This window comes from Phyllobates terribilis, unplaced genomic scaffold (genome assembly GCF_046119375.1).
Source record: "Phyllobates terribilis strain yellow unplaced genomic scaffold, ASM4611937v1 Scaffold_5__5_contigs__length_657084704, whole genome shotgun sequence".
In the NCBI taxonomy this organism is placed as follows: Eukaryota; Metazoa; Chordata; class Amphibia; order Anura; family Dendrobatidae; genus Phyllobates; species Phyllobates terribilis.
In genome coordinates this window covers 116,733,375-116,877,553 of record NW_027362765.1, presented here as the reverse complement: position 1 = coordinate 116,877,553, position 144,179 = coordinate 116,733,375, and the positions used below count along the sequence as shown (strand labels likewise).

Here is a 144,179-nt window from a genome sequence, read left to right as displayed (position 1 = left end):
AAACCTAATTGCGAGGATTAATCAGTCTGTTCCTGTACGCGGCGGCATAAAGCTCACACATTACCGTGAATAGACTGAACTGTGTCTGTAATATGAGTTTACCAGTCTAGTCAATAAATGATAACATTAGAAAAAAATGTTGCATTGGCCTCAAACGTCTCATCCCTCTTTTTACCCTGATGAAAAATTGTAATGATTATTACAGTTGCTAGCGGCAACGAGAGTTGCAAAATCTTTTTTTAATGTATTTATCTAATTAAAATCTTTTTTTCCTTGTTCAAAGCATTTTGGTTACTAATTCATATGGCTCAATGTAGAGAGGGTGACGGAGCAGCCGATTACGGAGGATATTTAAAGGGACACTACCCTCTGGAATGTTTTCTGCTGAATTATACTTCACTTACTCTGATATATACATTGTTTTAAATTATAATTTATAGCAATTTTTAATCTATGGGCAAAGTTGCTGCAATTAAGTCTTATTGTGCTATATCTGATATTTGATAATCTTGGCCACATCTAAAATGAGAAGAGACAAACCACGGATACTGTGCTATGACAAAAATAAACTATGTACAGGCAAAGATTAATGGAAGTTTACACAAGAGAAACTAGGACTGACATAAATGTAATATGGAGAGACGGAATGGAAGAGTGGAGGTTTGCACAAGAGAGCGCAGGGAATATATAACTGTACTATGGAGGAAGTGAATGGAGTAATGGAAGTTTACACAAGAGAGTGCATGCAGAATATAACTGGATTATGGAAGAAAGTGTGACATGCAGAAGTAGTGCTGTTGCTGCAAAAGCGTCCAGCAGCTATAAGAGTTAACACAGTCACAAGAGACAGGAAGTGTTGTGCTTCAGAAGCATCCAGCAACTATAGGGGTTAACACAGTCATAGGAGACAGGGAGTGTTTAGCAGAGCCCCAGGGGGATTGTGGGGAACTTGTTTACTGTCTGGCTAGAGCCGAAGAGAAAGGTGGTGTGTGTGATCTGTATCTCACAGAAGGCAAGGGAACAGAATTCAGGCCAGGAGGGAAGCTAAACACAGGTCAGATAAACTCCCTGAACTAACAGTGCAGAGTATTATCAGGCAGGAAGATAAGGACTGGAAGGAATTGTGTCACAGGGATCATCTCCCTCATCAAACCCTCCCCCTCCATCTCCATGCAGGATAAAGAATGCTGTGTACTATTGTGTCCTTGTGAAGGAAAAGCCTGTGGTTGTGTATGCATAGAAGTGTGCTGCTACTAAGAGATCTATGCTGAATTATGCTACTGAAGAGACTGTAAAACTTTGCCTTGTAAAGAAACTACTGTATTGTTACTGGAGCTGGTTGCTCAAGAAACTCAGACTATACTGTAATGAAGATTGTTGCTGTAATATCCCTGAATTGCACTGGCCATGCTTCAGATTAAATTCTACTGTGAAACTGTTGAAAAAGACTCTTGTCAGATGTGTCTGGTCGGCAATTGAATCTATCGTTTGCCTGAGAGAAGCTGCAGCCTATGGTCGCCCTGAGTAACGGTTCCCCCAGGATTCCAAAGAATTCATGAAACCCGTCTCGCCCTATCTGAACCTAGCGGAATGCGTGTAACATTGGTGGCCCGTACGGGGAATCCTGAGTGGGAATTAGCGTGTAGAAGGAGAAGAGGAAGAGTGTCTGGAAAAACACAGCAGCACAGCATCTCAATTCAACTCTGCTACACCAGTTAAAGGGGACCAGCCCTAAAGAAAACTCACTAGCAGCAATGTATGTGGAAATACAAATGGACACAATTAGTGAGCTGCTTCTTCAGTTAACCTGTGAAGAATTGAGAACAGTAGCATAAAGATGTCAGAAGAATAGATTTCTAAAGCACATAACTGCAGACAACTGTTAGCTGCCATTAATGCAAAAATGGATGAGCTGGGGGAGAAAGAAGCTGAAGACGTCATGGGGACGTTCCTCCAGGAGCTAACACAGTTTCTAAACAGGTTGAAGTTGGAAGATGGAGGGGCGGCACCAATTACCAAAAGCGAGAATCTCCGTCCGCCGACAGAACTACAGGGATTGAAAGAACAATTCAAAGCCCTAACAACAGCCCTGTAGGAATCGACCAAAACCTCTGAACGGGTGACAGACTCAGACAGAACCTTTACCCTGCTTGGGTTAGATAAATCAGGAAGACAGTCCTTTCTAACACCACAAATCACCATAAGGAAAGAATTCAAGATTCTGGGACAGATTGGAGAGTGTGAACAGAAAGAGAAACTGTCTTATATGAACTTGTTGCACCAGATCAATGCAGGCTTACAGAAAGGCTACCAGTCAGATGAGATCGTCGAGGGGGTGGTGAAAGCAATCAGCCCAGGACTGAACCTCTGCAGTATGCTAGAAATGAAGAGTCAATTGACCTTGCAACAGCTGATGTTTATTTTAAAAGGGCACTATAAAGAAGAGAGTACTTCAGACTTGTTCCACCGACTTATTAACCCCTCACAGAAAAATAATGAATCATCCCAAAGTTTCTTTGTTCAGAGCAATTGAACTGAAGGATAGACTGTTGTTTGCATCCAGAGATGTAGAGGCGGAGGAGAAGTTTGATGCTGGACTAGTCCAGAAGAAGTTCTTGAGATCATTGGGAACGGGGTTAATCAGCAAAGACATCAAGTTGCAGCTGAAACAGTACCTAGAAGATCCTGGCATTCTAACTGAAAAAATGAATGAGGCAGATAGTTTGGAGCCAGAGAGCGAACAGAAGTTAAAGAAAGGCTCTGCTCCTAAAATCACCAAAATGAGTCAGCTGAAGTTGGAGACCTCCGGTGGCCAGTCCGAAGATCATCATGGAGACCCTCCAGTGCCACCTCCGAGAGGGAACCTTAAATTACCAACAAAAGAGAGGACCGCCAGAACTGACTGGGAGGAAGTAATAGGAGAACTGCAAGCTGAGTTGATTGAGTTGAAAAAGTTGATTTGTTCCAGGCCAGAACTTGTATCCCTCAGACCCAGGAGTGGGTTCAAAACAGAAGATACCCGGCTTGTGAAGCGTGCCGTTCATCAAATCAGAGTATGGTGTGTGTCCACTGTCTAAGATGTGGTGAGGAAGGACATTATGCCAAGGAATGCCAATGGTCACGGTCGTTTGGGTTAACCGCTTCCCGACCGCCCACTGTACATAAACGTCGGCGCTGCCTGGGCTCTGTGCAGCGCCGACATTTATTAACGGTCGGTGGTCCCGCAGCCCTCAGGACCCCCAGGGTCCTGCAAGCGCTGCGGGTGCGGTGCAGAGTGACAGCTCTGACAGGGAACATCATTGGGACCTGATTGAATCAGGTCCCAATGATGTTATCCCTTTGCTATCTTCTATATGCCGCGATCTATAGCGATCGCGGCATTTGGAAGATAGTGAGAGGAGAGGGGGTCGTCCACTTATCTCTCCGACGGCCCCCTGATGTCTGACAGGACCTGCCGTTGTCATGGCAGCCGGAGGTCACATGACCGCCTCCGGGTCTGCCATGTACGGTGTCCTGCTAGACTTCAGCCTGCAGCTGAAGTCTAGCAGGAGACAGACAGAATGAAACTGTCAGCAAAGCTCTCATGCAATGCAATACATGTCTATTGCATTGCATGAGAACAGTGATTAGAAAAATAAAAATTAATGTCCCTTACAGGACTAAGTTAAAATGTAAAAAAAAACTCTAGAAAATGTTTTCAAACTGTTAAAAAAAAATCACAAAATAAATAAAAATAAATAAATAAAATATTAAACCAATAAATCCGTATATTTATGCAAAAACAAAAAAAGTACACATATAAAACTGTCACACTAATTAACTCCTTCTGTGCACACCGTAATAAAAATATAAATAAAAAACGGAGCAAAAAACTATGCTTTTTCATTATATCATCAAACAAAAAGTGGAAAAAAATGTGATCAAAAAGCAAAATGGAAATAAAAATGGTACCACTGAAAACGTCATCTTGTTCCGCAAAAAAAAAGCCGCCATACAGTTCCATCAGCCGAAAAACAAAAAAGTTATAGCTCTCAGAAAAAAGCGATACAAAAAAGATATTTTTTCTATAAAATTGTTTTATTGTGTAAAAGCGCCAAAACATAAAAAAATATACGGTAAGTGTAGTATCGCTGTAAATGTACTGACCTGAAGAATAATGCTGCCTTATCACTTTTACCACACGCAGAACGGCATAAAAAAAAAACTCAAAAAACAATTCCTCAATTGTTGGTTTTTGTTAATTTTACCTCCCAAAAAACAGAATAGAAAGCGATCAAAAAATGTCGTCCCGCAAAAAACAAGCCATCACATGACTCTGTCGGCCGAAATATGGAAAAGCTCTCAAAATATGGCGATGCAAAAACTAGATTTTGCAAAAAAAGCGTCTTTTAGTGTGTGACAGCTGTCAGTCATAAAAACCCGATATAAATCTGGTATCTCTGTAATCGCACCGACCCAAAGAATAAAGTAATCTAATCACTTATACCACACGAGGAACGGCGTAAAAAATAAATAAAACCAATTCTTCACCTGCTACTGATTTGTTTATTATGTCTCCCAAAGATCGCAGTAAGGCTCTGCTCACATTTATCCTGCGCTCTGCGCTGAGCACTTACACCAGAGTTTCCGTGTAAATCTCTAAAATACGTGATTCAGACGGAACCCTCGGCAGAAGATTCCCTGTAATGAGGCAGATATAGTCCACTGTGGATGCCGTCTGGCCTGTGATCCCACGGTGTCATTTTTTTTAAGCGTGCATAAAAGTGCGATTGGCCACAGTTTTGTGCACTTCTGAAAAAAAGGACACCGTTAAACAGAGGCCAGACAGAGTCCAGAGTAACTCAGCTGCCTCATTATAGTGAATGGATAAAGCAGGGGTTTCATCTGAATTACATCACTTGGAAATTTAGATGGAAACCCCGAAGTAAGTGCTCAGCCTAGAGCGCCGGATAAACAATATGTAAAATGTTCCCAATAAAAGCTTCAACTCAGTCCTCAAAAAAAGCTAGTCCCCACTCAGGTCCGTTATCTGTTAAAAATATAAGGGACTTCAAAGTTACTGGTAGCAGAAAGGCTCTGGAAAAGCGAAATGGCCCTTGCCCCCCAAAAGAAATTCAGAATCCAAATCCAAATGCCTATTCTACAATAATTTGTTCTCCAATTGTCAAATAGCGCTCCGTCCCTCCAAGATCTCGTCGTATGGCTAAGCGGTACGATACAGCCACATATGGGGTATTGCCACGTTTAGAAGAAATTGTGTGACACATTTCAGCACCATTTTTACCCATTGCCCTGTGTGAAAATGTAAAATCTGAGGGTAAAACTTTTTTGTGGTAAAAATATAATTATGTTTTCTTCACTGCCCAATGGTATAAATTTAAAAAATACTCACTACTTCCCTAGATGAATTCCTTGAGAGGTGTAGTTTACAAAATGGGGTCACTTGTGGGGGTTTCTGCTGTTTCGGCATGTCAGCGACTCTTCAAATGTGACATGGTGTCTGCAACCTATCCCAGCCAACATAGCGTTCCTTTCTCTTCCGAACCCTGCCGTACACCAAAGCAGTGGTTTTCCCCCACATATGGGGTATCGGCGTACTCAGGAGAAATTGCACAACAAATTTCATGGTGCAATTTATCCTGTTATCCTTATGATAATGCAAAATTAGAGGATGAAAAACATTTTTTGTGGGAAAAATGTGAAAATTTTATTTTTACGGCTCAATATTATAAACTTCTGTGAAGCACCTGAGGGTGTAAGGTGCTCACCACACATCTAGATAAGTTCCCTAAGGGGTCTAGTTTCCAAAATGGTGTCACTTGTGGGGGGTTTCCACTGTTTAGGCACATTAGGGGCTCCCCAAATGCGACATGGCGTCCGCTAATTATTCAAACAAATTTTACATTCAAAAAATTAAATGGCGTTCCTTCCCTTCCGAACCCTGCAGTGTACCCAAATAGTGGTTTTCCCCCACATATGGGGTATCAGCATACTCAGGAGAAATTGTACAGCAAATTTCATGGTGCAATTTCTCCTGTTACCCTTATGATAATGCAAAATTAGGGGATGAAAAACATTTTTTGTAGGAAAAATGTGAAAATTTTATTTTTATGGCTCAATATTATAAACTTCTGTGAAGCACCTGGGGGTGCAAGGTGCTCACCACACATCTAGATAAGTTCCCTAAGGGGTCTAGTTTCCAAAATGGTGTCACTTGGGGGGGGGGGTTCCACTGTTTAGGCACATCAGGAGCTCTACAAAACGCAACATGGCGTCCGCTAATTATTTAAACAAATTTTACATTCAAAAAGTCTAATGGCGCTCCTTCCCTTCCGAACCCTGCAGTGCGCCCAAACAGTGGTTTTCCCTCACATATGGGGTATCAGTGCGCTCATGAGAAATTGCACTACAAATTGTGTAGTCCATTTTTTCCTGTTACCCTTGTGAAAATAAAAAAATTGGGTCTAAAGTAACATTTTTGTGAAAAAAAGTTAAATGTTCATTGTTTGCTTCCACATTCCAAAAATTCCCGTGAAACAACTAAAGGGTTAATAAACTTCTTGAATGTGGTTTTGAGCACCTTGAGGGGTGCAGTTTTTAGAATGGTGTCACTTTTGGGTATTTTCTGTCATAAAGGCCCCTCAAAGTCACTTCAAATAAGATGTGGTCCCTAAAAAAATGTTTTTGTAAATTTTGTTGGAAAAATGAGAAATCGCTGGTCAACTTTTAACCCTTCTAGCTTCCTAACAAAAAAAAATTTTGTTCCAAAATTGTGCTGATGTAAAGTAGACATGTGGGAAATGTTATTTATTAACTATTTTGTGTGACATATTTCTCAGATTAAAGGGCATGAACATTCAAAGTTTGAAAATTGCAAAATTTTCAAAATTTTTGCCAAATTTCCGATTTTTTCACAAATAAACGCAAGTGATATCAAAGAAATTTTACCACTATCATGAAGTACAATATGTCACAAAAAAACTATCTCAGAATCAGGGGAATCCGTTGAAGCGTTCCAGGGTAATTACTTCATAAAGTGACAGTGGTCAGAATTGAAAAAATTGGCCTGGTCATGAAGGCAAAAACAGGCTCTGGCGCGAAGTGGTTAAAAGACAGGAGGTTGCCAGTGCAGGGCAACTGGTAACCGCAATACGGAGGAGGCCCTAGAAGCAAATCCAAATCTCACCAAATCCTAGAACGGCGCATGAGGTAAAACAGCTGCGTCAGTACTATCTTAAAGTGTGTTCCCGTCTACAACAGCTGCAAGAGAGACAGGGTCATCAGTTACTTAATGTCCAGTGCGAAGGTCAAATGCTGTACTCCTGGGAGGAGGATTCCTCAGTCAGTAAAGATAGCCTCATCAAACTAATCGGTGAAAGGTGCTTTATACAGTGCCAGCTAGATGGACTCCTGGTAAAAGCACTGTGGGACACAGGAGACCAAGCAAACCTTTTAAAAGAAGAATGGAGAAGGCGCTACCTGACACATACCTGCCTTTGTTCGTTAAAAGGGTTCTTAGGACCAGTGGAACTCCATGGCAAAGCTGTCAACCAGACCGAAATCCCTTTCATAGGCTGGATGGAAGTGACTTTCCAACTGAGGGCCACGAAGAACAGCAACATCATTGAGCTCTTGGTACCTTTTCTCGTGACCAGTGATCAGAACGTGGCAGAGGATCCTATCCTGGGTTATAATGTAATCATTGAGGTCATTACGAAACACAAGTTAGGGAAGCTGGTGGTGGATGCAATTGCCACATCACTTGCCATACCCAACATCGTGGCGGAAAATGTGATTCATAGAGTAAAGAAAGCACAGAATACAATGGACCTAAAAGAAGTCAAGGTAGGCTGGCGCCCAACCATCATCCCTGCAAACCAAATGGTGGGGGTGATGTGTGGAGTCCGGGTAGAACTGGGAAGAAAAGTCCAGAAAAGACTGTTCGTGCCAAAAGACTCCTCAGAACTTCCGGAAGGCCTAGTTAAAGGTGAGACTGTGCTTATGATTCCTACTGGTGGATTTGCTCGAGTGACAGTACCAGTGATGAATACTGCAAAAAACGAAATTAGACTGGATCCAAAGACTGTGTTAGGTCACATCGAAACCGTTAAAAAGGTATATCCAGCCAGTGTGAGACCCGCACAGGGGTCTATCGTGAATTCAGTTTCCCCACCAAGGAACAGAAGCTGCCCAGGGGAGGAAATTGCACGACCCACCTCAGGGTCCTGGGATCCCTCAGTATCCCTGGAACACTTGTGGGCTGAAGATATAGCGATAGCAAAACAGATGCTGAGAGAAGAGTGTCATGCATTCTCTAAAGATGACTCTGGTATAGGCTGTATCCCGTCGTTGCAATTGAAAATCAATTTGAAAGGCACGACCCCAGTAACCAGAAGTTACATGTCTGTGCCGAAACCATTACACCGTGAAGTGAAAGAGTATTTACAAGATCTAATCAACAGAGGTTGGGTCCAAAAGTCAAAGTCTTCTTATTCCTCTCCTATTGTTTGTGTTAGGAAGAAGGGCAGTACGTTGAGACTCTGCTGTGATTACCGGGAACTAAACCAAAAGTCAGTACCTGTTCGGCACCTGATACCAAACATTCAAGATATGCTGGATAGCCTATCAGGAAGTACCTGGTTCTCTGTCCTCGATCAGGGTAAAGCATACCATCAAGGGTTTGTTGAAGAGTCCAGTAGACCCTTGACAGCATTCATCACACCGTGGGGGTTATATGAGTGGATCCGCATACTGTTTGTGCTCAGTTCAGCTCCAGCAGAACGTCAGGAGACCTGTTTGGAAGGATTGATGGACGATATCTGCCAGCCGTACTTGTATGACAGTGTGGTACACAGCAAAACCTTCCGGGAGCATGTTGAACACGTGAGTACCGTATTACAGCGGTATCAACAACACGGAGTTAAGTTGACCCCAAAGAAGTGTGAACTGTTCAAAAGGCAAGTTTGATTTCTAGGGAAAATTGTGTCTGGAGAAGGATATACCATGGACCCAGCAGAAATCGCTCTGGTACTGGCCTTAAAAGACAAGAGGCCCTCTACTGTCAGGGAGTTGAGGCAGATCTTTGGATTCCTCTCCTACTATCATACTTACGTTCAGAACTTCTCCAGGATTGCCGTCCCGCTATACCTCCTCTTGGGGACGATGATAGAGTCAACAACACCCACGGAGAAAAAGAAGAACGCGGGTAGGACTGGGCTTAAAAGAAACAATGCCGTTTCGTCCCAACAGCCCATTCTCTGGACAGCAGACCACCAGGAGGTATTGGAAGAACTAGTAGACTACCTGGTAAAACCACCCATCTTGGGATATCCTGATTTCAACTTACCATTTGTTCTTCATTGTGACGCTTCTCAAGTTGGACTGGGAGCTGCCCTATATCAGCATCAAGATGGAAAATTGAGAGTCATCGGTTACGGTTCTAGAACGTTGACAGACGCCGAGAAGAATTACCATCTACATTCTGGAAAATTGGAGTTCCTGGCATTGAAATGGGCTATCTGTGAACGATTTAGAGATTATCTCTACTACAGGAAAGAGTTTGAGGTATACACTGAAAACAACCCTTTGACCTATGTCCTCACTACAGCCAAATTGAATGCAACGGGTCAGAGATGTGTCGCTGAACTAGGTGACTTCAATTTCAGCATCAAGTACAGGCCAGGAAAATGCAATGCGGATGCTGACGGATTGTCAAGAATGCCACTAGAGTCTGAGGAGTTCATGCAAGAATGCTCAGAGGAAGTCAGTCTGGAAGCAATTGAGAGCACTACCCAAGCAGTGCAAGCTTATCAAAAAGAAGACACACCATTGTGGTGTCCGTTAACAGTGGAAACCACCATAAAAGCGAGAGAACAAGATCACCCCCTGTCCATTCAACAACTACCAAAAGGAAAAATCTGTAGAGCACAACGGGAAGATCAGATAATTGGTAGAATACTACTTTATGTGGACCAAAATCGGTTTCCAAGTAAACGGGAGAGAGATAATGAGTCAACAGCAGTATCTGTTTTAGTTAAAGAATGGACAAAGCTCTACCTCAGTGAAGATGGTATCCTGTATCGTAAAGGAGGACAAAACCGGCAATTGGTATTACCCAGAGTATTCCGTAGGTTGGTCTTCAAAGAACTCCATGAAAACATGGGACACCTGGGAGTGGAAAGGACAACCAACTTTATCCGTGAACATTTCTTCTGGCCATACATGCAGAGAGATATTGAGAGGTACGTGACCAGGGAGTGTGGGTGTCTGAAAGATAAACATCCCAACACATCATGGGCAACATCCAAACTACGTAGCCGTTTGAGATGGTCTCAATAGACTTTCTACATCTCGAGAAGTGCAAGGGTGGTTACGAATACATATTGGTGGTGATGGACCATTTTACTCGATTTGCTCAAGCATATGCCTCCACCAATAAAGCGGGTCGAACAGCGGCAGAGAAGATCTTCAATGATTTTGCTTTGAAGTTTGGGTTCCCTACGAGGTTACACCATGACCAAGGAAGAGAATTTGAGAACCAGCTCTTTGCCAAGCTAGGAAAGTACTTTAGAATTCAGAGATCCCACACAACGCCCTATCACCCAGAGGGTAATGTACAAGTGGAACGTTTTAACCGGACAATATTGTCGATGTTGCGCACTTTAACAGCTGATGAGAAGAAAGACTGGAAGAGTTCTCTGTCAAAAGTGGTACATGCCTGTAACTGTACAAAGAGCGATGCAATGGGTTACTCACCCTTCTTCCTATTGTATGGACGATCGCCAAGACTGCCAATCGACATCATGTTCGATATTCTGGTGTCAGAGACTTACAGAACGTATCCGGAGTATGTTCGGAAATGGAAGGGACGGATGGCAGGGGCATACAATATAGCGTCCAAAGTGGTTACGCAAGGACAGAGCAAGGGTAATGGACCTGAATTGGCACCGGGAAGCTGGGTGCTAGTCAAGAACGTACGTGAGAAAGGTGGTCCAGGAAAACGTCGTTCGTACTGGGAAGACAAGGTGTATGTGGTCGTAAAGAGGAAAGCCGAGGACAGTCCAGTGTGTGAAATCCGATTGGAAACAGGGGACAAGAAAACCAGAATAGTCCATCGGAATTTACTACTACCCTGTGATTATCTCCCACCACCACAAGACTTCCCAGAAGTAGACCGACATCGTCCGAGACCAACTAAGGGACCACCACAGACTGAAGCTCCAGAGGTGGATAGTGACCTTGAAAGTTCCGATGGAGAAGAACACACTGTTGTATTTCTCGGACTGGCAGGGAGAGGGATGTACCATCCTCAGGACAGTGAACTAAGTCCCGAGGCTTCAGAGTTTGTACCAAGGAGTATACAGTGCCTACAAGTAGTATTCAACCCCCTGCAGATTTAGCTGGTTGACACATGCGGAATTAACTTGGCATTGTGACATTTGTACTGTAGATCAGCCTGGAAGTGGGAAATGCACTGCAGCAAATTTTTTTTTTTTTTTTTTTTTTTTTTTTTTTTAAAAACGTTAAAAGTTAATTCAGAGTGTCATTTATTATTCAACCCCTCAAACCACAAGAATTCTGTTTGGTCCCCCAAAAGTATTAAGAAGTAGTTCAGGCACCAAGAATAATGAGCTTCACATGTGTGGATTAAAGATCTCTTTTGCCAGCCTTTTCTGACTATTTAAGACCCTCCCCAAACTTGTGAACAGCACTCAGACATGGTCAACATGGGAAAGACAAAGGAGCATTCCAAGGCCATCAGAGACAAGATCGTGGAGGGTCACAAGGCTGGCAAGGGGTACAAAACCCTTTCCAAGGAGTTGGGCCTACCTGTCTCCACTGTTGGGAGCATCATCCGTAAGTGGAAGGCTTATGGAACTACTGTTAGCCTTCCACGGCCAGGACAGCCTTTGAAAGTGTCCTCCCGTGCCGAGGCCAGGCTTGTCCGAAGAGTCAAGGCTAACCCAAGGACAACAAGGAAGGAGCTCCGGGAAGATCTCATGGCAGTGGGGACATTGCTTTCAGTCAATACCATAAGTAACGTACTCCACCGCAATGGTCTCCGTTCCAGACGAGCCCGTAAGGTACCTTTACTTTCAAAGCGTCATGTCAAGGCTCGTCTACAGTTTGCTCATGATCACTTGGAGGACTCTGAGACAGACTGGTTCAAGGTTCTATGGTCTGATGAGACCAAGATCGAGATCTTTGGTGCCAACCACACAAGTGACGTTTGGAGACTGGATGGCACTGCATACGACCCCAAGAATACCATCCCTACAGTCAAGCATGGTGGTGGCAGCATCATGCTGTGGGTCTGTTTCTCTGCCAAGGGGCCTGGCCATCTGGTCCGCATCCATGGGAAGATGGATAGCACGGCCTACCTGGAGATTTTGGCCAAGAACCTCCGCTCCTCCATCAAGGATCTTAAGATGGGTCGTAATTTCATCTTCCAACAAGACAACGACCCAAAACACACAGCCAAGAAAACCAAGGCCTGGTTCAAGAGGGAAAAAGTCAAGGTGTTGGAGTGGCCTAGTCAGTCTCCTGACCTTAACCCAATTGAAAACTTGTGGAAGGAGCTCAAGAATAAAGTCCACATGAGACACCCAAAGAACCTAGATAACTTGGAGAAGATCTGCATGGAGGAGTGGGCCAAGATAACTCCACAGACCTGTGCCGGCCTGATCAGGTCTTATAAAAGACGATTATTAGCTGTAATTGCAAACAAGGGTTATTCCACAAAATATTAAACATAGGGGTTGTATAATAATTGATCCACACTTTTATGTTTAAAATTTAATAAAATTCAACTGAGCAACATAACTTTTTGGTTTGTAAGATTTATGCTTCTGTTCATAAAACCTACTCTCGTTTGCAGTTTGAAGGCTCTAACTTATTTGCATCTTATCAAACCAGCTAAATCTGCAGGGGGTTGAATACTACTTGTAGGCACTGTAGATGAAGTCCAATTCAGATCTGATGATCGAACACTGGTCCCTGAAGAGACCGATCAACACTCAGGAGGAGCGGAATTACCAGACCGTGTGGAAACAGGAGATTTAGGAGAAGTACAGGAACTTACAGAGGCAGCTCCAAGAGCATCTGAGGAAGCACGGGAAATGAGTGCAGCGGAAGAAACTTCTGTGACCGAAGAACCCATGGTATCTGAGGAACAACCCACCAGGAGGATGTCGACTCGAGAAGTGAGGAGGCCCATGATGTTGACGTACGAGACACTTGGTGAACTGAGTCAAGTGCCAAGGACTGTCGACTGGAAACAGGTATTTCTGCCTGTGGACCAGGTAAGACCACTTGAGTGGTATTCACCACCGAGAGGCAGTATGGAAGGTGTTGCCTGGTGGAAAGATTTGTTTTCATGCTTTGATTTTCCTTAAAAGACTTTGTAGAAACAAAGAACTGTTAAGGCAAAATGAGAGAGAGCTGAAGACGTACGAAAAGCTCCAGCTGAAGAGATGCTGATTGTTTTAATTGTGTTAGTTGTTTATTTCTTACGGGCATCCTGCAAGAAAAAGGTCGTAAGAATAGGTTGTTATCAATGTTTATGAATGTTCTACTAATTTGACAATGCTAATTTGTTTCACCACTGTCTCAGAATTAGTCAGATTGAGCAATTAATGTGAACGTCGAGGACGACATTCAAAAAGGAGAGAAGAGTGTGACATGCAGAAGTAGTACTGTTGCTTCAAAAGCATCCAGCAACTACAGTATAAGAGTTAACATAGTCACAAGAGACAGGAAGTGTTGTGCTTCAGAGCATCCAGCAACTAGAGCAGATAACACAGTCACAGGAGACAGGGAGTGTTTAGCAGAGCCTCAGGGGGATTGTGGGGAACTTGTTTACTGTCTTGTTGGAATCGAAGAGAAAGGTGGTGTGTGTGATCTGGCCGTGCTTCAGATTAAATTCCACTGTTAAACTGTTGAAAAAGACTCTTGTCAGATGTGTCTGGTCAGCAATTGAATCTATCATAGCCTGAGAGAAGCTGCAGCCTATGGTCACCCTGAGTAACGGTTCCTCCAGGATTCCAAAGAATTCCTGAATCCCGTCTTGCCCTATCTGAGCGTAGCGGCGTGCGTGTAACAAAAGGTATGGAGTAATGAAAGTTTACACAAGAGAGCGCATGCAGAATATAACTGGACTATGGAAGAAAGGAATGGAGTAATGGAAGTTTACACAAGAGAGCACAGGGAAGATATATCTGAACAATGAAGGGAAGGAATAATGAAGTTTACACAAGAGAGTGCAAGGAGGAAATAACTGGAATATGGAGGAAAAGAATGGAATAATGAAGAGCATGCATGGAAGAAATAACTGGACTATGGAGGAAAAGAATAATGAAAGTATACACATAAGAGCACAGGGAATAGACAGAATAACTGAGAGGGCAGGAATGGGATAATGGAGGTTTACACAAGAGAGCACACATGGAAGATATAACTGGACTATGGAGGAAGGGAATGGAATAATGGAGGTTTACACAAGAGAGCGCAGGGAGGAAATAACTGGAATATGGAGGAAAAGAATGAAATAATGAAGAGCATGCATGGAAGAAATAACTGAACTATGGAGGAAAAGAATAATGGAAGTTTACACAAAAGAGCACAGGGAATATACTGAATAACTTGGAGGGTAGGAGTTGAATAATGTAGGTTTACACAAGAGAGCACGCATGGAAGATATAACTGGATATAACTGGAGGAAGAGAATGGAATAATGGAGGTTTACACAAAGGAGCACAGAGAGGAAATAACTAGACTATGGAAGAAAGGAATGGAGTAATAGAAGTTTACACAAGAGAGCGTAGGGAAAATATAATTGAACAATAAAGGGAAGGAATAATGAAATTTACACAAGAGAGCGCAGGGAGGAAATAACTGGACTATGGAGTAAGTGAATGGAGGGAGAGAATGGAACAATGGAAGTTTACACAAGAGAGCACGCATGGAAGATATAACTGGACTAAGGAGGAAGGGAATGGAATAATGGAAGTTTACACAAGAGAGCGCAGGGAGGAAATAACGACTATGGAAGAAAGGAATGGAGTAATGGAAGTTTACACAAGAGAGCGCAGAGAAGATATAACTGAACAATGAAGGGAAGGAATAATGAAATTTACACAAGAGAGAGCAGGGAGGAAATAACTGGACTATGGAGTAAGTGAATGGAGGAAGAGAATGGAATAATTGAAGTTTACACAAGAGAGCAAGCATGGAAGATATAACTGGACTATAGTGGGAAGGAATAATGGAAGTTTACACAAAAGAGAGCAGGGAATAGACTTAATAACTGGGAGGGCAGGAATGGAATAATGGAAGTTTACACAAGAGAGCGCAGGGAGGAAATAACTAGACTATGGAAGAAAGGAATGGAGTAATGGAAGTTTACACAAGAGAGCACACGGAAGATATATTTGAACAATGAAGGGAAGGAATAATGAAATTTACACAAGAGAGCGCAGGGAGAAAATAACTGGACTATGGAGTAAGTGAATAGAGGATGAGAATGGAATAACGAAAGTTTAAACAAGAGAGCGGGCATGGAAGATATAACTGGACTATGGAGGGAAAGAATAATGGAAGTTTACAAAAGAGAGAGCAGGGAGGAAATAACTGGACAATGGACAAAGCAGGGTGGAAACAACTTGACTATGGAGGAAAGGACTGGAATAATGGAAGTTTAAACAAGAGAGCACAGCTAGGAAAAAACTGGACTATGGAGGAAGGGTATGGAATAATGGAAGTTTACACAAAAGAGCGCAGGGAGGAAATAACTGGACTATGGAAGAAAGGTATTGAGTAATGGAAGTTTACACAAGAGAGAGCAGGGAAGATATATCTGAACAATGAAGGGAATAATGAAGTTTACACAAGAGAGCGCAGGGAGGAAATAATTGGAATATGGAGGAAGAGAATGGAATAATGAAGTTTATACAAGAGAGCACAAGAAGGAAATAACTGGAATATGGAGGGAAGGAATAATGGAAGTTTACAAAAGAGAGCGCAGGGAGGAAATAACTAGACTATGGAAGAAAGGAATGGAGTAATGGAAGTTTACACAAGAGAGCACAGGGAAGATATATTTGAACAATGAAGGGAAGGAATAATGAAATTTACACAAGAGAGCGCAGGGAGAAAATAACTGGACTATGGAGTAAGTGAATAGAGGATGAGAATGGAATAACGAAAGTTTAAACAAGAGAGCAGGCATGGAAGATATAACTGGACTATGGAGGGAAAGAATAATGGAAGTTTACAAAAGAGAGAGCAGGGAGGAAATAACTGGTCAATGGACAAAGCAGGGTGGAAACAACTTGACTATGGAGGAAAGGAATGGAATAATGGAAGTTTAAACAAGAGAGCACAGCTAGGAAAAAAATGGACTATGGAGGAAGGGAATGGAATAATGGAAGTTTACACAAAAGAGAGCAGGGAGGAAATAACTGGACTATGGAAGAAAGGTATTGAATAATGGAAGTTTACACAAGAGAGAGCAGGGAAGATATATCTGAACAATGAAGGGAATAATGAAGTTTACACAAGAGAGCGCAGGGAGGAAATAATTGGAATATGGAGGAAGAGAATGGAATAATGAAGTTTATACAAGAGAGCACAAGAAGGAAATAACTGGAATATGGAGGGAAGGAATAAAGGAAGTTTACACAAGAGAGTGCAGGGAAGACATAACTGCACTATGGTGGAAAGGAATGGAGTATTGGAAATTTACAGAAGAGAGGGTATACATGGTATATTTTTTATTACTATTTGCTTCATGTTTTCCATCTTTTTTATTTCATTTCACTTTGTCTCAAACTCTTGTGAATATTTTACGAGGCACAAGGATCCCATCACAGTAATACACGTTTCAAGGAGATATTCTTTGGAGGGATCAGTACATTTTTTGTATGTTGTAGCTAAAGAAAGGCGAGTAGCTGGCACCTCCAGCTGTAATATGAATGCAGAGATCACCCCCTGAGGTGTCTTGCTGTGAGCGGATCACCATGCCTTGGGAGCTCAAGGATTATGGGGCAAAGAAGTGAAATCAGGGAAATTCATATAATGGTGATTTATGGTTAAAATAAATATTTTAAATATTTAAAAAAAAATCATGATTTATGTATCTGTGACATGTATCATCCAATTTCGTCAATATCCATTGGGTTACTGGTCCGCAATGTTTATTTATTTATTTTACTCACTTATATAGCACCATTAATTCCACAGCGCTTTACAGACATTTTGGGCACTGTCCCCATTGGGGCTCACAGTCTAAATTACCTATCAGTATGTTTTTGGAATGTTTGACCGCTATCTCTCCGTCTGTGATCTTGGGGGGTTGTATTAAATAATTTCCTGACAATTACCTATAATTTAGGGGGAATAGTCTACCATCAGTGGAATATAAAAAGAATATAAAGTTCTCCTGGGTGGAATATTAATGCTGTAATTCCGGACAAAGGAGAACATTTTCTTGTTATTTGTAAGATTAGACATCCAGAAGAGAAAGCTTCATGATGGCTTAGAAATAGGTAAAGCTGCATGGAGTACAAAGCAGCAAATACGGTCTTTTCAATCATCAAGGTCAGGTGTAAAAATGTATCTAAGCCTATCATGTGTGATACTGTCTGCTGATCCATGGTATATAATCCAGTGCTGTCAGATATAGTCTTCTGTGCCATTATATGTCAGTCTATCATGTGATATTGCCTACTCAGCCATTGTTTCTAATCCAGTCATGTGTGATACTGTAGCTGAGCTGCTGTATCTCAATCTATCATGTGTGATACTGTAGCTGAGCTGCTATATCTCAGTCTATCATGTGTGATACTGTCTGCTGATCCACGGTATATAATCCAGTGCTGTCAGATATAGTCTTCTGTGCCATTATATGTCAGTCTATCATGTGATATTGCCTACTCAGCCATTGTTTCTAATCCAGTCATGTGTGATACTGTAGCTGAGCTGCTGTATCTCAGTCTATCATGTGTGATACTGTAGCTGAGCTGCTGTATCTCAATCTATCAGGTGTGACAGTGTGCTCAACCACTGTATGTAAGCATATCGTGTGAGATACTGTCTGCTGTACCTTTGTAACTAACGCCACCATTTGTAATACTGTGTACTTAGCTGGTGAAGCTAAAGTCATCATGTGTGATGCTGTCCGTTCAGCTGTGTATCTAAGCCTGTCAAATGTGACAGTGTGTGCAATGGGGGTATCTAAGTTTATTATGTACGATACTGTCTGCTGAGCTGTTGCACCTAAACCTACGCTGTGTGATACTATCTGTTTATCTGTGTATCTAAGCCTATCATGTGTGCTGCTGTCTGCTGAGCCATGTATCTAAGCCCATCATGTGTGATACTCTCTCCGCATCATGTCGTGTGCTTCCTCCTGTAGCTTTCTCTCCCGCCTCGCCCGCATTGATGATGGGTGAAGAGTTAAGAGCAGCAATTACACGCAAAGACACAACCTACTATGAGACACTTAGACGCCTATTAACACCTTTCTAATGTGTCTCTGCGCGCAGCGTTCGGCCATTTTTCATCCTTTCGGTGTCATTAAATTTATATTAACAACAATTCCTTGACCCTCCGTCAGAATACATTAATAATACACTGTGATAATCGCCTGTATGAAAGCGCCGGCGGGGAGGAAAAAGTATCCAAAATGATGGAGGCGGAAAGGATCTGCTTTTTGGATGAAGTCCGGCTTCTTCACGGCAGATTATTAGAAGTCTTCCTGCTGAGACCGAGGAAGTCACAGAGGATCCGTGTAATGCTCTCCCAACATCTTACACTGAAAACTCAACTTCTGTTTGAAACTTTATATTTTTATTTTTCTATCTTTCTCACTACCCTTAAAGTTGTATTACCAGTGACCACCACAAGGCCCCCATAACTGTGACAGCCACAGTGCCCCCATAACGGTGACAGCCACAGTGCCTCCATTCCAGTGACAGCCACAGTGCCCCATACCCATAACAATAACAGTCACAGTGCCCCCATTCCAGTGACAGCCACAGTGCACCACAATAGTGATAGCCACAGTGCCCCCAAACCAGTGACAGCCACAGAATGCCCATAACAGTGACAGCTATTGTGCCCCCATAATAGTGACAATCACAGAGTGCCTATAACAGTGACAGTCATAGTGCCCCATAACAGTGACAATTATAGTGCCCCAGTAAAAGTAACCGCAACAGAGTGCCCATAACAGTGACAGCCACAGTGCCCCCATAAGAGTGACAGCCACAGTGCCCCCATAAGAGTGACAGCCACAGAGAGCACATAACAGTGACAGCCATAGTTCCCCCATAAAAGTGACAGCCATAGTGCCCCAATAACAGTTATAGCCATAGTTCCTCCATAACAGTAACAGCCACAGTGCCCCATAAGTGACAGCCATGGTGCCTCCATAACAACAGCCACAGCACCCCCATACCAGTAACCACCACAGAGTGTCTATAACAGTGACAGCTATAGAGCCTCAATAAAAGTGACCGCAACAGAGTGGCTATAACAGTGACAGCCCCATAACATTGACATCCACAGTGCCCCATAACAGCGACAGCTACAGAGTGGACATAACAGTGACAGCCATAGTGCCCCAATAACACTAACAACCCATAACAGTAACCAGTGCCCCATAAGTGACAGCCATGATGCCCCATAACAGTAACAGCCACAGTGCCCCCATACCAGTGACCACCACAGTGACCCCATAACAGTGACCACCACAGTGCCTCAATAGCAATAATAGTCCCAGTGCCCCCATAACAGTTGCAGCCAGTGTCCCATTGCAGTGATATCATATCCACCGTGCTGAGTTTCCAGTGACAGGCACAGAGCCCCCATAAAAGTGACAGCTTCAGTGTCCCCATAACAGTGACTGCAAGTGTCCCTTTACAGTGACAGCCACAGTATCTCCCTTAGTGACAGCTACAGTGCCTACATAACAGTGACAGTCACAGAGCATCAATTAAATTCACGGTCACAGTTTCACAATATCAGTGGCAGCCACAGAGGGCCCATAACAGTGACAGCCAGATGAGATATTCAGGGGTTCATGTCAGGCAAAATGTAGTTTTGTCCTAGTTTTAAAAATGAGAGATGTCTTAAATCTCCACCCCCTGCTCATTTGGAAGAGGCTACATAGAACTCACTCTAGCTTTCCCCCTAACAAGGAATTTTTATTACCGCCATAAAAAGTCAGCAAGCATACTGGTATACCCTGGATTTTCACTCCAAAATCCTATTGTCTAACTGTACAAACTTTTAATGTCGATTTTAATAATGCCCATGACTGTCACAAACACAGGGACCACATTTTTGAGATGTTCACCTTTTTCCAATTGTGATGGTGTGGTTTTCGAGGCTGGAAGACCACCAGGAACCTGGGAAATGGGTTCTGAGCTTCTGAGCGTCATAGAGATATCATATTTGATATCCATCTTCATGGATATTGGTGATGGCAAACATGATGTCTCCATCTTGGATGTGGGACACCCCCATACCAAGATATGAAATCTGAAGGATTTTTATGTCTTATGCAGCTGGGTGGGTTCACAAAACTGAGCCCCCATGTGAGGTAAACAACATGGGTGTCTCCTAGAGTTTTGGCCCCTTACTAAAAACCAGAACGGCCATTTTACTTCATTCCTACCCGGGACATCAGGCGCATGCACTCCTCGCTGCGTGGAAGAATCACATTTAATTTCCGGGGAGCCGTCCCCCCCACAGAATCTGAGACCATCACCTCGTGGCGCAGGTTTTGCTATTACTTCCCCCTTTTATTTTAATAACTGTTTTATGCATATATGTAAATTGTCTCTTTTATAATATCTTGTATATCTTTTGTAAACACTGCCCACTGTCAGGAGTAAATCATTATTAATTACCAGCTTTGTTCTTCTTGTCCTATGTCGAGCAAACACGTTCCTCACCCGCTAATTCACGTTACCTAAAGGGTACCCGATCCACCTGTTAAGCGATCGGTGGTGGCAGTATACCAGTATTTATGTGATATTGTGGTGTGAGGGTGGCTGGACGGAGGTATATATACGTTCCTAGAAGGAACTGGTGGTATATATATGTCCTGTCACATCACGCGCCACAATAGTCGACATAAATTACAGCAGCTGCGCCCGTGCTTATCCTCGGTCAATAACGTGTTTGACCAGCAGGATAAGGGGGCACCAGTGTTTTTCTTGACAATTGGTGGCAGCTGTGGGATCATAGGAAATTAGTGATCTGGTTTGAGCAATGATTCCTCTCACTAAAAACTTGCACGGTTCTTATCTGGACCCTGCACAAAAGTTTTGAAGATCGAACTCAGTGTTTATTAGATCTGAGACAATACTGTATGTGTAGCAGTTACCCCTACCCTTCTTCGTTTTTTCTTTTCTATTATTATTTTGGTGATCATGGTCATCGTTGGGGAGCTCTGGTACAGCCAGCAGAAAAAGGACACTCTTACTGGAATATGTATAACCAGAGGCATTGACCCCCTCGGCAAAAACAAAGAACAAATGGTTGCTGCACTGGCGCAACTGGAGGCAGAGCAAGCCCTTCTCCAGACCTCAGGAGGGCCAGGGGTCAGCCGAGATATGAACAGTACTACTGCACGGGTCCCACCTGTAGACGCCCGCCGCGTCAGCGACCAGGGGAGCGTGGACCCCTATCTGCAGATGGCTCTACAGCAACTTCCTGCAGAGGATCATGAAGGACGGCTGAAAGTAATTCAGCAGCACCAGGAGGCCGAGAGACCCGAGCGAGAGGCCCAAGCCCAGAGGGCCCATGAACTGCAGATGGCCCAACTCGGGATCCCAGCATCCACCTCACGGAACGGTGAGACCAACAATGCGACCCTGTTTAAGTCCCGTCCAGAGCATTTTCCTGTGATGGAAAAGGACGGCGACCTTGACACCTTTCTGAGGGGTTTTGAAAAGACTTGCAGACAGTACCAGTACCTGAGGGTCAGTGGACCCGATACTTAACTGCAGGGCTGCGAGGCAAAGCTCTGGATGTGTTTGTGGCTCTTCCTCCGACCCTCGATGGGAACTATGATGCCATTAAGCAGGCCCTAATCCAGAGGTTCCAACTGACTCCTGACGTGTACCGTAAAAAGTTCCGGAACCTCCAACGTGGATAGCACGACAGTTACAGCGATGTGGTGCATGGGCTCCGAATCAACTTTGAGCAGTGGATCCAAGGACTGTCAGCGACCATCTTTTGAGCAGCTAAAGGACCTGATGGTGAAAGACCAGTTCCTGCATCTGTGTCCGACTGAGGTACGGCAGTTCGTGATGGATCGGGAGCCACCAGATGCCAATAAAGCAGCGCAGATCGCAGACACCTACGAGGCCAACCGGAGACCGGAGGTGCGGAAGTCGGTAGTCGCCAGCTGGAAAGGGGTTAAGCCATCAACCACCATCCCTGCCCCTGCCAGCCGACCTTCCGGAGGCCTTTTTCCCGTTACCAATGCCCGGCCTGCATCTGATGCCCGCAAGTTATTTCTGCAACCAGACTGGTCATCTCAGCGCCACTTGCCCAGAGTAGCAGAGGAAGAACCCCCCATCCAAGGCCCCGGGGCCTAATGCATCAGTTTTTTTGGTGGGTGGGCCGGTTGGGAGGGCCTGTGAAAACTTGCTGTCTGTCATGGTGGGGGACACTGTCACTGTAGGCCTCAAGGACACTGGGGCCAAACGAACCCTCATCCGACCCGAACTGGTGTCCGCTGAAGAGCTTATTCTGGGAAAGACCCTGACTGTCACTGGGATTGGGGGCGTCCGATGCCCCTTGCCCATGGCCCGGGTTTTTCTTGATTGGGGTGCGGGGAGTGGGGTGAAGGAAGTGGGAGTATCCGAAAACCTACCTACAAATGTTTTGTTGGGAACTGATTTGGGGAGGATGTTTGCTTATTATGTCCCTGACACCTCTCCCCAATCTGATACGGTTGGTAAGGTTAATGCGGATAATGTGAATGTCAATGCTTTACCTAATGATGATGATAATGATGATGATGATGTATTGGAAGGTACAGGGGAACACAGCCATGTCACGCTGCGGGGTGATATTGCTGAGGATCCCCTAGCAGGAGCAAGTGTCAGTGCTAAGGGTAATGGGGAGAGGCACGGGGACCATGAAGCAGGAGGTGCTGTGCCAGCGACCAGTGTCACAACAGATGGTGACCTGGCTGATGGTAGCAGCCCCATAAGTAGCACTGTGCCTGAGGTAATGGGGGAGGATGGGGAAGTAGTACTCATAGCCGCACAGGCTGATGGGACGGTGTTATTGCCCGGGGAGACGGCCTATATAGCCGCTGCTACCCGCGATCAGAGTGCCCAGAACGCAAGTAACGCCCTGCCTTCTGGACCCTCCTCGGACAGAGGAATAACAGAATCAGGTATGGACCCAGAGCCGGTCCCAGAGGGTCCCAGTGAGGACGTGGCCTTAACCTCACTTCTGGCTTCCTCCAGCCAGGAGTTTCAGGCAGCTCTGCACTCAGATGCTAGCCTAGAGACGTTAAGGAGCCTCGCTGAGAAGCCCACCTCCGAGTCGGATAAGGAGAGGGTATTCTGGGACCAAGGGAGGTTGTACCGGGAGACAGTTCCCTGTACACCCCAACAGGAGTGGCTGAGGGAAAGACAGCTAGTCGTCCCCTACCAATTCAGGGATGAGTTGTTGCGAATCGCCCATGAAATTCCACTCGCTGGACACTTGGGGGTCAGCAAAACCAAGGCCCGGCTGTCTCACCACTTTTATTGGCCCAAAATGGGGACGGATGTGGTGAACTACTGTCGCTATTGTATCACGTGTCAAAGAGTGGGAAAGTCAGGGCGGGCTCCCAAAGCCCCCCTGATCTCTTTGCCAGTGATAGAGGAGCCTTTCCAGAGGATTGCTGTGGACATTGTGGGACCACTGGGTATACCCAGCAGCTCTGGAAAAGGTTTCATCCTTACCGTGGTAGACTATGCTACCCGGTATCCGGAGGCAGTAGCCCTGTCCTCAATTAGGGCGGATAAGGTGGCGGACGCCCTCTTGTCCATCTTTTCTCGAGTAGGCTTTCCCAGGGAGATGCTTACCGACCAGGGGACCCAGTTCATGTCTCGCTTAATGGAGGCCCTATGTAAGAAAATGCAGGTGCAGCATCTGGTATCGAGCGCGTATCATCCCCAAACCAATGGTTTGTGTGAGCGATTCAACGGTACCCTCAAACAGATGTTAAAAATGCTGGTTGAGACCCAGGGACGCGACTGGGAGCGTTACCTCCCACACCTGTTATTTGCTTACAGAGAGGTTCCACAGGCCTCGACGGGGTTCTCCCCCTTTGAGCTCCTGTATGGCAGGCGTGTCCGAGGACCCCTTGGTTTGATAAGGGAATTCTGGGAAGAAGAGCCGAGCTCCCAAGGAGTGTCCATCGTGGAGTATGTCATGCGCTTCCGTGACAAGATGCAGACCTTGACGCAGTTGGTGCATGACAATATAGCGCAAGCCCAGGCTGACTAGAAGCATTGGTACGACCAGAACGCCCGAGAGCAGACCTACCAGGTGGGTCAGAAGGTGTGGGTGCTGGTCCCCGTGCCAAAGGACAAGCTTCAGGCGGCCTGGGAAGGCCCGTACGTCATTCACCAACAGCTCAACCCGGTCACCTACGTGATCACTCTTGACTACGCGCGGGGTAGGCGGAAGGCTTTTCACGTTAATATGATGAAGGCTCATCAAGAACGTGGAGCCTGCGTCCTACCGGTCTGCTGCAGCCTGCCCGAGGATGGGGAGGACGACCCCCTCTTGGACATGCTGGCCCAAGCGAAGGCTAGCGGGTCCCTAGAGGATGTAGAGATAAGCGCCCTGCTATCCGCAGACCAGAGGTCTCCGCTGCGAGCAGTGCTAAAACCCACTCCGGCGGACAGCCTATCGAATCTCCGACGAGTTGCAGCATGTCATGTGCCAGGAGATCGAGGAGATGCTGAAGTTGGGGGTGATTAAGCGGTCCAAAAGCGCGTGGGCCTCACCTGTAGTCCTGGTGCCAAAGAAGGACCGGACCACCCGGTTCTGTGTGGACTACAGGGGGCTCAACGCTATCACCGCCTCTGACGCACAACCAATGCCACGCATTGAGGAGCTGCTGGAGAGGTTAGCCAGCGCGAGCTATCTCTCCATTATGGATCTGAGTCGGGGATATTGGCAGATTCCCTTGAGCCCCGGGGCCCAGGAGAAGTCCGCCTTTATCACCCCCTTCGGATTGTATGAATCCACGGTCATGCCTTTTGGCATGAAAAATGCCCCTGCCACTTTCCAGCGAATGGTCAACCACCTGCTCCAGGGACTGGAGAGGTACGCAGTGGTGTACCTGGATGACATTGCCGTCTTCAGTCCCACCTGGGAGGATCACCTCAAGCATCTGCAGCAGGTGCTCGGGTGCATTCACCAGGCGGGCTTGACCATCAAGCCAGGAAAGTGCCAGATGGGCATGAACGAGTTCCACTACCTGGGGCACCGGGTAGGTAGGGGTACTCTGAAGCCAGAGCCTGGGAAGGTGGATGCTATCGTGTCCTGGCCCACCCCCAGGACCAAGAAGCAGGTGCAGTCCTTCTTGGGCACCGCAGGGTACTATAGACGCTTTGTACAAGACTATAGTAGCCTTGCGAAGCCCTTGACAGACCTCACCAGGAGGAGCCTACCCCATTCAGTCAAATGGACAGAGGAATGCGAGGTGGCCTTTCGGGCTTTGAAGACTGCCCTGAGCAGCTCTCCTGTGCTAAAGGCGGTCGACGGTACACGGCCACTCTTTGTACAGACCGACGCCAGTGAGTTTGGCCTTGGTGCTGTACTCAGCCAGGTCGACTCGGGGAACCAAGAACACCCCGTGTTGTACCTAAGCCGGAAACTGCTGCTGAGGGAAGTGGCCTATTCCACCATAGAGAAGGAGTGCCTGGCCATTGTATGGGCCCTGCCTTACTTGTACGGGCGCCCCTTCACTGTCGTGACTGACCACAACCCCCTGAGTTGGCTGCACACCATGTCCGGTGCCAACGGAAGGTTGTTGCGGTGGAGCCTCACCCTCCAGCAGTACGACTTTACCGTTCAACACCACAAAGGCAGCGAGCATGGCAATGCCGATGGGTTGTCCCGGCGAGGGGAACCTCCAGAGATACGCCTGGAGGAATACCAGAAGGTCCTACCTCCATAGCGCAGTCTAAAAAGGGGGAGGTGTCAGGCAAAATGTATTTTTGTCCTAGTTTTAAAAATGAGAGATGTCTTAAATCTCCACCCCCTGCTCATTTGGAAGAGGCTACATAGAACTCACTCTTGCTTTCCCCCTAACAAGGAATTTTTATTACCGCCATAAAACGTCAGCAAGCATACTGGTATACCCTGGATTTTCCCTCCAAAATCCTATTGTCTAACTGTACAAACTTTTAATGTTGATATTTTTAATAATGCCCATGACTGTCACAAACACAGGGACCACATTTTTGAGATGTTTACCTTTTTCCAATTGTGATGGTGTGGTTTTCGGGCCTGGAAGACCACCAGGAACCTGGGAAATGGGTTCTGAGCTTCTGAACGTCATAGAGATATCATATTTGATATCCATCTTCATGAATATTGGTGACGGCAAACATGATGTCTCCATCTTGGATGTGGGACACCCCCATACCAAGATATGAAATCTGAAGGATTTTTATGTCTTATGCAGCTGGGTGGGTTCACAAAACCGAGCCCCCATGTGAGGTAAACAACATGGGTGTCTCCTAGAGTTTTGGCCCCTTACTAAAAACCAGAACGGCCATTTTACTTCATTCCTACCCGGGACGTCAGACGCATGCACTCCTCGCTGCGTGGAAGAATCACATTTAATTTCCGGGGAGCCGTCCCCCCCACAGAATCTGAGACCATCACCTCGTGGCGCAGGTTTTGCTATTATTTTCCCCTTTTATTTTAATAACTGTTTTATGCATATATGTAAATTGTCTCTTTTATAATATCTTGTATATCTTTTGTAAACACTGCCCACTTTCGGGAGTAAATCATTATTATTTACCAGCTTTGTTCTTCTTGTCCTATGTCGAGCAAACACGTTCCTCACCCACTAATTCACGTTACCTAACGGGTCCCCGATCCACCTGTTAAGCGATCGGTGGTGGCAATATACCAGTATTTATGTGATATTGTGGTGTGAGGGTGGCTGGACGGAGGTATATATACGTTCCTGGAAGGAACTGGTGGTATATATACGTCCTGTCACATCACGCGCCACAATAGTCGACATAAATTAGAGCAGCTGCACCCGTGCTTATCCTCGGTCAATACCGTGTTTGACCAGCAGGATAAGGGGGCGCCAGAGGTCTGCAAGGTCTGACCAAGTGTTTTTCGTGACAGTTCACATTCTATAAGTTTAGTCAAAGTACAAATGAAAGTGACCGGACACAATAGTGTCTGGCTGTATGTAAGCTACGTGTAATCTTGGGGCTCGTCAACCGTTTCTGTGGCTGGGCGAGGATTTCTGGAGTCGTCTGAGAAGAATCTGAAAATCACTCATTGTAAAATTGATATTGTGTTTTATATCAGATCCACAGATGGAACAAGAAACTCATTACAGCAAAAAGTGGATTCAAATGTTTTTCCCTTTAATTAATATTTTTTCCGATTCACTTCACGCAGCTGTTACAGTGTCCACCGGGACCGAAAACGGGTAACCCTTCCAGCGCCAACACAAAGGAAAAAAAGGTGGGCAGCAGTAGTGCCATAACTGTCCTAAGAGCAGTCACCCTGGCACCTACACCTACAGGTAAATGCCATTCATGGGCCATTTTCAGACAAGTCTCCAAGCAATGCCCACAAAATCCCACAGCACCGTAGCCCTCTGTGCAGAGGATCATTTCTATAGGGTCACATATAGGGCTGCGCCGCCCCTCTGCAATATCCTTTCATTGTTTTAGTTCAGGTGTCGGGTGGTTCACATTTCCTACCCACCTGCTATCAGTCCACGGAGGACATTGTGGTCTTCCTCTTGGTCTACAGCTTTACCCAAAACAATAAGTATGTCCCCTTTAAGAGTAATTGCCAAATTTTTCAAGATCTCTGCTTGCAGTAAGTGAATAGAGACATTATTTTTCATATCTAGATGGGAAAAAGTAACCCTCCTTGACCTCTATATAGGTGAAATGTTACTTAATTACAGTGTACCATCCAAAAGTAATAATACAAAATGGTCAAATAGGTTAAAACATTACAAAATAAATAAATACATTAAAAAAAATTGTAGTAAAAGTAAAAAAATAAATAATATTAATAATAATACTATTTTATCTGTAATCCTAGTCACCTGTCTTCAAGAAACAATTAAAGTAATATTAGCATATTATATGTAAAAAGGCTCCAAAAAAAAGTAATAATTAAAAAAAAATTCTGTCTTTGGCTATGATCAAACGCAACATTTCTACAGAAATTTTTCACTGGGTTTTTTTTTTCTGCAGAAAAGAAGCTGCGTTTGACAGTACCTGCAAAAGCTAGGAGATTTCAGAAATGTTATGCACACGCTTGTTTTTCTCTTTTCCTGACCGAATTTGAGAACTGCAGCATTTTTAAATCTGCAGCGTGTCAGTTCTTTCAGCATTTTTGCAGTATTGTTTTCGCACATAGAAAGTAATGAGAAAGTGCAAAAACATTGCAAAAATGCAACAAATAGGATTTGCTGCATTTTTGCAATTTTTAATATGTTTTTTTTTTATGAATAAAACTAACTTTATTAAAGACATATTTAACCCGCACCAAAAAAAAAAGCGAAAAAAATAGATGTTATAATCATATAACAAATTATCTCATTTCTAAGATACAACTATATTTCCTATATTTTGAGGGAAAATGTTATTATGATGGGTCCTTGGCTGTGTCGCCCTTATTTAAGGCACATTTATTAAAATGTCGCATAATGTTTGATGACCTTGGAGCATCCATAAACAGTAAGTAAACCTTTGATACTTCTTCATACTTTTTTTTTTTTATACTTGAGCTCTTTTAATTGCAAGCAAATCACTGGGAGTCCAGGTCCCAAGACTTCAACCGATTGCTCAAAAAAACAACCTGAAATGAGTGCAGCTCAGCAGACAGGAGCACACAGGTCCTGTCTGAGCGTGCACTCACAAAGGAGTATGGAGGCAGTAGAAACCATAGGCCTCTGTACTGTGTATGTACGTGTTGTACGTGCGCACTCAGGCAGGAGTCTCCTAGGAGACACACATTTTATGGGGGAAATTTAAGCGATCAGTCCATGGGGGGTCTCAGGACCAGAACCCAAACTGATTTGTTCGCAATTAAAAGGGCACACAAATACAGTGTCTTGAAAAAGAATTCACACCCCATGAACTTTTTCACAGTTTTTCACGTTACACCCACAAAGTTAAATGTATTTTATTGGGATTTTATGTGATACACCAACACAAAGTAGCAAGTATTTGTTAAGTGTCAAGGAATTGATACATGTGTAAGAGTGGTGGACTGCTGTACTTAGGGGTTCTTACCCCTGAAGGCACCAATCGCGTCATTTATGGTATATAGTGTTATGTGTCTTATGTATATCTTGGTAATGTATAGGGCATGAGTAATGTAGAGGTAATACATAAGTGTAACATGTACATTATGAATAGACTGTGATGGTAGTGTACAGCATAGGGTAAGATACAGATTAGGATTTAGGACATAAGGACAATGGGTTTAGTACATACTGGTATAAGATAGTAACTGTAGTTAGCTGGGGACATAGGATAAGGTACAATTAATATTTGGGACTAGCCCACAATGAGATGGGGTTAATGCTAGTATAGAGCACACTACTTCCTGATAGTCAGATAGGGAAGTGCAGTAACCATGGTCAAGTTCAATTGCAGTGAGCTTCTGGTGTCAGCGAGGAACTATCGTTCATGGCAGTGGCAGGCCTTCCTAGAATCCCTAGCAAACATTCCTGCAATGGGCAGAGCTCAGGGCTCGGGATAGGTACTAAGAGGAGTGCCTTATCCTCTGGGGTACAGAGGACGATGAACGAGAAGGGAAAGTAACGGATCCTGGGTGCACTGCGGGACTGGACTGGAAATCTCTGTTGCAGGCAGGAATAGACAACGTAGGAATAGTCCAGGAGGAACGGATAGTAATGCTGGAAATGGACTGTGTTAAGGAAACATACTGTGTTAAAGAGCCAAGGATCGTGAAGTGTTGTGCCCGATACTGCGCGTTACAATCTGATGAACTTGAACTGTCCAGTAAACTTCTGTTGGTCAATATGATCTGCGTGTCCTCTGACTTATGTACAGGGCCTCCAGAAGATGGAGGCCTAGAAGCAACAGAGGCCTGTGGCCTACACGTGAGTGTGATGCACCCCACACTGAGCAGCACATTGGGACTGGACACGATTTTCCTGTAAAGTACTGGGGTGATGTGAAGCAGCAGCTCGGTCATGGCTACTGCCTGCGGTCACTTTACATACGGTTATCTAAATATTTTACAAATACAAATTTAAAAATTGTGACGTGTATTAGTATTTAGTCCCATGTAGTCTGACACCCTTAAATCCTGAGTGACCAATTGAATCCAAAAGTCACATAATTAATAAATTGAGTCCACCTGTGTGTAATCTATTCTCAGTATAACCACAGCTGATCTGTGAAGGCCTCAGAGGTTTGAGAACATTAAGGATCCAACAGCAGCATGAAAACCAAAGAACACACCAGACAGGTCGAGGGTAAAGTTGTGGAGAAGAGGAAAGCAGGGTTAGGTTATAAAAAAAATATCCCATGCTCTGAACATCTCACGGAGCACTGTTCAATCCATCATCCAAAAATGGGAGGAGTATGGCACAATTGCAAAGTTACCAAGATATGGCCGTTCAGGAGGCAGTATTATAGTAGTTATATTCTTGTACATACTGTAGGGGCAGTATTATAGTAGTTATATTCTTGTACATAGGGGGCAGTATTATAGTAGTTATATTCTTGTACATAGGGGGCAGTATTATAGTAGTTATATTTTTGTACATAGGAAGAAGTATTATAGTAGTTGTATTTTTGTACATAAGGAGCAGTATTATAGTAGCTATATACTTGTAAATATATTAAAACTCTTTATCGTCCTCAATCATATTCCAGAATACCATGAAATGACTTTGGTTAATCTCTACTGTTAGCAATTTGGATGCAGTTCAGCTTTTACATCAGAACTACTGTGTTATTTGAAATTCTTCAGCAAACATAAGTTATTATATCTCGCTGGAGCGTAATAAATCGTTGCAGGGACATTTAGAGAGGACGTGTTTGGGTGATGTCTGAGTTTTTTCTATTCTTCCTTTGTACATACATGCAACGGGAGATGAAATTATTCTGTATAATGGACGGACAGAGCAATTTAGCACTGAGCGTCTCCAGGTTTTGCTGTGTAAATGTTACTCTCTGTGGGGCTGCACAAACAGCTGCAAAAAATCAATTGAAGAAATTTTAGCGAGCTGAACACACCTGCAGAACCTCCCGTGTCAGACAGTGCCACAAAAAATAATCCACTTTAACAATTTATAGTCATCCGGGGTTTAGCTGTGCTGGGTGTGAGCGGGATTAACCCTTAATAAGTCACTGTCAGCTAAGTGCAAGAACTGACACCTAGCTGCAAAGTCACATCACCTAAAGTGGCAGTCGATAAAACATAGATGATTACTATAAGGCTGAGTTCACACGATGCGTATTTAATGCGTTTCCGCGGCGTTTTTTCAGTTGCGTAAACGCCGCGAAAACGCATTAAAAACACATGGTAGAAGGGCAGCAATGTTCCCCAATTGAAATCCGCATGTGCTGTGCCCATGATGCGGATTTTTCCGCAGCGTAAACGCTGCGCTCAAAAATCCGCAGCATGTCAATTAATTTTGCGTAAACGCGGCGTTTTTGCCGCCATTGACTTGCATTAGAATGCGCCAATTCCGCAAGACTGCATCTGTACTTGCGTTATTGGTGCGTTCTAATGTGCGGACGGTACCCGGGTGTGGAGGAGAGGAGAGTCTCATCCACACCCAGGTACCATTAAAAAAGCAGTAAAACAAGAATAAAATAAAAAAATATATATATATATACTTACCATCTGTCGGCCCGCGCAGCGCTCCTGCTTGGTTCCCGGCACTTGCAGTGAGTTGAAGGACCTGCGCTGACGTCAGAGTCATGTGACGGGTCACGTGACGCTGACGTCGGCAGGTCTTTCAATTCAAAGTTGCCGGCAGCCGGGAGAACGGAGTGTAAAGCAGGACAGCGCGGGCCATCGGAGGTAAGTATATACACTCTCTCGGGTCACACTATATAAATCCATGCTGTTTGCCTGGATTTATATAGTGTGACCTAGTTGACAAGCACTTTCCAAGTGATGCTAAAATCGCCTGGAAAGCGCTTGTCAATCCACATGCGGAAACGCATGTGAATCCGCATGTATTCCGCAAGAAAAACGCATGCACAATCTGCATGCGTTTTTTCTGCCAGGGAGATGCAGAAATGATGCAGAAATGTTCTGCTTCATTTCTGCATCGTGTGCACATACCCTAAGGCTGAGTTCACACGATGCGTATTTAATGCGTTTCCGCGGCGTTTTTGCAGTTGCGTAAACGCCGCGGAAACACATGAAAAGCTCATGGTAGAAGGGCAGCAATGTTCCCCAATTGAAATCCGCATGTGCTGTGCCCATGATGCGGATTTTTCCGCAGCGTAAACGCTGCACTCAAAAATCCGCAGCATGTCAATTAATTTTGCGTAAACGCGGCGTTTTCGCCGCCATTGACTTGCATTAGAACGCGCCAATTCCGCAAGACTGCATCTGTACTTGCGTTATTGGCGCGTTCTAATGTGCGGATGGTACCCGAGTGTGGAGAAGAGGAGAGTCTCCTCCACACCCAGGTACCATTAAAAAAGCTGTAAAACAAGAATAAAATAAAAAATATATATATACTTACCATCTGTCGGCCCGCGCAGCGCTCCTGCTTGGTTCCCGGCACTTGCAGTGAGTTGAAGGACCTGCGCTGACGTCAGAGTCATGTGACGGGTCACGTGACGCTGACGTCGGCAGGTCTTTCAATTCAAAGTTCCCGGCGAGGGAGAATGGATAGAGCAGGACAGCGCGGGCCATCGGAGGTAAGTATATACACTCTCTCGGGTCACACTATATAAATCCATGCTGTTTGCATGGATTTATATAGTGTGACCTAGTTGTCAAGCACTTTCCAGGTGATGCTAAAATCGCCTGGAAAGCGCTTGTCAATCTGCATGCGGAAACGCATGTGAATCCGCATGTATTCTGCAGGAAAAACGCATGCACAATCTGCATGCGTTTTTTCTGCCAGGGAGATGCAGAAATGATGCAGAAATTTTCTGCTTCATTTCTGCATCGTGTGCACATACCCTAACTCAAGCTTTCTTGCATTCCCAACAGGTACAAGTATGAGGTAGAACGTGGCATGTGATCAGACGAGTTTAAAGTTAATTTCTAATAACTATATTGAAAGGGATTGTTTGATTCAGAATATATCTCATTTGTGAATTAAATACAGGGATCCTCCCAATATATGGAGTGAAGAGTACCTCTCTTTCTATGGAGGACTCAGCACATCCAGGCATTACATAAACAGCCAAGAGATCTTACTAGGCTGTAATACCTTCTTTCCCCTGCGGTCGTGCTGCAGGAAAACTGAACTCTTTCTGCCAGGATCTTCCATACATTAGAGGCGATCACTGGAGGTCTCAGCAGCGGAAAACCTTGTTGTCTGCTTACTTTTTGGAACAGAAAGGAGTTGTCTATGGAAAAGAACTCCTTGGACTTACCTAAATAGTTATTTACCGATATATTCAAATTGTTCTTGTAGATATTGTAATCTCACAGCAGGATTCCTTCCTTTTGACAATTATTGACCATAACCCTCCATGTTGTAATGTGGCTATTAATAAACGTCCTCTGAGCCTCCTGCAAATCAATCCTGGCAAAATAAGTCTGAAAATAAACATGAGCTGGGACTGGGTTGTATTGACTGCAGCGGTAAATCCTTTGAGTAGTGTCAAAGAGGTGTTGTTAGAATAGGCCATCAATATCTGATCAGTGGGGGTCTGATCCGTGGGACCCAAACCAATTAGCAGTATGAATTAGATGCAGTATGCCCTTTAAAGGGCATCTTTCAGGAGGATTTCACCCCAAAACTATTTATATGCCCACGTAGGGTAGCTCTTTCAGAAACAAGTCCAGCAATACCTTTCCATGGTCGGTCTGTTGCTCCGTTACTGAGAAATCAGTGTTTGAATTGATATGTAAATGAGGATGAAGAGCTATTGAAGCCTCTGTCACTCCAGCTCTATTCCCTGTCCAGCACTGCCTCCTCCTGCTTGACTGAGAGCCTCTATGCTAGGTGACTTGAGGCAAAAAAAGCCGTCAGTCAAGCAGGTAGAGGCGGAGCTCGGTGGGGAATAGATCTGGAGTGACAGAGGCTTCAGATCTACCAATAATACTTCATCCTAATTTGCATATCAATTTAAATGCTGATTTCTCAGTAACGGAGAAAAGGACTTGTCTTAGAAATGTACATGTAAATAGCTTGGGAGGGTGAAATCCTGCTGACAGATTCCCTTTAACTGTTTACACAGGCAGAGTGCTACAGTGGTGGCCAAAAGTATTGGCACCCCTGCAATTCTGTCAGATAATACTCAGTTTCTTCCTGAAAATGATTGCAATCACAAATTCTTTGGTATTATTATCTTCATTTAATTTGCTTGCAAGGAAAAAACACAAAAGAGAATGAAGCAAAAATCAAATCATTGATCATTTCACACAAAACTCCAAAAATGGGCCAGACAAAAGTATTGGCACCCTCAGCCTAATACTTGGTTGCACAACCTTTAGCCAAAATAACTGCGAACAGCCGCTTCCGGTAACCATCAATGAGTTTCTTACAATGCTCTACTGGAATTGTAGACCATTCTTCTTTGGCAAACTGCTCCAGGTCCCTGATATTTGAAGGGTGCCTTCTCCAAACTGCCATTTTAAGATCTCTCCACAGGTGTTCTATGGGATTCAGGTCTGGACTCATTGCTGGCCACCTTAGAAGTCTCCAGTGCTTTCTCTCAAACCATTTTATAGTGCTTTTGGAAGTGTGTTTTGGGTCATTTCCCTGCTGGAAGACCCATGACCTCTGAGGGAGACCCAGCTTTCTCACACTGGGCCCTACATTATGCTGAAAAATTTGTTGGTAGTCTTCAGACTTCATAATGCCATGCACACGGTCAAGCAATCCAGTGCCAGAGGCAGCAAAGCAACCCCAAAACATCAGGGAACCTCCGCCATGTTTGATTGTAGGGACCGTGTTCTTTTCTTTGAATGCCTCTTTTTTTTCCTGTACACTCTATGTTGATGCTTTTTGCCAACAAGCTCTACTTTTGTCTCATCTGACCAGAGAACATTCTTCCAAAACGTTTTAGGCTTTCTCAGGTAAGTTTTGGCAAACTCCAGCCTGGCTTTTTTATGTCTCGGGGTAAGAAGTGGGGTCTTCCTGGATATCCTACCATACAGTCCCTTTTCATTCAGACACCGACGGATAGTACGGGTTGACACTGTTGTACCCTCGGACTGCAGGGCAGCTTGAACTTGTTTGGATTTTAGTCGAGGTTCTTTATCCACCACCCGCACAATCTTGCGTTGAAATCTCTCGTCAATTTTTCTTTTCCGTCCACATCTAGGGAGGTTAGCCACAGTGCCATGGGCTTTAAACTTCTTGATGACACTGCGCACGGAAGATACAGGAACATTCAAGTCTTTGGAGATGGACTTGTAGCCTTGAGATTGCTCATGCTTCCTCACAATTTGGTTTCTCAAGTCCTCAGACAGTTCTTTGGTCTCCTTTCTTTTCTCCATGCTCAATGTGGTACACACAAGGACACAGGACAGAGGTTGAGTCAACTTTAATCCATGTTAACTGGCTGCAAGTGTGATTTAGTTATTGCCAACACCTGTTAGGTGCCACGGGTAAGTTACAGGTGCTGTTAATTACACGAATTAGAGAAGCATCACATGATTTTTCAAACAGTGCCAATACTTTTGTCCACCCCCTTTTTTAGGTTTGGTGTGGAATTGTATCCAATTTGGCTTTAGGACAATTCTTTTTGTGTTTTTTCCTTGAAGACAAATTAAATGAAGATAATAATACCAAAGAATTATTTGTGATTGCAATCATTTTCAGGAAGAAACTGAGTATTATCTGACAGAATTGCAGGGGTGCCAATACTTTTGGCCACCACTGTATAAATATGGTTCTGGCAGTGTCTGGAACTGCATCCCAGTCCTCATCATTAGAATAGGACTTACCCGTGTACCAGGTGCAATAACCAATATGGGCAGCAAGCACTTGTATCAATGTAAACAATAAAGGGACGACTTCATTTTCTTAAGGATTGATCAACAATATTTCACTTAAAGAACTCTTAAAATGGTTACAGACCAAGCCCACCTCTAACTTCCTAAAGGGCTATAAGCAACATTGAAGACATTAAAGACGTATGAAGTATCAGGGACCAACCATAAGTGCTCAACCCGGCTGATCATTCCTGTGTTTTCAACAGGGAGAGGGGAGTAAGCCCCTGCAGTACACCTCTCTCTTATCTTCCTTGAATACAAAAGAATCGGGAGTTGAAATTTAAATTGCTGGATCTGTTTCTCCTGTGACATCATCAGTCGGGAAAGAGTCAGGAGACCCCCATATACATCAGATGATAGATAGCATTTAATGTGTTTGGGGCCTTTAAATAGCAAAGAGGCAAACCAGGTAGCTGCTATGAGGCTCTTGAGATAGGGGGCCCAACCTTGGTATCTCAATCCCTTCTGATCCCCTTTTCTGCAGAAGACGAGCATTGGTGGCAAGATGAAATCAGCAGGTTTGGCGGGTTTCCACACTTGACAACTGTCCTTGAACATCCAGACGAAAAACAGGACCAATAAAGATAATGTGGCCAACCCTGTTAACTCATTCTGCAGCCAGCAATAGATAGTGTAATACAGCGGCTATAGGAGGCAAAGAGTGCAAAAAAATTTAATGAAACCCAATTGAAAAAATTATTTTTAACCCCAATCGCATGCATTTAAGTAAGAAAAATAATTGTCCCCAAAGGTGGACAACCCCTTAAAGACTGAAACAAAATGAATTAATTGGCCCATCCCAGTTCGAGTATCTTTTAAAGTTTAATTCCCCCATTATACGTAGAGTTTCTTATATTTTGGTCATATGTTCATAAAGAGTTTTCAGTACCATTGGGTAGTCACGGCCCCGCCCCTAATAGTGCCCCTGAAGTATAAAATTAAAGGAGAACTCCACCGACAATATTACTTTATCCTTTTTTGGGCATTTACCTTTCTGTGCAGGAGACGCAGATCCTCAGCGTGAGCTCCGGCCTCACCTCCACAGACCATAAACTACAGAGGGATTATCTGTACACCGAATCAATGTCACATCTTCAAATTGTGAGATCTGAACAATAGCCAAGGTCGTAACCGTGATTTAAGAAACAAAACGCTCGTAACTCAACGCTCCGCTCACAAATCCGACCGTTAATGATCCTGTGATTTACTAGAGAATTGACTCAGGAGGACAAAACGATAGGATCCTGTAAATATCGATGATTCTTAAAGGGCCAGTCCAGACTTTTGTAAATATAGCGTAATCGCTTTATAATGGAAAGTTATGCAATTTAGAATATATTTTCTGCTTCAATGTTTCAATAGTGAATGATTCTCAGAGAAGGGAAATATCCATGTGTTTATGCACAGAACAGCTGAGGGTTTGGTACAATTGTATCCAGTTTAGACAATTCCCTGTGAGCTCAACAGACTGACACATTTTACAGATATCGATACATTGTAGCAAACTATCAAGAATTGCATGAAATTAGCTTTTTTTTCCAATTCATCGGAGTTCAAATTAAGTAAAAGTACTTTCTTTGGTGCAACTACCCGACTGTCCAGTCTACACATTCCAGATACTCCAGTATAAGTACAGATGGGGAAATGATGAAGATATAATAAAAAAAAAAATAATAATAATAATAATAATAAAATAATAAAAAATAAAAAAAAATTATTTACTATTCATTTTATTTCTATTTCTATTTATGTCATTATATCATTTTTTTTCTAATTTGTATTTTCTATGTATTAATTTCTAAGTATTAATTGTATTAATTTATATAACTATCACAAAACTATAATATAAACTTAAATATACTCATTTAATGAAATGGAATTAAATTTATAAAATAAATAATATTCTGATAGTTAAAAATATCTGGATGTTGATTCTTAAAGAGCCTTTTTTGGGAAATCTTCAACATGTAGAATGTTTTTTTTCTGTTGTGATGTTTAAACCATAATGGCTGGATTTGGTGAAAATGATCTATTTTCTTGTGTCTCAAGCAAAATAAAAAGTTTTATTCCCCAATGCATATTCTGATACAATATAAAACAAATGAATAAAAAAATGTAATATAGGAATATACTGTATATATTAATGTTGTAAATACACCTTATTTTCTAATATAATCTATATATCAATTCCTCACCGTTTTCAAGATCTCTGCTTGTTGTCATCGAATAGGAGCGTTCATTATTTTCATCCAGAAAATGAGAAGGTGTCCAGGTCCCAGAGATGCAGTGATCGCAGTGACGTGCATGAAGTCAGAAGTATCTGTCAAGCACAAGCCGTGTCCACCATGTCACACCTTGATACACAGGGCTTTAACTTGGCTTGTCTGTCTGGCTGATGCAGCCACATACCACTAAAGTATAGGAAAATATCATAAAATAGATATAATACATTTATATGACATATTCATGTACTCACGGGTACATACTTATATATACACACATACCATCATGGCTGAAAGTATTGGCACCCTTGAAATTGTTCCAGAAAATGAAGCATGGATGACTATGGGCTGTGCATTATACTTTATGGATGACTATGGGCTGTGCATTGTACTTTATGGATGACTATGGGGTGTGCATTATACTTTATGGATGACTATGGGGTGTGCATTATACTTTATGGAGGATTATGGGCTGTGCATTATACTACATGGATGACTATGAGCTGGGCAGTATATTATGGGAAGTGCATTATACTATATATGGACCCCCATAACTTCTATGTACACCCCTGGTGAGTATAATGGCTTATTTTCTAGTATACATAAAAGAACAGCAGGAGAATACATACCAGGATGGGGGCATACAGTGCCTACAAGTAGTATTCAACCCCCTGCAGATTTAGCTGGTTTGATAAGATGCAAATAAGTTAGAGCCTTCAAACTGCAAACGAGAGTAGGTTTTATGAACAGAAGCATAAATCTTACAAACCAAAAAGTTATGTTGCTCAGTTGAATTTTATTAAATTTTAAACATAAAAGTGTTGATCAATTATTATACAGCCCCTATGTTTAATATTTTGTGGAATAACCCTTGTTTGAAATTACAGCTAATAATCGTCTTTTATAAGACCTGATCAGGCCGGCACAGGTCTGTGGAGTTATCTTGGCCCACTCCTCCATGCAGATCTTCTCCAAGTTATCTAGGTTCTTTGGGTGTCTCATGTGGACTTTATTCTTGAGCTCCTTCCACAAGTTTTCAATTGGGTTAAGGTCAGGAGACTGACTAGGCCACTCCAACACCTTGACTTTTTCCCTCTTGAACCAGGCCTTGGTTTTCTTGGCTGTGTGCTTTGGGTCGTTGTCTTGTTGGAAGATGAAATTACGACCCATCTTAAGATCCTTGATGGAGGAGCGGAGGTTCTTGGCCAAAATCTCCAGGTAGGCCGTGCTATCCATCTTCCCATGGATGCGGACCAGATGGCCAGGCCCCTTGGCTGAGAAACAGCCCCACAGCATGATGCTGCCACCACCATGCTTGACTGTAGGGATGGTATTCTTGGGGTCGTATGCAGTGCCATCCAGTCTCCAAACGTCACGTGTGTGGTTGGCACCAACCAGTCTGTCTCAGAGTCCTCCAAGTGATCATGAGCAAACTGTAGACGAGCCTTGACATGACGCTTTGATAGTAAAGGTACCTTACGGGCTCGTCTGGAACGGAGACCATTGCGGTGGAGTACGTTACTTATGGTATTGACTGAAACCAATGTCCCCACTGCCATGAGATCTTCCCGGAGCTCCTTCCTTGTTGTCCTTGGGTTAGCCTTGACTCTTCGGACAAGCCTGGCCTCGGCACGGGAGGACACTTTCAAAGGCTGTCCAGGCCGTGGAAGGCTAACAGTAGTTCCATAAGCCTTCCACTTACGGATGATGCTCCCAACAGTGGAGACAGGTAGGCCCAACTCCTTGGAAAGGGTTTTGTACCCCTTGCCAGCCTTGTGACCCTCCACGATCTTGTCTCTGATGGCCTTGGAATGCTCCTTTGTCTTTCCCATGTTGACCATGTCTGAGTGCTGTTCACAAGTTTGGGGAGGGTCTTAAATAGTCAGAAAAGGCTGGCAAAAGAGATCTTTAATCCACACATGTGAAGCTCATTATTCTTGGTGCCTGAACTACTTCTTAATACTTTAGGGGGACCAAACAGAATTCTTGTGGTTTGAGGGGTTGAATAATAAATGACACTCTGAATTAACTTTTAACGTTTTAAAAAAAAAAAAAAAATTTGCTGCAGTGCATTTCCCACTTCCAGGCTGATCTACAGTACAAATGTCACAATGCCAAGTTAATTCCGCATGTGTCAACCAGCTAAATCTGCAGGGGGTTGAATACTACTTGTAGGCACTGTATATACTAGGATGAGCCCCGGGATAAGGGACATATAGCAGAATGGGCGATATATGTACCAGAACGGGGCCAGGATGAGGGACATATATACTAATATATAATATACATATATACTAATCTTGCACCGGGCCCATCAGACTCTAGTTATGCCACTGAGAGGGCATCACTATAATAGACTAATGGGAACACAGGACACGGGCATAGCTTTAACAGACTAGGGACGGGGACCTGACAACATACAGTTACACACACAAAACCACCTAACACTAAACTGTAGGGGTTGCTCAGGCACCTCCCAATTGGGGAGGGTACCTTTTATAAAAGATGCCTCCCAGATATTGGCTGGGAGACATCTTGCAGGTGAACATTTGAACTAAATGCCTCCCAGCTGTTAGCTGAGGGCATTTACCATATGTGCGTGCAGCCCCTTTACTAGCAGATCCGATGAAGCCAGTCAAGGCGAAACGTGTCGGGGAGGCTATGAGTGAATTTTAAAAAGCTCTAGTGGTCTTGCAACTGACATCTATAATTGTCCTTAGAAAAGCTATCCTAGCTAGTGGACTGCAGCCATTAATCTACGATATATTAGCTTTAGGAGAGTGACATCCCTTAGAGGAGTCCCAAAGAAATGCTACACAGCAATACCACCTGAGTTATTTTTATCTTTATTTGTTACACAATATGAATTAATCACGATAAAAGTCAATTTTAATCACATTATACCTTAAGTTGAATCTAAGTTTGGGTAATTTGTTAATATGATTTCTCATCCCTAAAGGGTTTTGTTAGACCCTCAGTTCTCAATTGTTTAACAGCAGGGGAGCGCATGCACTAGGCGCGCTGCCACAAGAGAAAGGAGGATCACGAGGACACTGCTGCGTCCCCGCATGGAGGGAGGAGGGGAACCATGCGGAGGAGCCGGCCACAGATGTTACACAGTATCTCCAGACTTGTCTCATATCGAGAACAATTGGAATGTCATTGGTCGGTGATTGCACAGGTTACTGCCAGCAGCGGATCTTGATGATTTGCCCAACTGCATTCAGCGTGGCAGAACATTCCTCAGACATCCATTAATAACCTCACCGATAGCAGCCGAAACTGTAAGTGCGAGGATTTCTGCACGAGGCGCTCATACTCCATACTGAATAGATCGAAAATTTTGTTTGCATTTTTTTATCATTTGCATATCATTATCATGTTATCCTGTGATTTCCATAATTCCATGACTTTTCCTTCTTGGCTTTGTAATTCATTGTTGTGGAGTGTATACACGTACACTTAATACATACATATACTAATATACTGTATCTATGACACTGACTCAGACCCAAGGCTCAATCTCTATTAACAGCCAAACCCAAATGGCTGGTGCTGCCCGTCCCCCGGGTGCCAACATCACAAGGCCACACAGCTTATTTATATAATGAGATTTCTTCTTTGCCCTGCACAGCATAATCAAGTGGGAATAGCAAGGAGATGAGTCTGGGATGAAAGATCTGCTGCGCAGGAGGAGGAGTGAGGACTTTCAGGGAAGTCAGACGGCACGATGCGGAAAATCAGGTCAGCCGAGGGTGAGGAGACGCTTCCTCGTAGCCCAGGCTTTTAGCTGCCAGACTAGATTGTAAACTCCGTCGGGACCAATCTCCTTTATTCAGTATATACGGTGCAGCTATAATCCCGGGTGTTTGGCGCTTGTTTTACACTGGCATCTGGCAACCAATCAAAGGAGAGCAGAAACAGCGAATATTACAGTACTGATCACCGAGGCTCAGAGCTGCAGAAAAGAATCTATTTTTGCTGTGGCAAAATTATGGGGTGCATGGAGGTACCAATCGTACCCGGGCCTTGATGCCTTGCATTTCCTCAATCTTGCATGAAATTTGAGGGACCCCTGTGCTGCAAAATCCACATCTGCCTGGGAGCGTTTAGAGCAGGGTCTGGTTTTATGGTTCACATTCTTGCCAACAGTACTGATTTTACCGAATCAGTCCCAAAACTGGCCAATATGGGGTAGAGGGCTTGGAAAATCTACACCCAAAACCATGTGTTAATATTACGGGCGTTCTCTGCAATTATCAAGGAGAGGCTAAAATATCCCAAATTAGCCAAGTGTACCCCCAGAGGGTCAGGCTAGTATAGTATAGTAATGATTATGTGAAGATAGCTTTGCCTGATATGATTGGCTCCATTGCTCTAATGTCCCTATGAAAACACTTCCTGCCCAATGATCGGGCATAATGTGGATGCGCTCAATGCTCATAAATAGTTACATCCCCTAAACACAACTAGACTCTCATACATATATACATACACACAATAAATGAGTGAATCTGATGATATTTGAATTAAATTGATTTGCTCAAATTCGTCTGGGAAATTAGATTTGCAAAAAATACATTTGAATCTGCAGGGAAAGGGTTAAAAAACCTCTCTTATATTTGGCCCTTCCTATACCTCTCCCTCCACCGCTGGTCCTCCAATCAGCTCCTCATTCTTCTTCTCCATCAAGTGGAGCGAAACGCGCGTCACTGACACCAGTGATGTGCATCATGCCTCATATGACCGCATGGAGCATGATGCACGTCATTAACACGCTTCGCGCCCCAAATGACAACAGAGTGCTTTGTATAGGACAGCAGGGCGGAAGACGTGGATGGAGAAGAACATAAAAATGAGAAAAAAATATTTTTTAACCCCTTCCATTTTGATGAAATTTAATCGAATCGTGAAAAATTCACATGGCAGCAAATCTGAAATTTCAGGAAATTCTTAACAAATTTGATCAGTTACAAATAGACTTGGTCATTTCTAATACACACCTATATACACACATACTTTATACATACACACACACACATAAATACAGGTGCTTCTCACAAAATTAGAATATCATCAAAACAGAGTTATCTATTTCAAGTGTTTATTTCTGTTAATGTTGATGATTATGGCTTACAGCCAATGAAAACACAAAAGTCATTATCTCAGTAAATTAGAATTATTAACAAAAAACACCTGCAAAGGCTGCCTAAGCATTTAAAAAGGTCCCTTAGTCTGTTTCAGTAGGCTCCACAATCATGGGGAAGACTGCTGACTTGACAGATGTCCAGAAGGCAGTCACTGACACACGCCACAAGGAGGGTAAGCCACTAAAGGTCATTGGTAAAGAAGCTGGCTGTTCACAGAGTGCTGTATCCAAGCATATTAATGGAAAGGTGAGTGGAAGGAAAAAAGTATGGTAGAAAAAAGTGCACAAGCAACCGGGATAACCGCAGCCTGAAAAGGATTGTTAAGAAAAGGCCATTCAAAAACTTGGGGGAGATTCACAAGGAGTGGACTGCTGCTGGAGTCATTGCTTCAAGAGCCACAACACACAGACGTATCCAGGACATGGGCTACAAGTGTCACATTCCATGTGTCAAGCCACTCATGACCAATAGATGCTAGAAGTGTCTTACCTGGGCCAAGGAGAAAGACCTGGACTCTTGCTCAGTGGTTCAATGTGTTGTTTTCAGATGAAAGTACATTTTGCATTTCATTTGGAAATCAAGGTCCCAGAGTCTGGAGGAAGAGTGGAGAGGCCACAATCCAAGCTGCTTGAGGTCTAGTGTGAAGTTTCCACAATCAGTGATGGTTTGGGAGCCATGTCATCTGCTGGTGTAGGTCCACTGTGTTTTATCAAGACCAAAGTCAGCGCAGCCGTCTACCAGGAAATTTTAGAGCACTTCATGCTTCCCTCTGCCGACAAGCTTTTTGGAGATGGAAATGTCATTCTCCAGCAGGACTTGGCACCTGTCCACACTGCCAAAAGTACCAATACCTGGTTTACAAACAACAGCATCACTGTGCTCGATTGGCCAGCAACTCGCCTGACCTTAACCCCATAGAGAATCTATGGGGTATTGTCAAGAGGAAGATGAGAGACACCAGACCCAACAATGCAGACGAGCTGAAGGCTGCTATCAAAGCAACCTGGGCTTCCATAACACCTCAGCAGTGCCACAGGCTGATCGCCTCCATGCCACGCTGCATTGATGCAGTAATTGATGCAAAAGGAGCCCGACCAAGTATTGAGTGCATTTACTGAACATACATTTCAGTAGGCCAACATTTCAGATTTTAAAATAATTTTTAAGCTGTTGTTATAAAGTATTCTAATTTACTGAGATAATGACTTTTGTGTTTTCATTGGCTGTAAGCCATAATCATCAACATTAACAGAAATAAACACATGAAATGGATCACTCTGTGTGTAATGACTCTATATAATATATGAGTTTCACTTTTTGTATTGAAGAACTGAAATAATTACAGTGTTTGAGGATATTCTAATTTTGTGAGAAGCACCTGTATATTTGTATACACATACATGCATGTACAATTATAAATACATAAAAACAATATGGACGCATCTACCTACATACATACACAAATTTCCATACACACAAGCTGTTCAGACTTTCATACACACATATATCTATACACCCACAATACATACAGTAGCTTCATTTTCACAGGCCACAGACAGATGTGTGCCCCCTGCTGCCCACTAGTGTTTCTTCTTGTAATCAGTGTCCTTTTCCTTATGCCATGGTTCGGGGCAGTAACTTTAAATCTTGGGAACAGGAACTCAGCACTGTCAATGTTACAGGGAGGTGGTGTGATCTTGTTATTCCCCCATCATTTACCAATTTATTGGGGTTTATTCATACAAACACTTGTCTATAGTACAGCTTTTTAGTTTTTTTTCTTTCTCCTTTTTTTTAATTTTCTATTTTTTTTTCATTGTTTTATTACCAGCAATTTTGGTGACATTTTTCATTTGTTACATTTGTAACATGCGTCCTTGTCCTATAAAGAAAAACATTATTCTCAGTGCAGGTTACTTTTTTTTAATAATACTGACCCCTAAGGCTACGTTCCTACCGTGCGTATTTCCCCCCCCCAAAAAAATGCAAGTAGCCTATTTTACTTAATGAGTGCAGAAAATCTGCAACATCAAAAACTCACCAAAAGCTGGGAATGTAGCGTAAAAGTCATAAAATCACGGAAAAGAAAAATGCATTGTTTGTTGAGCTTGAATAGACTCAAATGTAACATATGGCTGCACAAAAAAAAAACTGAAAAACACAGAATTTTTCTTAAAAACAGCTACCGAAATTTTTGGAACAGAAACTCTCCAAAAAAGTAAGAGGGGTTCAAAAACCATGAGTTTTGATTGAAGAGTTGGAGAAATTTTGCTCCAAAGACTCCTGAAAAGAACAAACTCAGTGTGAACAGACTTTAAAAGTTTTGTTGGCCCCACCATGACAATCGTACTTTGTAGCATTCAGAGGACCCCACTTGTCTGCGATAACAGCCGGGAGCGTTTGTCAAGTATCTGAGTAAAGTGCGTGTGGCAGGTCATTACCCAGACACATTCGGGAGAGGAGGATATGCAGCTCTCGTTTGTCGCGCGGCTCAGCATAATCCGCCGTTCCCTCAATCTGCGCTCAGACATTTATAGATGCCCAGCCAGATCCAAAAACCTGGCAGACTGCACAATGGCAAGCTGGTATCGGGGCGAGGAGCCTAAAAATATCCCCGTTCTGTCCGCCCCCTTCAAACAATGAACAGATTTGTAAAACATTTGGGGACATTCGGCTGTCGCCTTCCCAGCAACCGAAAAATCAGTCCACCTCCCGTATAATGTGGTGTGGAGAGTTGTTCTGTACATGACTCCATGGCCCAACCAGCACCGGCCAAAGCTAATGGTTATTGAATAGACCCTAACCCTCTTATCACCCCCAGCATGGACATGAAGCAGTAAAGGTGCAAATAAAGAAGCTGCACTATGAATGGAAGTCTCCTAAAGAACAGAAGAGTGAGAATTGCATGAGGAATGGAGAATATAAGAAATGTTACAGTGCACAAGACACACTCCGTACTGTGCAGCATCCGCGCAGAAGAAACATGTGTCTGGATAATCAGTAGAACTATGCAGTGTCCATATATACAGAATACAATAAGTGGTACTGTGCGGTGTCCATATATACAGAATAAGAGAAGTGGTACTGTGCGGTGTCCATATATACAGAATACGAGAAGTGGTACTGTGCACTGCAGTGTCCATATATACGGAATACGAGAAGTGGTACTGTGCAGTGTCCATATATACCGAATATGAGAAATGGTACTGTGCAGTGTCCCTATATACAGAATACAAGAAGTTGTACTGTGCAGTGTCCATATATGCAGAATAAGAGAAATGGTACTGTGCAGTATCCATATATACAGAATACGAGAAGTGGTACTGTGCAGTGTCCATATATACAGAATACGAGAAGTGGTACTGTGCACTGCAGTGTCCATATATACAGAATACGAGAAGTGGTACTGTGCGGTGTCCATATATACAGAATACAAGAAGTGGTACTGTGCACTGCAGTGTCCATATATACAGAATACGAGAAGTGGTACTGTGCAGTGTCCATATATACAGAATACAAGAAGTGGTACTGTGCACTGCAGTGTCCATATATACAGAATACGAGAAGTGGTACTGTGAGGGTTCATATATAATATATATATAGAATATAAGAAATGTTACTGTGCACAAGACACACTCCGTACTGTGCAGCATCCACGCAGAATAAACATGTGTCTGGAAAATAAGTAGAACTATGCAGTGTCCATATATACAGAATACGAGAAGTGGTACTGTGCAGTGTCCATATATACAGAATAACAGAAGTGGTACTGTGCAGTATCCATATATACAGAATAAGAGAAGTGGTACTGTGCAGTGTCCATATATACAGAATAAGAGAAGTGGTACTGTGCAGTGTCCATATATACAGAATAAGAAGTTGTACTGTGCAGTGTCCATATATACAGAATAAGAGAAGTCGTACTGTGCAGTATCCATATATACAGAATAAGAGAAGTTGTACTGTGCAGTGTCCATATATACAGAATAAGAGAAGTTGTACTGTGCAGTGTCCATATATACACAATACGAGAAGTTGTACTGTGCAGTGTCCATATGTACAGATTAGGAGAAGTGGTACTGTGCAATGTCCATATATACAAGATAAGAGAAGTGGTACTGTGCAGTGTTCATATATACAGAGTAAGAGAAGTGGTACTGTGCAGAGTCCATATATACAGAATAAGAGAAGTGGTACTGTGCAGTGTTCAAATAAACAAGTTAACAGAAGTGGTACTGTGCAGTGTTCATATATACCGAATATGAGAAGTGGTACTGTGCAGTGTATACACACAGGACAGGAGGAGTGGTGCTGAGAGTAGCACCTGCCTCCTGAGCTCAAGCACTTCCAGGAGGAGGGTCGTCGTCTGCCTCTCTTCTCCCCAGGGAGAGGCAGGCCTACTGGGAGGCCGGCATGGCTTCCCAGCCTCCTATCCTCCGGTCTATGCCGGCGGGGGAGAAGGAGCCTCAACAACCGGCCCAGGAGGGAGTGAGGAGATCGGGAAGGGTGAGGAAGAATACATCCACCTGCTCCAACTCCGAGACTGTTCACCGCCAGCCCAGAGAGGGAGACCGGGGCACCCCAGGCCCCAGGAACAAGAGCCCAGCAAGATCCTGGGGGGAGATGAGCTCCAGCGAGTCCACAAGTTCCTTCTCCTCCCGAGTGGTTGCCACGTTGCGAGAGTACGAGGACGCCGGCAAAGCACTAACCCAGCTGAAAGAGGAGCTGAGGCAGGCCCGGGTCCTGAACACCCGGGCGTCCAACAAAGAAAGACCCGCGACTTCCCAGAGGTTTAAAGCCCTCAGAGAAGAGGTGGTCAGGTTAGTGCTCCTCCGGGAGGGGATTGAGAAAAGCGCAGGTCCCTTCCTGGAGAGGTTTAAGAACCAGCGGCGGTTCTCAGAAATGAAGGGGTTAAACACCTCAGAAGAACCGCCAGCCGGCATCCTTAGTGAAGAGGAGGAGGAGGATGAAGAGGTGACTGGAGTCTCAGTTGCTGGAGCCAGTGAGGGGCAGAGCCGGAGCTCAAGTGGTCTCCCTGCAGGGCAGAGGACTCCGACAGCAGAGGCTGGAGTGTCGGGGGAGGAGGAGGAATGAGGACTGCTGAGGGAGATCCGACTGCTAGAGTCTCCAGTGGACCTGACGCGGTTTTCCTTCGGTGAGGACAAACCAGTGGAGGAGACCAAGAGGAGGAAGAGGAAGACCGGAGGAGCTGCACAGGAGGTGGTGAGTTACAAGTATGTACCAATGTCTGATGTTGCGCCTGCCACCTTCTGTTTAAACCCCACCAAACCTAAAGGCACGGGCTCTGCAGTGGGCTCGAGGCAGAGGCAAGGTGGGGAGAGGAGGAGGACGTCCGGCGATGCTGCCATCTGTGCGGGGAACAGTGCAGGGGGCGAGGCTGTGGAGGTACTCACAGCGCCGGACATAGGAAGTTCTGTGGAGTTTCCCACCCTGCCCTCTGCGGCTAAGCCGGTTATCACCGGGGCTGGGGGGGCAGGGAAGGATGTGAAAAACACATCTGCAAAGAACACTGGGCACACTGCTGCGACAGGGTGGCAGTGTGCCCCAGTGCCCGAAAAGGACACTAAGACCCCAAAGTCTGTGGGTGCAGGGCGGGCAGAGGTGCCGAGAAAACAGTCTGGCCAGAACAAGGACCAAAATGCTGCAGTAGAGGGGCGGGGCGCTCCAGCAGACGACCTGCAGAAAGCCAGCAGCAACCAAAGGGAAACGGGTGTGGTGCTGCATGGAAAGGAGTCTCTGGGAGTGGTCCCCTCGGAGTGGTCCCCTCCCCCGGCCCAGCAGGTGTGAGTGCAGAGACACCAGACACAAGGGAGGAAGGAATGGAGGTGACTGTGGAAGGTGCAGAGAACAGCAGAGGTAATGGGGTGACAAGTAAAGGGAATGGAAGTAGTGGTGCAGTGAATGATGGGAGTAATGGTGGAGCAGATGGTGGGAGTAATGGTGGAGCAGATCGTGAGAGTAGTAGGAATGGTGGAAGTAGTGGTACAGTGAATGATGATGCAGCAAATGGTGGGGGTAGTGGTGGAATGAATGTTGGGGGTAGTGGTGTAATGAATGGTGGGAGTAATGGTCCTGCGAATGGTGTGAATAGTACTGGAGTGAATGGTGGGAGCAGCACTGGTGTTGGTGGGGGGGAAGTAGGCGCTGGTCCCGCTGCCCCCCCAGCATTGGCGGGGGCTTCAGCCCAAAGCTATTCAGGAGCTGTCAGTGCTGGGGGTAGTAGTACGCCCTCGTCTGGTGGCCCTGGGGATGGTGACTTGCAACAGCAGCTCCTGGACGCCCTGAGGAGAGGGGAGAGCTCCATCACTGTAGAGGGGAGGGAGGTTGATCTGTCTTTCTGGATAGAGAGACATGGTCTTTCAGCCTTCCGAGATAGAGGGGCAGAGACTGTCTGGTCTCTGCCGACAACGGGGCAGAGGAGTAACCGTAGGAACGTGGTCCGTCTCCAGTGGGTAAGCAAGGATGCCTGTCCTGATAGGTCGAAGGTGGTTGAGCTCCTGCTGGGGATGGGCTTTGCGGCATATGAGATCTTTGCCTTGATCCATCCCTACGGGACCTCCTACTTCGATGTCAGTTTCGTGAGACCGGAGGGCCTTGAGCTTTTCTGGTCTCGCCATGAGCTGGCTCGGAGTCGCCCCGAATGGCATGGTCTCTTTCCCCTGGCAATAACCCGCCAAGATTCAGTCAGGAAAGTGACCGTTTTGACTAGTAACGAGTCGCTTTCCTGTATGGACATTACCACCTGGGTGAGTCGATGCGGAGAGGTCACCAATATTCCCGAAAAGAATCTGGATGACCATGGTATCTGGTCAGGGGCCTGGACCTTCATGGTGAGATTGAAGGTTTCGGGAAACACTGTTACCCATATCCCCTCCTCAACCTTTTTGGGGAGGGATAGGATCTTGATTTTCTACCGGGGGCAGCCTAAGGTCTGTCACAGGTGCGGTAGTCCCACACACTTCAGTGCGCAGTGTACCACCCAGAAATGCGCACTGTGTGGGGACCTCGGTCATCTTGCTGCTGCCTGTCGCAGGATTAGGTGTAACTTGTGTGGTGACCTCGGTCACCCGTTCAGTCGCTGTCCGCTTTCCTTCGCCAATGCGGTCCTGAAAGCGGCGAGTGCGGGACAGGCGAAAGCTGGAACTAATCTTGCCGGTGAAGGGACCAGTAGGGGCGGGGGAGGCAGGGAACCGGTGAGGAGCAAGCTGCCGCCATCCACCATCAGGCGGCAGGAGAAGCGCCGTGGGGACAGGGGGCAGGGAGTAATGTCCCTAAACTCTGACCCAGGTACTTCACTTGCAGCTGAGGATCCTAAAGACAGTGAATTGAGAGAGGAAGTCAAGAGACTTGAAAGGGAAGAGCGAGAGGACGCCACGTCTTCCCAGGAACCCTCTCCTGGTGACAGTCTAGATGAGGGAGAGGGGGAGTGGTCACAGAAAAAGAAAAAGGGTAACAGAAAAACGGCCAGAGGTAGGAGGGGGACCAGGTCTCAAGCTGCCTCTTTGGAGTGCGACCCCTCTGACTCTCTGGCCGTGATCCAAGCGCCATTGGAGGGTTCAGCCGCCCCCCCTCTGGTGGATCTCTCCAACCGGTTCGGGGCTCTCCAGGACCTCCCTCTGGAGGGGGGAAGTGGGGACCCGGGGCCGGAGGTTGCGGACAAGGTGGTTGGGGCTCAGGAGATGGCTGGGTCTTCCTCTCGGGGGGCAAATACAAAGCCCTCTGGGGGGACGACTAACCCAGGACCACCAGACGAGGGCAAGAATGTATGTAAGGAGAGAATGGACGAGTCTGTTTGTCTTAAGCGCACTAAAAACCCGTCATTATCGGAGGAAGAGGTTGGGACTGTCAGTGGTGGGAAGAAAAAGGCTATCTAATTCAATCAATCATGATGGCGGCACCCACCCCGTTGACGCTGGCAACTATTAATGTTTGCAGCATAAAGTCAGATGCGGCAAGGTACACGGCCTTTCATTTTCTCGGCCAACTTGACGCCGACATTTTGTTTTTGCAGGAGACCAGGTTGACCGATATATCAAGGCATGGGCCCTCCTACTGGTCTCTTGCGGCCGAGCCGTATAGCGGGGTGGCGGTCCTTTTTAAGACCGCAGCGGTTGAATGCAGACGAGTGATCGAATTAGAAATGGGGAGATGCTTGATCCTAGATGTCTCCATGGGGGGACAAGAGCTTCGGCTCATTAACATCTATGGTTCCCAGTCCAAGTGGGACCGCAAATGTCTCTTCCTGAAGATCAAACCTTTTTTATTTTCGAGTCGGCAGGTGGTCTTCGGAGGGGATTTCAACAATGTCACGAGATCCTGTGATAGAGGAGGTTCCGGAGACCGGCTGGCTTATGACTGCGTCGCGTTAAACAGGATAGTGAGTGAGGCTCACTTGGTGGATGTCCACATCCGGCACAACCTGGGCGACACGGGATTCACCTTTTTTAGAGGTAGTCAGTGCAGGTCTAGGCTAGACAGGTTTTATTTGAAGGAGGAGGCCGTCTCTTCACCGTTGTCGGTTGTGGAGGTGGAGTTCTCCGATCACTGTTTGATTATGTTTTCTCTGAACGTTACAGAGACTCCTCGGATGGGAAGAGGCTATTGGAAGCTGAATTCGTCACTCCTTGAGGAAGAAGCTGTGAGACGGTCTTTTGAGGAATTCTTTCAGAGCCAGGTACCATTGCTGGGCCTAAGTAACACTAAGTCAGAGTGGTGGGAGATGTTCAAACATCGGGTGGCGAGATTCTTCCGGCAGCTCTCGAACCTCAGAAGCCTGAACAGGGATCGCCTGTATCACAGCCTGAGGAGGAAACTCGAGCATCTTGTCTCGACTGGAGGTAGCCGCGAGGAGATCTCCAGAGTGAAGTCCTTGCTGAAGAGGTGTCAGTACGATAGGCACGCATCTTTGGTTTTCGAGAGGGACTACGGGAAGTACTGCTCGCCCGACCCTTACAGAAACTGTAAGATGTCAGTGAATAGTAAGATAGTGACGGGGCTGGTGGACAGTACGGGGTCCCTGAGAAGCTCCAGATCAGGGATCTTGGAGGTCGTCAGTTCCTACTACTCGCACCTCTTGGGAAGGAGGGAGCTTGATCGTGACGGGATGTCGGCTTTCCTGGCTGAATCCGTTCCTGAGCCAGGGGCTGACCTCTCGCTGGGCGATTTGGCAGAAGCGATCAAAGAAGAGGAAGTGAGACTGGCGATCGATGGGCTTAGGCCCAAAAAGTCGCCAGGTCCGGATGGCTTAACATCCGAGTTCTTTAGGACCTTTAGGGACTCTTTGGTCCCCCTCTTGACTCAGGTGTTTAACGAGTGTCTCTCCTCGGGCACTCTGCCGAGATCATTAAGGAGGTCAGCTTTGATCATTTTGTCAAAGGGTAAGGATCCGTCACGCATTGAGAACTGGCGTCCCATAGCACTTCTCAATGTGGACAGGAAGATTTTGGCTAAGATACTTTTCAACAGGCTGGTGAAGTTTGCACCCCGGCTCCTTTCGGAGGTTCAGCACTGTTGCGTTCCTGGCCGTAGCACTTTTAGTGCTGTTCTAGGTGTCCGAGAGGCCGTGGAGCAAGGCAGGGCGAGCCTCTGGAAGGGGTTCTTGCTGACCCTGGATCAGGCAAAAGCCTTTGATCGGGTTAACCACGAGTACCTCTGGTCCACTCTTTTGAGGTATGGTCTGCCTGGAGGGTTTGTGGACTGGCTTAAGACCTTGTATGCAGGGGCTGAGACTTTCCCTCTGGTGAATGGGTGGATTGGACGACCTTTCGGGGTAGGATCCGGTGTCCGTCAGGGCTGTCCTCTTAGCCCTTTGCTTTACGCGTTTGCGATCGATCCCTTCCTCAGAAGGATCGATTGTGGACCGTTGGCGGGGGTGCGGATGGGCGGGGCGGCGCCGGAGGCTATCCTGAGGGTGGTGGCCTACGCGGACGATGTCACCGTCTTTGTTTCTTCGCAAGAGGAGGCAGTGGTGGTGATGTCAGAAGTGGAACGCTACTCGGAGGCATCCGGGTCCAAGGTCAACCAGGATAAGTGTGAGAGTCTCTGGCTGGGAGGCGGAGATCCCGGGTTTGATCTTCTGGACACCCTCCCCGAACCCCAAGAACATGCCAAAGTCCTGGGCATCGAATTCGGCCAGGGTGATTACCCCACGAAAAACTGGGAAGGCAGAATCAAAGGTGTCACCCAAAGAGTGGACCAATGGAGGGGTTGGTCTTTGACCCTGAGGGAAAGGGTTGGCCTGTGCAAAGCTTTCCTGCTCCCCTTGCTAATCTACCTGGGCAGCGTCTGTGTCTTGCCAGAGCCTCTCTGGACACGGGTCTACAGTCTGTTCTTCCAGATGTTATGGGGGAACAGACTGAACCTAGTCAAGCGGGAGGTCACTTACCGCACGAGGAGACTAGGGGGTTTGAATATGGTGAACCCTGTGGTGTTCCTAGTGAACACCTTCTTGAAAGTGAACGTGGCAAACCTCTGGAAAGAGAGGGCTCCTCCGTGGGTATTCTCCTGCAAGGGATGGTTTCAGCCTTTCTTCCAGGAATGGGAGACAGGGGGAAGATTGAAGGATCTTCGCACACCACACGGGCATCTCCCGGCTTATGTTACCCCGGTTCTGAAAATGATCCGCCGGTGGGGTCTGGGAATGTGGGAGGTGAGGTCCCTCCCGAGCAAACTCCTCGATATGAGGGTCTTGCTTTCTCATTTTCAGAGTCCATTGGCCCTCAAAGACTGCCCAAGTCGGGATCTGGAGGTTGGGTTGAGTTTGTTAAATTCTAGCAGGATCCCCGAGAAGTACTGGGACTTGACTTGGCGCTGCTTCCATGGTAAGCTGTATGTGAGGGACAATTTGAAGTTCAGGAGCTCCGAGGATAGGAATTGCCCCCGTGAGGCTTGTGCTAACGTGCTGGAAAGCATGGAGCACTTCCTGCTTCATTGTCCCTTTAATACAGAGGTGTACAACAGGGTGGGGGCTTCCATTGGTTGGCCGCGGCTGGCTACTCTGTCCTACGCCGGGTGGGCCTATGGAGCGTTCGGAGACCTTGGGAGAAGGGACCGAGACACTTTATTCATAGTCAGCGCAGTGGTGAGGTATTTCACGTGGAACGCACGAGTTTTAGTCTCGACGCAGAGTAAAATCCTCCATGTAGATGAAGTCTGTAGGAACATCCTAGGTGACCTGGTGAAGGTACGCTCTCTGGAGTATGAAAGACTGGGTGCCCGGAGGGCGGCCCGTCTCTGGAGGGGCTTTTCCTTCAGGGTGCCTTAGTCCGGTAGTACTCCTATATCCTGGTGGTGGGCTGATGTCTTTTCACCCTAGATTTTTGTTTTGTATTTCTGTCTCCTGGATAGAAGGTTTGCCGGCATCGAACTTGAGCCTTGGATGGTGAGTGTGTAGGTTGTGTTCTGTTTATATTGTATATAATGTATAATAGGGGTTTTTAGTTAGGTTGGGTGGGGGATTTGGGGGGGGTTCTTCATCAGCGGTGATAAGAGGACTGATCTGGCCTGGTCCAGGCCCCGCCTGGGGAAAAACTTTGGGGCCTGATCCTAGCTCGGAGTAATCCTGAACTTTGTGGCCAGAGCTGGATCAGGGGTGGCGGGATAGTTAGTGTAGGTCTGTGTTTTATATATATATTAAAAAATTACAAAAAAAAAAAATACAAAAAAATATACAAAAAAAAAAAAGGTTTAAAATTGTTCATGTCGCTATTGTATATATTGTTATTTTTGGTTTTCTGTGGTGTGAATGAGGTGCGGTAAGGGTGTGACTAAGGTCAGGCAGTGGGACCAGTAGGTTAGTGTTAGTTTCCGGTTGTATATACGTTATATTAGGTTTAGTGTTTTATTGTATATAATCTTGTATATAGGACGGTGTTTTATGTGTATATAGGACGGTGTGAGCGTTGTGTGGGATTGTATATAGTAGTATGAATGAAGCTGGGCCGGGGGTTTTATAGGTTTTATAATATTTATTTCTTCTCTATGTATATATTCCTGGGGGGGATTTATTTTGTTTCTATTTTCTGTGATTTGTCGTCTTGTTTTGTTCTTATATTCGGTGTCCTGTAATGTATTATTGTTCTGTCATGTACTGTACTTATTCTATCAATAAAAAAAAAAAGACCTGCATTGTCCATATATACAGAGTAAGAGAAGTGGTACTGTGCATTGTCCATATATACAGAGTAAGAGAAGTGGTACTGTGCAGTGTATATCTCAGTGCAGCATTTTTAGACCATCTTTTGTGAGAAGTTTCACCTCCACTTTACCAGACGTATTTAAGAAAAAAAATCAAGTTTTGTTGCTAAGGAGCAAAATTCTGCTGGTGACACAAACTGAATGTAATGTCTCCTGTATTTTTCCCATCAATAGTGAACTCCCAGGATTTTATAAATATTCAGATTCCCCTTGGCCTAATCGCTGATGATTACAATGAAAGGTAACAACTTTATATACAATAGATAATACAGGCTCTACCATTCACAATAGGTGATGGTCACAGCTTACCTCCGGTTCCTCCTGCACAATGACTGATAAGTCCTCTATATATAGTAGATAACACAGGATCTACCATTCATAATAGGTGATGGTCACAGCTCATCTCCTCCCCCTCCTGTACAATGACTGATAATACTGCTATATACAGTAGATAACACAGGATCCACCATTCACAATAGGTGATATCACAGCTCATCTCCTCCCCCTCCTGTACAATGACTGATAACACCTCTATAACACCTTTATATACAGTAAATAACACAGGAAGCACCAGGAGATGAGCTGTGATATCACCTATTGTGAATGGTGAATCCTGTGTTATTTACTGTATATAGAGGAGTTGTCAGTCATTGTGCAAGAAGGGGGAGGAGGTGAGCTGTGACATCACCTATTGTGAATGGTGAATCCTGTGTTATCTACTGTATACAGTTGTGCTCAAAAGTTTACGTACCCCGGCAGAATTTTTGCTTTCTTGGCCTCGTTTCAGAGAACATGAATGATAACAAAAAAATGTTTTCTCCACTCATGGTTATTGGTTGGGTGAAGCCATTTATTGTCAAACTACTGTGTTTTCTCTTTTTAAATCTTAATGACAACCAAATACATCCAAATGACCCTGATTAAAAATCCAAATACCCTGGTGATTTTGGCCTGATAACATGCACAGAATTTGTCAAAAATGGGTTTGGATGGCTACTAAAGGTAACATCCTCACGTGTGACTTGTTTGTTTGTAATCAGTGTGTGTGCATAAAAGCTAAGTGAGTTTCTGGGATCCAGACAGACTCTTGCAACTTTCATCCAGCCACTAACGTTTCTGGATTGTGAGTCATGGGGAAGGCAAAGAATTGTCATTGGATCTATGGGAAAAGGTAGTTGAACTGTATAACACAAGAAAGGGATATAAAAAGATATCCAAGGAATTGATAATACCAGTCAGCAGCGCTCAAACTGTGATTAACAAATGGAAAATCAGGGGCTCTGTAAAAACCAAACCACGGTCAGGTAGACCAACAAAAATTTCGGCCACAACTGCCAGGAAAATTGTTCAGGATGCAAAGAAAAACTCACAAATAACATCAGCTGAAATTCAGGACTCTCTGAAAACTAGCGGTGTGGCTGTTTCAAGATGCACAATAAGGATGCACTTGAAGAAAAATGGGCAGCATGGTCAAGTCACCAGAAGAAAGCCATTACTGCACAAATGCCACAAAGTATCTCGCCTACAATACGCCAGACAGCACAGAGACAAGCCTCAAAACTTCTGGAACAAGGTAATTTGGAGTGATGAGACCAAAATTGAACTTTTTTGGTCACAACCATAAATGTTACATTTGGAGAGAGGTCAACAAGGCCTATGTTGAAAGGAACACCATTCCTACAGTAAAGCACGAAGGTGGATCGCTGATGTTTTGGGGATGTGTGAGATACAAAGGCACAGGAAACTTGGTAAAAGTTGAAGGAAAGATGAATGCAGCACGTTATCAGCAAATACTGGAGGCAAATTTGCACTCATAAGTCTGGAAGCTGCGCATGGGACATACTTGGACGTTCCAACATGACAACGATCCAAAACACAAGGCCAAGTCGACCTGTCATTGGCTACAACAGAACAAAGTGAAGGTTCTGGAGTGGCTCCTGACCTCAATATCATTGAGCCACTCTGGGGAGATCTCAAGCGCGCAGTTCATGCTAGACAGCCCAGGAATTTACAGGAACTGGAGGCTTTTTGCCAAGCAGAATGGGCAGCTTTACCATCTGAGAAAATAAAGAACCTCATCCACAACTACCTCAAAAGACTTCAAACTGTCATTGATGTTAGAGGGGGCAATACATGGTATTAAGAACTGGGGTATGTGAACTTTTAATCAGGGTCATTTGGATGTTTTTGGTTGTCATTAAGATTTAAAAAGAGAAAACACAGTAGTTTGACAATAAATGGCTTCACCCAACCAATAACCATGAGTGGAGAAAAAGTTTTTTTGTTGTCATTCATATTCTCTGAAACAAGGTCAAGAAAGGAAAAATTATGCCGGGGTATGTAAACTTTTGAGCACAACTGTATAGAGGTGTTATCAGTCATTGTGCAGGAGGAGGCGGAGGTGAGCTGTGACATCGCCTATTGTGAATGGTGCATCCTGTCTTATCTACTGTATATAGAGGAGTTGTCAGTCATTGTGCAAGGAGGGGGAGGAGGTGAGCTGTGACATCACCTATTGTGAATGGTGCATCCTGTGTTATCTACTGCAGGTTCCCCAACACCAGTCCTCAAGACCCACCTACAGGTTATGTTTTCAGGATTTCCTTAGTATTGCACAGGTGATGGAATTATTCCCTGTGCAGGTGATGGAATTATCACCTGTGCAGTACTAAGAAAATCCTGCAAACATGACCTGTTGTTGGGTCTTGAGGACTGGAGTTGGGGAACCCTGCAGTAGATAACACAGGATGCACCATTCACAATAGGTGATGTCACAGCTCACCTCCTCTCCCTCTTTGCACAATAACTGACAACTCCTCTATATACAGTAGATATCACAGGATGCACCATTCACAATAGGTGATATCACAGCTCACCTCCTCCCCCTTCTTGCACAATGAATGACAACTCCTCTATATACAGTAAATGACATAGGATGCACCATTAACAATAGGTGATGTCACAGCTCATTTACGCCTCCTCCTGCACAATGACTGATAACACCTCTATATATAGTAGATAACACAGGATCTACCATTCATAATAGGTGATATCACAGCTCATCTCCTCCTCCTCCTGTACAATGACCAATAACATCTCTATATATAGTAGATAATACAGGATCCACCATTCACAATAGGTGATGTCACAGCTCACCTCTTCCTCCTCCTGCACAATGACCAATAACACCTCTATATATAGTAGATAATACAGGATCCACCATTCACAATAGGTGATGTCACAGCTCACCTTCTTCTCCTCCTTGCACAATGACAGATAATACCACTATACACTGTAAGTAACACAGCATTCATCAATGCACAATAGGTGATGTCACAGCTTACCTCTTCCCCCTTCCTCCCCCTTGGTGTTTGCCCTACACGTCAGCAGCACAAATGTCTCATCTGATCTGATAGTTTGTTACAATGTATCAGTGCAGGTACATCTATCTGTCTGTTTAGTTCACAGAGGATTGTATCGAATGGATGTAACTGTAACGATCCCTCAGCTGTGCGGTATATTAGATCAGTACAGGCTTCAGCCTCCTCAGCCACAGTCGTGTGTTTTCCATAGCCGTGCACTATGGTTGTGATACTGTAAAGAGAAACGTGGGGCGCCAAAGCTCATATTCACACAGGGTGGCATGGACAGAATGAAATATAAATATATATTTTTGCCGTCGGCCTGCCATAGATGGAAGTTTTTCGCATGGTATAAAAGAGAAGGTTCTGATTCAATAAAATCCATATCGCCAGTAGTAGTTGACTGGTGTAATTTGGTCCGCACCTTTTTAAAGGGGTTAAAGGGATCTTACTGATCACTGGAGGTCCGACTGCTGGGACCCACAACAATCCTAAACATGGGGCTCTAGATTCCTAGCACAGGCCTCTCCTAATAGGACATAGGTGGTGATTTAATTGTGGGCATACCCCTTTAAATGATAGAATATGTAAATGAGCCCCTGCCCCTCCCCCGTGGTGCTCAGCTCACATTTCCTCACTTCCATTTATAGGGGAAGGAATATAAGTCTACAATACAGATTTATCCCCAATTCACAACACAATGGGATCAGGATCGGGGCGACCGCACACAGCAGAGCAGACACCGTGCGCTCCATTGTGCTCCAGACTCATAATTGCCGGCTTTTATTATTACTTCTTAAAAAAAAATAATCTGAGAAGAAATGTACAACTTGTACTTTTGTTTAGTAGTTCGGGTTGTCAGCTGGTATTAAAAGCGAAGACAACAGCGTGGGCGGGAATCCTAGTGGTGGGGGGGGGGGGGTATGCACAAACATGTGCTGTGTGGAACCGAAAGATTGCTCTCCAAAAAGAAAGGAGAAAAAAAACACAGCGATGCCTTATCCAGGCGAATAAAATGAGCTGCGGCCTGCAGGAGCTGTAATCACAAAGCGACCTCCACGAGGCTGTTGTGCTGGGAGCTGCTGCTGGGTCACAGTGCATCAGAATGTCCTGTGTATGGGCTACAACAAAATGGCAGCTGGCCACGCATCACTGGAAGTGGCGTAACTTGAGGTCCATAGACCCCAATGCCAAATCTTACACAGGGACCCCACTGTACCAATGGGATTTTTTTTACCCTCCCCCCCCAGTTTGCAACTGTAACAACTGCCCCCTCTACACCCATCGTGTCACGTTTAGTTTTTTAATGTATGATATCATACTAAACCTAAACCGGCACATCAAGGGTCCTTCAAAATCAGGGACCCAGAAGAAGCAAGTAAGGGGGGACATTTTACACAAAAGGGTCTCTCCGGTTTCTTAGGCTTAGACTAGGTGATGACTTTGGCGAGTCGACAAGAACATCCAGGTGGATGCTCTGTGTGATGTCCCTGCTGGGGAGGTGGATTCTCAAAGCATTTGGTCCATATCAGCACTTTTTAAGCAGCACAGACTGATGGCAGTGGTGCAGCAGGGAGGGCAAGATACAGGGTGTAAATATAATAGGTGCAGGGGTTGCAATCACACCTGGGCCCTGGAGCCTAGGGGGCCCAGAAGGTCCCTTTGGCCCATATAAAAAGACCATTACTATTAAAGACTTGCAATAATTGGGGGCCCTGCTGGAGATTTTGCTTTGGGGCCAACAAGCTTCAACTTATGCCACTGGCTAGAAAGGACAAGAAAAAGCAAAGGTGACAGAACTGCAACAGGAGGAGCAAATGGGATTCACAGGATCTGATGAAGCAGAGTTGTAATTCACAAGGAAGCAGAGGAGACTCAGCAATAAAAAAGGAGTACAGCAAAGCTGAGTTGCACAATGACATATGATATTGCGGAGCTACGTTAGTCACAGAGTCCAATACAAAACTTGCAGCAGTACGGCAGTATTGACTTGGCGACATAGATTTCAATGACAAAAAGTATGGCAGAATTAACGAGTCATATAGCAAAGCTGTGTTAGTAACACAGTCCAAAGCTGAGCTAACCAGCATTATAGCAGAGTTACAAGGCAATGTGGAAAAGCTGGGTTTGTCATAGAGTCCTATACAAAGCTGGCAGCAGTATAGCAGGATTGACTCGGCGACATAGTCCAATGACAAAAAGTTAAGCAGAATTACCCAGACATATAGCAGAGCTGTGTTAGAAACAGCGTCCAAGGCAAAACTAACCAGCATTATAGCAGAGTTACCAGGCAATGTGGCAGAGCTGTGTTTGTCATGTAGTTCTAGGAAACCAGAAACAATGAATCGCTCCACAATAGTGGTGTGGACATATATTCGATTCCACCACCTAAGCCAGCTTATGAAGCCTGGGAGCTTGATGACAGCTGTGTGTCAGGTTGCAATGGTAACCTGATGCACCAAGGAACACTGGATCCAGTAGAGGTGAGTAACAGCACATCACAGAGGCATCTTTTCCAGTAATGAATTTAAGGGGGCCTGAAGCACCTTTAAGATGACATATACTAGATACAACAATTCAAAGTGGTCTCTGTGATTTTTAAATAAAGTTAGTGCATACTACGGGGTAACACCATCTGTGAGTGACCATATTTACTGGACAATACATATCATGTGCACATCTCAATTAGCTTTATTTATAAAACAAAGTGGAAAAAATATTTAAAGGGGCTGCCCCTTTTTAAAAAAAGCCCCCGGTCTCTGGCTGCACCTCTGACGTCACATCAACAGCACTGCAAACAATCACTGAGCATAGCAGTTCTGCCTGAGTAGATGGCACGAGCCGCTGAACTCACAGAGCCGGCGCTGGACCCACGGATGGTAAGTATTACTCTGTGTGTCTTTATAGCTATCGCAGCCCTTTGATGTGAAGGTTTCACTCACCAGCATTCTCGCAGGAAACCATCAGCAAGTTATTAATGGATCTGTCATTCTTATGCGTCTCTATGTAGCACATTGAATACTTGATTATGATGGTGAATGGGATGAGGGTTTGTGATTTTTTAAACCCCTTATTAATCTGTGCAGATATACAGGGGCGACCAAAAGTTTTGTGTTTTTTTTTTAAAGTTTGATTACTTCTGTCTGGTTGTTGTGATGCCATTTTCCTGGTGATTTTAGTAAGCCGGAAGTAAATGGTTGTCAGCTATAAGGAAGAAAATTGTGTTTGACATGGTTTTATCCCTTTATGAGTTAGTTTTCAGCATTTGCTGAGCTAAATGTTTTGAATATTTTGTCATGGGTAGTCGAATTTTGCCTAAAAAATTGTATTTATTTTTTTATGTGTGTGTTTTTAGGTTAAAACATGGCAAAGACAAATCCAAATGTATGACCAGATATCAGGAAGCTTATTATTCTGAGAGTGAAGTCAGACAAAAGCCAAAAAGAGGTAGCTATGGAATTCAACTGTTCTCAGAGTCAAGTGTCACATATAGAAAGAAAAAGAAGGTTATGAAACAGCTGACAAACCTAGAAGTGGACGACCACGGAAAACTTTCTCCAGAGTTGAGTATTAAGAAAAAGTCAGTATCTGATGTCCATAAAAGTGCTGTACAGATTTCACAAGAAATCAATGAAGAACATGGGGTCAAAGTGAGTCGCCAAACTGGGGTGCGATGGCTAAGAGCAGTACGGTTGAATGCACGAGTTCCGGTCAAGAAGACTTTCATCTCTGCAAAGAACCGGAAGGTCTGACTTGAGTTTGCCAAAGAACTCAGCCAATGGAAAGATTCAGAGTGGTCTGAGGTGTTGTGGTCAGATGAATCCAAGTTCAATCTGTTTGGTAGTGATGGCAAGCACTATATACCGCCCAATTGGAAAACATAATGAATAAGATACCAAACACCTACAGTGAAACATGGTGGTGGAAATGTCATGGTTTAGGGCGGCTTTTCTGCATCTGCCATTGGCCCTCTGCATAGAATTGATGGAAATATGAATGCTACCATGTACAAGGATGTGCTGTAGAATGTAATGCTGCCACATGGTAAAACCAAAGTCAGGAGAGGATGGAAATTCCAGCAAGACAATGATCCTAATCACACATCCAATTTAGTAAAAAATTGGTTAGCGAAGAAAAATGTTCGCCTGTTACAATGACCAAGCCAATCATCTGATGTAAACCCTATAAGGCTATGTGCCCACGATGCAGAAATGCTCAGGATTTTTTCCTGAGCATTTCTGCATCTCCCTGGCAGAAAAAAACGCATGCGGATTGTACATGCGTTTTTCCTGCCAGGGACATGTGGAAATGAAGCGTTCTTCACATGCATTTCCGCATGCGGGTTGTCAAGCGCTTTCCAAGCGATTTTAGCATCACTTGGAAAGTGCTTGACAACTAGGTCACACTATATAAATCCATGCAACCGGCATGGATTTATATAGTGTGACCCGAGAGAATGGTTAAAAATAAAAAAATAAACCTATACTTACCTTCCGATGGCTCCCCGAGTCTTGCTGCGCTCCTGTGCTGGCTGCCGGCAGATCACGGTGCTCTGTACTGAAGGACCTGTGACGTCAGCGCAGGTCCTACAGATCTGCCCGCGATCTGCCCGCAAGAACAGGGAAGGAGACCGGGGGCCGTCGGAAGGCGAATATAATCTTTATTTTTTATTTCATTCTTTTTTTAACAGCTTTTAATGGTACCTGGGTGTGGAGGAGAGTCTCCTGTCCTCCACAACCGGGTACCATCCGCACATTAGAACGCGCCAATTACGCAAGTACAGATGCAGTCTTGTGGAATTGGCGCGTTCTAATGCAAGTCAATGGCTGCGAAAACGCAGCGCTTCCGCAAAATTAATGGACATGCTGCGGATCTTTGAGTGCAGCATAAACGCTGTGGAAAAATCCTCAGCATGTGCATTGAAAGTGCGGAATTGCATTGGAGACCATGGGGGAAGGTTTACCAAGCGTTTCCCAAGCGTTTACGCTGCGGAAATTCCGCAGCATAAACGCTTGAAAAACGCATCGTGGGCACATACCCTAAAGCACCTTTGGAATGAGTTAGAGAGACGAGTTGGGGCCTGTACCCATAGCAATAAAGATGAATTGTTTGCAGATTTGCGAATGGAGCAAGATCCCTCAAGATGTCTTGAATACCATAGTGTCTTCAATGCCCGTTGGTGTGGTGCAGTAATTAAAGCAAGAGGTTATGCTACAAAATACTAAGTTATGTCATTGTAAACAATGAATTACTCTCTATGTTGTGATCAATAAAGAATTTATGCAAAACTTTTGTCAGTCATTTTTCTTAAATGACCATATCTGTATTCAAAAGCATTTTGGCTAAAATGAAGGTCTTGCATGATGACAACTCCATGCACTTTTCAATTCATCACCAGGGAAATGTCATCACAACAACCAGACAGAAGTAATCACACATAAAAAAATGCAAAACTTTTGGTCACCACTGTATATATGTTCTATATCCTGTGCAAATCAGACTATGTAGATATGCATAAGCACAACACAAGTCATACTTGGAATAATACAGCAACTAACCTACTCGTTGATGAATTCCAGACAGATTTTTATTGTCTCAAACTATTAGGCAGCGTTCACATGATCCGTAATAGCAGAGTTTTGGATGTATCTCACCTGCGCTGCGTCCAAACTGCTGTATTGTAAGTAGAAGCACAGTGGATGGATTTATAGAAATCCCACGCCCACTGTGCTTCTATTTGACCCCGCGTAAGCTCACCGGCGGAATGTATAGGGTGCAGTAACTCCGCATTGTTCAATGAACACATGTGGATTTACATGCATGATCGGTCGCAGCGTTTTGGACGCAAAAAAAATACGCTGAATTCAAAGTCCTGCTATAGCCTGATAGAGGGGAAAAAACCTAATTGAAAACCGCTCACAAACTGATGTTTTTGATTGATATAACAGATAGCAGATAATAATACACCCATCTACTTTCCGGAACTGATTATCGTTCATAACACTGACTGATCCTGAAGAAGCGTGGAGGACTGAAATTCTCCTGAAGGTAAAGATTCCAATCCTTAAAGAGAATCTGTCACCAGATGTTTACCACCTAATCTCAGAGCAGCGTAATGTAGAGACAGAGACACTGATTTCAGACATGTGTCACTAACTGGGCTGTTTGCTGTAGTTTTGATAAAATCACAGCAGGACATTATCACTAGAGGACTAGAAAACCAGCTTCCATGTAGTCCTGCATAGTCATGCGTATAACCGCACCCCCATCACTGATTGGCAGCTTTCTGCCTATGCACAGTGTACACAGAAAGCTGCCAATCAGTGGTGTGGGCGGGGTTATACAGGGCTCAGCATTCCAAGCTCTGCAGCAGATGAAATAGTGATTTTATTAAAATTACAGCAAGGAATCGCTGGAATCAGGGTTTCTACCCCTACATCATGCTGTTCTCATATAGGGTAGCAAAAACCTGGTGACAAAGTTCCTTTAAAAAAGCGATTCAGTAAAATATTCTAGAGGCTTCACCCTTTCCTGCACGGAGGTATATAAACCCCTCTCCCCCATGGCAATATTGTGTGACTACCACTGCATCCTCCCATGATGAAGGTATTTATGAGGAAGGGGAGGAGCTTCCTATATTGAATCCCTCTAATTACCGGAGTCCTTTGATAAAGTCCCATAGAAGAATTCCTGGTAACATCAAATGGAATAATAATATGCAGGGCCGGCGTCAGCACCCGGCGTACCCAGGCAAGTGCCGGGGCCCTGGAAAATCAGAGGGGCCCAGCCGCCCACTCACTGTCGGGGCCCGGGCCCACACACCCACCCACCCACTCACTGTCGGGGCCGGGCCCACACACTGTCGGGGCCGGGCCCACACACCCACTCGCCCACTCACTGTCGGGGCCGGGCCCACACACCCACCCGCCCACTCACTGTCGGGGCCGGGCCCACACACCCACCCGCCCACTCACTGTCGGGGCCGGGCCGACACACCCACCCGCCCACTCACTGTCGGGGCCGGGCCCACACACCCACCCGCCCACTCACTGTCGGGGCCGGGCCCACACACCCACCCGCCCACTCACTGTCGGGGCCCTGGCCGCTTCCTCGGCACCTGTTCAGGGACACAGGCGCTGCCGGCACTTCCCCCAGACATGGCCGCGCGCTGTCCGGCTGTGTCTGCTAGTAAAGACACGGCAGGGTCGACGGCACTGCACCTTTAATTGTGCTTGTGTGTCGCTCCTGCCGCGTCATTACTAGCAGACACAGCCGCACAGCGCGCGGCCATGTCTGGGGGAGTGCCGGCAATCAAACACCGTCGGAGCGGAGGTCCTGCACAGATGGGCGGGAGGGGCCCGGACCCGACCGCAAGTGGGCCCCTCTGATGTTCCAGGGCCATGAAGTCTGTGACACGCCGGGGGCCCTGCACTGCCCCATACCCGAGGAGCTGCTGGACAGGACACTGGACCGGGGACAGGTGAGTGAGGCATCCCCAATCCCCATATTAAAAATATTAGTAATGGGTCTGTGTGAGTGCATGTATGTGAATGTCAGTGTATATGACTGTGTATATATATTTGTCTGTTTTATCTATGTGTATGTCTGTATGTGTACATATGTCTGCGTACCGTGTGTGCGCGCGCATATGTCTGCGTACCGTGTGTGCGCGCGCATATGTCTGCGTACCGTGTGTGCGCGCGCATGTCTGCGTACCGTGTGTGCGCGCGCATATGTCTGCGTACCGTGTGTGCGCACGCATATGTCTGCGTACCGTGTGCGCACGCATATGTCTGCGTACCGTGTGTGCGCACGCATATGTCTGCGTACCGTGTGTGCGCACGCATATGTCTGCGTACCGTGTGCGCACGCATATGTCTGCGTACCGTGTGCGCACGCATATGTCTGCGTACCGTGTGTGCGCACGCATGTCTGCGTACCGTGTGCGCGCATATGTCTGCGTACCGTGTGCGCGCATATGTCTGCGTACCGTGTGCGCGCACGCATATGTCTGCGTACCGTGTGTGCGCACGCATATGTCTGCGTACCGTGTGTGCGCGCGCATATGTCTGCGTACCGTGTGTGCGTGCGCATATGTCTGCGTACCGTGTGTGCGCGTGCATATGTCTGCGTACCGTGTGTGCGCGCGCATATGTCTGCGTATGTGAAGGATGAGGGGGCAGGCTGGGCCATGTGTAATAAATAAATAAATATATATATATGTATATATATATATATATATATATATTTATTTCTCCGCCGTATCTGTGCATCATGAATTGTGGTATGTGTTAAAGGGGCCCACTGAGACTCTTTCGCCCGGGGCCCAGAAAAACCTGGAGCCGGCCCTGATAATATGTCCGAAAACAAGAAAAACGAAATCAACAGAAATCCCGAAAAATTAATAAAGATAAACTTCCCATAGTATTAAAAAAAAAAAAGAAAGTCGACATTCCCTATTATATGTTCCTGAAAAATGGCGTAAAATATTAAAGGAGCACTCCGGAGAGTTTTATAAATTCTATTAGCAAACAGTAATGTGTATAGAGTATTGCAATACTCGCCAACCGCCATCCTCTGCCGTTCTCAGCGGCGCTCCTTAGTCACGTGACCCATTTCTAGCCAGCGAATGACACGGCGTCAGTTGTGTGCAGCGGCTACTTTCTCATGCAAGTCTATGACACTCAGGAGGAGGAGCTCTGCCACTTACATTGATAAAATTCAACAGATGATGTCTGAAAAGTCGTCACGTGATCCAGAGAAAATAATAATAAAAAAAGAACAAAACACCAGACTGCCCCTTTAAGAAGGACAAAACAAAGTCCAGGTCCAACTTTTGAAAAAAATAAAAACTTTTCAAAGTCTTAAAGTGACAGTCATGGCTCCCACTGAAGGTTACATCAAAGCGTCCACGTTATACAGGGGATTCAATTGAAGATTTTTAAAAGAACAGACACTAGAGGATTTAGTGACACTGCGTCTTTAAGAGCACAATTGTCGGACTCTTGAAGGGGTTAAAGGTGAGCTTCCAGTTCCACGGTTGGAGGTTGCTACTGTGACCCGGGATCACAACACACAGCTAGTGGCCGCTCACACAGATGCACGCACACAAAGAGTTACAGATGATTGACAGGACACAGAGGTCACAGCCGGGTCACACCGCGCCGACATTTCCACTGTCCGGCCAGCCAACCACGTGTATATATTCAGACAAATGTCCAATGGCCACGCCCGGCTAAGTCTGATTGGTCAGGTGTACCGTCTAGTCCTTCTCCTTTACCGGTTTCACTTTTCATTGGTCAGATCAGCTGTCTGTTACTTTCCAGACGGATAGTGACGTCACAGTCTGGCAACGCCTCTCCGTGTCCTAAGGGAACATTTAAAGACACAGAAGGCATTTAATTATATTCTTCGGGATGTGCGGCTGCAGTCTGACCTGCCGGCTGTCACTGAGCGATACGGATCCGCGGCGGGGAGGCAGATCCCACCATACTGATAACCACCATCATCACATGTGGTAGTGGCGCTACTACTGCTGATGAGAGTCTCTGGGTCTCATAGAGAATAGTATTACAGCCATTATTTATTACACTGATATATGAGGCAGGGGGTATCAGGCAGTATTATTACACTGATATATGAGGCACGGGGTATCAGGCAGTATTATTACACTGATATATGAGGCAGGGGGTATCAGGCAGTATTATTACACTGATATATGAGGCAGGGGGTATCAGGCAATATTATTACATTGATATATGAGGCAGGGGGTATCAGGCAATATTATTACACTGATATATGAGGCAGGGGGTATCAGGCAGTATTATTACATTGATATATGAGGCAGGGGGTATCCTGCAGTATTTTTACACTGATATATGGGGCAGGGGGTATTAGGCAATATTATTGCACTGATATATTAGGCAGGGGGTATCAGGCAGTATTATTACACTGATATATGAAGCAGGGGTATCAGGCAGTATTATTACACTGATATATGAAGCAGGGGTATCAGGCAGTATTATTACACTGATATATGAAGCAGGTGGCATCAGGCAGTATTATTACACTGATGTATGAGGCAGGGGGTAGCAGGCAGTATTATTTGTCTGATGTAAGAGGCTGGGGGCATCAGGCAGTATTATTACACTGATATATGAGGCAGGGGGTATCCTGCAGTATTGTTACACTGATATATGAGGCAGGGGGTATCAGGCAGTATTATTACACTGATATATGAGGCAGGGGGTATCAGGCAGTAATATTACACTGATATATGAGACAGACGGGTATCGGTTAGTAATATTACACTGATATATGAGGGAGGGGGTATCCTGCAGGCAGTATTATTACACTGATATATGAGGCAGGCGGAATCAGGCACTAATATTACTCTATTATATGAGGCAGGGGGTATCAGGCAGTATTATTACTCTGATATATGAGGCAGGGAATATCAGGCAGTATTATTACACTGATATATGAGGCAGAGAGTATCAGGCAGTATTGTCACACTGATATATGAGGTAGGGGGTATCAGGCAGTATTATTACACTGATATATGAGGCAGGGGGTATCAGGCAGTATTATTACACTGATATATGAGGCACAGGGTATCAGGCAGTATTTTTACATTGATATATGAGGCAGGGGGTATCAGGCAGTACTATTGCACTGATATATGAGGTAGGGGGTATCAGGCAGTATTATTAAACTGATATATGAGGCAGGGGGTATCAGGCAGTATTATTACACTGATATATGAAGCAGGGGTATCAGGCAGTATTATTACACTGATACATGAAGCAGGGGGTATCAGGCAGTATTATTACACTGATATATGAGGCAGGGGGTAGCAGGCAGTATTATTTTTCTGATGTAAGAGGCAGGGGGCATCAGGCAGTATTATTACATTGATATATGAAGCAGGGGGTATCAGGCAGTATTATTACACTGATATATGAAGCAGGGGTATCAGGCAGTATTATTACACTGATATATGAAGCAGGGAGTATCAGGCAGTATTATTACACTGATATATGAGGCAGGGGGTAGCAGGCAGTATTATTTCTCTGATGTAAGAGGCAGGGGGCATCAGGCAGTATTATTACACTGATATATGAGGCAGGGGGTATCCTGCAGTATTATTACACTGATATATGAGGCATGTGGGTATCAGGCATTATTATCACACTGATATATGAGGCAGGGGGTATCCTGCAGTATTATTACACTGATATATGAGGCATGTGGGTATCAGGCATTATTATCACACTGATATATGAGGCAGGGGGTATCAGGCAGTATTATTACTGATATATCAGGTGGGTTTCAGGCAGTATTTGTACTCTAAGTCCTCGTTCACTCTAGCGCATAAAGCGGATGAGTGGAATGCAATAAAATATCGGATTGCACTCGGACCAATGTTATTCAATGAGGCAATGCAGAACTGCGTATTATTTTTCTACTCTATTCGGTGTGAGTGAAAAATCACAGCATGTTGCGATTTCACTCTAAAATTGGACAGTTCGAGAAAAAAATCGTATGCCATACATCATCAGTTTTGCATCCTATTTTTACGGATAAATTACAGTTCTGTAACATAGAACACTGTAAATGATTAATAGCTGCTGAGTAAACGGATGAGAAAAGTGAGAAAAAAATCGTCTCCCTCTCCTGGATGAGGATTTTACGCACTTGTTTGATCATAGTCTGAAGTATACACAGTGTGCTCAATTATTAGGCAATTTGTGTTTTTGATGATTAGTTTTATTATTGAACAACAGCAGTGCTGTCGGTCAGTTCAAAAGGTTAATAAACCTGAATATTTAAGAAAGTAAAAGTGCGTTGTTTTTTCTTCTCATCGTAGGTTCACGCAAGTCTATGAAAAATCATTCAAAGTTTCATGCAGAAAACTCAGTACGATTTTTTTCTCCATTGTAATCCATGTTCAATCTGTTTTTTACAGCAGCAACTATTAATCATTTACACGACCATTTACAGTTTCCTAAATTATAGGATTAAAATGTATCCGTAAAAAATGGATGCCGGACTGTAGCTCCATACAGCATCCAATTTTTGGATTTGAATTTGTGAGTCTTGTCCGATTTACAGAAGAAACTAGTTCATGCCGCATATATATATATTTTTTTTCATATGCAGATTCAGTCAGTGAAAAAATATCGCTTATCTGCACTGCTCCATTGAATAACATTGGTCCAAGTGCTGATAGATTTTTTTCACGGTCAACACTCGGACCAAAAGTACGGTTGTGTGAACGAAACCTTAGGAGAATATCTCTGTGACCCGAAATATTATGCAACTAAATGAAAATCATACATTTTTCCATCTCAATTTTCATCTGGTAAAGTGAGAATAATAACAAAACAACTCAATGTACAAAATACATTTCTGACCTTTCCAAAATAATCTCAGTGACCAATATAGCCGCTTTCCTTTTCAGTAACAGTCATAAGTCTTTCATCCATGGAGTTTGTCAGCTTCTTAAAGGGGCTATCCCTTGAACAAAGTACATTTTAATCAATAGATCTTGAAAAAATAATAATTTCCACAATTGGATTTGTTAAAAAAATGTTCCTGTGCTGAGATAATCTTATAAATGTGCCCCTGCTGTGTACTGTGTAATGGCTGTGTCTGACCGTACAGGGACAGCTTCTAGGCTGCGAGTAACCAAAAGAGTATACAGACAGGACAGTGCGGGATCACAGCTGATTCTCCATTTCCTTCCTCCATAGTCCAGTTTCAGTGGGTATGGAAAGTATTCAGACCCCTTTAAATTTTTCACTCTTTGTTTCATTGCAGCCATTTGGTAAATTCTAAAAAGTTCATTTTATTCTCATTAAAGTACACTCTGCACCCCATCTTGACTGAAAAAAAACAGAAATGTAGAAATGTTTGCAAATTTATTAAGAAAGAAAAACTGAAATATCACATGGTCATAAGTATTCAGACCCTTTGCTCAGTATTGAGTAGAAGCACCCTTTTGAGCTAGTACAGCCATGAGTCTTCTTGGGAATGATGCAACAAGTTTTTCACACCTGGATTTGGGGATCCTCTGCCATTTCTCCTTGCAGATCCTCTCTAGTTCCATCAGGTTGGATGGTGAACGCTGGTGGACAGGTCTCTCCAGAGATGCTCAATTGGGTTTAGGTCAGGGCTCTGGCTGGCTCAGTCAAGAATCGTCACAGAGTTATGAAGCCACTCCTTTGTTATTTTAGCTGTGTGCTTAGGGTCATTGTCTTGTTGGAAGGTGAACCTTCGGCCAAATCTGAGGTCCAGAGCACTCTGAAAGAGATTTTCATCCAGGATATCTCTGTACTTTGCCGCATTCATGTTTCCTTCAATTTCAACCAGTCGTCCTGTCCCTGCAGCTGAAAAACACCCCCATAGCATGATGCTGCCACCACCATGTTTCACTGTTGGGATTATATTGGGCAGGTGATGAGCAGTGCCTGGTTTTCTGCACACATACCGCTTAGAATTATCACTAAAAAGTTCTATTTTCGTGTCATCAGACCAGAAAATCTTAATTCTCATAGTCTGGGAGTCCTTCATGTGTTTTTGAGCAAACTCTATGCGGGCTTTCATGTCTTGCACTGAAGAGAGGCTTCCGTCTGGCCACTCTGCCATAAAGGCATGACTGGTGGAGGGCTGCAGTGATAGTTGACTTTGTGGAACTTTCTCCCATCTCCCTACTGCATCTCTGGAGCTCAGCCACAGTGATCTTGGGGTTCTTCTTTACCTCTCTCACCAAGGCTCTTCTCCCACGATTGCTCAGTTTGGCTGGACGGCCCCAGGTCTAGGAAGACTTCTGGTGGTCCCATACTTCTTCCATTTAAAGATTATGGAGGCTACTGTGCTCTTAGGAACCTTGAGTAATGCAGAAATTCTTTTATAACCTTGGCCAGATCTGTGCCTTGTCACAATTCTGTCTCTAAGCTCCTTAGGCAGTTCCTTTGAGCTCATGATTCTCATTTGGTCTGACATGCACTGTGAGCTGTGAGGTCTTATATAGACAGGTGTGTGCCTTTCCAAATCAAGTCCTATCAGTTTAATTAAAACACAGCTGGACTCCAATGAAGGAGTAGAACCATCTCAAGGAGGATCACAAGGAAATTGACAGCTTGTGACTTAAATATGAGTGTCTGAGCAAAGGGTCTGAATACTTATGACCATGTGATATTTCAGTTTTTCTTTTTTAATAAATTTGCAAAAATTTCTACATTTCTGTTTTTTTTTCAGTCAAGATGGGGTGCAGAGTGTACTTTAATGAGAGAAAAAATGAACTTTTTATAATTTACCAAATGGCTGCAATGAAACAAAGAGTCTGAAGGGGTCTGAATACTTTCCGTACCCACTGTAAGTTGAAACAGTCCTTAACTGAAATAAAAGCAGGCTTAGGAGTCTTAAAACTGGGTGAGGAACATCCAAACCTTGCTAGAAAGGTGAGGTTGTGGAAGACAGTTTCATGTCACAGATCATACACCATGGCAAGACTTGGCAGAGCAACAAGACACAAGATAGTTATACTGCATCAGCAAGGTTTCTCCGAGGCAAAGATTTTCAAGGAGACTGGGAACCGTAGAAGCAGTGGTCGGCAAAGGAAATTGTAGCAGATGAAGGATGCATCATGCTTACTTCCTTTCAGGTGTCCAGCAGCGCCTTCAGCTCAGAACTGGCAGTAACCAGTGGGACCCAGCTACACTTTTCTACTGTTCAGAGAAGTTTGGCCACAAGTGGTCTTCATGGAAGACTTGCAGCCAAAAAGAAACGATCAATATGGGAACAAGGCCACGTGACTAAACTATTGAAAAAACATAGGAATTGGGGTGCAGAAAATGGAAAATGGCAGCAGGAGCTCTGGACTGATGAATCAAAATGTGAAATATTTGGCAGTAACGGAAGGCAGTTTGTTCCCAAAGGTGCAATATGGAGTATCTACAGGCAACATTGAAGCATGGTGGATGAATGTTGTACTCAAAGCTAAGAAACACAGGGAGATACTTATCTATCGTGTAATACCATCATGGAGGCGTCTGATTGGCTTCAAATTTATTCTGTAGCAGAATAAAGACCCCAAACATACAATGTTATTAAGAACCATCTTCAGTGTAAAGAAGAACAAGGAGTCCTGGAAGTGATGATACGGCCCCACAGAGCCCTGATCTCACATCATCCAGCCTGTCTGGGATTACATGAGGAGACAGAAGGATTTCCACAAGCGGCATCCACAGAAGATCTGTGGTTAGTTCTCCAAGATGTTTGCAAGAACCTCCCTGCTGAGTTCCTTAAGAAACTATGTGTAAATATCACTAGAAGAAGTGATGAAGGCAGAGGGGGGTCACACCAAATATTGATTATAGATTTCTCTTATGTTCCTCCACTTTGCATTTTGTTAAATAATAAAAAATAAACTATTAACATTTTTATTTCTGACAGTATTCTTACTTTACATCATTATTTCCACACCTGCCTAAAACTTTTGCACAGTGCTCTACATCAGGGTTTCTGTCGGAATCCCAAAAAACAGGATTTCCATGGGAACCTCACGGGGCCATTAATGTCACTGAAGCTGAAGGAGTCACCGTGGACGCTGTCTGGTCTCTGTCCTAGCAGTGTCTTTTCTCTTTCACACATGCGTGGTCTGCCCGAAACCCGACATAGTGCTCAGCGAGTGGCACTGCATGTGTGTGAACGGGGCGTGAACCTGGCGTTATCCTGATATAAGTAACGCGCCCCCTGGGCCTGTGCTGCTGCTGCTGTGCAGGGGGAATACCCGGAGCCGGATCGCTGGGGGTTGTAGTTCTCCGTGGCGGTGACCCGGTCCGTGCCCAGGGTGGTCAAACCAGTGGCAGTCTATTTGTATTGTAATAAGTGTCCGACTACGCCACCCGTGGATTGCGGTCAGTGGGGACCGCCGCTGCACTGCAGACCGCTGAGACTGATGTTGTTTGTGCAGCTGAGTATGGGATGACTCCCCACGGGAGGAGTATTGCCCCAGGGCAGCTAGTGTGGATAATGATGGGAGTGATGGTGCGAGTGTCCCAGTACTGATGGTGCTGGTGCGGCGATGAAACACAGAGACTTGTGGTGCAGTTTCCAAAGCTTTACTCACTGTTGTTGTTCAGATCACTTCGGCCAGCAGTGACCGCCCGAGCCGTGCTGCGTCCACCAGGTGAGGGACTCGGTCAACTCCCAGGCAATTCCAGAGCGTGGTTCAGAGCTCCCCTCTCTTCCTTTCTACTGGCCGTCCCCACCAGTGACCCACCTTTGTCCAGCTTCCTCGGGCCTTCTGTTGGCGAAACCTCTCCCGGTTTCCCTGACCCTATGGGGTATGCCTTTCTGGTGGATGTAGTGAGGGGTCGCACCAAGATGTGGTCACAACCTCCGGTTTTGGCTGAGGATTAGTCGCCTCCACCAATTTGGGTTCCGGTACCCTATTCTGCCAACCCTTCACCCAGTATCTCCTCTGGGAATATGGGGTTCCTTCTGCCTTCGTGTCTCTGGGCCTTTCTCTGTGTTCTTTGCTTCCTTTCTCCTCTGTTCCAGTTCCTTTCTTACTTTCCTTCCTGTTCCTCCTCCTCTCTCTTTCTGCTGTCTCAGGCCTCCACTCCAGGCTTGCCTCTGGAGCTGGGCCCAGACTGAGCCACAGCTCCCTGTCAGCCCTCTCTGGCTGAGCTCCTCTCCTCTTCTCCTCCTGCCTGAACTGAACCGGACTGAACCCTGATCTAAGATGGTGCCCACCTTATATACCTCCCTCTATGTGTGAGCCCAGGTGACTAGCAACCAATGGGCTCCTACCTATGCCCAGAGACCCACCCCTATCTGCTCCTACACCACTGGGTTTTCCTCCCCCTCCCCACTCCAGCCAGGAACAGAAGCTGTCGTGCCTGCACTCTGTCTAGTGGGAGCACCGTTGGTCTGTTCCTCGGAAATGGGGTGTGTGTGGTGCATGCAGCCTACTGAGCCCCGGTCCACACTCCATCCTTACCCGGGAGTGGAATATCACACCTCTGGTTCGAGGTGCAATACTCCCTGTAGCAGCCGAGTCCTCGGGGTGCTACATTCCCCCCTGGTAAATCACAGCACGTCCTCGGGCTGGAAAAGAGCAAAGACAATTTAAAACATACAAATTTTTAAAGTGCACTCATATATAAAACATTCTACTAATGCCACTGGAACTCTTTTAGCATATAAAACATCACATAAAACTTTTGGCATTACTATTTTAGCAGCATATTAAACTTTCCATTATAAGACATTTTCACATAAACATTTTCAAAACATATTCTTGAGCTCTGGCCGCTGTGCAACTTGCGACCAGGTAAAGGTGCAACAGTCCATTTTAATTTTGAGGTAGACGTTGCGGTTCTTGTATAAAACCAGTAGGGGGCGCTTTAAGAAGCGCAACTATGTACAAGGGTATGGCCGCTCTCAGTCCTCGGCCAGTGGGAATAGGGGAATGGCTGCTCACAGTCCTCAGCCTGGTAATTTAGGAAGGGGCACACAGGTAACAGTTCACACAATCAACAATTTCACGACAGTTCTTGTACCCCGACGGGTAACTATATACAGTTCCACTTTACCATTCTCTAATAATGGTGTCCTCCTTGTTCTTCCGGGTAATCTTCTGGTCCGTCCGGATCCTCAGTGTATTCCGCGTATGGGTGGTACCGCAGCTCCTCCTCAGTTAGACGGTGGACATGGAGAGCATACAGTCCCTTTGCGCCCTTGTGCCGGGTGTAGGTGACCACGTCGCCGGGGTACAGGTCACGTCCGTGATGTCCCTCTGGCAGGTGGCTTTCGACGTCCCTTCTCGTGACGAAGACGTCGGTGTCAGCTTCCGGGTCTCTGATGAAGCCCCAGCCGTGCTCCAGCTGGAACTTGACTACGGTCCCGGTGGCTCTGGGTCCGCGGATGGCGTGGGTGTCTTGTCGGGCCCTGCGCTTCTGCTCCGCGGTCCTGGCCTGGAGTCGCTGCTCCCTGATGCGCCTCTGCCGCCGCTCTCTCTCATACGTAGCTAGCTGCTGACGGCAGCACTCCAGGCGCTGGGCTTCTTCTGCCCGGGTCTCCTGGGTGAAGCCCATGAGGTTCTCACCAGTGGGGTCCCATGCAAACTGGGCATCCTCCGGCAGGGGTGGAGCGATGTTGGCGGGCTCCGAGGCCGGGATCAAAGGCTCACTCAGGGGTCGCTCTTTCCGGAGACGGGGGTTGGCGAACTCCGGCGGCCATTCAAAGGGTAGCCCGTCCGGGCTGGTATATTGGGCATACAGGTCCGCGCCCAAGGGTGGCACTGTGGGCTTCGGATGGGTGGCAGCGCCCGGGGGCACTCGGCCTTGCGACCAGGCCGGTGGTCGCTTGTTGGTCGCGCCCGGGGGTGGCACCGCCAAGGTAGGGGGCGCTGGTGAGGCAGCGGCGCCCGGGTGTGCTGGGCCTTGCGTCCTGGCCTGTGACGTTTCACGCTGTACGGCGCCAGGGTTCAGAGGGCACAGCGCGGGGCGGGGCGTGACGACGGTGCTTGCTGCCTGAGGCCTAGCTGGTGGCGGTGGGGGCGTGGTGTCAGGTACGGTCCCCGGGGCTTCGGGTCCCGCAACGGAGGGTGAGGGCAGACTGGTGTTCCCCGGGCTTGGGGTGGTGGCGTCCCCATTACCTGCCTCGGTCTCCGTGGCCTCCTCCGCGGCGTCATCTGCAGCTGCCGGTCCCTCTTCTCCGCGCCCAGTGGTAAACGCGCTACCCGGTTCCGGCGGGGTCCTCTGCTGGTCGCCTCCGTGCTGCCGGGCCATCTCCTCTCTCCACCCGGCAAACACATCCCGCTGCGCCCGGACCATTCTTCTATTCAGATCTTCCAGCGCTGCGCGCGCACGGTCCGGGTCTCTAGGCAGTTGGGCCAGCAGTTCTGTCAGGCTGCAGGGTGGCTCCGCTTGCAGCAGGCTGCGGGCCAGGGTGCTGGTGGAGTTTTCTGCTCCCTCCATCTCCGGGTGCAGCAGGTCCAGACTGATCCAGAGCGCGCCCTGCCCCACAGTTTCCTTTCCTATCCGCCCCCATGGGGTTTGGTCTTGGGGGCATCTGCTGACAATCACCTTCAGGGGCAGCCCCCCCACGTTGATGGACATCTCCATTGCTGCATTCATGGCTGGTGGGGGCGGGCTCCTTCTTTGGCGCCACTCTGGGACCTGGCCCACGATGGGAGGTGGCTTCTTGTTGTCCTTTGGTGCGCACATAATGGCGTCCGCTCTGCCAGGGCGGGAAAAACGGATGAAGATGGCGGGAAACAGTCCAAGATGGCGTCCGATGGCGGGAATCGGCTCCGGATGGCGAGAAACGACTCCGGACGGCGGGAAACTTCTTTTTAAGGTACATGTGCAATTTTCTTCAGGCACGCAATACCCGCTTGTGGCGGGTTGGTAATGATCCTGCCGACTACGCCAAAGTTGACGCGCCCCCTGGGCCTGTGCTGCTGCTGCTGTGCAGGGGAAATACCCGGAGCCGGATCGCTGGGGGTTGTAGTTCACCGTGGCGGTGACCCGGTCCGTGCCCAGGGTGGTCAAACCAGTGGCAGTCTATTTGTATTGTAATAAGTGTCCGACTACGCCACCCGTGGATTGCGGTCAGTGGGGACCGCCGCTGCACTGCAGACCGCTGAGGCTGATGTTGTTTGTGCAGCTGAGTATGGGATGACTCCCCACGGGAGAAGTATTGCCCCAGGGCAGCTAGTGTGGATAATGATGGGAGTGATGGTGCGAGTGTCCCAGTACTGATGGTGCTGGTGCGGCGATGAAACACAGAGACTTGTGGTGCAGTTTCCAAAGCTTTACTCACTGTTGTTGTTCAGATCACTTCGGCCAGCAGTGACCGCCCGAGCCGTGCTGCGTCCACCAGGTGAGGGACTCGGTCAACTCCCAGGCAATTCCAGAGCGTGGTTCAGAGCTCCCCTCTCTTCCTTTCTACTGGCCGTCCCCACCAGTGACCCACCTTTGTCCAGCTTCCTCGGGCCTTCTGTTGGCGAAACCTCTCCCGGTTTCCCTGACCCTATGCGGTATGCCTTTCTGGTGGATGTAGTGAGGGGTCGCACCAAGATGTGGTCACAACCTCCGGTTTTGGCTGAGGATTAGTCGCCTCCACCAATTTGGGTTCCGGTACCCTATTCTGCCAACCCTTCACCCAGTATCTCCTCTGGGAATATGGGGTTCCTTCTGCCTTCGTGTCTCTGGGCCTTTCTCTGTGTTCTTTGCTTCCTTTCTCCTCTGTTCCAGTTCCTTTCTTACTTTCCTTCCTGTTCCTCCTCCTCTCTCTTTCTGCTGTCTCAGGCCTCCATTCCAGGCTTGCCTCTGGAGCTGGGCCCAGACTGAGCCACAGCTCCCTGTCAGCCCTCTCTGGCTGAGCTCCTCTCCTCTTCTCCTCCTGCCTGAACTGAACCGGACTGAACCCTGATCTAAGATGGTGCCCACCTTATATACCTCCCTCTATGTGTGAGCCCAGGTGACTAGCAACCAATGGGCTCCTACCTATGCCCAGAGACCCACCCCTATCTGCTCCTACACCACTGGGTTTTCCTCCCCCTCCCCACTCCAGCCAGGAACAGAAGCTGTCGTGCCTGCACTCTGTCTAGTGGGAGCACCGTTGGTCTGTTCCTCGGAAATGGGGTGTGTGTGGTGCACGCAGCCTACTGAGCCCCGGTCCACACTCCATCCTTACCCGGGAGTGGAATATCACACCTCTGGTTCGAGGTGCAATACTCCCTGTAGCAGCTGAGTCCTCTGGGTGCTACATAAGCAGGTGGGGGTTGTCAGGTGACAGAACTGCGATTTTATGATGTTACTGATTGCTAATAGAATGATGCGTTGTGACCAGCTACGTCAGTGACGTTATGTAATGGTGTCACTCCATGTTCAGAAGACTTGTCAGGTTGTACCTAGCAGGGAGGCTGGCTGCTTAGCTGGTACAAATGCTCAAGTCACAGCAAGTCCTGTTTGCAGAATAAGTGATGGAGGTCGTAGTTCTATAGTAACAGGACAAACAAATATCCCTGACAGCAGAAGAGCCAGAAACTCCATATACAGATCTCCTGGCATCACTGCTGGCAGTCTGTGGGTGCAGCCGATACAGCAGAGCCGGGCACAGGGTGCGACTGCAGCACTGGCATCAGCGCTATCCCCCTACAGGAAACATCTGTAGAGAGAGTATGTCTGACGGAAAGGAGATTATAATGAAAAATGACCAAGAGTAATGCAGGTAGATAGATATGTGATAGAGAGAGATAGATGGATGGATAGATATGTGATAGTGAGATCGATATGTGATAGATAGGTAGACAGATAGATAGATAGATAGATAGATAGATAGATAGATAGATATTGGATGGATAGATAGATAGATATTGGATGGATAGATAGATAGATATTGGATAGATAGATAGATAGATAGATAGATAGATAGATAGATAGATAGATAGATAGATAGATAGATAGATAGATATTAGATAGATAGATATTGGATAGATAGATCTGGTATAGATAGATAGATAGATAGATAGATAGATAGATAGATATAGATGATAGATAGATTGACAGATAGGTAGATATGTGATAAGATAGATAGAATAGATAAATATGTGATTAGATTGATAGATAATAAAGATAGATATATAACAGATAGATATGAAATATCCAAATAGATATGAAAGATATAAATTAATGGATCCTGTAACCGTGGGACTGATATATAAATATATAGATAGGTAGAAAATAGAAAGACAAGCGATGATAGATGCATAGAGAAATGAATGGATTTATGGATCCTGTCACAATGAGATGGATGATAGATCTGTGACATATACAGATAATCCACAGGACATGAGGCAGCTCTCCTACACCATTAGAGTGAAAAGCAGCCTCCTTTTATTCACCCATTAGTGTAAGGCCCATACACATTAGGCTGTGTGCACACGTTCAGGATTTGCAGCAGAAAAATCTGGTGCGAATACTGATGTGTTGGTTGGAAAAACGCTGCGTAATATATAAGCGTTTTTGATGCTTTTTCTGCACGCATTTTTGATCCCCCAACCCCCATTCATTAGAATGGATGAAAAAGCTGCAAAAATGCTGAAAGAATAGACTATCTGCAGACGTGAAACGGCTCCAAATCTGCAAGGGAAAATAATCAGCGTGTGCCTGGGATTTCAGATATCTCATTCACTCAACTGGTACTGCAAAATGCTGCATTTTTTTCCAGCACAAAAAACGCAACGAGCTTTTGATGTTGTAGATTTTTTGCACCCATTAAGTAAAATAGGTCACTTGCATTTTTTAAAAAAATATGCAGCGTCAAAAACTCATTGTGGGAACGTAGCCTTAGACTAATGTTGGCTGAACCCGTCGATATTGATGGGTTTGGCCGACGGTTTGATGTGTATGGGGCGCTGATGATCAGGAGAGATGTCAATCATGCATGTCCGATTTCAGACTGCCGATCACATTGTTCTCCCGGAGATAAGCCGCCGGCCGACGTGTCATTCAGCGGCCGAACGAGTGTATGGGAGAGTCGGCTGACATGAGTGTCGTTTGGTCGACAGTGTATAATATAAATATTGATTTATTAGACTCAGTAAGTTGGATGAAGAACTGGTCATCTCTCCTATACAGATGTAGCAGAGCTGAGTTTGTCATTTGGCAGTTTTTCCCATAGGACTGTGGCTGAACATTCCCCATACACCACACTGTGACCACAGTGCCATGAAACATCCCTAGCTCTGCTACATCTGAGTAAATGCCATATAATCCATCCCGCAGGTCTGTCATTTCTTCAGCCCTGCCATCAGCATAGATGATAACCACAGCATTAAAGGGAAACTCTGTCTCCAGCAGCGCTGCCAGGACGCGGCTTCTTACTGCATTTCCATCAGGAAAAAAATCCAAAAAAGTTGAGAAGTGAAGTGTCCATTTATTTCTCTGCATTGATCCTTTGTCTTCTTGCAGTCATCCCCAGCTGGGTGCAGGGTCCTTTTATGGAGCTGTCAGGCAGGGAAGGTGTTAACTGATGCAGAGGAGGGGGGTATGTCTAGCATTGAAATCCTAATAGATATGTCTAGACAGGCTTTTGGAAATTCCTGTGACTGCAGAATGGGAACAGATGTACCAAAATAGACATCCTACCCACCTAGGCACCGCTCCTCTGTGCCATCTTCCGCCACTCGGCTGTGCCATCACTTTACATGATTTGTCATTGCAGATTTCTCTGCAGATGCCCCTGCAGTCTATGGGCATGTAAGTTGATTTTATAATGCCACCATGCCCTGGCATCTCTTGATCTCTTCTCCATAGATCCAACACCACTGCTGCCCCTTGTGCCAGGCAATATGGGTGCCAACTCCAAGGTCATAGCTTTGTCCAGGCACCCAGCTTATCTAGGCTCCGGCATGGCAGATGTGCCCAAATGTACAACCATATGAGTGCAGTATGTAACCCTGCCATTTAGAACTATTGGGAGCTGGGTAAAAAAAAGTATATACAAAAAATTGTACTTGTTGCAATCCAACTTTCCCAGTATCCAGAATGGCATACGTTCATAGTTCTGCCACCATTTAGAAATGGAGCAGAACATATTAGAAGATTTGCTATTGGAAAGTTGGGTTATAGAAGTTGAGAATTATAGATATGGTCGTTTTCATTGTCACCCAGCTTTACCAGTCTCCTGAAAGCCAAAAATAATAAAAATAATTGATACAGAAAACAATTGGATATATCACTTCATATTAGACAGATTTACCATTCAGGTCTCTGGGACAGCTGGGTGGTATATATGGAAATTGTAATAGTGGTCATATTGACTGCCACTTGGCATTTCCAGACTTCAAAACTGCAAATCTGCGACGTGGGAGCAAGGAATAAATCGCTATACAAGTAAGCAAATTTGCCTTTCAGGACTCTGGGAAAGCTTGGTTGAGACCAATATGGGGGTTATCTATGATATTCCAGAGTGTCCTCAGACCTGACCACTTTCAGCACTATTCACAATACTTTTTTTTTTTTTACAAAAGCTGTCACCCAGCTTTACCAGGCTCCTGAATGGCAAACTGGACTAGATCGCATTCACTGCATATCTAGGCCGATATATATGGATTATATCACTCCATAGCTCCATGGCTATTTACTGTGGGAAAGCTGAGTGGGAAGCTTCGCTGAAAATGTGAAATTGGCCTCCGTGGTGTCACCCAGCTTTCCCAAATCCCTGAGTGTCAAAACTAGGAATTGTGGCCATTCTGGAGTCTGGGAAAGCTGTGGGATGGCGAACAAATTGAGCGACACTAAAGAATTTTTAACAACTTGACAACAGAAAGTGACATCATGTTGCCCGTTGTGCCAAGGCTACAACTGTTACCACCACAAACCAAAATAATTCACCGGGGGCTAATTATAAAACATTATTTTGGATGCAGATTCCCTGTTAGTCTATGAGACAGTGATTCAGGATATATACAGGAAGCTGGTTTATTATAACCATTTAATGTTTTAAAGGCGACTCCACCCAGAATTTCTCATTTTATGGTCGGTTTATCCTCGGTTTACCCGTTCAGCCATTTTTTACGTTTGGATCATGTTATTATGAGATCTCCTCTGATGCATTTGTGGTGACAAGTTGACAATCTTTCTCATTACTAGGATCACTGATACTTGGTTTTCAGGGTACCATGACCACCATCGAAACAATGCATAGGTTTTCAGGAATTATCAAATCAAATGACAACAACATTTTTTGGAAAGGCTTATAGGCAGCTGACTAGCACGCAAGGCTGTATTGTTTGAATAATCCATCCTTGTGTACCCCAATTGCCCCAAATAAAGCAGTATGTAGTATAAAATGCCTGAGGAGGGTCTGTTTTGTATATTTTTCATTTTTTTTTACTATTATTTCATGCATTTCAGTACTAATATCCACTTATAAGGAGGGACGTATGGTTTATAAGCACATTATGGGCCCTTTAGAGTGCCCATGGCAGTGCCACTTTTATTCATACTAGGGCATTAGTACTGTTGCTCTCTTTTCTGCACTATTATAATCAGCCACGTTACTTATTATTTCTAGTTAATTGCATCATGTGAACAAATGTGGGATTTGGGGTTTTAAGGGTTAAAATTAAAGGCTCATACTGAACCCCCTGACCTGCCACTTATTTCGGATGTGTTTCACTTCATATAAATCTGCTGCCCCTGACAAATGAGAAGTCCTTTTAATCACATTAGTTTATTACTAGCACAGCACCTTCTCACAGTGCCCCCATCTGATGCCCCCTTATAGAAGCAGCCACAGTGCCCCTGACAATGCCCAATACAGTACACCCTTAGTTCTTTCTCACAGTGCCCCTGACAATGCCCAACACATGCCAACCAGTGCCTGCTTACAGTACCAACAGCTGTGCCCCTATAAGAATGCTTGAAACATTACATTAGTGCCCTTTTAGAGGACTAGTTACAGTGCCCAGCTGCCAGCCACTGTTCCTCCTTACAGTGGTGCCCCCAATATTTGCTGCAGTGCCCGCATTATTTGCACTGTATTTTTTTTGTTATATAGCACTAACATATTCCGCAGCGTTTTACAGACATTGTCATCACTCACTGTCCAAAGCGCCTACCACCATGACAATGCTTTACAGTGCCAATGACAGTGCCCCCTTACAGTACCCTTTATAGAGCCCCCAAACATCACCATCCTTCCACTGCCCATCTCTACATTGTCTGATGTCTATGCCAGCTAGGGCTGATGGTTACAGGATGGGGTCATCGTGGCACTGTGCTAGTCCCTCTCCAAGCCCAATGAGCACTGGCATCTGCCCATCTTTTGCCTGGTGCTTTCATCCCTCATTTCCAATCTTTTCATTGTTTAATGACAGAAAACAATTGATAAACTGTATTTGAAAGTTGTTTAAAATTCTTGCTAAATCAAAAGTCTTGCATTTATATCCTAAAATTTTTGCAATCTATAAAATAACCCAAATTCTGAGAAGGGAAGGATAACTGCACCTGTGTATGATACTTCTAAAGATTAATTCTGCAGCAGTAAATCACTTTCAATAATCTACAAGTTTCTCAATCCTCCCTCTATTGGGCAGTGTAGGTTTTTACAGGAAGCTTCGCCTTTAAGACGTGCACCCTCCCTCCTGCTGCTCCGGATTGGCTGCTGCCGCTGTCAATCACTCCAGCTTCCCCACTCCCTCCCCCCTCTTGCAGTGGAAGGGCAGTCCCAGTCTGGCGCTGACGTCACGGCCCGTCTGGCTGCCTGGGGTTGGATCCGGCTGCAAGGCAATCTCCTTGGACTTGAGGAGGGGGAAGGAAGGAAGGACTGGGACTTGAGTGCTCCTTACACAAACCCAGCCTGGGAGTGGAGCTGTGGACTTGTCCTCTAAGGCTGGAGCTGACCCTCTCCTCCAGTCCCAGTGTAGATGACAGAAGCTGGGATTGCCACAAAGTAACTCTGCTCCCCCCCTACATCCAGGAGAAGCTGCTGCCCCCTCCACCCCAGTCCTGTCTGCAATGTTCCAGCAGAAGCCAAACCCTGAGCCCTGTGGCACCCAGTGACTCTGTGCCTCTTCCTCCAGGAGTTTCCTCTTCTTTAATGTATGACTTGATGGGTTTGAACAGCACCAGCTCTGCCATCCAGTCCAATGTCTCCTGCTCCTGCAACTGCAAGAGGTCCTTGTTCCAAAGCATGGAGATCAGTGAGTACCCTGTCCTCCTGTGGGTGTGGGGGAGTCTGCTGGCAGCTTCTTGGCACTTGTGCTGCCTCTACAGAAACTTTTCCTGGAGTTGGCTGTACATTGTGTAGTATAGGAGGCAGGAGGGGGAGTCTGCTCCTGTCTGTCCTCTCTGCAGGCTCAGCTCTGGCTCCTGTCTCTTTATTCTGCTTACTTTTTCTTTATACATTGTTGCCTTTGTCTTCTCATTGTTTCCAAGTTCTTCTCCCCCCCCCCCCTTTTTTGTGTTTTGATGTAAATTTCTTGAATGTCTCCCGGTTTAACTATTTCATGTACACAGCTTGTCAGTGTCATTAGTGTTGACCCTTTTTTGGGGGGGTTGGTAGTAACTCTTTCTTGCCAGGGTTTTGCAATCTGCTTTATTAAACTGCTTTTTTTGTGTTGGTTTAATGTCCCCTTATGATTTTCTGTCTTTTTGCTTTTTTTTTTTTTTTTTTTGTGTCTTCATCTCTTGACTACTCTTTAGATCCACACAGCCCCCTGCAGAGTCACTCATCAGCTCTTACTTAGACCCCCCATTCGAAGCCCGACAACCCTGCGGACCCCTTCCACAGCCCTATAGATCATCTCGCCTCTCATGTAGAGCCCACCATAGACTTGTGAAACACGTTCACAGTCTTTCAGACTCCTTCCGCAGCTCTACACTTTTTTGTAGATTCCCACCCCACATTTAAAGCCCTTTAGATCCCCTTTGGAGTCTTGCAGCTTTCTGTATCCTCTCAACGTCTTTGTAGACCCCCATGTACAATCCTGTAGATCCCTTCTACAGCCCTATAGACCCCTTTAGCAGCCCTATACCTTTTTTATGAACTTACCCCCCCCCCCCTTCCCAGCCCTTCTTGTCCATATTCTTGCATTGACCCCCATTTTTTTCCACCCCCAGTTTTCATGACCTCAGCCGCCGAAGTCTGCGACACTGAGACGTCTCCAGAAATTTCTTTTTTTTTTTGCGCAGAAACTCTTCCATACAGCGGGATTAATCACCTTTTCCATAGAGCGTGGAATGCAGTAGAGGGATTTCTGCACCCCAGGGGTGACTGACTGCGCCGCCCAAGCCCATGTTACATAGGAAAACTTCAAATAAAATGTGAACTCACTGAATGTTTTTATGAGTTCTCCCAGGAAGCTGGGAATTTACTGCGTAAGTTTTAATAGCGTGAGACGAGACGTTTCCTATAGCCGCAGCCGGGATTTAATGTCCCTGCACTGAAGTTTAAAAGGGATTATGGTGACTGCACCAAAACATTTGGGAGATGGGAGGAAAAAAGGGGCATCCCAGGAGGCGAGCAGACACTCGGGCTGTGTCTACAACAGTCAGTGCTCTTTCCTTGGCCGCAGCACAGTGTATTTAAGGAGATATTATAGAATCCCATTAGGTGAATGTGTCTGTGTGAATATCACAATTTGTCGTGCTCTCTGTTATCAGCTTTTGTGCTGAAAATATCTTATTCTAAGAGTTCTGGATTACTAAGTGCATTGCCGGAGTAATGGAATTGTATAAGTTTGTTGTAGGGAGCTGTATCATGAGACCGCTGAGGATTATGGGGTCATCTGGGGTGTTTTTAGTTTGGGGGTGAGGGAGCCTGATATATAGTGATTATTGAGCACTCTAATATAGATATTTATCTATATTAGATATATATCTATATTATACTGCTCAATAATCACTATATTTCAGGCTCCCTCACCCCCAAAGTAATAACACCCCAGATGACCCCATCAATCCTCAGCGGTCTCAAGATATATATAATGTGTATATGTAAAGGCACTGTGTGCATGGATGATGGGGGTTGTTTTATTCATAACTGCTTTAAGAATCAATGGGTTAATGCAAGTCCATCATCCATCCATCATCCTATATATGTGCCTGTCCTCGTTGTGTGTATATATGTCGATATGTATTTACTGTATGATGTGCATGCTTTTATGTATGTCTGTATATAGTTTTTTTTGTATATATGTATACATGTATGTAGTTGTATAGCTATAGAAGTGGAGTACATATGTACCTCTCTGTTATGTGTTATATAGGTAGGTATGTGTGTGTGTGTATATAGGGAGATGTATATTTTGTAAATGTGTCATTGAATTATGTCCCTGTCTGTGAATGGTAGATGGCTGTGTGGAAATGTGTCCGTCTATAGTTGTATATGTGTGTAGATGTATGTACCCGACTATATATCTGTGTATACGGTCGTATCCCTGTCTGTATACAAGTGTGTGTATATGGAGATGAAGGTGCCCTGTCTGCCTGTATACGCGAGAGTATATCTGTGTGGATAGATGTGTATATGGAGATGGTTGTATCCCTGTCTGTATACAGGTTTGTTTATATCTGTGTATGTGGAGATGTAGGTATCGCTGCCTGTATATCTATGTATACATGGAGATGTAGGCAAGTGTGTATATCTGTGTGAGATGGTCATGTCCCTGTCTCTGTATACAGGTGTATGTGTATATAGAGATGGTTGTATCCCTGTTTGTTGTGGATGGATGTGTATATGGAGATGGTTGTGTCCCTGTCTCTGTATACAGGTGTGTGTATCTGTGTATATGAAGACGGTCGTATCCCTGTCTGGTGTGGATGGATGGGTCCCTGTCTCTGTATACGGGTTTATATGGAGGTCGCTATGTCTGTATACAGGTGTGGATGGATGTGTATATGGAAGTGGCTGTGTCTCTGTATACAGGTGTGGATGGATGTGTATATGGAGGTGGCTGTGGCTGTATATGGAGGTGGCTGTGTCTCTGTATACAGGTGTGGATGGATGTGTATATGGAGGTGGCTGTGTCTGTACACAGGTGTATATGGAGATGATCGCATCCCTATCTCTGTATACAGGTATATATGGAGGTGGTTGTGTCTGTATATGGAGGTGGCGGTGTCTGTATACAGGTGTGGATGGATGTGTATATGGAGGTGGCTGTGTCTGTATACAGGTGTATATGGAGATGGTCGCATCCCTATCTCTATATACAGGTATATATGGAGGTGGTTGTGTCTGTATATGGAGGTGGCGGTGTCTGTATACAGGTGTAGATGGAGGTGGCTGTGTATATACAGGTGTGGATGGATGTGTATATGGAGATGGTTGTATCACTGTCTCTGTATACGGGTGTATATGGAGGTGGCGGTGTCTGTATACAGGTGTGGATGGATGTGTATATGGAGTTGGCAGTGTCTGTGTACAGGTGTAGATGGATGTGTATATGGAGTTGGCTGTGTCTGTATACAGGTGTGGATGGATGTGTATATGGAGGTGGCTGTGTCTGTATACAGGTGTAGATGGATGTGTATATGGAGTTGGCAGTGTCTGTATACAGGTGTGGATGGATGTGTATATGGAGGTGGCTGTGTCTCTGTATACAGGTGTGGATGGATGTGTATATGGAGGTGGCTGTGTCTCTGTATACAGGTGTGGATGGATGTGTATATGGAGGTGGCTGTGTCTCTGTATACAGGTGTGGATGGATGTGTATCTGGAGGTGGCTGTGTCTCTGTATACAGGTGTGGATGGAGATGGTCGCGTCCCTATCTCTGTATACAGGTATATATGGAGGTGGTTGTGTATATACAGGTGTGGATGGATGTGTATATGGAGGTGGCGGTGTCTGTATACAGGTGTAGATGGATGTGTATATGGAGTTGGCAGTGTCTGTATACAGGTGTGGATGGATGTGTATATGGAGGTGGCTGTGTCTCTGTATACAGGTGTGGATGGATGTGTATATGGAGGTGGCTGTGTCTCTGTATACAGGTGTGGATGGATGTGTATATGGAGGTGGCTGTGTCTCTGTATACAGGTGTGGATGGAGATGGTCGCGTCCCTATCTCTGTATACAGGTATATATGGAGGTGGCGGTGTCTGTATGCAGGTGTATATGGAGGTGGCTGTGTATATACAGGTGTGGATGGATGTGTATATGGAGATGGTTGTGTCCCTATCTCTGTATCAAGGTGTATATGGAGGTGGCGGTGTCTGTATACAGGTGTGGATGGATGTGTATATGGAGTTGGCAGTGTCTGTATACAGGTGTGGATGGATGTGTATATGGAGTTGGCTGTGTCTGTATACAGGTGTGGATGGATGTGTATATGGAGGTGGCTGTGTCTCTGTATACAGGTGTGGATGGATGTGTATATGGAGGTGGCTGTGTCTCTGTATACAGGTGTGGATGGATGTGTATATGGAGGTGGCTGTGTCTCTGTATACAGGTGTGGATGGATGTGTATATGGAGGTGGCTGTGTCTGTATACAGGTGTAGATGGATGTGTATATGGAGTTGGCAGTGTCTGTATACAGGTGTGGATGGATGTGTATATGGAGTTGGCAGTGTCTGTATACAGGTGTAGCTGGATGTGTATATGGAGTTGGCGGTGTCCGTATACAGGTGTAGATGGATGTGTATATGGAGTTGGCAGTGTCTGTATACAGGTGAAGATGGATGTGTATATGGAGTTGGCAGTGTCCGTATACAGGTGTAGATGGATGTGTATATGGAGTTGGCAGTGTCTGTATACAGGTGTAGATGGATGTGTATATGGAGTTGGCAGTGTCTGTATACAGGTGTAGATGGATGTGTATATGGAGTTGGCAGTGTCCGTATACAGGTGTAGATGGATGTGTATATGGAGTTGGCAGTGTCTGTATACAGGTGTAGATGGATGTGTATATGGAGTTGGCAGTGTCCGTATACAGGTGTGGATGGATGTGTATATGGAGTTGGCAGTGTCTGTATACAGGTGTAGCTGGATGTGTATATGGAGTTGGCGGTGTCCGTATACAGGTGTAGATGGATGTGTATATGGAGTTGGCAGTGTCTGTATACAGGTGTGGATGGATGTGTATATGGAGTTGGCAGTGTCCGTATACAGGTGTAGATGGATGTGTATATGGAGTTGGCAGTGTCTGTATACAGGTGTAGATGGATGTGTATATGGAGTTGGCAGTGTCTGTATACAGGTGTAGCTGGATGTGTATATGGAGTTGGCTGTGTCTGTATATAGGTGTAGCTGGATGTGTATATGGAGTTGGCAGTGTCTGTATACAGGTGTATATGGAGGTGGCTGTGTATATACAGGTGTATATGGAGGTGGAAGCGTCTCTGTGTATATGCGTCTCTGTATATAACATTCCAGTTGGATTTCTCATTGGTGGAGGCTGGAGCGCCGTCCCTGTCACGGTCTGTCTATGGTCTGATGTCCGTTGACTCAGTGATGACTGTAGGACGGAGCCCGGGAATATATGAGTCAGTATACAGAGGGTAATTACTTGCGGCAGACGCTCTGTAAGCAGAAGATGCCATCAGTTTCCCCCCAGGTGCAGTGTCAGATCCAGGAGCGTCTGCGTTTCCTGCTTTCTGTCGTCTTGCGGGGATGGATTTTGCCTTGGAATCTGTTTCTTGTTGTTTTTGATGCTTTTTATGTGAACATAGCCATCGCAGGCTGAGTTTTGCGGTACTTCATCCCCGGTGATTGTCACCAGACGTGTGAGGGTCACGTCTGTATCACATCGTCTGTGAGGATGTAGTAAAACTGAGTTTGTCTCTTGGTACCAGTCACTCTGCTTTGTTTGGGGGTCTTACATAGGATTCCAGACAAATCCAGCTCTGCTACATCTGGACATTGTGTGTAATGCCGGCTGTACCACACTTATCAGTTCAGCCTTAGATAGTGGGAAAAGGGGGGCACCTATGTAAAGCGTCGCCATAACAACCGTAGTTTATATCCCATAATATGCTGGTTCACCCCAGACCAGGATACCAAATTTTCTTGCTGTCATTCTAAGAATTTGCCATAGTGACGCAGCAGAGCTGAGCTTGTCACCCGTCTAATACCAGTCTAGTACCTGCAATGTTCCATAACGCCATCACTAACTCTGCTGCATTATCTGTCCTCGAGGAGACAATCTAATGCCCGGGGACTGAAATGACAAATTCAGCTCTGCTACATCTGTCTGCCTGGGATGCCTCCGCTATGCAGTAACAGGTTAAAAATGGTCTCTGATGCTTCTTTATGCATTCAGTCTCATTAAATTTGTCATGATGCCTTATAGGGCGTTGCATAAGTCTTCCACCCCTCCCTCCATCCCCGTCAAGGTCATTAGGAGGAGAAAATTGTCAAAAGTCATCAACTCTGCCATTACGATAAGAGAAGTGTCTCCGGCGTAGGCGATCATAGCGCAGCCGTGCCGGTATAATCAGCCTCCTGTCAGTCTGATACCTGCGCCAGAGACATCCGCACCGTGTCCTAAAGTCATGGGGCGCTTCCTGTGAAGTTACAGTCAATGTCACCGACCCCGAGCCATTATACAATTGAGTCCAAAAAGACTTCTTCCTTTTAGTCGCTGCTCTCGGGAACGAGCGTGAAATTGCGGTTTACAGTGAAATTATTTCACCAGCGTTTTCATAAAAATGTGCGTAGGAATAAAAACCCGTAGCGCTGGGGATGGGGGTCATAGTTGCAATGATCTGTCCCCGGGTCCGATAGTTAACCCCTTCCGGTACTAGATTAATGGTGCAAAAGATAAAAGATGTGACCCGCTATGGTGGACGGTCTGCATCGCTTGATAGTGATGTGCGCCAGTCTGCGACTACGTCGCCCCATAGACGGCGGGCTGCGATGCTCTGCACGTTCTGACACCTTTCTATCCTAGCCGGCAGTAACTTCTCCGAGGATGAGCTTTGGGCATCCATGACCCTGGCACTGGTTCTCCTCTTGTACCTGCCATTTTGGAGGGTCGTCTAAACATCGCCATTTGGTCCTTGTCTGAGTCGCTCAGATCTTTGCGCGTCAATATCAAGTACTGGCTAATTAATACCTTGCTGCCGTCCATATCCCACCCCCGACAGGTGCCATTGCCACCGGATAAGCATGTTCTTCAAATCCAGTGTCAGTGGTTTTAATATTATGGCCAGTCTTTATGGATCCATAAATCATTTCTATAAAAAAAAATATATATATTTTTATTTAATTTTTAAAATTGTAATCCTTTTAATTTCTATACATAATAATAAGATCTGGTATAGTATGGTAGGCGCGCTCCCCGCTGTCGCACTACATGCAGGTTACGCCGTTGACTCATCGCTTTTGATTCCTCCGTCTCGATCTTCCAGGACAGCAGCATCCTGCAGACGTCTGTCTGGGATTTTTTTTTTCTCTCTCCTGTCTGGGGGCAAATAATCAGACACTTTGTGAGCGCGCTCCTAAACAGTCTGCAGAACCTCCTGGGTAGCGCTTCCAATGAGAACGCTGCCTGTAACTGCTGCAGAACCTCTTGGATAATCAAAAGATGTCTTATTGCCAAGCTAATATCATTGCTAACCGTGACTATAATTTTTCTTATTCAGCTCTGAAGGGGCATTTACCCACTGTGCCAGCCTTTCTATAGATAACTGGTCATAGATGGATCAATTCAGCTGATCCGACTGCGAACTGTAGATAATGGCGACTTTGATGGCACCAAAACCGACATTTCTGGCCAGTGCCGATCATCTGAAATTTTGTAGTCCCTGATTCCCTGGCCATTGCAGCTAAACTGGATATAGCCTAAAATTTCCTGTGCTGTGTAATCTATTGTTCCCTGTTATCAGCCATTTCCAGAAGGGAAAAACTGACTATAGGTGAATGAATACATTTCCAACTAATGAGATGCTGCCTATTCACCTCTCTGACAATGTGTTCTTCCCTGTTATCAGCCAGAATAACTGTATTCACTTAGCCCGTAATCTATTGCTCCCAGTTATCAGCCAGAAAAGGCAGACTATACTCACTTATCCTATGATCTGTCACTCTGTTGGCAGCCATAAAGGCCCCGTCACACATAACGAGATCGCTAATGAGTCACGGTTTTGGTGACGCAATAGCGATCTCGCTAGCGATCTCATCATGTGTGACAGGTAGCAACGATCAGGCCCCTGCTGTGAGATCGCTGATCGTTACAAAGCTTCCTGGACCATTCCTGGGTCGTTGCTCTCCAGCAGGGCAGTGTGCATCGCTGTATTTCACACCTTATCAACGACCTCTTTAGCGATTCAGAACTGAGACATGTAGGTGTGCATAAATTGGACTTTTCTGCGCTCCTCGTTTCCGATTGGTGGTCGCTACTGTGTCCTTGTTTTTTTCAGATCCCACCAGCGTTCTCCGACTGTGACTCTACTTTGAAGAAATCAGGCATCTTTAGCGAGGTAAGTATTGTTTGGGGTCTCAAATGAGTTTCCATTTTTAATGGACACGAAGTGGAGATCCCATCTGACCGGAGACGCAGTGTTAAACCAAGGCCACCCAATCAGAATGTAGTAGCATTCTCCAATTGAAGATGAGGGGGGCACGGAAAAGTAATTTTATGTACGCCTTTCTGACACAGTACAGTCCCTATCAAGGTGTGGATCGTTGAAATAGCTGCTGTGTGAAAGCGTCCCAACGACCGCCGAGATCGTTGGTTAGATAGCTGGGGCGGCCGAGATCGTTGGGAAGTTCTGCACGTTTGACATCTCCCCAGCGATCCCAAAACCGTGACGCAATAACGATCTCGCTAGCGACCTCGTTATGTGTGACAGGGCCTTAAGAGGCTGACTATACTTGCTTATCCTATAAGTTATTGCTCCCTGTTCTCAGCCTGAAGAGGCTGATAGTACCTATTTATCCTATAATTGATTGCTCGCTGTTATCAGCCAGAAACCGCAAACTGTACTCACTTATCCTGCAATTTATTGCTTCCTGTTATCAGCCAGAAGAGGCTGACTATACTCATTTATCCTGTCTCTATTGCTCCCTGTTATCAGCCAGAAGAGACGAACTGTACTCCACTTATCCTGCAATATATTGCTCCCTGTTATCAGCCAGAAGAGGCGGACTATACTCATTTATCATGTACTCTATTGCTCCCTGTTATCAGTGTTTTCCGTCAGCGAGTCTGATTGTAGTTTTACCCCATAGGACAACTGACCGGATGTCTAAGAAACTCCCTACCACCAAGATCCCTAATTTATATCACAAATCCCGGTGCTGAGAAGCTTCAGAGACCTTCCCATCTATATGATGATATCGGCCGCTGCTGATATAATGATCAGGTAGAAGACTAGTTCCCCTTTAAATTCACTATATGGCGCTATTACCTGCTCAGGCCTCCTGATCCGTCCTGCAGGCTTTGCTGCAGATTTCTTGTCCTGGCAAGCCTCAGAAACTCTCCTCATTGCCTCCTCTTGGATGCTGAGATCTGGTATCTGTTCTGCAAATCTAATTTTATCAGGAAAAGAACAGAATTTGGAACAAGAGCGAAAAGAAAAAAAAAACCCTAATAATCTCTGGGAAGCGGAGATCTGAGATCTGCGCATATGTTCCCCAACCCACGGCAGCTTGTGGTGTTATGTCACCTGTAGTTACCGTATCCTGCTAAACCGCTCCTCGCCGAGCGCTGGACGCTGCCTGGGAGGAAACAGACGTGCCACCAACACTCACCTTCCATGACCCCGCTCACACTGCGCTACAGCAGCCAGATTAAAAGGGACATAGGATGCAAAAATAATACCGCCATTCCATTTTCCAAAACCTTGCCTCCTAAATTTAAAAAAAAATGTGATCTAGGTACTTGGGTTTGCTGGATGTTCATGGATATTCATGCACCTGGTAGCCCAGGATGAGCAGTTTTGGGTTTCTTCATCATCCCCTAAAACTTTCTATGTAGAAAAGAGTCTCTATTGTCCCCTGTTATCAGTCATTTCATTATCACTGCAGTACTTTACAAAAGGGATAATAACAAGAAGTATCAAATCCCCCCCCCCCCTTCCCCAATGATCACTACTTTGTGCCACATATCCCCAGTGCTGAGACCCCCCTTTCCCCAGACATCTACCCCATATGTGACTGATATCAGCTGCTCCTCTTCACTCCTGCACAAGCCACTGGCCCTTTAAATCAATTGTCTTGTGCCTTGTACATGTTGCTATCTGTGTGGTCACCTCATATCCTGCTGTGGTTTATTGACTGTATTTAAAATGCTATAGATCAGCGCTCCAGTTATGGTCAGAAATGTGTCTGCGAGGTTTTCCTTTAAACACTTTTGGTTTTCACTTATGGTGCACGATCTGCCGTATCTTCATCGTCCAATGGCTGCATTTTCTGTGTTTCATTGTGCATATACACGGTGTGCAGAATTATTAGGAAAGTTGTATTTTAGAGGATTATTTTTATTATTGATCAACAACTATGTTCTCACTCAACCCAAAAGACTCATAAATATCCAAGCTTAATATTTTTGGAGGTTGGAGTGTTTTTTATTTAGATTTGGTTCTCTTAGGAGGATATCTGTTTGTGCAGGTAACTATTACTGTGAAGAATTATTAGGCAACTTAATAAAAACCAAATATAATTCCATCTCACATGTTTATTTTCACCAGGTAAACCAATATCAGTGCACAAAATTTAGAAATAAACATTTCTGACATGCAAAAACAAAAACCAAAATAATTAGTGATCAATATAGCCACCTTTCTTTATGATAACACTCAACAGCCTTCCATCCATAGATTCTGTCAGTTGCTTGATCTGTTTTCCATCAACACTGCGTGCAGCAGCCACCACAGCCTCCCAGACACTGTTCCCAGAGGTGTACTGTTTTCCCTCCCTGTAGATCTCACATTTTATGATGGACCACAGGTTCTCTATGGGGTTCAGATCAGGTGAACAAGGGGGCCATGTCATTATTTTTTCTTCTTTTAGACCTTTACTGGCCAGACACGCCGTGGAGTAGTTGGATGCATGTGATGGAGCATTGTCCTGCATGAAAATCATGTTTTTCTTGAACGATACCGACTTCTTCCTGTACCACTGCTTGAAGAAGTTGTCTTCCAGAAACTGGCAGTAGGTCTGAGTTGAGTTTCACTCCATCCTCAACCTGAAAAGGTCCCACAAGTTTATCTTTGATGATACCAGCCCATACCAGTACCCCACCTCCACCTTGCTGGCGTCTGAGTCGGAGTGAAGCTCTCTGCCCTTTACTGATCCATTCTCTGGCCCATCCATCTGGCCCATCAAGAGTCACTCTCAATTCATCAGTCCATAAAACCTTTGAAAAATCAGTCTTAAGATATTTCTTCGCCCATTCTTGACGTTTTATCTTATGCTTCTTGTTCAAAGGTGGTCGTTTCTCAGCCTTCCTTACCTTGGCCATATCCCTGAGTATCGCACACCTTGTGCTTTTTGATACTCCAGTAACGTTGCAGCTCTGAAATATGGCAAAACTGGTGGCGAATGGCATCTTGGCAGCTTCATGCTTGATTTTCCTCAATTCATGGGCAGTTATTTTGCGCTTTTTTTGGCCAACACGCTTCTTGCGACCCTGTTGGCTATTTGCCATGAAACGCTTGATTGTTTGGTGATTACACTTCAAAAGTTTGGAAATTTCAAGACTGCTGCATCCCTCTGCAAGACATCTCACAATTTTGGACTTTTCAGAGCCCGTCAAATCTCTCTTCTGATCCATTTTGCCAAAGGAAAGGAAGTTGCCTAATAATTAAGCACACCTTATATAGGGTGTTGATGTCATTAGTCAACACCCCTCCTCATTACACAGATGCACATCACCAGATTTACTTCATTGGTAGTTGGCCCTCAAGCCTATGCAGCTTGGAGTAGGACAACATGTATAAAAATATCATGTGATCAAAATACTCATTTGCCTAATAATTCTGCACACAGTGTATTTTGATTGCAAACTCTGGTGTGCTAAGAGCTATATACAATAGATCTACGCATTACAGCAGAGTACGAAAGTGCTGTAATATAGTTATTATACTGTAATAGTCTGTAAATATAGGACCATTCCAGTCACTTTTTAGGTAAACATTGCTATATATTACATATAATACTGTCCCCTATGTACAAGAATATAACTACTATAATACTGCCCCCTATGTACAAGAATATAACTACTATAATACTGCCCCCTATGTACAAGAATATAACTACTATAATACTGCCCCCTATGTACAAGAATATAACTACTATAATACTGCTCCTATATTCAAGAATATAACTACTATAATACTGCTCCTATATTCAAGAATATAACCACTATAATACTGCTTCCTATGTACAAGAATATAACTACTATAATACTGTCTAATATGTACAAGAATATAAAGAATATAACTACTATAATACTGCTCCCTGTGTACAAGAATATAACTACTATAATACTGTCCCTTATGTGCAGGAATATAACTACTATAATACTGCTCCTATATTCAAGAATATAACTACTATAATACTGCTTCCTATGTACAAGAATATAACTACTATAATACTGTCTAATATGTACAAGAATATAACTACTATAATACTGCCCCTATGTACAAGAATATAACTACTATAATACTGCTTCCTATGTACAGGAATATAACTACTATAATACTGCTCCTATATTCAAGAATATAACTACTATAATACTGCCCCTATGTACAAGAATATAACTACTATAATACTGCCCCCCATGTACAAGAATATAACTGTGATAATGCTGCCCTCTATGTACTCTCACTGTATATGTAAGCTTTCTACCTTATTCTGTATTCTTCTGGCACCTTTTCTTTATAAATATCCTGAGCAGCGTTGCCAGGCGCCCCTTCTCGCCGTCTGTATAGCTTTCCCCATTGATTACTTTCTCTGTGATTAGTTATTTAACCTCTGGTGTCTCAGGGATAGATAAACACACAAATGCTCGGAAGGTTCACAGGAGTAGCAGAATTAGCTGGAATTCGCCGCGGTCTGCCAGACAATTAGTGTTTTATTTTTCATCTTATTGTTGAAAGTAGACTTGTCGCTGGTTTAATTTTGTGGGTTTTAACTCAATTAATAAATGTAGTAATGGCTTTTATAACTTGGTAGAGGACTGACGCGTTTTGGAAGAACAAAGTTGCATCATTAATGGTAAAACTATGTAAATAATCTCTTCTCGCTTGGGAGATGAACTATGAAAAGGAGATTTATCATTCCTATTGGAAAAGTGATCTAAAAGTTTGTGTAGAACCCACAAATTACAAATCCTCTTTCCAGGGTGGGCAAAATTTGGTGATTTTTGGGGTCTCGCTGTTGGAATTTTATTTTTCTAGAATTGTTAAAAATGTTTGAATTTTTTTTTTTTAAGTTGCATTTTTCCAAATAACTTTGCCCCCTCCAGTGCCAGATGGGCTTGTGTGTAATTGAGCTCAATGTCCTTCCCCCAAAAAATAATAAAAAAAGACACAATCTAAGTGATCAAAATGTAGAAGTCCGGTCACTCATGAAGGTCAGGGCCGATGTGCAGCCCTTTATAGAGCAAATCGCCCAAATCAACCCAAACAAAGTATCTCCATCTCCCCATTCTCTGACTCAATAGACTGTGCTGTGGAGGAGATTGCCCCTGTCAATGCTGACTAGGGCATGGGGGCTTCTTAAACTTGGCTTGACCCTTTGAGGGACTAGATAGTACTTCCCTTGGGAGCCGTATCTGGCATTCAACACTGAAATATTCCAATATTTATTTCCGCTGCTAAAGGGTATGTGGTGTATTGTCCAGGATAATTTCTGGATTCACAGAATAATTTTTAATAATTTTAGCCAATCTTTTTTGTTTCCGGGAACGTAGCTGGTGGACATCTTGAAGTTCTTGGCCTTCTTACGAAGCCCTCCCATAAAAACGATCTGAGGTCAATCCCATGTCTTGTTTTATAAGCAAATTTTTTTTGTATCTGTTTTTTTATGGTGTCTTCTGCCAAACTAGTAAAAGCCCCAGCTGTTAACGTCTGTGTCACCTCCACATGCCTCGTCTTTAAGGACAAGGATCAGATCTGTGGGAAAGGTCTTTGTGAAGGTTATTAGTGAAGTTTAAAGGTCAATTGTGTTATAAACATCACAAAGGCACCAAGGGGCTGATTCTTGTCCTCCAAGTATAATTGCTGGGAGTCTTCAAATGCCGTTTGACCCTCCCCATTTTTTTTTTTCTTTTGTGGTCTGTTGGATTGTTTTGGATGCCCTTGTAGTATGGTGGCTTCTTGGACATCGGGGTCAGGAGTTCATGATTGTTCTTGTAAATTGGGCTTACTATCTTATTGCTCTCCCTATTTTGCCCACAACCATAATCCAAAGACATTCTCAATGGACAACCCTTACATAGTTGGCCACATTGGATCTAGTTTGGTTTTTCGAAAACTACTATTAGCCAAGAAACTACTGAATTGAATATGTAGCAATAACTCAGGCAATTTCTTAAGATCATTTTTGAAAAGATTATATGACCTTCCAGTCACACACTACTACAAAGGGTCTTCATGGCCCCATCCTTTGACCTGGCTTGATCAACTTGTCCTCCTTGTCTTGTCTCAATAAAGATGTCTATATCTAATATTTTCCTACAAAACTCTCCATTCTGTAAACTTCCATCAGTTTTTTTTCCTTCACCCAAAAATAATTGCCCCCATTCTGCACAAAATAATGGGGTGAGGTCTAGCATCATCACTTCTGTTATCGCTCATTTTGAGACTATGCTAATGGAAGCTGGGAATAAAGTCCCCCCCCTCCCCATACACATCATCTAATAATAATCTGTATGTGGGGGACCTCCCAATTCTCACTCACCCCCACCCTGATGATGTCTGGGGAGATAAGGATCTTTTTGTCATAAACTCTTCATAGGCTGCTGCCAGAAGAGTCTGACAAGTTTTGTCGTAGAGAACACAGGAGCATTTGAAAAAACGAGTGCTCCTGAGACGTAGCTGCCAGCAAAACGATTGTCCGTACCATTGTCCGTCAGCTATCTTATCATGTATGGGGGGCTTTACTTGGGTGCCCCATACACAATAGACAGTATGACCGATCGTTCGGTCAACAGCTTTCTTTCTCGACTTCCCCTTGCATAGGAGCGCTTGGCTTAGCTGCCGCCAGACTTCTCTGTTGGTAGGTTGTTTCCTAGAGAAAAAAGGGATCTGCAGTCCTGGACATGCTGAATTGTTATCTCGTCATGTTGGAAGAATGTTGGAAGGTCCCCATGCACATTAGACTGTCGGTGGTTTTGGCCAATGTTAGTCTAATGTGTATGGGAGCCTAAAGAGACACTGGGCTGTTTACCTTTTAAGGAGTGATTTGAATCATGTTTAATTTTTTTTTTAACAATTATTGTCATTGGTGTCACCAATAAAGGTTGGTGAAGTTAGTGAAGGGGGACGTGCGTAGTTTGGTTACTTAGCCCTAACAACTCCTTAAGCGGTAGACCAGACTAGCTGCTGGTTTACTTGACCTAAACTCAGCCATGGACAGCTAAACTTGGATGTTTGAAGCCAGCCTAAGGGGCAGGGAACTTTTTAGCTTTGAGTGACCACAAGCGCAGTACTCTTTCTTGCAGTCTCAAAGAGAATGTGGGCCCGAGGTGTCTATACTCAACCTCTACTCCATTCAGATGAAGCTCTTAAGAGCCTTCTTCTCAAGATCGATGGGATTCCCAGCAGTCGGACCCCCAGATATTAAGAAGTTGGGTGATGGCTTGTATACTTGCTACAAAGCATTTGTAGTTTTCCTTGCATTTGGAAACACATGGCTCCCTTCTTACAAAAACAGTGCCACTCTTGTCCACAGGTTGTGTGTGGTATTGCAGCTCTTTCACTTTAATGGATCTGAATTGCCATTCTGTAGTCAACCCATGGACAATTGGCGCTGCTTCTAGAAGATGTTTTTTTTCCCCTAATCCTGGACCACCCCCTTGAAACCTGTGGTTGTGACCCAGCCTTTCATATAAATGCCCAGAAAGACTGCCAGATGATGATTTTTGAGAGCAAATTGTAAGGAGTTGAAAGATTACGAACCTCAGACCGGCCCTCAGTATCCTTACCCCTCCTTCCACTGCCCCCGGTAGAATACTGGATATTGTAGCGGTCGTATTAATTTTGCATCCCGATGAATCCACTTTTACATGACTTTGTACAAACACGTCTGGCGCTCTTTGTTCCTTTAGCTTCACCCCTAATTGATGTCTGTAAAAGCCCAAAGGTTTATTCTTGCGGAAAGCATGATTCATTTATCGGTGTCTCCACCGGCCGCGCAGATCTTACTGTAATTCCAAACCAGTCATATAAGCCAGGAGTGATTCACAGCAATGTGCTCGGGACGGATGGACAGCTCTGCGGCCAAGACTCTACTGGGACATGGGTGTGGGATAAGATTTAGAAAAATATGGCTTTTTATTTTCTTCCTTTAAAAACAGCGCCACAACTGCTCACAGGTTGCGTGTGGTATTGCAGCTCATTCACTTCAATGGAGATGAACCCAGGACAGACATTGTGCTGTTGTTTTGGGGTTTTTGTTTAGTTTTTTTTTTTCTTCATTTTTCTAACAAAAGAAGTAAAGATTTTCTATCTCTATGATCTAATTTTAAAGATTATCCTCCCCTTGGGGTGTGTTTTCAAACTGTGCTTTGGGGTTTATTTCTTTAGTTTTTTTGTTTGTTTTTTTATTCTGAGGATTCAAAGAGTTTTTAAAGTGGTTTTGGATGTGGAAATTCTGAATTTGACTTCTGAATTAATTGAAAAGGAAAAAAACACTCCCAAGGCTATGTGCACACCACGTCTTTTTCGGGCAGCTTCCGTTGTAGAAACCGCCTGAAAACGCTGTAAATAACGAACATATGCAATTCTATGTAAAAACCACTCGCTGTGCACATGTTCAGGCTTTTAATTCCTTCAGGTTTCTTAAAAATGCCAAGCTGTTAAAAGAAGTGTCTTGACCATTCTTCTGGCATTTGTTCAATAGGAAAGCTCAAAGGACACCCAGACAGTTTTGGAAAGTTTTACCATCACTTTTGCTTAAAAAACACTAGTAGTTCATTGGAGTGAAAAAAAAATGACCGGAAAACGACAGTAAAAAAAAGATGTCACAAAAACCATTGGAAAACCCTCCAAAAACCCATCAGAAAACTTTCCGGAAACTATCAAAGAAACTCTTCAGAAACCAAAAGTGCCAGTTTCCTAAAGCGGCTTCTGCTTGAAAAAAGACTAGGTCCACAGTTTTTTTTGTTTGTTTCCGCTTCAAAATCTACATCAGAAACTGCGTCAAATACTCTTTGATGTGAATCTGCTCCAAAATCCACTTCAATGGGTAATTGAAGCAGTTTGCGTTGTGGATTTTGAATCACATATGCTTCAAAATCCTCATGATAAAACGGAACCTCCCGTTACTAGGTATGTTAACTTGGAGCTTTTATTGTGTGTTTCGCGCATAAATCACTGTTAAAAATGCATTTATTTTTTTTTACCATGTGTTTTTTTTTTATCAAGGTTTTGCATTTTTGATAAGGTTTTTGCAGCAGAAATGTGTTTAAAAATAGACCCTCTATATCATAATTAAAATGCAATAAAAAACATTGAAAAAACACAATAAAAAGGACATATTCTTTCAAAGTCTTGCCAAAAAAGTGACTTTTAGATGTGGATTTTCCTCCTTGTGAACATACCCTGAGATTGAAATAATTGTCTCGTATCTCACCTAGGGACAGTTGACTAACAACCAATGTGGCCACGAGCAGAACTGTGTAGGTAGTCCGTTTTGCCATTCAGGAGCCTAAAAAGATTGGTGGCCATCCATGTGAGCTGTAATGGAGGCCACCATATCGGTTGTGTCCCAGCGATTTTACCCTTTATTGCACGATACTAGCAGTGAATGAGAAGTCTGCAGCTCGGAGGCGAGATCTGCGGGAGGTGTGATGGCGGCAGTCACCCAGCTTTCCTGGGAATGGATGCAACGAATGTGCGAATAGAACGCGAGCCGTAATATTTAACAAGCTGAAGACTTTTTATATAATAATGTATCAATAAAATATAAATTATAAAATCATATATATATATATATATATATATATATATATATATATATATATATATATAATATTTTTCTTCCTATCTGCTCTTGTAATCAGACATCCTGCTTACATGTCGGGATATATTTAAGTCAAAACGACAAAAAAAAAAAAAAAAAGTACAAAATTTTGTCAGATTACTTTTTCGCTGCATGTTTACAGTGAAGAATGAATGGAAACTTTATAATGTGGTGTTTTATGCGATGGTAAAAGGCCCTTGAATGATCTTTGAGACGTCCCCTCCCCCGTCAGACAGATAGCTGCATGTGTTCACAGCCAGACGACAAGATCTAGAGAGAAATTTTTGCCTTTTGTGATGAAAATGAATGTGAAGTTATGGAGCGGGATATCACAATGCATGCATTGTCTGGAGGAGAGAGACTTTTTGATGCTTTGCTGGAGAATAGATCTAAATTTTTAATTTTCATTCTTTTACCGTGCGTTTTTTTTTCTTTTAGATCGGAAAAAAAATCCCCATAAGGTCTCGTTTACGCCCGTATTCCCTATGTTAGAACGTCGTTGTATAGAGATCTACGGGTCCTTACAATATGGATGTTCAGGGTATCTTCTGTTAGATGGTGTATTAATGGGGTATCATACAGTGGTACCATATGGCGGCACTTTGAGTGTTTACAGCTCTGTGACACTGAGCTGCGGGGACTGTGGCGACCATGGGGCCTGAATATTGGAGTAATAACAGCCACAGATTTTTCCAAAAATACAGTACTAATGGTACTAATAGTTTTTTTTTTGTTTGTTTTTTTATCAATGAACAAAATGCAAAAAGTGAAGGAACATAAGATAAATATAAATCACATTAGTATTTGGTGTGAACACCCTTTACCTTCATCACTTCTTCTAGGAACACTTACACACCTTTTGGAAGGAACTCAGCAGGGAGGTTGTTCCAAACATCTTGGAGAACTAACCACAGATCTTATGTGGATGTCACTTGTATAAATCCTTTTGTGTCTTCATGTAATCATAGACAGATTGGATGATGTGAGATCAGGGCTCTGTGGGGCCAGATCATCAGTTCCAGGACTCCTTATTCTTCTTTATGCTGAAGATAGTTCTTAATGTCATTGGCTGTATGTTTGGGGTTGTTGTCCTGCTGTAGAATTAATTTGGAGCCAATCGGACACCTCCGTGAAGATATTACATAATGAAAAAGTATCTGCCTGTATTTGCGAGCATTGAGGATATAAAGAAATGTACAATAACAGGGACCATAGAAGCGGTGGGCGGCCAAGGAAACTTGGTGCAGCAGATGAAAGACACATCATGGTTACTTTGATTTGAAATCAGATGTCCAGCAGTGCCATCAGCTCAGACCTGGCAGCAGCTAGTGGGACCAGCTACACCCATCTACTGTTCAGAGATGGCTGGTGGTCTTTATAGAAAAATTGCAGCCAAAATCCATAACTTCTACATGAAAACAAGGCCAAGTGACTCAACTATGCACAAAAATATAGGAACTGAAAGTGTTCTTACTTAGCAATGTTATTTTCCACACCATACGTGAGAAATTTACTCTTCATACTTGCAGTACCACTTCCCACCACTATTATGTGGGTAAAAATTTACTAAGGCCTACAATACAACAATGCCACCACTTATGGGAAGGCATTTACTCCTAAAATGCCAGTAAAGGCCCTTCCATTGTCTTCTTCGTACAAACGAGTCTACTTGTGGATTTGTCATTCAGGGCTATAGGAAAAGCGATTCTGGGATGGGATCACTTGTGTCTTGGAGACTTTTGGCAGATATTGGTGGCTCATGGCGACTCTGGTTTCCTGGTGGCACCTATAGTCCTTGAGATCTCTTACATATTTTGTACCCCACTGGAAAAGTTTTTACACCCCTCCTATCTAAATTCTTCTATTCCTCTCGCTTTCTTTTGGTTGTCTCTGGGTTAAAGCCTCTACATATTCCCCGTTTTTTTTTTTTTTTCGGGCCTCTGCAGTCTGTGCTTCGGAAAATATTCTAGTGCTTTGAAATACGTGAACATTTTAGTGGAACACAGAGCCATCTGTTTATCACATCATCTCTCCAGAATCCTAAATTGTAGCTGAGTCAAGAGCCAAAAATTCTGCCACCCTCTGCTCGCCTCACCCGGGCCGCACCTCCCCACCCCTACCACCGGCCTTCCGTCTGGAAGGGCCTCCATGTCTGAGGACGACTCCTCAGATGTATGTGGTCATTGTGGATTCAACCTCAAAAATGTTCCTACATATTAGAATGATGGCAGCTGTGGGCTTTTGTTTGGGGCGATTTTTACAGCGGTATGAGTCCTAATCATGACAGTCATCAAATGCCTAGCATCCATTACTGGCATGTCCCTGGGGGGCAGATTGGCCTTTGTGACCACTCAAGAAAAAAAAATATGTGGGCAGCAGTTCTAAGAATTTGACCTAAGGTTGGCATATATGGACACAATGGGCATTAAAACGGCCTCACCCATTTTGCGAGCCACCATTTACTTGCAGGCAAGCTTTCAAAATTAGTCACAAAAATGGCCCTAAATAGGCTCTTCTGACAATTCTGCTTTAGTAAATAAGAGTATTTTCTTATATCCAGTGTATCGGCACTCTGTTATTCTTCCTGGAATAGTATGGGTAAATTGACAACTGGGTTTAATTGGGACTTGCCCCTATGTAATCTGATCTTGTCAAACTGTTTGGGGGCACATTGTATTGTCTGACGGGCAGAATAATAACCCCCATCTTGCCAATTTACATCCATTTCCAAGAGGAATAACAGAGGAAAGGCACCACAGGTTTAAGAAAAAATACTCAAAGATGGTTGTTCATGGCAAATACTAAAACTGTTATGTCAGGCGAATTGTTCCTTATTCCGCTACAGAATCTGATCTAGACTTATTAATTAGAGGGGAGCATTGTTGAAGGCGGTGCTCAATTCCTGTCACTTGCCAAAAAATGGCTATATACATTTGTAACTGGTGTAAATGCCGCTGTTCTACTGAATCCGGCGTTGTTCTTCTTTTGTTTCTGCGCCTCTTTTTTCCTGAGATATGGCCCCCTATTCACTGTACTTAAATCTAGTCGCCTTAGCCAAGTGGGCATAGCCTGCAAGTAGAGGCGTGTGGACCATGCCCACTTGGCTAACAAGACTAGATTTATATACAGGGAGGAAGACGACATCTCAGGAACGGAGAGGCTCAGCAAGGAAGGAAAAAAAAACTTTAGATTGAGGAGGATAACTGCATTTAAACCAGGTAAAAATATTACATATTTATGGCAAGAGACAGGTCCCCTCAAGAGAAGTCAAAAGTGATCAGTTTTTGTTCTAATTTTATTTCCGCTGCTGCCCTGACTATTGTTTTTTTCCTCTTAAAAATCCGCCCTACGGTTCCAGAGATATGGGCCTTTTTTTTTTTTAGTGCTAATTTTAATGATTTTACATGCGGGCATTGCTCACACTGTAATAATAAAGTAAATAAAAAGACCCATATCTCTGGAACCGATTTTTAAAAAGTAAAAAATTTAATAGGGGAACAGCAAGAATAAAATACGGGCAAAATCTGGTCACTTTTGACCTGGTAACGTGTCCTCCTAGTTGCCCACCACATTATAATCATCCCATTATGTCGTTGCTGTCTCACTAGGTGTCGACTATAATCCTCTAAAACTCTGGTGATACTCATTATCATTCAGTGAAGTGTCAGCCCTCTAAAATATCTGATTTTCGTTATGACCCCCTCCCCCTCCCTGTTTACTTCTGACTCATGCAGCGTGGAGATCATGAGATCTTGAAGAGTTTTCACATTGTCAGCTGCAGTCACTCTGGAGAACAGTCGACCGTTCATCTGGTGTCATGAAATACACGAGGATATGGCTGCCTGCTGCGGGCGGCGTACCCATAGCCTTATGTACATATACAGCTGGAGCAGCCTTTAGTGCAACAGTTTCGAACACTCTGTATCCTTCTCGTGTCGCTGCTTAATCTAAGACCCTACTTTATATCTCCCTGTAGAAAGCGTCATTCTCAATTGTATACAGTTTAGGTATAATCTCACATTTTTTACATTCCAAAATTTCCTTGTGTGAGCAAGACCGGTAGCTCCGTTCATCCTGAGCCGCCTACTTCATGAATTGAATATCCGATCCGCAGTGAAGACTGACACATGCACAATAGAAGGAACTTGGGGTGGGGAAGAGAAGCAGCAGAGCCTTCGCCATGTCTTCCTGCTGTCTCTACATGCGGTGGAGCACGTTTTATCCTTATTCCTGTTGCTACACGCCTGCTCTCGCCCGGCCCTTTGTCGCCCCAATTCTTGTGTTTCCTCTGCCTGTTTATTTTTTTTTCTGTGCAGTATTTTTATGGGACGGTGTCTTCTTTCAGCGGCCCGGTTCCACCTGCGGTTTTGTTTTTACAAGGTCTTAATTGTTCCTCAGGAGGAAGCGGCCGTCTAATCTGTTCCAAGTCCATGACCTTACAAAGCGCTTCAAGGAACCTTAGTCCCAGACGATTAGAAGGAGGAGATAAGACGGTTTATAGATCAGAGTCTTTGATGTCTGGCCTCCATGTTACACTGCAAGTGTTGGCCTACTCTGGCTCAGGCTTTGGGCCTAGAAATAGCCACCCTGTCAGCTAACTAAAGAGTATTCTCCTAACCCCGTCCTTAAATTTAAAGACACCTCAGAACATACAGTTTGTCCTTTTGCGTCCTGTTGCAAATTTTAATTCAGGCTTTCCTTAGTTTTTCCTTGTCTTTGTTGGATGATAATTGGCAACCAATATGGCCGCCATTACATCTCCCTTAGTGTATGTCACTTAGAAATTAAATAAATAAAAATTAATAATTTTAGAGTTTTTGTAATAAGGTGCATATCAGCACACTAAAGGTGCAGTCTCACCGCCATATAAATCTGATGGGATTGCAAAGCGGCGCTTGGACTGCCCGGCAGCTCTCCCAAGCATGACAGCTTCATGTATTTCTATTCAGCTGTCACACTCGAGTCGGGAGAGCCGCCGGCCAGTCTGAGCATTGCGTTGCGATCCCCATCCGATTTTATATGGCTGTTTGACTCTTCCCTAAGAGACAAGTCCATGGCGCCACCACATCCTCTCCACTAACCCATAGGGATTTAGATATGCTTCCTATATTTAATGGGGCTAGTCCTTCGAAAGGTGCATATTCATAAATTGGTTGCTACTATGTTAACTTGGGAGCTGAACATGGGGCAGTGCCTAAAGTATCCCACAGTTTAGGATTTTAATGTCGGTAGGAATAGTTTCGGCATTTCACAGGGCATATTTTTGACAGTAGTCTAAATTTGGGAAGACATGTACATGCAGTCCAAGCTGTAGACAGAATGGTATAGAGAAGAAGCTGAGCAGAAAGATATATCCGTTTCCTGGAAAAGATTAATTTACTGAAATCCTTGGTGTTTGCATACATACAGTCCAGTGGGCGGTGCTAATAGTGACTAGTCAATCACTTAATAGGACCGCCCACTGGGCTTGTGAATGGGGACTGCCCCCCCCCCCTGGGCTCGTGAGTGGGGACTGCCCCCCCCCCCCTGAGCTCATGAGTGGGGACCGCCCCCCCCCTGTGTTCGTGAGTGCGGACTGCCCCCCCCTGTGCTCGTGAGTGCGGATTGCCCCCCCCCCCCTGGGCTCGTGAGTATCACCAACAAGATTGGTTCCCCTTAAATTGGATCACAAAAGGGAATGGGAATAGTTTTGGCATTTCACAGGGCATATTTTTGCCAGTAGTCTAAATGTGGGGACCGCCCCCTGTGCTCGTGAGTGGGGACCGCCCCTGGGCTCGTGAGTACCACCAACATGATTGGTTCCCCTTAAATTGGATCACAAAAGGGGATGGGAATAGTTTTGGCATTTCACAGGGCATATTTTTGCCATTAGTCTAAATTTGGGGACCGCCCCCTGGGCTCGTGAGTGGGGACCGCCCCCCAGTGCTCGTGAGTGGGGACCGCCCCCTGGGCTCGTGAGTACCACCAACATGATTGGTTCCCCTTAAATTGGATCACAAAAGGGGATGGGAGTGATAATAAAAATCCACCCAAAAGTGTGTTCTAGGGATGTTCCTGGGATCTGGCTTTTGGCTGTTGAAATGCTGCTATATATGTGGGTGCCATTGGCCTATTAATTTTGGGAATTGGTACAGGTATCTTGCGCCCAATTTTCTTCTGTCCCTTTAATGGGACAGATTGACTTATATAAGGCCCAGACATGGGCTGTTAGCCATTTTGGACTACACAAAAAGTTTGTGTTCCCTGGTTCTTCCAGCAGGAGTGGTGGGCCTTTTAGATTTCTCTTTTTTTCTCTTGGCAGACTCTATGAATTGTTATTGTCCCCTGTGTTGCGTATATGTGTTGCGGGGAGTGTATGAGATCTGCACATAATGGTTCTTGTGTCTCATTAAAGGGGTTCATTTCCATCTGGGAGACTGAAGGAAGCTTTTGTCCGGGCGCCGGGGACATATTCATTGCACGCTGCCCAATTCTGCGGATCTGGGCCGCGACGTTTAATGCATTCCACCCAATGTTCTTGGATACAAAAGAAGATGTATTAAAAATAACTGTGCTATTACTCACCGCCTCAGAGACTGTGTAATAACCCGCAGAAGCCGCTTCACTCACTCTCAACCCACCTCCGAATTTTGTTGTTCTTCTCTGGGAATGCGTCAGTGATTTTGAAAAGCTTCCCCGCTGTCTGTCGGCCCCGCTCAACATAGCAACTCCTTCTCATGGCAGACTCTCTGCCTCTTATGGAAATCTTCTCCCTGCCGTTTTGCCACTGGAAAAGTTGGGTGACCACTTTGCACCCCCATACTGGTGGGAGGCTGCAAGCGAGCAGAAGGTCGACCTTGTGGTACGGTGTGAGGAGGATGGCGGTGGCTTTTCCAGGCTGTGACAGGACACTGAACACATCCTTTGAGTCGTTTTGAAAATGATTAATTAGAAATTGCCTCATCCGTCTGGTCAGTCAGGAGCGAAAATCTGCGCACTGAGAGTCTATGTGTGAATGTGGCCTCCTGTCAGACCACCCTTCTCCCAACCCCAAAATGACTTAACTTGTGTTAGATTTGTTGTGGGAACCTGCACCTCAACCGCAATATTAGACAAATATAATGGCTTTTCTTTTTATTTCCAAAAATTGGGGCCACTGGTTGTATCTGATATTGTGTCTTATCTCCAATCAAGTATATAGGGTAAGCTGCAATACCACATACAACCTGTAGGGTGGTGTGGCGCTGTTCCTGGTAGAAAGCAGCCAGGTTTTTCCTAATCCTGGTCAACCCAACAGTCTTGTCTCCATCTTCCACTTCGATTGATCTATCATTATGTTCTATCACTCAAGTGCCTAAAGAATAATTACAACCAGGAAACTTTTGGAGAGTTCCCCTTTAAAGACACTTGCACAATACCTTTAAAAGGTATAGATCAGCCCCTTATTACACCCACAAAAATGCAGACCACCCAACTGTAACTGGACTTTCCTTCACTGTAGGTCAAGAACCGGACAGCCTTGGAGGCCTAGACAGGGGTGTCGATTTCCGATCAGGAGACTCGTGACCAGTGGCTTGTTGGCACCAGTAGCCCACTTCCTCCCTATATTATGCCCTTGGTACCCCAGTAGTCAGGCAGGCGGTATTATTAAGAAACCCATGTCCCTTTCTTGGCCAATCCTTGGCTACCTGGGTGTTCTTGATTGGTTGAAGATGGGTATCGACTCCTCAATGCCACACCTACTTGACCCTTTGGGATGCTAGGTGGCGCCCAGGGGTATTAGTTAGAGAATTTGGCACTTGCTGCTTCACTTATGTGTAAATGTTTTACTTCTCTACAAATTACCAAGAATTATTATTGTTTTTTTTTGTTGTTTTTTTTTTTCTTTTTTGTACAGTTCTCCGGAACATGTTGGTGTCATATAAACCGTTTTTATATTCTAGCGCCATATCGAGCTCTAAACAGAACAACATGCGACCAAAACAGCTTTTAGTTTACCATCAGGACGAGCAAAGTGCCAACGTGGACGCCAGATGTTGCCGCAGCTGGTACGAAGATGCTTTCTGTCACTGTACAATATGACAGTACGCGAATGTGTAGGCGACGCAGCGGAGAAAACGACCCACGTTCATTTAATAAAAAATTCTATATCTATTTACTTTAGCCTGCACTGATTGAAAAAACGTTTCATATACAGCGTAAAAAAAAAATCACAAATAATATTTTAGACACTTTTTTTAAATACTTTTTTTTTATTTTTTATAGATTTTTGTTTTATTTAAAGAATAAATATGTTTAAAGTTTTTACAGCTTCTTCTGTTTCTGCCTATTTTTTTTTTTTCTTCCCCCTTCACGCTGTGACACAAAGTGATAGCTAATCATTTCCATTTTAACTTCGTCTGACAAACAGATCCGGGGAGACCGAGCACTCGCCGCATCCTTAAATGACTACTATCGCTCTATGTCTCCTGCGCAGCCTCAAATGGCCTTTGTTATCTGGTGTCTAGACACAGCACAGCCAGAATATTTGGGTTGCTGGGAGAAGAACGGGGAGATTTTTTTTTTTTTTTTTTCTTCGCTACTTCAATTATTCTTAAAGCCTATTAAAAAAATGGATTTTTAATATTTTCTAATAAACCGCTATCTCTTTCTACATTGTCTTTAAGCTTCTTATGTGAACACTAAAAAAGGAGGGTTGTGGAGAGGCAGTGGGCTGTTCATTCAATTGTATGATCGTTGTGTCTAGACAGCGTGCAGATGTGATTGTAGCGGGGGAATAGTCTCACTTTTTTTTTTTTTTTTTAAAATATGCGTATGTGATATTTTCAATGGGCCCATACATATATCGACTGCACGTATGTCTATAAACCAAATTATTCTCCTTGGATTGAGAGATTGAGATCTGGAATAAGGATTAAGATGTACAAATCTGAATGAAATGTAGTTCAGGAGTTTTTTTTTCCCGTCTTTTTAATAATGTAAACTGTTAATTTGTATGACATAACTGCTCCCTGAATTCTTTATCTAATAGCTTATTTTTTTTGTATGTGTGTATATATATATATATATATATATATATATATATATATATATATATATATATATATATATATATATATATATATAATATATAATATATATATATACATATATACATACAGTTATATGAAAAAGTTTGGGCACCCCTATTAATCTTAAGCTTAATGTTTTATAAAAATTGGTGTTTTTGCAACAGCTATTTCAGTTTGATATATGTAATAACTGTTGGACACAGTAATGTTTCTGCCTTGAATTTCTGCCTTGAAATGAGGTTTATTGTACTAACAGAAAATGTGCAATCTGCATTCAAACAAAATTTGACAGGTGCATAAGTATGGGCACCTCACCAGAAAAGTGACATTAATACTTAGTAGATCCTCCTTTTGCAAAAATAACAGCCTCTAGTCACTTCCTGTAGCTTTTAATGATTTCCTGGATCCTGGATGAAGGTATTTTTGACCATTCCTCTTTACAAAACAATTCCAGTTCAGTTAAGTTTGATGGTCGCCGAGCATGGACAGCCTCTTCAAATGATCCCACAGATGTTCAATGATATTCAGGTCTGGTGACTGGGATGGCCATTCCAGAACATTGTAATTGTTCCTCTGCATGAATGCCTGAGTAGATTTGGAGCGGTGTTTTGGATCATTGTCTTGCTGAAAGATCCATCCCCTGCGTAACTTCAACTTTGTCACTGACTCTTGAACATTATTGTCAAGAATCTGCTGATACTGAGTGGAATCCATGCGTCCCTCAACTTTAACAATATTCCCGGTGCCGGCATTGGCCACACAGCCCCAAAGCATGATGGAAGTTCCACCAAATTTTACTGTGGGTAGCAAGTGTTTTTCTTGGAATGCTGTGTTTTTTTGCCGCCATGCATAACGCCTTTTTGTATGACCAAACAACTCAATCTTGGTTTCATCAGTCCACAGGACCTTCTTCCAAAAAGAAATTGGCTTCTCCAAATGTGCTTTTGCATACCTCAGGCGACTCTGTTTGTGGCGTGCTTGCAGAAACGGCTTCTTTCTCATCACTCTCCCATACAGCTTCTCCTTGTGCAAAGTGCGTTGTATAGTTGACCGATGCACAGTGACACCATCTGCAGCAAGTTGATGCTGCAGCTCTCTAGAGGTGGTCTGAGGATTGTCCTTGACTGATCTCACCATTCTTCTTCTCTGCCTTTCTGATGTTTTTCTTGGCCTGCCACTTCTGGCCTTAACAAGAACTGTCCCTGTGTTCTTCCATTTCCTTACTATGTTCCTCACAGTGGAAACTGACGGGTTAAATCTCTGAGACAGCTTTCTGTATCCTTCCCCTGAACAACTATGTTAAATAATCTTTGTTTTCAGATCATTTGACAGTTGTTTTGAGGAGCCCATGATGCCACTCTTCAAAGGAGATTCAAACAGGAGAACAACTTGCAAGTGGCCACTTTAAGTATCTTTTCTCATGATTGCATACACCTGGCTATGAAGTTCAAAGCTCAATGAGGTTACAAAACCAAAAAAAGTGCTTTAGTAAGTCAGTAAAATGTAGGTAGGAGTTTTTAAAACAAGAAAATGATAAGGGTGCTCATACTTATGCACCTGTCAAATTTTGTTTGAATGCAGATTGCACATTTTCTGTTAGTACAATAAACCTCATTTCAAGGCAGAAACATTACTGTGTCCAACAGTTATTACATATATCAAACTGAAATAGCTGTTGCAAAAACACCAATTTTTATAAAACATTAAGCTTAAGATTAATAGGGGTGCCCCAACTTTTTCATATAACTGTATATATATATATATTATGTATGTATCTATGTATGTATATATATTTATATGGCCATCGTCAACCTCGCCTACTATACCAATATAGGGGTATATTAGGTGAGGTTGACCATGGCCATTTCTCAATTTGTGTGTGTATATGTATAAGATATAGTGTACACACACATATGTATGTGTGTGTACACTATATTTTATACATATACACACACATTGAGAAATGGCCATGGTCAACCTCACCTAATATACCACTAAAAAAATTAATAATTTAATGTGCATGTACTAAAATATATATATATATCACATTAAAAAATAGATTTTTTTTTCTTATTTAGAGGCTTATTGGCCATTTTCTCCATGTCCACAGTCAGGCTCATCTCATATGTATATATTATGTATCATAATATATCATGTACATATAGGTATCGTGTGTATGTTTTATATATATGTATGTATGTATATATGCATGTATGTATGTGTGTATATATATACACACATATATATATATATATATATATATATATATATATATATATATATATATATATATATATATATATATATATATATATGTACACACACATTTAAATGATCTTTCTAGAGGCCATCTTTTAATGTTTGTTTTCTTTGCTTTTTTTAGCATTTTTTACAGTTCTCTAGGCAGTTTGAATATGGTTTTATTGGTAATTTATTTCCTTTTTACTAATAATTTTTTTTTTATACTATATGTATTTTAATACCATTCAGTTGCTGCTCTTCCGACCCCCAACCACTTTAGACTATCCGTGATGAGACATCCATAAGGCGCACCCTGCGTGGGACGATATGAATAACTGTCCGCCGTATTAAACCGTTTCTTTATTTGGTTATCCAGATTCTCTTCGCTAATTACCATCGTAATGCTCGTTAATAAGCAGATTCTCCTGGTGTGACACCCACGCCAGGTCACAGGACATTTGTCACGGGTGACCATGAAGAGGACATGTCACAAAGTTACATTAGCCAGTTCTACTGGTTAGATGAAAACCTACATAAACACAAAAAGTGGTTTGTTGCGCGTGTGTGTGTGTACAGTATGTATGTGTAATATACTAAACATCTTCCACCTATGATCTCTCCTTAAAAAAAAAAAAAATCTATGCTCCAGCCCTTAATCCCCCTATTGAGGAATTTTTGGCCGTGGTTCAGTAGGGTTGGCTGACTTTTGTATGTGCACGTCCTGCCCTCTATCCAGGTGGTTCCTCCTGATACTGTTGATCTTCTTGAGGGTTAATGGTATGGGGACATGGCAATTATTCCTGACGTGCAGCACTGGAACCCCGGCCTCCATTCGGAGCAGGGCGCGATGTTCATGGTGGTTTGTACATCCCAACAATGTTTCTGTTTTGGTTTCTTTCAGGTGCTCAAAAAACGATTCCCATGGTGGTCAGACATTCTATACTAGTAGGTTAATTGGCCGCTGCTGAATAATACTGGTTTGTCTCTGGCGCAGGAAGTGACTTTGTAAAGCCGGCTGCAGACAGATTACCTTGATAGTCAAAAATGGCTCTTGTCCGGTACAGTGTTCTCCTTGAGATTCAGGCCCCCAAAAAGATTTAAGTAGAATTTGTCAGTCAAGATATTTTATCCTATCTTACTCAGTTTTCAAAAACTTTTTTTTTTGTTTTATTTCAACATTTTTTTTTTTTAAATTGGGTTGCAGAATATGATCACGTGTAGTGTATACATAGCCGATCAGTTATGAGGTTATGGTTCCTCCAAGGCCATGGAGAGGTTAGAGGTTATAGAGTGGTCAGGTTGGGATTTGGAGGGGGAAGGGGAACGGCTTTTCTTTACTGACCATTGTCCTGAGTGAAAGAAAGACATCAATCCATCATTATTTTATGCACAGGGTAAAAGGAGAGACAGATGTAGATCATCATCCAAAGTCATTCTGAACATCGATGCGACCCTCTCACCCCAAAAGTAAAACTGCCATTGTTTGTGTGTTTACTTAATGTTTGTGTGTGTGTGTGTGTGTGTGTGTGTGTGTGTGTGTGTATGTATATGTATATATATATGTGTGTATAATACACATACGTGTGTGTGTGTGTCTTTATTTGACTGTTTTGCTCTATTTAGTGTATTACTATAGATAGGGCCCATGAATATCTGACTATAAGTGAAAATGATGAAAAATGGAAGTTCTATGCATTTTTGTTTTTATCTTGCCTTAATAATTTCCTATCTATTTTAAAAAACTATATATATATTATACTTATTTTTAATACTTTTGTTAATGATTTTTAGTTTTGCTAAGAAATTTTGTTGCCTAAATTCCAAATGAATAATTCCAAGTTATTTCTACAGACGGCAGACCACCTCCCACGAGACGTGCCCACGTCGGAGGCAACTATTTTAACAGTCCTCTCCTTATCTATTTAATTAAAGTACCACATTGGCAGCCGTATTGGTTGCTGAGTCAAGGTTTTGTGTCTTTGTGATGTCACCAATTTTTAATGAAAGGATCAGCTGCTTTCCCATGCCCCTAACCCTTCCCCACCCCACCAAAAAAAGACAAGTACATGTCATCTAAAATGGTGGCTTTTCACCCTGGTCAGGGAGCAGCTCTGCAGATATTTTGCACAGTCATGAATGGTGAGTGAGCAGGTCACGGAGGGTGACATGGAGGTTTCATTGACTGTCTGACACTGTGGCCTGCACTGAGGCTAATTTCACCTCCTCTTCCTCTCAGACTCTTAATAAACATCAGATGTCTGGCAGGATGGAGCATATGACATGTCAGTCTGTTGTGCCGCTTCCCCCTCTTTAGCAAAGATACAAAGGATTTGTTTGTTGTCCCCCCCCCCCCCCCCCCTCATCCTCCCTTAACTTCATTACACTGTCCCTTTAAAAAAAAAGTCTAACTTTTTTTTTTTTGGGTTCCAGACAGATAAATGAAATATTTGCATATTTGCATTTTGTCTGGAATTTTAAATCTTGTCTGTCTGATAGCGAAGTCTCTGAATGTTCTGTCCTCTCCGAAAGGGAAAACAGCAGAAAAACACTATTTGCTATCAGCGTGCAACAAAGTACTGGGGTAAAGGAAAACTAACCTTTTATTTTTTAAAGCTCTATTCCCAATGATGAATGTATTATCAAAAATAAACCATTTTATAGCGTTTTTTTGGTCTTGGTATTTTTGGCCTGTTTTGTTACTTTTACAGCAAAAACTTGTTTTTTTTCCTCTAATTTCTATTTTGTTTTTCTATTTTTTTTTAATAGTAGCTGAAACTACATTTGTCCTGCTACAGATAAACCAAGAAAACAATTCTTTTTTTTTTTTCTTGGGATGGAAATTAGGGAAATCTGAAACCAAAAATTCTGGTTGTGAATGCCTGTTTTTAGTTTGTTGTCTTTCATATAGAGTAAACCTCATAAGGCCATGTTACCATGATGCATTTGTTTTTTGTTTTTTTTTCAAAATTGCAGTAAAAAGGCCACGTTGCTGCCAAAACGTTCAAAAATGTATTTTTTTTTTTTTTAAATGAATCATGTGAACATGGTCTGGCTCTCAATTTGAGGGCCAGACCTTTTTTCATCACAATTTTAAATTGACTGAATTCCTGACTTTTTTGATCTGACTACAAATTCCCTCTAGGCCCCCGACCCACTCTATATTGTCTAATAGGGGTCACGGAGCTTCCATGTATGGATTGAAATCTGCAGTCACTTTAGATATCGAGGTTCATTAGCTATGGACCACCGGGAGAGAATCTACTGTTATAGTATATTCTTACCTTTTTTGATTCATCATATGATGTCTCTGTATGGGTTAAAGGGGTTGGACACTAATGGACAACCCCTGCTTAATCACTTCAGGGCTCAGTTAAAAAATTAAACCACATACAAAAAGAAACTATGGATACTCTCCTCCCACACAACACCATTTCGGCGACGCCTGCGCTGCTACATTTTTTTTTTAATCCCTCTCATAATCTTTAATATGGAGCCTTTACTATTTCGTCAGAGCAGCAGATGTCCGCTCTGACCTAATAATGATGAGCTGCAGCCAATGATCGACTGCAGTGGTCACCTGACATAACAATGTCACTACGCATTGGGAATAGCGGCGCCAACATTACAGGAACGGCGCCGCTGTGATAGGTGAATATCCATTTGTTTACATTTTAAGCAGGGGTTGTCCAGTAATGGACAAACCTTCTAACTCAGGGATGTCAAACTCAAATACACAGAGGGCCAAAATTAAAAACTTAAACAAGGTTGCGGGCCAACCTTGATATTTATAAAAAAAAAAGTCTACAATTGAGGAAGTTTTTCCTTATTAAATACTAGATGGTGGTCCGATTCTAACGCATCGGGTATTCTAGAATATGTATGTGGCCGACCGGGCGCGACTAATCAGCGAAGCAGTGTTTAAATGGGTTGTGCACTACTTTGTTTAAATTTGGCGCCAATATCGCTGATTGGTCGCGGCCGCGACCAATCAGCGAACCGTGTTAGTGAGGACCGGGGAGCGGCGCTGCCTGTGCGGGTACTTCCGCTGCGAGTAGCTAGCGCCGGTCATCTCCCGGCTGCATCGCCGCTGACCTCCATGAGGCTACCGTCGGGAGATCAGCAGCTAGGGCCGCTGATCTCCCGACGGCAAGTGTGAAGGGAGGACCGGGGAGCTACGCCGCCAGTCGGGGTACTTCTGCTAGTGCCGGTCATCTCCCGGCTGCATCGTCGCTAACGGCCGTCATCTTGTTCTGAAATCCCGTGTCACTGATTGGCCGCGGCCGGACCAATCAGCGACGCGGGATTTCCTGGACGGACAAACAGACGGGATAAGCCGATTATATAGTAGATAATGATGAAACTTTTCATATGGAGACAGACTTTGTCCCACAAACAAAGTAAATTTTAATTAATAGATCTTAGAATATAATATACCGTGTAATGGCCCCCACATAGTCCCCCATACAGTATAATGTCCCCACACAGTCCTCCATACAGAATAATGGGCCCCACACAGTCCTCCATACAGACTAATGGGCCCCACACAGTCCTCCATACAGAATAATGGGCTCCACACAGTCCGCCATACAGAATAATGGGCTCCACACAGTCCTCCATACAGAATAATGGGCCCTTCATAGTCCTCCATACGCTCCATACAGAATAATGGGCCCCACATAGTCCTCCATACAGAATAATGGGCAGGACATAGTCCCCCATAGAGAATAATGGGCAGGACATAGTCCCCCATAGAGAATAATGGGCAGGACATAGTCCCCCATAGAGAATAATGGGCAGGACATAGTCCCCCATAGGGAATAATGGGCAGGACATAGTCCCCCATAGAGAATAATGGACAGGACATAGTCCCCAGCTTCGTGGGCAAATATACTCAGTCTAAGGGCCAGATTTGGCCCACGGACTGGAGTTTGACATGTGTGCTCTAAAGAGCAATTCCTTGAAAATTTGTAATTTCCTGCTAATTTGACAAAAAGTTGTCTACGTTGTCCAAAATTCTTTTTACATCCTATCCGTCTACTAGATCAATATGTCCAACCAAAAAACATCACTGAGGGAAAGAAGGCCAAAGTTGTAGTCAATGACTCCTCTGGGTGCACGTCTGAATCTTTCATCATGGGTTCAAATTAAGCCCCACAACGGGGTCATGAATGGGCAGTGTGAACACTGCCTTAGGCATATATGAATTTAATGGCCCCCATGCAAATTTTTTTTAAAAAAATTTCAGCCCCCATAGTTTCTCATATCATGGGGGCCTTTAGACAGGTGAAATAAAAATATAAAGTAAATTAGAAAGTTTTTGTCAGCCGTGTAATTAGACGTGAGCGTCTCGGCTGCACCTGTTACGGATCTCATCCTCTCTTGTTGATCATTAATCTTATATTGTCTGGTGAAGGCGGAGAGCCAGACACGCAGGAATCTGGTATGGCAGCATTATAAGCTGGCACCTCCTGCGTGGCAGCAGGTTATGTATACAAGGACAGGTGAAGGGCAATGTACCTAGCGCAGTCTAGCCAGACTTTCCTCTCCTTTGATCTTAAACTGTAGGAATCTACAAGGTCAGCGCAGGTCAATTGCTTTGTGTCAAGGAAATACGGAAAACGTTGCCTCCTGCCTACACGTCTGTGTATAGTCTGGGCGGGTGTCCTTATAGAAACCCATGAGTCAGGCCGTGTATGACAATAATTATATACTTTACACTGTTGCTGCAGCATGTTGTGCCTATACCACATTCACTGGAAAGCCAATAAATGTCAAAAAAATTTTTTTAATTAGGAATTAAAAAAATAGAACAATTCCAAATTTTAGGACAAATTATTAGAGCTTTATTATTATGCAACTTAATTTATTCTTATATGATGTGACCCTTCCACCCACATTCATAGTGCAAGTCTCTAACATGTATACGTTTAAAAAAAAAACAACTATTTATTAAAATTTCTATTAGTTTGTGGCCATAGTTTGGGTCCTGCTGCTCAGCCCAATTGAATAAAGATTCAATACAAGCGGCAGTGTTTTTGGAAAGAAATCAAACCCTTTTTAATGATTTCATACAATTGTCAAGTGTCTGGAAGCCCCTCTTCTTAAATTCTCTACCATTCAGCTGAACTTTAAAGAAGACCTGTCACCTTGTCACAGTTTCCAGTTTTATTCCCATTGCTCCCCTGAGTATGGTGGGTTTTTTTTGTTTTTTTTTATAATTCGCCATACAGTTCTAGAGATATGGGCCTTTTTATTTAGAGGTAATTTTTATGGTCTTTCCAAGAGGGCGGTGCTCACAGAGTAATAAGTAATTACGATAATAATAAGAAGTAATATGGTGTAGTAGGGTGCATCATGGATGTAATACCGGAGTAGATAAAGAGGTGCAGTAGGGTGCAGCATCGAGGTAATATCGGGGTAGATGGAGAGGTACAGTAGGGTGCATCATGGATGTAATATTGTAATATCGGAGTAGATGGACTGGTGCAGTAGGGTGCAGCATGGATGTAATATCGGAGTAGATGGAGAGGTGCAGTAGGGTGCAGCATGGATGTAATATCGGAGTAGAAGGAGAGGTGCAGTAGGGTGCAACATGGATGTAATATCGGAGTAGATAAAGAGGTGCAGTAGGGTGCAGCATGGATGTAATATCGGAGTAGATGGAGAGGTGCAGTAGGGTGCAGCATGGATGTAATATCGGAGTAGATGGAGAGGTGCAGTAGGGTGCAGCATGGATGTAGTATCGGAGTAGATGGAGAGGTGCAGTAGGGTGCAACATGGATGTAATATCGGAGTAGATGGAGAGGTGCAGTAGGGTGCATTATGGATGTAATATCGGAGTAGATGGAGAGGTGCAGTAGGGTGCAGCATGGATGTAATATTGGAGTAGATGGAGAGGTGCAGTAGGGTGCAGCATGGATGTAATATCGGAGTAGATGGAGAGGTGCAGTAGGGTGCAGCATGGATGTAATATTGGAGTAGATGGAGAGGTGCAGTAGGGTGCAGCATGGATGTAATATCGGAGTAGATGGAGAGGTGCAGTAGGGTGCAGCATGGATGTAATATTGGAGTAGATGGAGAGGTGCAGTAGGGTGCAGCATGGATGTAATATCGGAGTAGATGGAGAGGTGCAGTAGGGTGCATTATGGATGTAATATCGGAGTAGATGGAGAGGTGCAGTAGGGTGCAACATGGATGTAATATCGGAGTAGATGGAGAGGTGCAGTAGGGTGCAACATGGATGTAATATCGGAGTAGATGGAGAGGTACAGTAGGGTGCAGCATGGATGTAATATCCAAGTGATATTGGAGATGAATCACAAGTGCTTTCAATGGTGTTTCCTATTGGCTTTCTTCCAAGTTAGATAACATACCTAGAAATCTAGGTGTTGCTACCTTACTCGCATACATACAGATGAGTAGACATACATTGTTATAACTCATTAGCATTGCCCCCTATTGCTAAGAAATCGGCAAACATTCAGGTTGATACTTTTTGGGAGGTTATGATTGCATTAATAGAACTCAACTAGCTGATTCAGGACAAAGTTAAAAAAAAATGTTTGATTGCCGTGAACAGCAGATCATAAATATATTTTAGTCAATATCTGTCAAAAAAAAAATTGAAATTTTAAATTCTTGTGGGGTTCCCCGTATTGGGTGGCTTTGTCTAAGCCTTCTAAATGTAAAATTGCTGCCCTTGATCTTTTATAGAAGTGAAATCTTTTGTTCAATACTTTTTTTTTGTATGTTATTTAACAGGCAACATTGTTTTCTATAACCTTTTTTGTTTCTGACCTAGAATTTTTTTATTTTTTTTTTGCTTTCAGAATTATTTCCCCTCCGCACCTCCTTTCTTATTTCTACCTTTTGAGCTCTTGCTGTGTTTTTGAACAATTGACTACTGAAATATTAGATAAAAAGTATACAATGGGTATTTACCGCCTCCTGTGCCCTTGGGGTCGGTAACCTTTTTTGATTTTTTTTTTTGGCAGCATGATGAGCTTTGTCTAATGTTTTTGCTGCCCGCGTCCTTCTCACCTGGCGGGCAGCATCTACAGGTGCCTGGGAGATGTGTGTTGAAAACTGGTTTTCTCCAGGCAGCAGCTGTTACGACGGTCTAGACATTATGCAAATAAAGCTGCTCTCCCGTTTGTCTGGAAGTGGCTGGGGCCTGCCCCGCGCTTGGCTGCCGGAGTCACACTTCAACTTGTGTTACCGGGGAATATAAATATAGCTGTGACTCCGAACACCCTGAACTTGCCCCCCTTATAGTCGAGCTGCATGGTTGTCATTGTTGTTGAAATTTTTCATTTATTTTTTACATTAAAATTCTGTAATAAAGCCCGGACTATCTCTCAATAGGTGGAATATTTTCCGTAATTGCCTTTTAATACGGAAACTTCATACAATTATCAGGCAAACGGTCAAAAAATATTTCAATCCATTAGAGAAACAAAAACATGCTGCTTAAACAAATCAAGCCCCCCAAAAATGTCACTTGCGACTTACCCAAATTGTCTGTTAACCCTTTCTTCTCGATGAATTTCAGGTGTTTAAATTTTAGTTTTAAATACGAGAGTATAATAGTTCTGAATAATAAGGCATCCGAATGTGTGTGTATGTGTGTGTGTAATATATATATAATTTTATTTTATTTTTTTGCATTTTTATGTAAAAAAAATATAATAAAGTGAAAAATATATGTTCTATAAAAATGGGCAAAATGTATGGGTACAGCTCTATATTATTCACAAATCATTCTAATCGGTTTGTGCTCGGATCATCTTCTGGTGTGGGGTGGAATTTTGGAAGAAGGCGAGAGAGGGAGTCTAAATCTTTTAGAGGCAGAGATAAGTGGTATGACAGGAGTTGAAAGTCAGTGGCAGAGCGCTTGCGGACCAGAATCCCAATGAATTCCAAGCGTCTCCCTTCACAGACAGCCGCAACTAACGAGATTAGATTTTTATACATTTCAGACTCTCTGATCCCCATGCTTGAGTGAGTGCCGAAATTCCAGTGTTTACACTTTGCTGCCGCAGGGCTGCGGGGCGGCATGAGATGGCATATTTTATGAAGCGTCTTTCTATCCATCTGACCGTCTGTCTGTTTATCATTAATAGGACGCTTGTTTGTAATTCCACTTGCTTTAGGCGGCAGCAGCATCCGAAGAGATGCCCGCGCTTTGGTGGGAGCCGCTAAAAAGCCTCAGTGGTTGCATTTACTGAATTAAAGTGACCCTTCCACATTCCAAAAATCATGCGGCACAGTTGGTACAAGTCAGAGCGTCTGGCAGTTTTTTTTAAAGGTTGACCCATATCCATCTCATCTCTACCTCTCCCATTGTTGATCTTCTAGCCTTGGTGGCCACGTGCCAAGGAGTAGACATTTCCTCCCTTAACAGTGCCATCCTTACCCATTTTATTAATTTAATTTACTCGCTTATATAGCACCATTAATTGCACGTTGCTTTAGACATAGTCCTTATTTAGACATCAATCTAAATTCCCTATCAATATGTCTTTGGATTGTGGGATGAAACCCACAAAGACTTGGGGAGAGCGTTCAAACTCCTTGAAGATGTTGTCCTTGGTGGGATTTGAACCCAGGTCCCCAGCACTACAAAGGAACAGTGCTGATCACTGAGCCACCATGCCGCCCATGGATTGTGTTTTGTATTGTAATTATGCGAGTACCATAGAGTGGAACTGATTTTTTTGGGGAAAAATGCAAAACCTTTTTCTGTAGGCTCTATCTTTAAAATTGACAGGGCCAATGAAATTAGTCTCCAATTGTCCATACTTGCATAGGTACTTAATCTGCCATCCCACAAAGCACCATCTTCTGCCTTAGAAGCTATGCCTAATCTTTCGGTATACATTCCTCTGCTTCCATATGCAAAAGCATAAATGTGTCTGGTAGTGCCAACACTAACTTTTGATTTTAATTTTGGATGGTTGGACTTTGTTTTACTGAAATATATGCATGATATCCTTCCGTGAAACCAGCCATTAGTAGGATCTATACATGGAACCATGTGGGAACAAGTCCTCCTTGAAGTAGTCCATGAATAATATCTCGTATCTTGTTAATGAGAATTACTTATAGGGTTCAAAAACATTCCCCTCTTAATTTTTTGGGGGGTTCCTCATCCAAGGATCAATTCTTTTATCAGTGGAACATTTTAATCTGGGTTGGTCATCCATCCAAAGTTGAGTGCTTTTTCCCATTTGGAGAAGGTGCAAACCACATGGATCTCTCTCCCCACTGCCTAGTAGCATGGGAACCGATTTTATCCATGCTGCTGATCTTGCAAAACAAATATCCTGGGTGTAATTGTTCTTGAACTATAAAAAGAGGTGAACAGCGATCTTCTGGGACTCCATTATCATTCGCTAAGCAGAACTCTTACCTTACATGACCTTAGCCAAGCCGGTCAGATACTGAGTCTTAAACATATACTGTTTGTTTCTAGTTTAAAAAAGAAAAAAATGACGTGTGCCCTTTTAAGGTAAGAACATGTCCTTGTATCACTTCAGTCTTGTGAGGAACGGCCTCTTATCTGCTTGGTGACGCCATACACTGAAAAGTTTTTAGCTTTTTATTTTTTGGTGAAGACTTAGATTAGAAGTTCTGATGGTGACTCATTCATAGGTTGGTTGTATTATGTTACATGTAATTCCCTGGACTTTTTTATTAGACTGGTTCTTACTGATTGTACGTAGCGAATGTTTCTAGAAACCTTCATAAGGGGGGAACTGGAGAATCGGAAGATAGATATAAAATGGTGGCTGAACATTGTGACCTATACATTTTTTCCAAAATCATGCATGCTCTGACAATCTATTGTATGTTAGATGACCCATAGCATCTCTACTGGTTGACTCTCTTAAAACAAAAACAAGTTGAAAATGGATGAAAAATCTAGAAGTTCTAAAAAAAATCCCAAGGTCTAAGGTGTTTTGATGATGCAGTAAATACTGTAAAAATTACCAGATAGAACAGTGATGTGATAATTGTCTTTGCCTGGCATAACATCCTATTTGCCAATAACATCATGTTTGACAATTATTTGGGTTTTTGCCCAAATTCCAACTGTAAGGCCACGGCCCCACTATCAGTATTTTTTCTCCGGATTGGGAGCCAAAACCAGGTGAGGAACAATCAGAGAAAAGGTATAATAGAAACAAGTCACCAATTCTGCATTTATCACCCACTCCTGGTTTTGGCTCCCACTCCTGAGAAAAAATACTGACCGAATACTGATAGTGGGGCCTTGGCCTTAGGCTAAGTTCTGCACGATATGTATACTCCAGTTTTTTTTTTTTTGGGGGGGGGGTTTCGCTGCATATTTGCAAGCGGAAAAAGCACAGCATACTACAGATCAAGTGGATGAGACTTACCGTATTTCATATTTCTTAATTTTTTATTTGCTAATGAAAATTACTGCACACTTCATTGGCAATTTCTATTGTGATAAGCTTGCATTTTATTTGTGAATTTTCCTCTAAAACCTAAATGAGGTGCGGGTTAATGCATATACATTTTTTTTTTTTTTATTGCTTTTTTTTGTTGTTTTTTATTGCATTTCCGCAAAGGGAATAACTTTACCTTTTGATAACTGAGCAAACAGTACATTTCCAAAACAGACTAGTTTTATTCAAGACTTGACCTACCATAAACAGGCAAAAACTGGAAAAAAAAACATGATAAAAACGCGATAAAAATAAGTACGTTTAGAAACCTAAACTAGATAATTGGTGCGGAAATGCTGCTGAAAATCATTCTCATTGTAAGGATTTGGTGCGTTTGTAATGCGAACATAGTTGTAAGTATTTTACTTGATTGCTACTCATTTTTAATATGTCAAGAAAGTTTTTGACTGTTTTAAAGGCCTCTAGAAAAAAAATTCTTCTAGTTGGTCACAATGTTCAGGAAGAGAATTCGATCCTCCATCCTGGTAGACCCGATAGTTGTTTGTGTGATGATAGCTGGGCTTGATCTGCACAGAACTTGTCATGTCTGCCTGTTCAGAGCCAGGGTTCCTCCCAGGGAGCCTGTACAAGGAGCTCGCTCATAGCCGAGGAGGGGCCGCCTCTCCAGAGAACTGCATGTTGCTTTAAAGAAGTCTTTATTTTGCTGCCAGCCTGGAGTCTGTGAATCACTGGTCATCTTGACAAGGGCAGGGCAATTACATCTGGAATGTACTCCCCAAGATCAGGAGAGTGAAGCTGCCAAGATAAGGCCACAGAGGCCTTCCTTAATCATTCCAGGGCACAACGAGGTTCTGCCACTTTTGTGGGCGCGGTGAAGGCGGGAATGTGTCTTCCTGAATATGACAGCGGTTGCCTTCTCCAGCAAAAAAATATATACATATTCTTGTATAAAAAAAAGTTTTTTGACGCCAGAGATGAATATTTACAGAAGATTTTGACTATATCGGGTTAATTTCGGGAGGGATGCCTGCTAATGGGAACAAACATGTCTTGGAAAAAATGCACATTTATCTTTTTTGTCCTTTCGGTGATCTTCTGAAAGGACCACTGTTGGGCCGACAAAAAAATCTTTTATGACTGCACAAGATGAATCGACATTTGTGGATTAGAACTTGGGAATCGTTAATGTCACTGCTGTTTTGGTGTCTAAAGGTTCATTTAGTTGAGCCGGTAATCGGGAACTAGCGTTTGTTAGGCCACGTTCACACGTTCAGTATTTTACATCAGTATTTGTAAGCCAAAATCAGGAGTGGGTGATAAATCCAGAAGTGGTGATGTGTTTCTATTATACTTTTCCTCTGATTGTTCCACTCCTGGTTTTTGGCTTACAAATACTCAACGTGTGAACATGGCCTTAGGGTTCAGTCAGACAGCTGTATAGATCGGACGCCAATGCTCGGACTGGCTGGCGGCTCTCCTGACCCGAGCGTGTCAGTTGCATAGAAATACATGAAGTTGTTACACTCGGGTCAGGAGAGCCGCCTTCCAGTCCAAGCATTGCATTACCATCTACATCCGATATATACGGCCTTCTGACTATGCCCTTAGATCATCAGCTTGTGTAGACATGCTGCCAATAAGCCAACAAAATTCTTATTCATTGGGTGATTAGATCGTTCATTCCGCCATTAAAATCATCGTTCTCGGCGGCACATCGTTCTGTGTTAACAAGTGATGTGCTGCCGAGAACTATATTTGATCGTATTAAACATTCTGTGCTCACTCGCCCTGTCTAATCCGGCCATCAAGCGTCCGCAGATTGGTGTCTATAGAGCGTATTGGCGGTTATTCGTCGGCTTTCAGTTCGGCTAAATGGGCTCTAACAGGGTCAGGGGTGGGATGGGTCAATTTTCAGGTCTACATTCTTGTCCCTCAAATTATACATACAGATGATCAGATAGTTGTTTTTTTTTATGAAGTATATGAGTCTGTTTTGTTATTCTATGTTTGTTTTTTTTATCTGACCCAACTCTGGCTACAGACATTGAGTCACCAAATGTAGTGGTTTTATGCGATTAGAGTATCACCGCTTTATAAATCACCCCGTTGGCTGTTTTATGCATTCATTGGTTAATGATTATCCAGTTTATCAGACTCCGGTATCATTTTATTGTGGTGTTTGGCAGAGCTTCCATGTCTGGGTGCTATAACAAAAGGCAATGAAAGGTCACCTTACAGGCGGAGGTTAGACTGTGGACCGGCGGAGATGCATGGGTTGTGAGGAACGACAATTCCCAGTAGCGTGCCAGTAAACTCTACAAGCAGAAGCCAAGATGTCCATGTGATTCTTTTTTGAAAACAATTTTTTTTTTCTGAGTAATTTTAGTGTTTTTGTTTGTTTTAACTATGGCAACACTAGCTCATGGTTTCTTCTCTCTTCCTTGCAGCGGAACTGGAATTCGTTCAGATAATCATCATTGTCGTGGTGATGATGGTGATGGTCGTAGTGATCACATGTCTCCTAAACCACTACAAACTTTCTGCAAGATCTTTCATCCATCGGCACAGCCAGGGCAGGAGGCGGGAGGAGAATCTGTCTTCAGTAAGTCTTCCCACCTTTTTTTTCAGAGCACCATTGATTGAGATTAAGGCTATGTGCACACTAGAGTATAATATTTTTTTTTTTTGCTGAGTTTTCAGAGCACAAACTGAGCGGAAACTCGACTTTTTTGAGGAATTTTGAGATTTGGAGAGTTTCCCCTCGAAAAACTCTGTGTGCACGTAGCCTTATTTAACAAAGATTACTTTTAAATTGGCCGTGGTTGCCTAGGACAGAATTGAAGAGATTTTGTACTTCTTTTATAAAATGAATCCTTGAGAACCACTTTTTAGAAAACATGGTTGAGAGCTCCAGCAATGCTGCAAAAGAAGAGGTGAAGTCCCTTTAGTAGTTTCCTTTTTAACTCTTCATGTTTTACATTTACCCATCTTCAAGGGCACATGCTCATTTGTTCTATGGACCTACGAGGTTGGTCATGGACCCTTCTCATAGAGTCATCGTTGAGGTTTGGCAACGTCTTGGTACCATTCAGCGGCTAGAATGACCAGTGGAGGAGCACATGTCCATTAGCATATTAACTGGTTTATTTCTGGCACTTGATCAGTACATTGTAGGCACAATGATGCACCCTAGTTTGTATTTTTTTTTTATACCACTTGTGCCGATTTTCTCGTGCCCGCTAATAATCCGCCAAGATATTTTACACTAATTAAGATGTCCAATACGTAGTCTTCCTGTCTCGCTAAATGAGGTTGATTTTTAAAAGATCAACTTGTTCAGATACCGGCATTGGTGGGATTACAAAGGCTGCCTTATCTGTCCGCGTGCCGGTTGGAGACCGCAGCACCAAATGCTAAAACAAAGAAGTAATTTTCCAGTTTATAAAAATAGATTTTAACCTAGTTATCCCCACCCGATTCTCCAATACAAAATCCCATTATTCCTCCATTTATGGTCAGCAAACATCTGTCCTAACCCCAAGCCGATAACGGGAACAGATATGTCAGGAGTCTGATCATCTCAGTGCAAATTTTAGGCTGCCTTTGCCAAGGGGATTGACCTTATGTGAAAACAAAAATCTAAAAGTTCAAAAAGTATTTGGTGGATTGTTTTTGTTTTTTTTTATGCCTATTCAACTCAGGAAGTTGTAAGAATTCTTAAGAGACCTTTGACCCCAAATGGGCATTATGGATAAAATCCCATTTTTAGTGATCAAGACACTCCAAATGGCCCCAAGCCAATTCTCATGATCAGTATTTTTTTTTTGTCTGACCTAGGAAGGAAGCCTGTGGCCTTCGGAGAGCACAGTATCGGGAAACGGGGTGGCAGAGGTAAGATGGCAAAGCCAATGCATTATCACTGCGCTTGTTAACCACCAGTCATACAACATGAAGATTGTAAGATTGCATCTAATGATTGCATATAGGGTCATATCACAGAAGCTTCACGGGACAACTTGCGGGTCTAAAAAAGTTGAGTAACTGTTTTTTGTTTCAAGGGCTACAAGTTATCAAAATAAATATTTTTTTATGTTGAAAGCTCAGCTCTTAGTTCTTAGAGGTGCATGCATGTTAAATCCATGATATTAACGTAAAAGCACCATTTTATTGATATTTTTTTTTAATATTTACATTTTTTTTTGCTGCCCCTACAGCACATTTACACACCGAGACCCTCAGACAGACTCAGCATCCCACCTTTTCTCCAAAGAGATCGCTTCAACCGCTTCCAGCCTACGTATCCCTACATTCAGCACCAGATCGACCTCCCGCCCACCATCTCTTTATCAGACGGAGAGGAGCCACCACCGTACCAAGGACCTTGCACGTTGCAGCTCCGCGACCCTGAACAACAGATGGAACTGAATCGAGAGAGTGTGCGGGCGCCTCCCAACCGGACCATCTTTGACAGCGACTTAATCGATAGTTCGGTCTACGGAGGACCTTGTCCCCCGAGCAGCAACTCCGGAGTGAGCGCCACCTCTTACAGCAGCAACGGGAGGATGGAAGGTCCACCGCCAACCTATAGTGAGGTCATAGGTCATTACCCTGGGTCCTCATTTTACCAGCATCAACAAAACATGGGCACTCCCTCAATATTAGAAAGCAGCAGACTTCACTTGCAAAGCAATGTTCTCGACAGCACAGTTGCACGGAGCAAAGACAAGGACAAACAAAAAGGACAGCCGTTTTAGGATCAAAAAACACCGAACTGATTGGCAAAAAAAAAAAGTGGAAATCCGTAAACGCTGCACTTCTAAGCCGGCCCGTTTTGTTGTCAGCCGGGTCGCAATATGGTTGCGTGCCTTTCTGATGACCAACAGATTGCAGTGGCAAAAACTTTTAAAGAAGACACCGGGGGAGGAGGGAGAGAATAAATGTTAAGCAAGAAAACCCTCCCGGCCTCTTCACCTTCTTCCTGTATAAATATTTAGTTGTTTTGTCTGGTTTGAATGCACAAGCCGAGGAAGCTTGCAATCCTGTTTATATGTTTCGCTGTGTCTTGGATTCCTCTTACACAGTTGCCCTTTAAGAAGTTGACTAGCCTGCGTGAGTGCTTACCTATATACCCCTCATCACCTTATATCTATATGTATATATATAATGTAAAAACATTTTTTAAGTATCTCACTTAATGTTAAAGAAAAGGAAACAAAATCCTGAAATATTTGCACAAAACTTTTTGTTAAAGAAAAAAAAAAAAGAAAAAAGACTTGCAATATCTAAATATATATGAGAACTAAGAGAAAAAGAGTATGAGTGATGGGGAAGTATTTTTGTATTCGAAAAGGGCCTATACAATTTGGGATGTTTTGTTTGTCAGAAAATGGATGTTAAAAAAAAAAAAAAATATGGAGAAACAGATTTTTTTTTTTTCGGGGGAATGGGTGGATTTGTTGAGTGCCAACTCTGAAAGAGTGTTTAAAAAAAAAAAGAAAAAGGAAAAAAAAAAAGCGGGGACTAGAGTTATTTATATAAATGTTAAAAAAATTGCACTATTTTTTGATATGACTATAGCAGTCCTTGTGTTAACAACAATGTATCATGTCTACCACAAAATACAAAACTGAAAAAAAAAAGGAAAATAAAAAAAAAAAGAAAGTTTTATGTGCTGCATTGATCAACTATGTTCTAACCCCCCCTGATTAAAATAATTTAAAAAAATTACAGCACTTGTTTTTTTCACAGATTTGGATTGGTAAAGTCTTGGGTCAGAAGATTTGACTTTTTGGTGCAAAAAAAAAAAATGTTTAATTTTCACATAGAAATTAGTAGCGGATGTAGCACATGGCACATTTAAAGGAGTTTTCCTGATAACTTATCAGCTTATCTGTAGGTCTGTGTTGTTTTAAATGCCCGTTCTTGATAAAAACTTGAGCTTGTTTTTGATAGTCAACCAGTTTTTGAAAATTTGCATGATAGGTGAAAACCCCTTTAAATTCTACATCTGTCCATCTTCAATGTTAATATAGGCAGCCAGGTTGTGACCAAAAATCTAGGATGTGGCCTATTCACTAGGAAAGTTTCGCTCTGATTGGCTGGATTTGGCAGATCCGCTTTTTTGTCTGCACTATATTTGTACCTAGACCCCATGGTGCTTTCATCCATGCATAGTCTTCTCTCTTTGCCTGCTTTTTTTTTTTTATTTGACACTAACTTATGTGCAATTTCTCTTCTGCTGAGAAAGTAAAGTTTAAGAAAACTGGAAAAAAAATTAATTCTGCATTAAAACAAGCATCACATTCAGACCCGACCCATCCAGTACTGCTGATACATTCCCTATTAGACCAGAAACAGTAATCGGGCCAATTTCCTAATCTTAATTGGAAAAAAAAAAATCTTATTTAAGAGCTTCTGTTACGCAATTCTGTTGTTTTTCTTTTCCTTAAAGGTCTTAACAGATTGACAGGAAACATATCGTTCCTGCACAATGGCTCGGCTCGCCGGCATCCACTTGGCATTATGTTAATGCCTACCATTGTGCTTGCAACATAACAGCGCAAAACCATAGGCTCGTGCAAAATGTTCACTAACCTGCTGGGACTTGTAGGGGTTTTCTAATATAATATATATATTCTAATGGCAAATTCTAATTTTAAGTCTGTAGCTCTCGATACCCTACTATAGATCCAATTGTCCAATAATGGTTATACCGGCCATTTTTAACCTTTTATTTTTTTTACTATTTTTGTTCATTTTTCAAGATAAACAAGACCTAGTAGCGGGAAAGGGAAATATTTTTTTCTTTCCGCAGGACCTGGAAATTTTAGCTCTACAACCAATCAGCCTATATCAGGACTCCTATTAAAAAAAAAAAATTCTGAGAAAAAAAAAATCAACCTTTTTAGCAAAGGATTCAACTGCTATTTTGATCATCCAATTGAGTACTCTGTCATTCTTGGCAAAATTGAGCAGTAACTTCAATATTTTGCTATAGGAGCTGCCAGGACTAGTGATGAGTGCAAGTGCTCGTTACTGGAGTTTGCCTAGGGTGCTCGGGTATGCACCGAGTATCGCATGGGTGTTCAAGTGACATGTTCGAGTCCCCGAGGCCGCATGTTTTGCAGCAGCTATACAACCACAAAACATGCGGGGATTGCCTGACAAACACGGACAATCCCTGCATGTTTTGTGGCTGTGTAACAGCTGCAAAACATGCGGTTGTGGGGACTCGAACATGTCACTTGAGCACCTGCGATACTCTGTGCATACCTGAGCACCCTAGGCAAACTCCAGTAACGAGCATTTGCGCTCCTCACTAGACAGTACCCATCACAACAAAAGATTCAATGTGGGTTTTTTTTCTCATTTTTGGGCGACAAATAAAAAATCCACCAGAAATTCCAAAACTATGCCTCTACTTGTCCGTCTGAAAATAAAAAAATTATATTTTTGCCTGAAATAGTCAATTAAAATTTCAAGACTACACTGGCTGCTGTTAAGTCAATAAATGAAGTTTTCAGGCAGTAATCCAATTTTTGCTCATTTTTTTTCAATACGTTGATAAATATGGGCCATAGATTATCCTCTGGGAACATGGGGTAAGGATTGGGGCTGGCCACAGATATTGGAAGTCTCTTCTAGAAGAAACTTCTCTGTTGTACGGGAAAGTTTTTTTTTTTGTTTTGTTTTTTTTTTACTTCTTACTCTCGGACTACAACTCCCAGCATTTTAGTAGTTGCTTCTATTAATTTTCAATACCATCGCGCTATCGCTACCTAAACGATAGTATGTCTCGCTAGGACACCGCTTAAGCTTTTCACACCAGATTAGAGTCAATGGGTCAAGCACAGCATAAATTAGCTCGTCTAACTGCTAATTATAGTGATTAACAGACCTTCCAAGTGAACTAAATTGAGATTTCATCCGAAATCTATATCTCCGTGAGCTTAAAATGACAAGATATTTTTCTTCTCTTTAGCGAAACTGCAATTCAGCCAGAAATGTTACAACCTTAACAAGCTTAAAAGCAAACAAGACCCGTGCGCCTTCCACGGCCAGCAACGCCTTTCAGCAATGTATCACAGGATATCTGATCCCTTATTACCTCTGTAGCTTCACTATTGACACTTTTATTTATTTATATATATATATCCATAATATTATATATATATATATATATATATATATATATATATATATATATATATATAATTTATTATACCATTTAAAGAGAAAATCCCCCGAAAAATAGATAACATTTTCATTGCCCATAAATTATCATCTATCTGTAATTCCACCCCCCTCCTCAATTTCGCAGAAATGTTTCTCATTTTAATTAATAATAATAATCGGAGGGAAAAAATTCTGATTTATAACCTTGAATACTTCAAACACTTTTCAAAAAGTTTTTCATGGCAAATAAAAGCTTTGCAATATCTCCTCCTCCTCCCAAAGTCTAAAGAGGAAAAAAAGAAGTTGTTGCATCAATACTTAAACTGTGTGATATTATACCAGCTGTTGTGTGCCACCTTTTTAAATGCTTCCTTATAGACTTGAATAACCAAAAAACAAGGTTTGAGGTTTTTGGTTTTTTTTTTTATTAGTTTTGTAAAATCCATTTTGATTGTCCATCATTGCAGGGCTACGAATTATTGCATGCTTCTCCAATTCTCATCCCCTCCCCCCGCCCATGAGGAGCAAGTTTTTAAATAAAAGGTTAGGCATTGTAAATTATAACATTTTTGTTAATTAGGGAAGTGGGGGAGGGGTTAAGAAAGTTTACAAAGGAGGGTTGGTGTTCTGAAACACCCTCCATTTTCGGATGTTTTTGGAAGATTGTTACGGATCATGGGAAAATTGTTCTTCTTCTTCCTATGGGGTGGTTTCTGAATTTGCACAAGATTTTACAAAAAAAAATATATTCTTTCAAAGTAAACTCAAACCAGCAGTGACCTCCTGTAAATGGACTGAACATATAAAACAAAAAGTATAATAAGGCAATAAGTATCGATTTTTAGTTTTCCTTGTTCGGTTTCAATTTTTTTTTTATTTTAAGTCCACAAATGTTTAATTTTCAAAAATTTGGTTTGAGGATAAACAAGAAAAACACCAGATGGAAAAAAAGAAAAAATGTTTACAAAGAAAAGGAAAAGAAAAAAAAAAAAACTTTTGCCCCTTGCTAACGTAGTCGTGGCGTCTTTGTATGATACAAGCATCTGTAGGTATCATTAGGATTTATTTTGGTGTCACGTCAATTTAGTGCCTTACAAACGCCTTCAATGATGATGGGTGGTGGCCGGGTAACAACCAAGTTCAGCTGCTACTAAAGGATAACACTTCCTTATGTGCGGAGACACAGGCCAAAGGGGTATTTATACTTTTAATATGTCCCCCCCCATCTTTCGCTCTAAATCCTATATATAATGTGCCTCGTTCTGTATGGTGCTTGTTATGCAAAGCATTGGACTGTTCCCAAGGTTCTATACAAGCCTTGTTTATAATGCACATATCCTATTGCCAGATCGGCTGAAAACTGTGGTAGATTTTGTATGACGCAAATTGGAGGTGGGTGTTTTGGTTGCCCCTACCAAACCAAAAAAATGTGCAAACCAATATCTCGTCTGATTACTTTCTTATACTTTGCTACTGGGGATCCAAGTAACTTTTACCTGTGTGTACTGATCAACACGATGTCGGGAGAAGAACAAAAAAGTTGCTGAATTTTGAAGGATTGATACTTGAGCAGTAAAACATTTTTTTAAAGGGTCTATCATTTTTTTTCCTTTAAAAATGCATGGTTTTGTGGCAAAATTTGTTGCTAGAGTCACAAAAATATGTAATGCTTTCTTTTCCTTTTGCAAAAATCTTTTCCAGTATTAGCCCTATAAGATTCAGCAATGTAAAAAGTTACATCCCCCCCCACACACACACACAACTATGTTTTTAAAGGGACACCTTTTTTTTCATAATTTATGCCGATGGTAAAAGGGAAGCTCTATTTTATTTAAAGGTTATATTTTCTTTGTTTTTTTTCTACAAAAACAAATGACTAATATCATGTGAGTGCTGTCCCAAAAAAATGGAGTGCAGGGAAATAATCCCCAATTTAATTTTTATTTTTTTAGACTTATTTTATTCTTAACTTTTTTAGTTGTTTTTTTTTGCCTGGTTTTCCTGCATTCCCATAGTGTCCCTTTAAAAATTGATTAGACCAAATTCCTTTAATGGGTTCATTACAGTAGCCAATCAGATTATCTCTTCCAACAGTCATAATTGCACTAGACAACTCTTAATAAAATACCTGGTTGGCTGCTAATGGGTTGCACAATTTTTCGAAGGTGGCAATTTAAGACTGAAGTTGTGTTTGGGGCTTTGCCTTTTTTTTTTTTTTTTTTTTTTCATGTGTGTAAATCTTACAATTTTTGTTTTCATTCCAATGATAAGTGCACTCTGAACCCTTCACCCCCACCCCTCTAAATCACATAAATAACATCTGAATATTTTTTTGATTTATGTATGGATCAAAAAAAATGGGCTTTTTTTAATAGAACAAATGCTTTTCTGTTATGTATTGAGATCATATGATCGTCCCCATCATTGACACAACACGACTGCCATTTTGTAGGCCCAACGAACATATACACCCCTCGCTGCCAGTTTCCTCAGTATATTAGTAGTTCAGGCTTTGCGAACCGGAATGGTCCAGACCATAAAAAATGCAGACTAAATTCTTAAACCCACAAAAAGTCCCCAACAGGGATGAGCGGACTTGTGGAAGTTCGGGTTCTGGTACCCGATGTGAACTTTTATTCCAAAGTTCGGTTTGGGTAACAAAACTTGACTCGAACCCCATTGGAAAACAATGAGGACCCAAACTTTTGATCTGGAAAATTCTCTCTCCGAGCATTGCAACGAACTTCCGAGAGAAGTCCGAACATTGCAAGGGAATTCCCCCGGAACTCCGAACATTGCAAGGGAATTCCTCCCTGAACTCCGAACATTGCAAGGAAATTCCCCCTGGAACTCCGAACCTTGCAAGGGAATTCCCCCGGAACTCCGAACATTGCAAAGGAATTCCTCCCGGAACTCCGAACATTGCAAGGGAATTCCCCCGGAACTCCGAACATTGCAAGGGAATTCCCCCCGGAACTCCGAACATTGCAAGGGAATTCCCCCCGGAACTCTGAACATTCCAACGAAAGTTCGGGTTCGCTCATCTCTAGTCCCCAATGCTTTAATAGATTTTTTTTTTTTTTACCATGAGGTGGTGGATATTTTTCAATTTTTCTTATTTATTTTATTTTTTTAACTTGTATTCCAAAATGTCTTTAGCCTACAAAATGGCAGCGTTACGGACTTAAAAATCTTTTAAAAATATTGTGACTGATGTTCATTATAGAGTTTAGTCAGCGGCTAAATAAGAGTGGCATCAGAGTAAAATTAAACTAATATCCATTTTTTTTTATTATTTTATTATATAAATATAGTTGTGCTTTTTTTTTTTTTTTTTTAACAATGCACAATGAGAAAAGCATATTTACTAACCTAATACTTTTTGTGAGAAGAGGTTAACTCGTTTCTTGAATTTTGTGGAATAAATGATGTTTCTAGAAAAATTAAAAAAATGTAAAGTAATTGCACTAAACTCTGTGAGGAAAAAAAAAAAGGACGAAACGGACATTTGAAGAAAGATCCCAAGTTACAGGCCTGACTATGAAGCATTTTGTGTGAAAAACTGGGCAAATTTTTTTTTATATATTTTAATATATACATATAAATATATATATCTATAAATATAAACGTTGAAATGTTCCGAAACTTAAGCTACAAATATTGCTGTATAATATTATTCGGCTCTATTAAGAGCTATTTTGTGTGCTTGTTCCTTTTCGGATATTTCCGTGACATATATGTATGGCGTTCGTATTTTAGGCAATTTTTATCACAAGTTCTGTTCCAGTCTAATTATGTAACCTACAGCACATTCAATGCAGTACTTAATAATTATTCTAAAAAAAAAAAAAAATAACTACAAAAAAAAAATATTCTAATCCTTATGTTCTTTTTGCTGTTTATGGTATTTACAGTTGTACTTTGATGGCAATTTCCAAACTGTTTTTTTGCTTACTGTGTATTAGTAGAAATATGTCATACAGATGGCTGCAATACTTACTCTACAATAAAATCTTCTTATATGTTGCCTCCAAAAGTTGTGTTTTTTTGTTTTTTTTATTTTGACCAAATAAAAAAAAATACAAATACTTGGCTAAAAACTTAAAAAAATATATATATACCCAGAAAGAGTGAGATTTTTTTTATTAAAAAAAAAACACTTTATTTATTTCTTCATTAAGAAAAATTAGCAATGTATTAAAAAATGTAAAAAAAAAAAAATGGGTATAAAGTATTTTTGTACTCTTTGAACCTCGTCATTATTACTTTAAACAGTCCTATATAGGTCAGTTAGACTGTTCTTGGCTTTTGAAAATTTATATTTTTTACAATATAATAATAATAATAATTTCTAATATATTAATAAAAAATAATTCAAGTAATAAACAAACATACCTTTTGCTCCTAAAAATGCAGTTAATTTTTTGAAAAATATCAAAGCAGTGACATTTTTTTTTTAAATTAACTACATTTTTAGGGGATGTCTATTATTAATTTTATTATTTTTTTTTTTATTATTATTAATATACGAAAGAGGTTGTCCACTACTTTATCATTGACCTATTCTTGGGATAAATCATCAATGTCTGATCTGTTGGGGTTCGACACCCGGCACCTCGTTGATAGTGATGAGCGAGCACCGAGTATTTACAGAGTGCTCGGTGCTATGTTTGAATCACTCCCGTGTGCATGATTTGTGACTGTTTGACAGCTTTAATACATGTGAGGAATGTCTATTTCTTACACATTCCTCACATGTATTAAAGCTGTCAAACAGTCACAAATCATGCACACGGGAGTGATTCAAGCATAATACCGAGCAGCTGTAACTACTCGGCGCTCGCCCGAGCATACTCGGCGAAAGGGTTAACGAAACATACTCGCTGATTAGCTGTACTTGGTGGTGGCTGCCGCCGGCCGGAAATGCTCAGTTGCGGTGTTGCTCTGTCTTCTGATAGTGGCTGGGGCAGGGTACTGCACATCTGCCTCCTATTTAAATCAATAGGAGGTGGATGTGCAGTGCCCTGCTGCGGCCACTATCCGAGGACGGAGCAGCTCTGTAATGGACCATTTACGGCCGCGAACACAGAGAACAGTTGATCAGTGGCGGTGCCGGGTGTCGGACCCCTGCCAATCAGACATTCCTATCCTAAGGATGGGTCATCAATGATAAAGTAGTGGACAACCTCTAATTTTTTATTTTTTTTTATTCATCTTAAAATTTAAAAGCCATATAGGACGCCCAGCCATCCTTGTTACACTCCTTATTAATTTTCATTAATCTGTTAAAAATAAATAAAATAAAATATGCAGGGGCATCTTCCATTAGCTGGAAGGCCACGTTATGACCCATGTGGGGCCCTCTGCCCTTGGACGGGCTACCTCTCCTATTCTGCAGTTTGTTCTTCCTGCTATTTTGGCACATACTTGCTACTCTTCACATTGTAATGATAACAAAGTCAAAATATTTACGAGTGGCTGGCATTTCACAAAGCAGAGGCAGGATGAGATGGCATGGCCGGGTCCCCAACTAGAATTTATTTACATTCCCTCATACCCTTATGTATCTTTTTTCCCCATAGTTTCCACAATATAGATCTCATACAGACAGCAGAGAGAAACAGCACCATCCCTGTGTTTATTCATGATATTGCAGCTCAGTTCCATTGTAGGGAATAGGACTTCGCTGCTCCTTCCTCTCAGCCATATTGGCTTTTATGGAGCTAACATCTAAGGCAACTGCTCACAAATCGCTGAATCAGACAACTTCTGGCTTTTGTACTCAATTCCAGCTGTTCACATCAACCATTCATTGTGAGCGGAGCCTCCTAAACTCACATCCCTGAGTGATGAGAAGAATGTGTTTTGTCCCATGCAAGACACCGTAGTAGAGTCTATGGCTTAAACAATTACAACAATGGCTGAACCCATAACTCCATCTTCATCCTTGAGAGGTGCTGTAATTGCATACTAGGATCTATATTTGGGGAAAGTCTCAGGTTGGGTCTTTCATGCCCTTGCGGGTCTTGTGGTAATATGTGTTCACAGTGACTGCAGCATCAGAATAGTGAGTGCAGCTCTGGAGTATAATACAGTATGTAACTCAGGATCAGTACAGGATAAGTAATGTAATGTATGTACACAGTGACTGTGTAAGGGGGAAGACCGGGGTGTAAGTACTTTCAGAACAAGGGATCCGGAACTGCCAGGGCCGTGCATCTGGTTGCAGGGGGAAGACAGACTGCGAGCACAGGAGTCAGGTGACCGGGAAGCTGGGGGCATGGCCAAAGCTCAGGGGTCAGGTGACCGGGGAGCTGAAAGCGTGTCTACGAAGAGGGAGAAAAAGTAGTTTTGTGCGGGAAAGCAGGGAGTTGACAGTTGGGTTCAAGCCCCACTAGAGGGAGAAGAGACACGGTCAGTGGAGCCGAGCAAGTGAGGTGCAGTGTTATGGACTAGGGGCTCAGCGGGTCAAACCGGAGACCGCCCGCTGCCGCCAGAAGACGGAGCATTGTTTAGGCGGGGAAGACAGAAGAAAACAACACCGGCATCAGCCGGCAACTGCCCTGTGGGGAACAAGAGTCCGCTAAGCGTAAAACTGCCGATTACAACTGTGTCGACTCTGCTACATCTAGTCAAACTGTGGATTGTCCGTTGTAGTCTGTTATCTGCTACTCCCCTTGTTGTCCCCATATTTCCCCTGTTACTCCCTGCGTGGAGATTGACCCTGTTACAGTAAATCCCCCTTGTTTATTAACCCTGTACTGGCTGCACTGTGTTTCTGTGTCACTGCATCTAAAGTACCTGTGTTACATTTGGCGTAGTCGGCAGGATGCAGTCTTTAGATACAGACACTGCAGATCAGTCCATCCTGGGAGCTGGGGGCCATGCCCAGCAATCTCCCAAAGTTCACCGGGGACAATATGAGGCTGTGGGACTGGGTTGAGAGAGTTAGGAGTATGCTACGTATGCATCCGATGACCCCAGCTATGCAAGCCGAAATAGCCCTACTGGCCCTGGACGGCGAGGCCCGGCACTCCGTGATGTACCGCCCTCCTCATGACCGGGATACTGTAGAAAAAGTGGTGCAGATATCGGAGGAGATGCATGGGGATCCCACCAATGTAGGAGAGCTGAGGATACGGCTGTTTCACCAAGTGCACCAGGAGGGGGAGACCGTGACGCAGTATGTTAATGCATTACAGAGGGTGCATGCCTATATCACTAGAAAAGACGACATTGGGAATTTGGGAATGGACCCCCCTGATGTGATCTTAAGGGACCAATTTGTGGCAGGCCTCAGGGATGTGCAGCTGAAGCAGGCCTTGCGGGAGCGCCTGCGCGCTAACCCACGTATGACTTTTCTAGAAGTGGGGGCGGAGGCAAGTGTGAGAGAGCAGGAGATGGGGGTGACGGCCCTGGCAGGGATGGTCCGGAGTAATGAGGTACCCACCCTGCCTGCAGCTGAACTGGAATGGGCTCGAGAGATGAGAAAGGAGATACAGGAGATGCGGGGTGAATGGTCCAGTCTCAAGAAGACCCCTGCACCGACACCAGAGATACCCGGATCGATTGCCCCAGTTAGGGAAAGAATTGAATTCAGGCCCCGCCCTGCAGAAGAGTTCCGTAGAGAAGTGAGGCAACCCTACACAGACAGAGACACGACCTGCTGGAAGAGCGGAGGCGCAGGACATTACGCCAGGGGCTGTGCAAGCCGAGGGCGGCCCCTGTCGCGGCAGCCGTTAAACTAACGGGCTCCATGTTTGGGGGACACAGCCCGGAGCCTAAGGAAGGGGAAAGAAAAAGAGTAAGTCCCAAAGACCTAGTTTCCACCAGCCCGACTGTCTGGGCCGAAATAAGCGGTCGGGCTGTTCACTGCCTGATTGACACGGGATCCCAGGTGACTACGATGACAGAAGCCTACTTTCAACAGCAATTTCCAGAGATAGCGCGACCTGAATGGGGACCAGTAATTAGACTCAAGGCAGCTAATCAATTACCCATCCCAGTCGCAGGGGTGATATGGATGAAGATCCGAGTGTATGGAAAAGATGTGGGAAAAAAAGGGGTCGTCTTGGTCGCAGGGGAAACCGGAAGTGGACCCCCGGTGACCCTCGGAATGAATGTGCTGAAAGAGATCGAGCAAATCCTGATTAGTGAGCCGAATGAGATTCCTCTAGACCGGTGGGACCCACGAACCCCCCAAAGGAGGGTTTTTCAACAATTAATCCGAGCCGCGCAGGCTCAGGAGACGTCGAGTGAAGGGAAGGTCCTGGGGAAAATAATAGTACCAGCAGCTATGGCGCTCACCTTACCACCAGGACAAACTGTACTCACGTTACCCGCACGGGCCTGCACACCTCTTGAGGGGGTCGAAGTTCAGATAGAACCAACATCGATGGACAAAGTACCCCCCGGACTCCTGGTGGCTCGGACACTGGCCACCGTCCAGGGTGGCAATGTTATAGTGCGGTGCGTTAATCTGGGCGAAGGTGATCTCACACTCCCTCCCAGGGCAGAAATAGCACAGATTCTGGGAATGCCAGAGAAGTTGGTGCAACTTGATGTGGTACAGCTGTCCGCTGTACGAGGAGACCCCTGGACTCTGCCGGTCACCGTGCCGCCGGAATCCCACCGTGCTAGTGCGAAGGGGGGACGAAGAATCCTAGAACAAATGCGGGCTGAATTGACGGGACTTTCACCTCAACAGGTGCAGCAGGTTGAGGAGGTACTGGAGCTGTACCAGGAAGTCTTTGCTCGCCATAAGGATGATTTTGGTTGCACCGAAGCCATTACCCACGAGATTCCCACGGGGAGCGCTGCCCCAGTGCGGGAGAGATACTGGCAGATGCCTACCCAGATGTATAAAGAGGTTAAGGAAATGCTAGCCCATATGTTACAGAATGGTGTGATTCGGGAGAGTCAGAGTCCGTGGGCAGCCCCGATTGTCTTGGTCAGGAAGAAAGATGGGACCCTGCGGTTCTGTGTGGACTATAGATGACTGAATGCCTGTACAGTACGAGACTCTTACCCACTACCCCGAATCGAAGAGTCCCTGTCGGCCTTAGGGAAGGCAAGATACTTCTCCTCCTTGGATCTGGCCAGCGGGTATTGGCAAGTGCCCGTAGCCGAACATGACCATGCGAAGACGGCTTTCATATTACCCATGGGACTGTTTGAGTTCAATCGGATGCCCTTCGGCTTGACTAACGCCCCCGGGACATTCCAGCTTCTGATGG

The 144,179-nt window shown here is 43.8% G+C and overlaps 1 protein-coding gene across 1 annotated transcript; it reads left to right on the top strand.

The window, feature by feature from the left end:
- Positions 1 to 85,629: 85,629 nt before the first annotated feature.
- On the top strand, positions 85,630 to 138,286 carry PMEPA1 (prostate transmembrane protein, androgen induced 1). Its single transcript, XM_073682782.1, has 4 exons — positions 85,630 to 86,107; positions 129,216 to 129,370; positions 130,606 to 130,659; positions 130,983 to 138,286. The coding sequence occupies exons 1-4, from the start codon at positions 86,005 to 86,007 to the stop codon at positions 131,520 to 131,522; spliced, it is 852 nt and encodes a 283-aa protein (XP_073538883.1). The 5' UTR covers positions 85,630 to 86,004; the 3' UTR covers positions 131,523 to 138,286.
- Positions 138,287 to 144,179: the final 5,893 nt, after the last annotated feature.

What these genes read in the sequence shown, in the direction of transcription:
- PMEPA1 (XM_073682782.1), top strand. Translation starts at nt 86,005, where the DNA reads ATGTATGACTTGATGGGTTTGAACAGCACCAGCTCTGCCATCCAGTCC. An exon ending in GTTCCAAAGCATGGAGATCA is followed by an intron (nt 86,108 to 129,215) that starts GTGAGTACCCTG and finishes TCTTCCTTGCAG; the next exon opens with CGGAACTGGAATTCGTTCAG. An exon ending in GGGAGGAGAATCTGTCTTCA is followed by an intron (nt 129,371 to 130,605) that starts GTAAGTCTTCCC and finishes TGTCTGACCTAG; the next exon opens with GAAGGAAGCCTGTGGCCTTC.